General features: G+C 37.9%; 2 protein-coding genes and 1 pseudogene across 2 annotated transcripts in view; all 3 read left to right on the top strand.

Annotated features, from left to right (window-relative positions):
* Positions 1-12,523, top strand: part of Rab32 (RAB32, member RAS oncogene family) — a 14,126-nt gene extending 1,603 nt beyond the window's left edge. Inside the window, exons 2-3 of the mRNA XM_013027024.1 lie at positions 10,401-10,678; positions 12,046-12,523. Of these exons, the coding sequence (XP_012882478.1) occupies positions 10,401-10,678; positions 12,046-12,195 (428 nt within the window). The 3' untranslated portion in view covers positions 12,196-12,523. The remainder of the gene's footprint in view (positions 1-10,400; positions 10,679-12,045) is intronic.
* Positions 12,524-39,869: 27,346 nt separating this feature from the next.
* On the top strand, positions 39,870-140,454 carry Adgb (androglobin). The gene is made up of 38 exons (XM_013026942.1): positions 39,870-39,943; positions 44,899-44,916; positions 45,839-45,983; positions 47,837-47,929; positions 50,856-50,927; positions 52,286-52,495; positions 58,883-59,022; positions 61,660-61,746; positions 66,033-66,280; positions 71,162-71,296; positions 78,842-78,936; positions 80,953-81,127; positions 82,777-82,867; positions 88,653-88,782; positions 90,821-90,851; positions 91,970-92,150; positions 92,574-92,637; positions 95,345-95,447; positions 96,365-96,506; positions 98,292-98,406; positions 100,534-100,701; positions 104,128-104,263; positions 104,842-104,979; positions 106,766-106,859; positions 108,154-108,288; positions 109,611-109,764; positions 111,783-111,970; positions 113,289-113,473; positions 115,598-115,797; positions 118,870-118,981; positions 122,833-123,009; positions 125,367-125,374; positions 126,055-126,231; positions 126,919-127,024; positions 134,297-134,500; positions 136,718-136,811; positions 138,077-138,260; positions 140,168-140,454. Exons 1-38 carry the CDS (start codon positions 39,870-39,872, stop codon positions 140,366-140,368), a joined length of 5,010 nt encoding a protein of 1,669 aa, XP_012882396.1. The 3' UTR covers positions 140,369-140,454.
* Positions 67,781-68,546, top strand: LOC105993609 (annotated as a pseudogene).
* Positions 140,455-144,179: the final 3,725 nt, after the last annotated feature.

Genomic DNA, 144,179 nt, shown 5'->3' with positions numbered 1-144,179 from the left:
CATGAATAGACACATCAGTCCCTCTGAGAAAAAGTCATCAGCCTTGACTCAACTCATTGTTTTTTTAGTTTTTCTTGGTTACCCCAAACCAAAAGTACGTTTGAAAAGTCATCTTTTAAGTCTGGAGGCTTCTTTTGAAATACTTCCTGCTGTTGCCCAGAGCACTAGTAGACATTTTACTGCATCTGATCCAAGTGGTTGGTTCTAAAGGTTACCCTACCATGTGACAGTCACCATCCATCCAATGGAGCTTCCCAACAAAGATGATCTTAAACCCCTGCCTACAGGGTAGCTGACTTTGCCGTGTTCTTTATGTAAATTGATATTTAGGTACTGAATTGATTGAGTCCTAGCAGGTAAATGACTTTGAAAGCTAGATTTGTCATAGTGAACATGTTGTAAAATTCAAGGTAGATTTGCTTCTATTTGAAGACGAGGAAACAGGAGAATAAAGGGAGTTTTCCCCTTGGATGGCACTTCCTCTCTTTTCATTCTTCTTTTTATATTCCTTGAGACAGAATCTCATAAGCCAGGATGGCCTAAAACTTGGAATCCTCCTGTCTCAGCCTTTGGAGTACTAGGTATGCACCACCTTGGGCAGACACCTAGCTTTGCCCTTCTTGAGCAGACTTGTCTAGGCCGGAAGGAGACTGCTTCCATCTTTATCACAGTGGTCACCTACCAAAATGGCACCTACTTGTAAAACTTGAGCTTTGACAAGAAAGCAAGCATGGTCATCAGATCTCCAAAGGGGATTTCTGTTGCCTTAAAAAATATATATTGTTATTATAAAAGTGATATTCAGTTAGATAAGTTAGGTAGAGCACATTTCTTTGGGGGCAGTGTCACCTCTTCCCTCACTCTATCCTGTCTTCCCCTCCCATCCCCCTCCCCCACAAGTTGTATAGTTCATTTTCAACATAGTGTCTAGTGAGCACTCCTGCTGTATTTGTTAACCTTTGTACCTCCATTTCTGTGAACCAACAAGACAAAAAGAAAAGAAAACAAAAACAGCACCAAAGGAAAAAAACACCTCATTTTCATTTCCTGAGGTTTATTTCAATAAATACTACTGTATATGACCAAATGCACCTATGTATTGTGCCTTTGTATTCCTTTCCTAAGAATATCCAGCTTTAGTCTTGCTGTGCATGAATGGCTAGAGTCCTATATAATTTATCATGTCCCAGTATATTTTAGATCTAGCTTCCACATACGGAAGAAAAAAAAAACATATGAAGTTTATATTTCTGATCTTGGCTTACCTACTGTTGTCTTAACAGAAATGTTTGTACCATTCAGCAAGCACATATTCAAAAGTAAATGTATGAAGCAATTAGAAATTATGAAGGCCTTTCTTCTAATTCAGATTTTGACATAAGGATAGCAAGAGACAAAAATAACAGATGGGAGCCTATAGCATTAACTATGCTTGGTTTGAATAGTTGAGCCATTAATGAGTCCTCCCTTACTCATACCATTTGAATTAAGTAGGAGTCATATAATGAAAACAAGCCAACCAAAGGCCACTCCTGCAATTTCCCCTGTGGCTAAACATATTTGCCTTAAACAGCAGCAACACTGGATCATAGTAAATTCTCCAAAAAGTAGAAAGATTCCTTAATTGCAAAACAGGAAGTAGAGCAAGCCACTTGATATGACTAACTTAGGGGTCAGTGATATTACTATGTCCTTTTTGTTCATGAAATAAGCAAAGCAGTAAAGACATAATGTCAACAGTATCTAACCTACAAAGCTGTGGCAAATGTAAATGGCAAGAATTGCTGAACGTTTTTAGCCAGGAAGTTTTGGCTAAACTCTTTGGATTAAGAACCATATTAACTTGCAGGTTACAAGCCCTAATGAATCTTTTCTCAAGGCACTAAAAAAGAAAAAAAAAATAGGCTCAGTGGTAGAGTGCTTACTTTGCATGCATGAGGCCCTGGGTCTGATTCCTCAGCACCACATAAGCAGAAAAAGCTGGAAGTGGTGCTGTGGCTCAAGTGGTAAAGCACTAGTCTTGATCTGAAGAGCTGCCCAGGCCCAGAGTTCAGGCTCCATGACCAAAAAAAACAAACAAAAACAGTATTAATATATTTCCAGTATACGCTGGAAATATATTAATATATTTAATTTTACATTAAAATTTCGAATACAGCTGTACAAAGACACACTAAATTAAGATATAATATGAGATTTTCTCTGAACTTTTTAATGCTTAGCAACATAAAGTAGTATGTGGATTCATGAGCGTCTTGCTTATTAGTGATTTTAAAATGTTCTAGACCGGTTGAATGGATAGTTGAAGTTAAATCTTAGAATGAATTTGGCTATTATATCTTCTGTGCTTTAGGCTTGATGTATTGATTGAGGTAATTTGCAACATTTCTTAGGCCAGAGGACAAACTGGAACTAATCTGCTTTTTAAGTTCATGTCATATTTTACCCCAAACCAAAATATTTTAAGTTGTATAAAATATATTCAAACTCATTCCAGTTTCTGCCCTAGCGTAGAAGTCTCTTCTTGATTTCCTTGCTCCATCTTATACTTGGCCAATTATTACACTTAACTACCTCTGTCTTTTTTCATAACCCTCTGTTACCCCTTCATGAGAAAGAAAGAACCTAGAATATTACATTTAATGCTTTAATCACCTTTCAAGGGACAGTCTGGGATTATGAATATTCAGTTATCTTCTACATATAAAGAAGTGGTGCTTTGAGAAATAAAGTCTATTTAGTTATATCTATTCAGTGTCACATAAATCCAGTAGTAAGTTTCCTAGGGCTTGTTGGTGGCCTATTGTTTAAAACTAATTGAAAAAAGCTGTTTCCAATCTCTGTTCCACTCAGGTGAGGTGACTCGGTCTTGCCATTGTAGTCTTAGGCTTTTCCAAGGTGCTCAACTGCAAGTAATGCCATCTTGCCATCTTGACATCTTTCTCAGTTGCTGAATTCTGAAACACTGTGAGTGCTCCAGTCTGTTCATAGGCTGTGCATTCACAATTGTCCACACAAGCAGTGGTTAGCACAACTGCATATTTGTATTGTTGTTCACGGAAACTCCCTGGATAGTGCTGTGTCTGTGGTTTGTCACTTTTTAATGTTTCTATTCTTAGCTGCTTCAATTGCCCCATTAAGCTGAAAAAATGCAGTATAGAAAGTGGCACACTGACAGGAAATTCTAAAACCTTTCTTAACTCTCAGCAAGTTGCCTGACCAGTCCACCTTTTGAATTGATTTATATAAGGCTCTTCCTCATAGTCTAAACGTAAGAGTGGTTTACTAACTTGATCAAGAAAACATAGGTAATCAGTGGCACTTGTCAAAAGTTGCATGATTCTTGGATAGGAAAACAATAAGCTTTTAGCAGTATAGGGTATGGGATTTACTAAAGTCAAAATCCTAGCATAAATCCTTTTTGAATGCTTTAACACTCAATTAGAGCTTGTAATTCATGCTTTAAACTTGTAATGATCACTATCTTGTCCTGTTTGTGATGTAAATTTTCCAGTTAAATCTCTCTTACTTATAAAGTCAGAATTTCCACATAGAGTTTTGATTGTTTTTTTCTTTCTTTTTTTTTCTTTCGGTCATGGGGCTTGAACTCAGCGTCTGGGGACTGTCCCTGAGCTCTTTTGCCCAAGGCTAGCATTCTACCACGTTGAGCCACAGCTCCATTTTGGGTTTTTGAGTGGTTAATTGGAGATAGGAGGCTCACAGGGACTTTTCTGCACAAGCTGGCTTTGAACTGCTTTCCTCAGATCTCAGCCTTCTGAGTACCTAGGATTACAGGTGTGAGCCACCGGCACCCAGCTTGAGTTTTGATTTTTAACTCCCTCATTTTATATTTATTCTGAAAGACTGTTTCTAAATTTGGATATCTCTGCATGTAGCAAAGCTATTTTTTTGGCATATAGTTGCAGAGACAGTTTGGAAAAGGCAGGCAATAATTGTAGATGTTTGCCTGTACTACTGTCAATCTTCTCTGTTTAAACCTGTAAGTCATATAGGATTTTAGGCACACATTATTTTCAAATATATTTTAGGACAAATTGTATCACTCATATATAGATTTTCCTGACAATCCATCTTTTATACACTTTTTTTTGTAGGGAAGTTTCTGTGATTATTATTCTACTTTAAAATGTACCCATAGTTGGGAACTGGTGGCTCGAACACATAATCCTAGCTATGCAGGGAACTGAGTAAGATTTTGAGGATGGAGGTTGAAAGCCAGTCAAGGCAGACAAACCTGAGAGACTCTTATCTCTGAATTAACCAGCAAAAAGCCAGAAATGGAGGTGTGGCTCCAGTGGTAGAATGCTAGCCTTGAGCTAAAGGACAAGCACCCAGACCCTGATTAAAATCTCCTCCCAGTACACAGAACAAACTGTACCCAGGACTTTGTTTTTATTTAGATAGGATGAGACATAGATCAGGAGCTTGGTGCCACTAATATAGTTAGAGACTCACTCTGTACCTACAGGAGGGACACACCAGGCCTTGTAAGGCCAGAGGGAGGAGAGTCAAGGACAGCTGTTAGGCAGAAAGATGAAGCAATGTTAATTCCTGAACTAGAGCCTGTATCATAGAGTTTGAGCTTGGGGATGGGTAAGGAAGGGTCTACATATGAAGTGAATTGGAGATTGGGTAGTTTGACCATTTCCATGTTTTCTAGACCACAGAGGTGTACTCCCCTTGTCTGATATCTGGCCCTGGCCTGGGATGATTTAGGCCAGGGAGATAGTGTCCTAGTCTGTAGAAGCTTAATAAAAAGATTTATAGAGGGAGGGAGGGACTGAGGATTTGGCCTACGTTGGTAAAGCACCTATTTAGAAAGCTTGAGGCCCAGAGTTCAATGGATTTGATTTTACAAAAAAGCAAAAACAAAAGGAGAGCAGATTGATGTGGGCACTGGATTCACATATTAAAGGTGTGTTTGGATTCAAGTTATTTGCCATCTACCAAGATGTCAAAGCATCATAAAATATTTACAAGATAGAGTTGGAAGAGAGGGGAGAGAACAATGGAACAGTGATATTTATCAAGATCCATTGTACTCAAACTGACATGTTGAATTGAAACCTCTTCATATGACTAAAGATGCAAAAAACTTAATTTTTTAAAGAATTAACACTAAAAAGTGAATCCTCTTTCTTATTTAAAAAAATAAAAATAAGCATGTTTAATATGCAATCCTTGATACATACTGAAATTGAGAGATGAGATAAAATGTCCCTTCAAAGAAGAAAAATTTGAAGACCTCAGGGTTTGTAGCATGGGAGTCACATGATCTTCAAATAGGGAAGACTTCATACTTCATCACAACACTTAAGTTATAGAGAGAAGGCTGAGTGAACAAGTTTCTATTAGAGGTCTAAAAGTCTTCTCTCTCTGTCTCTGTCTCTATCTCTCTCTCTTTTGTTAGTCATGGGGCCTGAACTCTGGGCCCAGGCACTGTCCCTCAGCTTATAAGCTCAAGGCTAGCGTTCTACCATTTGAGCCACAGCGCCACTTCTGGTTTTTCTGCTTATGTGGTGCTGAGGAATCGAACCGAGGGCCTCATTCATGTAAGGCAAGCACTCTATCACTGAGCCACTTTCCCAGCCCCTAGAAGTCTTCTATTTATGGTGGAGTGCATTCATATAAACCTGAGATACTTCTGGAGCCCTAGACAAAAGACAAGGAAAAGTGTTTAGAGTTCGTTGTATTTGCACAAAAGCTTTTAGCGCTTTAGGATGTAGAAGCAGGCACAGATAGCATCTTCACTCTTTTGAGACAGACAGAATCACAGAAAAGCAAATGGATAGCCCAGGTTTCACTGAAGGATTTCTGCTGGTCTTTCTCACGGATAGATGATCTGTGTTCTTGTCTTTACTATGTTCACTTAATTCTGTCTACACCTTTTCCTTAAGCATCTTCTGCAGTGGTTTCGATTGCTTCTTGAAGTTAAGGCCTATCTGCTGTCATCCCAAATAAAATCTAAGAAAGGAAATTTGGGCCAGCAATTAGGAATCTTCTTAGAGCCTGGAAAGTTGCCATCTGTGAAGCGCCATGGGTGGTTCTGATTCACTCTAACATTGGAAAAGATGGTTCTGTGTTAGCTCAATACTTGGCAACATGCTTATCTTCTCACTGTGCTCTATGAGTTTATCACTTGATCAGACAACCTGCCTGCTGTTGTCATCTTCTGGCATCTTCTCACACTCCCCATCCCTGCAGTCCTTTGCTAAAATCATAGCAATTCTGAGAAGTGTCACCCTGAATCCTCTCCATGAGGCTAATTTGGGGTTGTAAAAGTCATGTACAGGACAGAAAGGGGATACATTTTACTCCTATTGAACATGGTTATCTCTAAAGGACCCTTAAAATGGTTGTGAATGTGACCACAAATTGGCCAACTATTTTGATTTACGTAATGACCTCTTATAATGTGTGACTAGACATTGCTTGTTTGAAGCCTCTTTCCTCTGTAAAATACATAATAAAATTTAAGGACTTTTTAAAAAAACTACTTTTCATTTACTGCCTAGAAACTATGTATTTCCGCCAACCTTGAGTACTAATGTGTAGGGTAGTACATGAAGATAAGTATTTGTAAATAGAAATTTTAATATGTTTCATCATAATACTCTAATTTGGTTTGAGCTGCTCAACTAACATTAAAAGAGACTCATAGATTACCTATTAGGTGGGAGGCATGAATATAAGGTTTAGAAAAATAATGAAAAGCTAAACAGAAACAGTGATGAAAATCCCAAGAAAAAGTATATTCAACTTGCCCTTCTGATAACAGCAGAACTCAGTAATATTTTTTCTTTTTATTGGGGTTTGAACCTAGGGCCTTATACCTGCTAGGCAGGTGCTCTACCACTGAGCCACACCTCCAGCCCAAGGAAACACTTTCATTTTTAAGGTTTTCTTCAGCTTTATGAGATAAGGCCAAGTGATCATATATGCTTTCTTTAACTTAGTTGGAAAACAAATTCCAGAAGCATACTTATTTTGTCCTTTGCAGTTCTGCTCAGTATCATTAATGTTGAAAACCTCCAACTATTTACATAAACCTTTGAATCCTTTTCCAACACAGGTACCATTTGGTTAATCCATTAGCATAGGTATGAGGTTGTGTGAATCTTTACATCTCTTTTGGGTTGTGTGTTGGGGTGTTCTTTTTCTTGGTTCTGAGTGCCCAAATGTCAAGTAATAATTAAGATACCTTCCTCTAGAGAAGGAGAGGCATATTGATGAAGACAAAGACATGGTGTGGGCGGGGATACAAAAGCTGTGCCCAGTATTAGGGTGATTAACGCACTGGACAAAAGAGGACCTTCCCTTAGCTAGTGTGGGAGAGCCCAGTAGCCCATGAGTCTTCTTTCTGTACTTATTCTGGGAGAGATAGAGAAGGGGTATGCTTTTGTAGTAGTCATACACTGTCCTTACATACACTCAGCTACTAATACTTCCAGGATCTCTTTGGAAATACAGGATGAATGCAAAAAATGTCTACTCTAGCAAGTATCTGGCTAACAGATTATACAGCACAGTGGAACAATCAACCCAGAAAATTAGAGTCATTTCATCTCCCTGGAACTCTATTCTCTCATCTATAAAGGAAGAGAGGCAAGATGATTCAGCACCTCATCCTAGTAAGTCCCAGTCAGCAGGAACTGCCAGCTCTTCTCAGAGAAAGTGATGCTGCCTAGAATTCTCCCTGGGTGAAGCTGAACTTGTTCAATAAACCTGTTCAAAGAGGAAGTCTCTCAGGTTCCAAATCAATCTCCATTTCCATTGTTACTGCAGTCTACACACACACACACACACACACACACACACACACACACACTGTCTTTTACTACCCACCTCTCTCCTGTCAGATTCCACCACGCCCAACCTAGGCACTCACCATGACATGATAGGGATTACCTACATTTTGGTAAAAGTATCTTTTATGATCTTTTGGTTACTTTATTAATTGGATTTTTGTCTTCTTCTTGAGGAGTCTTTTGGTACTTTCTCTGGGTAAAATCTTTTTACCAAATAGGTGATTCCCATTTTGCCTTCCAGTCAGTCCCTTTTATTCTCATTTGCTTAATTATACAATTGGTTTTTTTATTCTACATATAATGTGGTTTTTTATACATAGTTTCAGCTGTGAGGGCCACCAGGGAGTTTCTAATCCTGGCCTTTACCTCTGAGGAGAATCGGTTGACATTTCTTAGAGCCCAGTGTCCTCTAAAGTTCTTTTCACAGACATTTTTCATAGATATTTCTGATTTTCCAATGCTTTATGAAAAGCGTATACCAGTAAATCTTTTTATTATCACTTCATACGATTAACAAAAAGAATTAGAGATTTTCAGATGATTCACTAAAAAAAAAGAAAGAAAGAAAAGCAACAATCACACTTGCTAGTTGTTTTTGTTGTTTTTTTTTTTTTCGGTCCGGTCGTAGGGCCAGAACTCTGGGCCTGGGTGCTGTCCCTCAGCTCTTCAGCTCAAGGCTAGCGCTCTACCACTTGAGCTACAGCGCCACTTCCGGCTTTTTTCTTTTTGCTTATGTGGTGCTGAGGAATCGAACCCAGGGCCTCATGCGTGCAAGGCAAGTGCTCTACCACTGAGCCACCTTCCCAGCCCCACACCTGCTAGTTTATTGTAACATATGGATATCCATACTTTCATTTTACTAGTTTGGCACCCTATTGTCTTTTCTCAATTCAAAGGATGATCCAAAGGAGTATTTTCTTATTACTTTCTAATTACCTTTTGTTAATCCTTCTATTTTGTCCTAAGACTCCCTTAATGAGGCTAATTACTTCAGTAGCTGTGCTCCTTGCATACTTAATTAAAATTCATAACAATGGAAGTAGTTAGCAGTTAGTGGAACTTTAAGTCTGAACAACATTAATGCATTTATGTAGGCCTTTCTGAAGAATAATGACCTTACCCTTGAACTGTTGGAATATCCTGAATGCTAATGTCTATATCATTGTTAAATACAAGTTTATAAAAAGTAGTACAATGCTGACTTTTTATAAGTGTCACCATGATGGCCAAATAAACTATACAGCTTACTGGTTAGCTTGACAGAACCAAAAAGATATGAGCAGGACACAGTTCACAGTATGAGGACATTTGTTATAATGAAATTTAAACTTTTGGACTATGGGAGTGCAGCTTACACACACACACACACACACACAGACACACACACACACGGAGCAGTCAACAAAACCAAAGCAATATATAAAATGGTATGATGCTGTTCTAAAATTTGGAGAAGAATTTTGCAATTTGAGGTGGCTTTTCACATGTGAAAGTCAAGAAAAGATAAACACATGACAATAAAGCACAGATAAAGCTTGCTTCTCATCATGTGCTTTAGCAGGAAGTGACCTGCCGGAGTGCCTTTACCACAGATCCAAGTGATACACCTTAGACACTCATTGTCACTCATGTTTTCCTCTCAAGATAGCCAGCAAGTTAGTTAACTTGCTGAACTATCTGAGTTTTAGACGTCATAGCAACTGCAGGATAGTTTAGAATCTTCATCTCCTTGACTTGATGGAATCCGAAGGCCTGGCTTCCGGTTGTCTTTTGGTCAGCATCTTTTAATGTGTCTTCTCATTTGTCAGATGAAGATAAGTGTCCTTCCTCTGTGAAAGATAAGTATGGTTAAAGAGGGTAATCCTGTCTAGATGTCAAGGCAAAACTGTCGGAAGTAGCGGAATTTACCAAAGTGTTTAACAGTGTTTGAATTATTTCCAAAGGACAGTGATGTTTGAAGTACTCTGCAGTTGATCTTTGTTATAGTCATGCAACTAGCTCTACTGCTTCTTGTTCAGAAACTGTAGCTTTTCATGTGTCTGCTGCTTAAGAGGGAGCAGTTCTACATATTGAGTCAGTGGCTGGTAGAGATGAGAGATGTGAAGGAAAGATGAACTGAGAACAGGAGGTGCTTTTATCTCTAGTCGTCTTAATCTTCCCACATGGCTTTTTACCACGGCCATTATCTTCTTCCTATGAGCTTCCTTTTCTTCTATTCTTGTCTCTTCCTCTTCTAGCTCCTTTTTTCCCCTTCCAGTACCTGATTCTTTTCTCTTAGACTAAGGAGAGAGGAGAAAGAAAAGGCCAACTTCAGGGCTGTCAGATTGAAGTTTCTGGTGAACGCTTTATACATGCACATGACATATGACTAGTCAATTGCGCAGTCCAGCATATTATCAGCCTTTTTCACTTCGTCCGTCATGGTTCTGTATGGATATTTTTCAGTGCTACTAATGCGTGTTACCATTAATGGGAGATGTTTGTTTGCAGTATAATTTTTAAGATCACTGGAGTCATCTAAATAAGACTCTCAGAATTACAAGTGTTTAATGTCTTTGTATTTGTCTCCAGGGCAGGAGCGATTCGGCAATATGACCCGAGTATACTATAAAGAAGCTGTTGGTGCTTTTGTTGTGTTTGATATATCGAGAAGTTCGACGTTTGAGGCAGTCTTAAAATGGAAAAGTGACCTGGATAGTAAAGTTCATCTTCCCAATGGCAGCCCTATTCCTGCTGTCCTCCTGGCTAACAAATGTGACCAGAAAAGAGAGGGTGCACCAAGTCTGCCTCAGATGGAACAGTTCTGCAAAGACCATGGCTTCACTGGGTGGTTTGAAACCTCTGCCAAGGTATGCTCTCCTTACGCTTGAATGTGTTTCCCTTGTCAGTACGAGAAGTGATGTGAAGCATGCAGATGGATTGCAGAGAGGTTGGTTTTCTTTTTAAGCCCAGAAAAAAAAAATATTATAGCATGGGTATGGGATAGATTCCCTCACCTCACCGCAGGAGCTCTTTTAAAATTAGCTATTGTGTAGTGATTCAAAGAGCAAGTTTTGCATTAAAAATAATGGTAAGTGTTATATAAAACAAGAGTCAAATAACATTTCCTGTGTTTGAGTTTTCACTGAGATACTTCTCACGCTACTGGAGAAAACGAGAAATAAGGTGTACTGTTGAGAACAGGTGTTTTTGACTTTTACAAGACAATTACAAGAACTATGGAGAAGTGTCCTTGGGGAAGATGGATGTCCTATGCAGGAAGGCCTGGGAAAATTAGAGTTAACTATGTGAAAGATTTGAAAAAAAGAAACTAAAAGTCATCATTTGTGACGGGCTTCCTTCCATGAGTTGGATGAAATGTTTTGGTTTTTTGTTTTCTATTATTGGGGACTGGATTTTTTTCAGTTAAGAAAGAATGCTAACATGGATTTTTACAAGGCTTAACAATCCAGTAATACTAGAAAGTAAAAGTGAACATGAACATGGGAAGTACATCCTACTTGGAGGGTTATATGCACGGAAGGTTTCCCAGAGGAGAGCTCAATAATGATTAGACATAAAAGTGATAGTGTGTTTAAGAAACAATGACAAATACCCACTCATGAATTCATATATTCTTAACAAGTTCAAGCTAAGAGTATATGTTGTATAGATTTCTCTGTGTGTGTGTGTGTGTGTGCATGCGCGCGCGTGCATGCAGACATGAGAAGGGAAAATTGGCTAAAAGTTTCCTTGAGCATCAATAGTTCACTCCTATAATCCTAGTTACTCAGGAGGCTGAGAGCTCAGACTCACAGTTTTGGTTTTTGGTGGGTTTTTTTTGTTTGTTTTGTTTTGTTTTTTTGTTGGTTGTGGGCCCTGGACTCTGGGCCTGGGCACTGTCCCTTAGCTTGTAAGCTCAAGGCTACCACTTGAGCCACAGTGCCACTTCCAGCTTTTTCTGCTTATGTAGTGCTGAGGAATCGAACCCAGGGGCTCATGAATGCAAGGCAAGCACTCTACCACGGAGCCACCTTCCCAGCCCTCAGGCTCACAGTTTGGATCCAGCCTGGGCAGACAAATCTGTGAACCTCTTCTCTCCAGTTAGCCAGCAAAAAGCCAGTAGTGAAGTTACAGCTTACATGGTAGAACACCATCTTCTCTGACGGAGCTTCCTTTAATGCTTTCATTTGAAAACAGGTCCCTGTCTAATGTGTTCTTGGCTTCTGCATTGTAGGATAACATAAACATAGATGAAGCCACCCGGTTCCTAGTGGAAAACATCCTTGTGAACAACCAAAACTTTCCTAGCGAAGAAAATGATTTGGACAAGATTAAACTGGATCAGGAGACCTTGGTAGCGGAGCAGAGATCCCAGTGCTGTTAGTGGGACTCTGCCTCTCACATGCCTGCCTCGGTGCAGAGGGCTTGGCTGCGAGGTGATGCTGAGCATGGCGAATCTTCCACAAGTTCATCTCATCTCATTTCAGCTCATCTCGCAGTGTTCTCAGACATCTCTGAATACGGAAGATGAAACAAGGGGCGGAGTCTCTCTGCTAGAGGCTCTGTGATTTACAGATAAACCCCAGGCATTTTTGGTACTGTTATATGAAGCCTAATGTTTACATCCTTTTAAGCATGTCTGTAAATGACTTTCAAGTTGTAGCTTTTCGTGTAAACCCTGGGGTGGTAATAAAACTTCCCTGTGGTGTTTCTGACATGTTGAGTCTCTGCTTTTCTCTCCATATGCCATCTCCTCTTGCCAACAAGGTTTTGAAATTCTATTAGCCACCAAGATTGAAGTTCTTGTTTAACGGCTCCATTTTCCATTCAGAACTTTGGTAGTGCATGTAGAATTGTCATCTCTAAATGTATTGATTTCATCAGACATTATAGTCATTACTTGCTGGGTACATGGCCATACCTGTACAACAGTACGATGGTTTCCCTGTGTGCACAGAAAGTACTTACACCACCCTGCATTAGTTCTGGTTACTATCGTGTAAAAAAAAAAGGTGTTAAAGAGTATTTCTTCTCCTTTTCTTTCTTCTCTCTTCTGTGTGTGTGTGTGTGTGTGTGTGTATTTCTGAGAGAAACTCTTACTGAAATTACCATTACAGTTCTCTCTAATTGAACCCATTCTTTCCAAATCCATAGTGGTAATAGTCAAGATGAGAATTTTCCTTTCAAAGCATATACGAATATATCTGATCTTTTTTAGTATTAATTGTGAAAGAAAATAGGTCATGTATAGCTTTGTATAAGGTTTTGTGCTTTAATAGTATAATGCCAGAAACATTTAAGGCAGATTCACAATATTTGTATTATCATTTAATCCCATGAGGGAAAAGAATAAAATTTTGTTTATTCTACTGTGTATGTGTGTGTGCGTGTGTGTGTGTGTGTGTGTGTTTGTGTGTGTGCACATGCACTAGTACTGGAGCTTGAACTAAAAGCCTTTGGTGCTGACCTTGAGCTTTTTCTGCTAAAACCTAGTTCTCTACCACTTGAGTCATATCTGCACTTCTGGCTCTTAGGTGAGTAATTGGAGATAAAAGTCTTTTGGCCTTTTCTGCCCAAACTGGCTTCGAACTGTAATCCACAGATCTCAGGCTCCTGTGTAACTAAGATTGCAGGCATAAGAACAATTATTTTTAACTGAACCCTGTGTTTTGAATTAATGTATTTCTAGAAACATACTTTGCTGACATAGAAAAGTTTGTGTCTGTTCACTTTTGTATTTTATTTTTAAGAGACTTAGTCATATCTCATGAAAGGTACAACTTCATTCTTGCAAAGAAATTCTAAGGGCTTTTGTGTCGTAGTCTGAACCTAATATACAATGAGATGTTGAACAACCTTGATTCATATAGTATGTGATTTTGGTGAGAAAGACACATGCATTTTTGGGGGGGTGGGGTCCAGTCGTGGGGCCTGAACTCTGGGCCTGGGCGCTGTCCCTCAGCTCTTCAGCTCAAGGCTAGCACTCTACCACTTGAGTCACAGCGCCACTTCCAGCTATTTTCTTTTTGCATATGTGGTGCTGAGGAATCGAACCCAGGGCCTCAGGCATACAAGGCAAGCGCTCTACCACTGAGCCACCTTCCCAGCCCGACACATGCATTTATTAAGAACAGGAGAGAAACTAACATAGAACTGCATGTTTTTCTCACAGATGTGTTCTGGGAGGAACTACAAGTTGTCACAAATCTTAAAATGGAAGTATTATTCAGAAATCACAAGTATGTTTATAAGCTAGCTATATGGAAGTAAAAATACCTTTTGATCTCTGTAGCCATCTATTATACACAGAATTAGATTTCCTGGGTTGAAGGAAGATTTGGGTTTTGTTTCATTTCATTTTTGTTTTTGCTTTTTGCCAATCCTGGCATTTGAACTCAGAGTCTGGGTACTACTATTCCTGAGCATTTTTGCTCTAGGTAACATTCTACCACTTGAGCCACAGCTCTACTTTTGGCTTTTTTTCTGGTTAATTGGAGATAAGAGTGTCATAGACTGTCCTACCTAGGCTGGCTTTGAACTGTGATCCTCAGATCTCAGCCTCCTGAGTAGCTAAGATTACAGGTGTGAGCTACTGGTGCTGGTTGAAGACTTGGTTCTGATTAAATTGCCAATTTAATTAATATCATCTCTTTCTTCATTTTATAATATGGAATTAAATCTTGCTAAGAAATATAGGTCATTCTGGGGCTGGGAAGGTGGCTCAGTGGTGAGCGCTTGCCTTGCATGCATGAGGCCCTGGGTTTGATTCCTCAGCACCACATAAGCAAAAAGAAAAAAAGCCAGAAGTGGCACTGTGGCTCAAGTGGTAGAGTGCTAGCCTTGAGCTGAAGAGCTGAGGGACAGCGCCAAGGCCCAGAGTTCAGGCCCCACGACTGAACCCAAAAATAAATAAATAATAAAATTAAAAAATAATAAAAAAGAAATATAGGTCATTCTCTAAAATGTTTTTCTCTGCATACAAAGTACAACTTTATAACCTATCTCATATTGTAATAGAATGTCTGAAATATTGTTCTCATAGTCCAACAGTAGAAATTCTAAGCTTATCCCATGTTACTATTGGAAGAAAACTGAAGGGTAGGTGGAATTTTTTTCATATGTTGGTTTTAATTTTGGAAAGAAATCTCTGATGTTTAAATTGATTTAACAGTGCCTTCAAAATGAGAAGTATTTTTAATTTCTTTGCTGATGCTTAGCACACTAGTTAACTTAGGAAAACTTAAGAATGGACAGTACCTTACCAAACAGATTTTCTGTGAATGCCCAGTATGCTTAGGTGAGTACGTAAGAGTTCCTTATAGTTCTTCCCTACAATTTCAAAAGAGACCTTGGTAACTATTTTGCATTAGTCCTAAATTCCTGCAACAATTTTATTGATACTTTAGTTTAAAATTTGAACCCAGGTTAAGGTACGTAAATGGCCAAAGGGGGAAAAAGTAAGACAGGGTTGTCTCATTCATTTAAAAATGTAATTGTATATTTTAAAATTTTAACATGTGGTTGTTCATACTAGTTAAAAAGTAAGAGCATCAACTAAGTGGTTTTAATTGGAAATGTATTTCCTTTTCACATGAATCTCAGATGGTTTTCTAATCTGTAGTAGGTAGTTCAGGAACACTGTGATATTTCTGAAAGGAAATGAGACCAAAAGTGGTGACTTTTCAAGGTATGATTTGATTTTTCTGGGATATGGCCAGGCCACCCTTGAGTGGCTTCGTGAAATTCCTGAGCTTCAGATTTACTTCAGGTTTGCTGAGCTGGGCTTCTAAATATGCTTTTACAAAAATCTGATATTCGTTATGAAGACCTCCACTATGAGATAGCAATAGCAAAATTCTATTCAGTTTAAAAGTTGCGGTATTCCTTAACACATGAACATGATTAAAATCTAGCATTTTTCACTTTCATTGTAAACTCTTGTTAGAAAAAGTGACAGGGCCATAGCCATTCCATAATTGACTCACAATAAACGATTTCAAACTTCCTTTGAGAAAAAAAGTCTAATTTACACAGTGTACAAGCAGTATGAATTTGTTTTCATCCACTGAAAGAATGACTTGAGGTTTTGACAGGCTGGGCACAAATACACTGCTACCACTAGTTCACATTTCAAACAATGTTTGTCATATTTTTGTCCCACTTTGTAAATGTAAAAATAAGAAAACCTACAAAAGCGTTAGCGCAGATGGAAAGATTTTGATGTTAAGAAAAATCCTTTTACATTCTCAAGTGTTGAAAACCAAAAAAAGAGACAGCTACATTTTATTACACCAAGTAATTCATGTAAGAAAGCTACACAGGCAACATTATTATAAGAATCAGACTTAAGAGATTAGGTGAGGTTTTATAAGCAGAATCAAAAACTCTAAGACAATAAATAAAATGAGCAAAATATCTAAGATCAGAATTTTTACAGAAGAGGTAGTTTGGGTGCCAAATATTAGTAAGCAGGAAACAGAAAAATGTATTTTCAAATTAATAAGAAATATGTAAGTTTGGCTGTAGCCTTGATACGGCTGATCAGACAGGAAAATAGGTTTACATAAGCTTTCACTAGACTAAATATATCTCAATAATTACTACCAAGTTTTCTTCTAAAAGTGCCATTTAGTTTACATTTCTGTAGCTGTCTTGCCAAGAAGTGAAATTGCTATTGTTGGAGAAGTATAATTGAAAACAAAATCCCTTCCCAACCCAGAAATACTCCTCTGTAAAGGTAGAAGATAATGAAAACTGCTCTATTCTTGAATAAATATTAAACCAAATGGGATGCTTATATCTTACTTGTTCACATAACTATGCAGGTGTAACACAAATTCTCAAAAGATGAACAATAGCTAATCTTCCAACGGGGCGGGGGGGGGGGAAGGGGGCAGGAGAATTTGGACATCTTTTGTCACCCACAGTTGATCCCAAATCCAATTGGTAATGGGGATGAGCATCTCTGTGTTAGCTAAAGTAAAAATCACCTTCTTGATTCTTTATGACAGGTGACAAGAAGTTGAAGAAAAGATGCTCATCAAAGTTAGAGGAACTGAGGTATAGGTGTTGTTACTCTGATGATTACATTTCTGAAAGATGGCTCCCAGGTCCAATCAAAGGTTCATACAAAGCTCATGTAACTCCAAGAAAAGTTTTGCACAAATTTATTCTCAAACAATTTGAATGGAGAGTGTATCTTCCCTTATTTTTGATGGGGGAAATTGCAATTTTTTATATGTATTTGCCCTTACAGTCAACTCTGAATAAACATTTGCTTACATCTACAGGAAAAGTTAGAGAAGTCTCTTTGTCTCCTCACTGCTGCATTACATTATATATAATGCATTTATTATATACATAATGCTTACATTATATGTATGTATGTATGTATGTATGTATCTATCTATCTATCTATTCTGCACAAAAATTAAGTGCTCCTCTACAGGGCAAAAATGAGCACATTAAAGAATATGGTGTAGTAGTATGGTAATAGTTACATAAAAAAGGATTAAAGGCTTTGTGAGCCTCTGGAAAGGTAAATGCCAAATTCCTTACTGCAGCTGGCTCAGAGAAAAGCTGGAATTGGTGATGCTACATGAGGCTGATTTTAGCTTCTGAGATGATATTTATGCTTTCCTGGGCAGTGAGTTACAGGTGGTGTTTTACATTGGTCACTCTGTTTCCTACACTCATTGTTATGGAAAGCATTCCCATTTGTAACATGAATAAAAACCAATTTGAATTAATTTATTTTACTACATTAATTATATCCTCAATGATTTTGCCCCTTTCAGATCTTACATATGTCAGTTTATTTTTTAAACACTCAAATAACTTCCCAGCAATTAGTTGCTGCAATATCCAACTTGGAGTACAAATGCACATCTACATTGGTATCAGTGAGTTTTGCTCTTGCTAATTTCACCCAGAGTTCCAGAACAAACAATAGTACAACTTGAAGAATGGGTTTCTAAGTGTGTAAAATAATGTGAAGTGTACATCTTTTGTAGCCACTTCTCTTTTTCCGGTTTTTTTCTTTTTGCTTATGTGGTGGTGCTGAGTCTGTCGTTTGGTGTTAGGCTTTTTAGGTAGTGTCTGTACGGTTGTGCCATCGTTCCTGGCCTGCATGCGTTGTTTTGTTACTGTCCTTTTGTTGTAGTCTGTTTGTTCTTTTTTTTTGCTTTTCCTTTTTTGTGCTTGGCATCTATACTTTGGTGCCCGTGCTCCCTTTTACTTTATGTCGTGTGTCTTCGTGGGGTTGACGTGCCGTTGCAGTTTTGGTACCTGGATCGTGTGTTTTTTTTTTTGGGGTCCCCACTGATAGTTTTATTTTTTTCTTGTACTTCCCTATGTGAGATATTGATTCAGCTGATGGAGGAGAGGAGGTGGAGGTTTGAGAGTTGGGTGTGGTGTTAGTTCGGGTGGTGGTGTTTTGGGGGCTGTCTGTGGTGAAGGGCTGTGTCTTTTGACGTTTAGTAAATGGTGTATTTGTCAGTTGAGTTTTGAGGGTTTTTGTCCTTTTCATTCGTTTTTGATGAGCTTGCGTAGGAATCTGTGACTAGTGCTGTTGTGTGGTTTTCTCTGTGAACTTTTCTGTCCACTTATTTTTCTTTCATTCCTGTAGACTTGTTTGGCACTTTTGCCTATGTCCTTCACTGCAATGTTTTTTTATTTTTAAATATGTTTTTTTTGTAAAGTTTCTATTCTGCCGTGTTTGGTTTTGTTTGTTCTGGTATTTGGTTTATTTGTTATGTGGTATTGTTGGCCTTTCTTTTTTTTTTTCTCTACCATCTCTTCCTTTCTCTCTTTCTATCTCTTCCCTCCTTTCTATTAGGTTTTTAATTTTTTTTTCTTCCTTTTGTGTTGTGCTTCTGATTGTTATTCTGGATTATTGTGCTTTTTTTTTTCATGATTTTGTTTTTTTTTTTTGGTTGGGTCTGTTCGTGGGGTGTGTATTCGGGCTGGGTGGTGTCCGTCTGCTCTTCAGTTCAAGGCTGGGTTTTTCCCTGTTGAGCCACATTGCCACTTCCGGCTTTTTTCTTTTTGTTTATTTGGTGCTGCGGGGTCGAAGCCAGGTCCTCTTGTGTTCATGTCTTGGGTTCTTTTCGTTTGGCATCTTCTTATCTGGTCGTATGTACATAGCTTTTGACCTTCTCTGCTTGTCTGGTAAGATTATCCCAGACATATATTAGTTATTGCAAATAAGGGAAACCATGGTACCTATGTTTCTTTGGGTCTGGCTGACTTCACTTAACATAATTTTTTCCAAGTCTTTCCATTTCCTAACAAATGGGGTGGTGTCATTCTTTCTGATGGAGGCATGGAATTTTCAGACATTAGCAAAGAATTATCTGTAAAAGGAAACAATATTATCAATCTCATTTCTGATACCACAAAAGGAATAAAATTCCTAAACACAAATTAACCAGAAGTCAAATATTCATGCTCTGAAAACTTCAAAATACCACTAAAAGAAAGTAAAGCAGATATTTTGACAGTGAGTAAAAACCTGAAAATATGCATAAACACTATATGATTACACTTATATGTGGCATCTAAAACAAGCTATCTCACAGAAGAAAGTTGAATACTGACCACCAGAGGCTACAGCAAAAGGGAAGAAGGAGGAACGGTTTCACAAAAAGCAGTCAATGTTTGTTATGCAAGACTTGCACCCTATAAAGATATGCTGTGGGTGGTAATGCCTGTAACAACTACTGTAATTTGTACTTTGGTTTCGTTTTTGTCAGTCCTGGGTCTTGAACTCAGGGCCTGAGCTCTGTCCCTGAGGGTTTTTTTTTTTTTTTTTGCCAGAGGCTAGAGTACTCTACTACTTTGAGCTACAGCTTTACTTCCAATTTTCTGGTGGTTAATTGGAGATAAAAGTCTCATGGACTTTCTTATCCAGGCTGGCTTTGAACTACAATCCTCAGCTCTCAGCCTCCTGAGTAGCTAGTATTACAGGTGTGAGCCACCAGTGTCCCATCTGCACTTTGAAGTATGTTAAAATGACAGCTCTGAGGTGAAGTGTTCTTAACACAGAAGAAGCAAAACAGTTGATGGATACAGTCAATACTCTGATGGGGTTAGTTGTGTCACAGCTGCACACAAACGTCTAAACTCATCAAAATGTCCATAGTAAACATGAGCAATTTTGTGTACCACTTGCATGACAATAAAACAACATTTTAGAAGGTCAATGACAGAATCAATTAAATTCTAAAAACAGTTTTGTTCATCAGGAAAAGTAGTAATTATCATGAATGTTTTTGAAGGGAGAGGATAAGATAAAGACACCTGAAATTTTTGATAATGAAATAATCATCACATTTACACAAGAAAATAATTCTAATTGAAAACTTTTCTCAGCCTTGTACAAATCAATTAAAAGGATTCCTTAAGTTGCCTTGAAAAGAAAAAATGTCTGATTTTTGCCACTTTAGAAACAATGGTAAGCTGGATTCTTAGGAGATCATTGGACTTGTACACTCAGGGAAAAAAAAAGGGGGCTACCTGTGAGTATTCACATGAATTACACACAGTGGGAAAAAAATTCTCACCTACTGCCTCCCGAAAAACAAAAGCATTACCATGAAAAAAATGTTCTCAAGGTCTAGAATAAGAATGAAATTTAAAGTAACTGATATTTTCAGTGCCAAAATATAGAGCAAATATTTACGCACATACACAGCTAGCAAAGGAGACCAACAGAACAATAAAGACCAATGTGAGAGGCCCAAAGTCATCACATTAAAATTATTTGGAAAGCTAATCATGAAATTTACCATGAAAACAAACAAAAAGCAGATACTATGATTTGTCTATTACTGCTGAAAAAATACTATAACAAAATGCATTTCAACTTGCAACCAATAAACAACTGTTTATTCCTGATGATGATCATGATGATGATGATTTGTGATACTGATGAGATATGAGCATTGAACTCATGGCCTCACTCTCCCTAGACCAGTGCTCTACCACTGGAGGGTTGCCCTTAATTAAGTCTTTCACCTGTAGTTTACTTTTCAGATAAAATTTCTTGCTTTTGCTCAAGCCAGTCTCTGACCACAATCCTCCTAATTCTTTTTTCCAAGGAGCTGGGAATATAGGCACACAGCACATTACACCTGTCTTGTTTTTCAGCTAGAATCTCACTAGGTTTTGTCTAGGTTTGTCTTAACCAGTGATCTAGCTACCTTTCTTTACCTCCCAAGTAGGAATATAGTCAAAAATGTAATATTTTAGGTAGAACTAGTCAACAGCTGGGGATATAATGATATTGTGGGGATCCACTATAAATGAGATGCGATTGGAACTCAACTGACAAGTTTATTCTTTTAAAAGAGCATTGAGCTGAAAGATTAAGTGACTATTACAGAAAATACCATGTAAGAAATGTATGAAGACTCAGTTAGTTTCATCAGTAATTTCTAACCAGCTGTATTTTCTGGAAGGAATTATTGATTATTAACAAAACTTAGATTACTTAACAATTAAAGATAATTATGGTTTCCAATCAGCTTTTCTTCTTGGTGCATGATAGGTTCTGTTGTATCAAATCACACAATTATTATAAGAACAGATTTTTGTTGTTGTTGTTAGAAGTAGGATTTGAATTTAGGACCTTGTGCCATCGTTTATTTTGCTTCTTGTGGAATCAGGGTTACAGAAATTCCAGAATCATATGAAACATCATCTGTGAATAATCTTTAAGCCAAGCATAATAAAGAAGCTAAATAGTAGCAAGGAAAAAATCAGTTTTAAGAATGCAATACAGGGCTGGGAATGTGGCTTAGTGGTAGAGTGCTTGTCTAACATGCATGAAGCCCTGGGCTCTATTCCTCAGTACCACATATTACAGAAAAGGCAGAAGTCATGCTGTGGCTCAAGTGATAGAGTGCTAGCCATGAGCACAAAGAAACTCAGGGACAATGCGTAGGCCCTGAGTTCAAGTCCCAAGACTGGGGAAAAAAAATATATATATACATATATATACATTCAAAACACATTCTTTTCTAGTAATCAAACTTCAAAACAAAAACATGGCCAGAACATTCTAACAAGGCAATTATCTGGTTCTGAGTCTTGGAAAGTAGGAGTTTAAAAAGCAATTTGGAAATATTACTATGAGTAATCAATCATTTCTAGTATTGGAAGAAGAGAATTACTTAGATTTTCCCCAGATAAGAACTATAGCAACAATTCCTTTAGAAGACATTGCTGAAAAAAATTTTCCTAAATTACATTCCATTGTGAAAAAATACTTCACAATGTTTGTGATATTAACTACCATTCTGAGTCATGTATTTCAGGCATTTGGACATGTAGGAATCATTAGTTTGACAGCATGACACGTTAATAACAAACTCAATAAAGTTTCTATTTTATTTGATAGCAAAGAGATTTCTGGTCTCACCCAGAAATCAACACAGTGAAGTGAGTGCAGATAAATTGAGAGAATGGAAAATGGTAAGAAAGTGACATGGAATTGTCAATGTCAACAAAACAAGTATGTTGGTGCCTGTGAAAAGCAAGCATTTTGTTGACACTGTTTTTATGCTTCAAAAGTAATTATTAATGACAAATCATACTATATCAAAGAGATTTTAGAACTGATGCTTTAAAGGGCTATCAAACAAGGTAGAATAGAAAACATTGCATGTGAATGGGAAATCTGAATGAAAACTGCAAAAATAATTTGTAATGGTTACATACTCTAAATCCTGTTACCAAGGAACAGTTACTGCTGAAGACCTAGTTGGTTGGCTGAGTCTGCTGGTAAAGTAACTGAGCATGCCCAGAAGGGTGAGTTTCTTACACAGTATTTGCTACCTTGTCATTTGATGTATTGCACTTAGGGAAGGCACTTGATACTGATGAAGAACCACCATACTGAAATGCAGATGGATGCTGAGTCATTTTATCATCTCATCAGAGACAACGCATTCTTCTACTGCTCCATCCATACTTTCAGGAGACACTTTCTCAACTGAGGAAGGGAAACAGGAATATAAGAGAATGTTAGAAATAAACATTTGGTTAAGATGAGCAATCTATCTCTACATATGAAAGTAATCTGAAAGCATCTTCTTCCAATGGGATGCCAAGTTTCATTTCTGCATACAATATCATGAAAGATAAAGACAAACCAAGTCTTCAAATTGAGAAATTGTGCCAAAACTAAACATATATTGTAGATTTTAGTTAAAAGTAATAAGAACATCATCATCATCATCATCATCACCAAACCCTATTTAGAAACAGCTATCCAAATCAAGAAAATAGTAACTAAACTCCTACATCTAATCACCCAATGTGAATATCCATTGTGGTACAGTGGATGGGAACAGTCTAGGTGCTGGGGATACTGAGAAAATCTTCCCCTGCCTTATGGGGTTAAATTTCTGAAATTTTGCTACTAAGAAATTTCTAAAAATAAAAGTGTCACAATTAAATTTGTTAAATTCAAATGAGATGAGGTGGCACAATTCTGTAATACTGGCTAGTTGGGAGACAGAGACCAGAGGGTCATGATTTGAAGACAGTCTTGACAAAAAAAAGTTCTTAACTACATCTCAACCATTTGTTTAGTGCTTGACATTTTGGTTCTCTCCAGTGGAGTGAAGAAGAGTAAGTAGAGGATGGTAGCCAAGGATGGCCTAGTCATAAAGAGAAACTTTATCTTCAAAATAACCAGTGTAGAAAGGGCATGGTAGAGTACCTGCTTAACATACAAGATACTGTGACGTCTATTCCCAGGACTCCAAAGAAAAATTGTTGAATTCATATTTACTTGTGTGTACCAAAAATACTTTCTGTAATAATTATGACTTGGATTATTCAACATCCTGTTGAAAAACTATTCTCCATGTCTCTAAAATTAAATAAGTTTGGTATCAGCATAAGACCCTTAAGATGCCAACTAAGTAAATCTGAAAGTAGTATATGATGAAATGTCAATTTAAATCAGCAAAACCACATTGATTATTGTAAAATGTATTGAGAAAACTGAGTAGCCATTTAGAAAAAGATAGGTTGGCTCCCTATCATTATTTATATAAATTTCACATAAATAAAATTAATTCAAATGTAAAATACGTTTGAACTTGCTCATTCCGTAATCCAACAAGTGTTCTTGGAGTAACTATTATAGTCTTTTCAGGTGTGTGGTATTGTAAGATATGTCATTATTTCATATTTCTCTAAAAAAGATGTAATTTCCAAATTATACCATAATATATGCTTTATTTATGCCATTTATCCTATTTCAAATGCTAGTCAAATAAAAGCTTTGAGAAATAAGATGTTTTTGATAAATTGATGTGTGATACCTTAATGATAATACCAAAAGTGATGACCCTGACGCTTCAGGGTTTTGACTTCTGGTTCCTCAGTTCTCGGGTCTCCAGTTACATAAGAATCCTCTTAGATGTCTTCCTTTCTAAGATCTAATAAGGCATCTTGCTTTCTTAGATATAATAAGACATTTGAGTTGTTCATTTAACAATACACTTTTGTACACAATGTACTCTTTCTTTAAGTAACACATATTTCCTTCAGTAGCATCATTTTATGCCCAGATTGAAACAGAGTAACTTTTCATTTCAAAACAAATTGTGCTATAATGCTTCTGAAAAGAGGCTAAGTAACAGTTCAACTTCAGTGTGCTTGGTAGATCCATGAAATTCAATGACCAAAGGCTCTTACATCCAAGCAATGACCATTGTGTCAAACCTTCTATCTGACCAAAAACAACGGTAGCACTTCATCAAGTGTGCATTTAAAATTATTTAACAATGAAAATAAAAGTCTTAAAATGAGTGAACAACATGTATCTAGTTTGGTGCTTGACACTGAAGTAGCAACAGGCTACTCACTGTCCACTGTGGGTAGAGAATCAGCCCAGAGGGGCTGGGAAGGTGGCTCAGTGGTAGAGCGCTTGCCTTGCATGCATGAGGCCGTGGTTTCCATTCCTCAGCACCACATAAGCAGAAAAAGCTGGAAGTGGCGCTGTGGCTCAATCGACAAAAATAAAAAATTAAAAAAAAAGAGAATCAGGCAAGCCATGAATGCTAGGTGTGATGATGAATATCATAATGAACAATTATCTAGTTCTTTATGTACTTATTTTCTACATGTATGCACATTTAACTCTTATAAAACATCTGTGGAATAAGTACATGATAAAGATAGGAGCCTTTTTGGATAGTCAGGAATAGTACCTAAACATGCACGTGCTTGTGCTGTGCTGTGCTATGCTGTGCTGTGCTGTGCTGGGCTGGGCTGTGTGTGTGTGTGTGTGTGTGTGTGTGTGTACCTGTGTGCTTGTATGTCAAGGTTGTTGCATTAGATACCACATAAATGTGAGCAGAAGAGAAGGAAATAAATGATATTGCAGACAACACTTTATATGCAGAATCAGGCTGAGAGAGCAAGACCCTAGAATAGAAAGAAACAGAGTTTTAATGTAGAGGTCACTACAGGGGCCAGGAGATGAGAAGCAAGGTCTTTTGACCCATAATTGTTGTGCAGTCTCTATCCTACAGTACAAGGGGTATTATCACGGGAAAAAAAGGAGTTGTGAATAGGTCAAGAGAAATTCATCTAACAAATTTTAACAAATGCTAGTGAAAACCTAATGAGGCCCAGGATAAACTCATGGCCATTTGTGAAATAGTACATGCTCACATTAAAGAGGTACCAGCAAAAAATGATAAAGAATTCTGAAGTCATAGCCCTCCATTGAAGCAATGGAAAACTCTGAGAATTTCCTTTTGGAACTATGGATATTAACCAAAGACGTGCAGCAAGCCAGGAAGCATTTACTCAAGAATAATATCTAGATCTCAGCGAGAACCCAGAGCTTTGCAGCATTTCAATTTATCCGAGTCTTACACTCTGTTCCAGCTCAAATATTGCTTTGAAAATAATAACCTTCACGCACAGTACCAGAAGATACATAGCAAACTATTGTTTTGACTTATTTAATGATTGCCTAAAGGCCATTTCACCTGACTCCAAACTTGCTTAGTGCTAAAACTACTATTTAAGAAAGTATTTGTCTAAAATATGGACAGGTAAAAGCTTCTTCTGTCTGCAGTTGCCAATAACAATAGGACAAAAGGTAACCTAAAATCAATGACAAGCTTGGGGATTGGAATGTCTACAGCTTTGAAAACAGAAAAAGTTAGAAAGCTGTTCCCTAGATGTGTCTATGAGCACAAGAGATCTACCTGGGAAGGCCCCAAGCTCACACTCTAACTCTTAAGGTTCCATAGAAATAGAAAAAATATGGCTAAGGTAGAGTTGTAACTTGCTACGGTTTGGTATAGAAGCCATACTTCTTAGGTGATCAAAAGATTTTGCAGCTCCAGGTATTTAAGGAAATCTTTAGCCAATTATTATCTGATCATGTAGCTAATAAGACAGATATTGGGTTGACCAAGACTGTAAAATACTTCAAAATTTTATTCAAAATACAAAATGCTCCAAAATCTAAATTTTTTTGAAGTATAAGCTCTCAAAAATGTCTCAGATTTTAGATAATATAGGGTTTTTGGAATTTCTAGTAGGATGCTTAATTAGTCTATGAAAATTTTCTCAAATCTGAGAAATTCCAACGTCTGTGATATTATTGGTCTCATGAAGATTGGGTAAGAAACACTCAACCTGTATTTCATTTGTTTTACATAATATAACATACTTGGGCATAAAATTAGCAAAATTTGTTGCTGAACAAATGTAAATAACTATAAGCCAGCAAGCAAACAAACAAAAAAAACACATTAACAAAATCTCTGGGTGGAAAAGAACTTATTTTCAGTATTATATTCCAGGTGTCCAGTTTTAACAACAATAAATTAAAAGAATGCCAAAAAAGAGACTAATTTAGGAAATTCAGATACTGAATTTTCTAGACAAAATCAAGTCAGTTATTTTAGCTATATCCAAAGAGCCAATATAAATGATGTAGGGTTAACTTTATACCCTGCTACTTTGTCAAAGTTTCGGATCAGCTCGAGTAAGTTGGGAGTGGAGTCCATAGGGTTCTTTAAATACAAGATCATGTCATCTGCAAAGAGGGAGACTCTTACTTCACCTTTCTCTAGTTGGATCCCCTTTATGTTTGCATCTTGTCTTATTGCTCTAACTAGGCATTTTAATACTACATTGAAATGAAGTGGAGAGAGTAGACATCATTGTCTTGTGCCTAAGTTTAGAGGAAATGGCTTTAGCTTTTCGCCATTAAGCATAATGCTGGCTGTAGGTTTGTCATACATAGCCTTTATTATTTTGAGGAATGTTTCCTGGATTCCTAGCTTCTCCAGAGCTTTCATCATAAAGAAGTGTTGGATCTTGTCAAATGCTTTTTCTGTGTCCATTGAGATAATCATGTGGTTCTTTTCTTTGCTCTTGTTGATGTGATGTATTACATTAATTGTTTTAAATGTACTATGTGATTTCTTTTTTGTTTGTTTCCTTTGTATGTTCTTCCCCCTGTGGCATCTCCCCTGTTGTAACTGTACTCAATTTGGTACCCTGCATCTTGTATATACATTTGTCTAAACTGGGGAGGAAAAGGGGAATAACAAAACGTTGAAACAAGGACACAGGATGACTCATTGCAGCAATGATACCCACAGGACAGTATATTGGAAATGAACTTCACAACTTCAGGCAGCCGGGTGGGGTGTAGTGGGGAGGAGTGTGGGAGGTAGGGCAGGGAAATGATAGTGGAACAGCAACAAGGGAAGGGGTAACAATGATCAACAAGTAATGTACTCATTGCCTCACTCGTGTAACTGTAACCCCTCTGTACAGCATCTTTATAATAAAGTAACTTTTAAAAAATGATGTAAAAAAGATAAAGGAAATAAATGACTTGCAAAACAGAGACTACAGATTAAAAAACAGAAGTTATTAAAAAGAACTAAATAGAAATTCTTCTATTAGAACTAAAATGAAAAAATCTTTAGAGGCACTAAAAGCAGATTTGGGAAAGCAAAGGACCAAATCAGAGAACTTGACTATTGAAATTACTGAATCTGAAAAATATTAGCAAAGAAAGAGTGAAGAAAACTAGGTCAGCATAATGTATATCAACCTCAGGATGCAGAAAAAGAGAGATGTGGCTAGAAAGATTATATGTAAAGAAACAATACCCCCAAACATACTAAGTTTGAGTTAAAAATACTGGTCTATTCATTGTGAAGCTCAGTGAATTCCAGGCACAATAAACTCATAGAAATCCATCCCTAGGCAGGTCATAATTACCTTGGTAATTACTATTACCAAGAAGCAGAGAGGACCAGAAGGGAAGTGTCCATCACAGAGGCTCACCTAGCATCACTTCGGTGAGATCAACAGGTATTTCTCATTAGAATCCATGAAAGAAGTAGAAGGGTATATTCAAAATGGCAAGCAGAAACAGAAACAACGTTCAATTCTCTACCTGACAAAACTATCCTTCAAAAAGAAGTATTAGGGAAAGGGAAGACACAAGATCCCAAATTTAGGTTATAATTTATGCTGTTGTGTATGAGGTTTGTTTATATAGAAGTAGATTGAACCACCCATCAGTAGGAGAAGGAAAATGGAAGTCCTTCTTGTGCAATTTGCAGAGCTAAGTGTTAAATTGAATGTATTGCATGTGCCTTCTTTCTGTTGCTATGGGCAAGTTACTTGAATGACTTCAACAGATTCTTGAACTGAACAGAAAATGCTTCCCACTCAGTTATAATTTTACCATACAGAAGCTAGAAATTGGGAATAAACAATGAAAAAAGGTCATTCGGGTTCACATTTAATGCTCTGTGTGGGATGGAACTGATGAGTGGAGAGGAAAATATGACCCAGTGATAGAGAGATCTTGTTTTATAATCTTAACATTTTTTCTGGCAGCTCTAACTTCAATTTAAGATAAGTAAATGGGAAGAAAAAGTTTTTCACAAAAGAACAAACATGGCAGCTAAATTTGTGCTAAAGTTATATCCTACAGAAACATGTCAACCATCCCTATTTTAAAAAACATTGAATATGAATTTTCTCACTGTTGGATTATTATCATGGCATCATTAATCATGAAATTGCTATATCGTGGAGATAGATGTTAAGAAATGAAAGACAGAAAATATTCCCCCCAAACAAATTTTGCAAAATGCATAGCTTTATCTATTGACAAAAATAAATTAATGGAGGTGAAATTTTTCAGCATTGAAAATAATCTTGAATCTTTCTAATTCATTTCAGCACATCCAATGAATATATAGATATAGATATACATATACATATATATTTTTTCTTCCAATTTGCTGTTGGTCAGTTTGGCAAAAAAAAAAAAGGAAGTTAAAAAAGACTACTTTTGAGAGTTTGTAATTTCAGTGAAGTTCTGTTTTATGGTGTAATTTTTGAATACCTCTCCATACTCAGCTTAGATTTCATAGTTTATCTTTTAAATCACACATACACACACAACCATACACACACACACACACACCTATTTATACCCATTTTTTGCTAGCTTCTCTTTCCCTATATTTCTTCCAGGAAAAATGTGATTCTACAATGCACTGATTAATTGTATGTGCCATCTTCAAATGCAAGGTGAAGCCTTATTTCTTTTTTTTTGTTGATGTTGGTCATGGGGCTTGAACTCTGGGCCTGGGCATGGTCTTTCAGCTCAAGGCAAGCACTCTACCACTTGAGCTACAGCGCCACTTCTGGTTTTCTGGTATTTTATTGGAGATAGGAGTCTCGCAGTCTTTCCTGCTTGGGCTGGCTTTGATCCTAGATCTAAGTGTGTCTTCAGGAAGTCTACCAGAAGTAGTTACCATTCATTGCACAGTGCAATGGCCTTACCCAATTCATGGAGGGGGAAAGGGTAGAAAATGGTGAATTCTGTTCCCTTTTCTTTCTTAATTGAAACTTTCATCTTCTGCCCTCAAATACTGGAGCTCCTGGTTAAGAAGGCTTTGGACTCTTAGACAATATATCAGTATGCCCAACCTCCATGCCAGTTCTCAGGCTACCACATTCTGAATTCCTCCATCTGTTCTGTTCTTCAGTTTGCAAATAACATGACAGATCATGAGACTTCTGTGCCTCCATAATGCATGAGAAATTTCCCATGATAAATCTGTACATCATTTATGCATCTGTCTGTCTGTCTGTCTATCATCTACCTATCTATCTACCTATCACCTATCTATTCCATTGGCTCCCTTTCTTGGAAGAATCTTGAATAATATGCATAGTAAGCACCATCATACTGTTATTAACTCCGTTGAATGTTTTCATGACTTGTCTATTTTGTTCTTATACCTTTTGTTCTTAAATGATGTTACTTAATATATTATCAATTTTATTCTGTTGCTAGATATTTGGGTTATTTATGATATTTGGGTTATCATGAATAAAAACATGGTGGGCATTTTTTGTGCATGAATCTTTGTGTAAACGTGATGATTTCTCTTAGGTGCATTAATATGAAAGAATGTGGATGTGAGTGGCTGAATCTTAGGAAGATAACCTGTGTTTAACTTTATAATCAATTACCAGATTTCCAGGGTGATTGTTCCATCACCAGAGACTAGGAGTGGGTAGTTGTTTGGTATCTACTCCAATATTTGGATTTGCATTGCCTAGTGTTCACAAGTCATTAAATAATCTAGTGTCATAAACTAACACTGACCAGCTCATTACAGCCAGATGGTCTAACTGTCTAATTTGGATGTTTAATGGTTGTCTGTTGTTCATTAGGGTATTAAGTATTGAGCATGACTTGGCTTTGTGAATTTCAGAATCTAAAAGGATTTATCCACAGAGTAGCTACATTACAAAATCAATAAGAAAAGGAAAAGTCCAATTCACTTTTTCTTTTCAAATCTTTCCCTGGGTCTGGTTTGCTAATATCTCCATAGCCAACGAGAATCACCTGGCCAAGGACATACTTAAGAGATGTTGAGAAGGAACATTTTGATAGGGATAGAAGGTATTACAGGCCTTTGTGAACTATTCTCTTTGAAGACAAATTGTTTACGTTATTCTCATATGAAAAACATAATTGCTCTCAGTCTAGAATGACACCCTCCAAACTTTCATATCAATGATGGCATCAGATTCAAGTTTGAGGACCTAGATAAAACAGATAATAGCCAGTAACAACTCCAATCAAGGTTTAATAAGGGAAGTAGAGCCTCAAGGAGAGCCATTAGAATAATTAGTTCTTAAAGGAAAAAGGGAATCGATTTATTATGTGAAAGCACTGTTAGAAGAAAGTAAGAAAATGGACAGGAAGGAAACAAATGGACAAGTTAAACTCCTCAGTCACCACAGTAAGACAAAAGGAGGAAGTTCATGGAGGTGTATGGAAGGCTTGGCCTCTATGCAGCTGCCACAGCAGCTGTTGATCAGCAGGGCTGCCACATCAAGTGAACATGTGGAGTATACTACAGCAAGAAGACTCACTGGGACTTAGCTTACACCACATAAGACAATGATACGTTCCAGCCAAACGGCCACTGCTTCACTTACATGCTTTTGGTCTTGCACAAGTTCCTCTTCTGGCCAAATCTAAGTGAGAAGGGGAAATTTCAGTAAATGTCATTTTCAATGGAACCAGATTCTCATACCAAAAAAAAAAAAAACAAAATGCCCAGCATATCAGTGCTAGCCTGTTTTCAATTTCTACGTTGTGTTAGCTCTGCAGTACCTCTCAGTGACTCTTACACTGGCCCCATGGCTGGGTTTATTGGCCATTTGTCTTTGTCTTTTTGTGGATACCCATGTTTTGTGGCAAAGTTAATTTTGCTGATGCCTTCCTATTATCAAATTTGGGGAAGTCCTCATATATTCTTAATGCAAATCTTTTATTGTGGAATTGTAGGGAATAATCCAATTGTCATTTGTTTTGTCATTTTTTTAAAAGATAGTTTTGAGAAAAAGAAAGTTAAAGATGACTTTTTGAGACATGTGTAATTTCAGTGAAGTTCAGTTTTCATGTTGTAATCTTTCAATAGCTCTGCTATATTTTCTCCTAGAAGATTTTTATTGTAAGGTATCTTTTTTTTTTTTCTTTTGCTTATGCGGTGCTGAGGAATGGAACCCAGGGCCTCATGCATGCAAGGCAAACACTCTACCATTGAGCCATCTTCCCAGCTCCTAGAAGATTTTTAGATAGGACTTTTAGCTCTACAAACCATCTTGAATTAGTTTTTGTGTATTAAATGGGATACAAATCATTATACATTTCATAAATATTCATTTATTCTGGTACATATATTGAACAACACACTTAATCTCATATGCATTAATTTCATTGGTGCTTTTATAAAAGTGACTTTATCACAGTTTTATTGTCTGGACCTCTTATTTTGATTATGAACTGTTTTCCTATTCTACATTAATAAGTATTATAGTTTCATAGTAATTTTAAAGATGTTAAATTATCTTTTCAAATAATACAATGATTTGATCATTAAAATGTTTTAAACAAAATCCAATTTGTCAGTATTTCTACCCAAATCTTAATATCTGATAGTCAATTTCTACCCAAAATAGGTTTAATTTTTTTTAATTCACTGAATTAAATAAATTTCGAGATAATTGTCATTTTCATAATTTTAAATCATCTAAACACAACTTACTCTTCTGGTGGAGGCATTCTTTAATTTTTGCAGTAAAATGTCCAAAGAGCCTTTTTTGGTTCAATTTATAACAAAGATGTATAAAAAAAGCAAGGTTTTTGCTTTGTTTCACTGACATTATGAACAACACTGCTGCTTTTGGCTTCTAGCTTCCATCCTGATCGTTCTCTCTGCTCTACCACAGAGGCACGGAAGCACAGAGGCACACCTGCCACCTCACTTCAGAAGCTCCACTTGCTGGCCTTTCAAAGACTGCCCTGCCCCAGGCTCTGGGTGGCTCACTGTCTTACACATTTCAGGACTTTCTTCAAATGTCATAGTAAACAGAATACTCACTCCTATGACCTTGATGTAAAAGAGTACATCATTCCTGGTTTCTACATTTCCTATTTCCTTCCCTTTTTCCCAATCTGATATATAACTACATGTTTTATTGACTGTGTTTATTTTCTGTCTTCCTGAACTAGAATGCTAAATTCATGAGTGCTGGGCCTCTCTGTTTTGTTCCCTTCCCACAGGCCTCTTACTCTGAACTAGGACCTTGAACATAGCAGGTATCAACATAGTTCTGTGCTAAGGGAAGAGAGAATGGATCTGCCAGGCACCAGGGAGGGGATCAGCCCTGTAATTCTAGCTACTCAAGAAGATCTGAGGATTGCGTTTCAACACCAGTCTGGGCAGGAAAGTTCATGAAATGCCTATCTCCAACTAACTAGCAAACAGCTGGAAGTGGAGCTATAGCTCAAGGGGTAGAGGACTAGCCTTGAGCAAAAATGCTCAGGGACAATGCCTAGGCCTTAAGTTCAAGCCCCAGTACCGGCATAAAAAAAAACCAAAAATTAAAAAAATAAGATCTTTACCATCCAATATACTTTTTCTTCTGGCTCGGTTTTTTTCTTTTTTAAAATGACTCCTTAATGAGGCATTTTTATTTTAAATGAATTGTTTCTAAATTAATGTGTACTTTTACATTATGTTTTCCTTAAAAGATAAATTTGGTTATATTGCTGAATATGTACACAGATTCAACTATGTAAAGGGTCTGACTTGGTTCATAATGACTAAGACTAAATCTCTAATTGCATTGGTCTCTAAATGACCAATATGAGATTGGAGTCCAGAGAATGAGAAGATTCTCCGCCCACCGTCTTAGCTCTTATATGGGGATGGATGAGAAGAATCAAAGATACCTTGCTATCTTTGCATTGTTTTCCCAGGCTTCTGTCCCTGTTCACATTTGCCATTTTAGTTCTGCAACAATGCACTGGTCCTTGCGATACCTTTTCTGCAAAGTCCTAAGATCTTCCTCTACACTGCTCTGGCACCCTGGAAGTGCTGCTATCTGTAGATGAACGCTACCAGACTCATTTAGTCTACATTTCATAAATGAGGAAACTGGAACTGAGATAGGAGAAATGACTTGTCCAAAATTACTTGGCCAAAGCCGCAGTCCAAGACTCCATTTCCCTGTTTCTGTTCATCTCACTCTGGTATATTAAAATTCACCATGTAGAAGACTATTAAAGGACACATGTAGGATCTGCCTAGTTAAATAGAGAAGTCAAACACTTATTATTGACTTATGAAATAATTGGATATATTAGAGATGGCTCTATGCTTTAAAATATCCCCAATGTCTATACTTGGAAATTTGAATTAAAGATTGTTTACTTATCCTTACCTTTTTATATTTCTACAATGATCACTTGTGTAATTAAATAATATTCTAAACTTCTCTCCTGTATTACAGTGCTGATTAACTTTGAGTGAATATTTGTGAATGTCAAATTTTCTTATATAAATAGTATGTGTAAGATACGAAATATAAATGTCTAGAAAACTGAATGAACTTCATAAATGTGAAGGATTGCAATGATTAAGTCAAAAGAGGCTAGCTTCTGACTAAATTAACAAGGTAAATAAAGTGAAGGTTCTTTAGGGGAACTAATATACTTTATGATAATCATAAGTTTTATTTTTTCTTTTTAATTGCCATGTTTTAAAATTAAGCTTCCAATTAACTTTTATCCTCCCCAAGATATTAAAGTTCATTGAAACCTTCATAGATCATCAAACCATATAGTATCTTCCTCATGACTTTAGTGTTTTCAAATTTATTTCAGAAATTTCATAGAGGCCAAGAAATGTTGTCTCATAGGAGAATAACTGTCCCACCTTTGGTTTTGCTTTGTTTTTCTCAGCAGATGTATCTCAGTGAGTAATCACCATATGCCAATGAGAAATGAAAGTTAAAGCCATGTGTTTAGATGAGGAAAACAGGGTTCAAAAAGACTATAGCTTGCTTCACGTCATGCATCTAGTAGGTTAGGAGCGGGTGGAAGTTCAGCTCTGCATGCTGAGGTACTCCTGTCATTGCTGTCTCTATCAACTATTTCAGATTACTTTTGTGGCACTTCAAGCACCAATGAGAAAATGAGGAGGTATGTCCTAGTGCTGTTTTTGTTGCTCTCACCCCAATGCCAGACCACTTTGAGGGTCATCTTCCACGATCCCCAACTTCCTTCTGCAGCAAGCTGCCCAGGGCTGCCTCCTGGTCCAGATCTGGGTCCTGCTCTAGAAAACTTGTTCCATCTGTACATAAAGTGTTCGACATCCTCTTGGATGTCTTTCCTTGGGGCTGACTTCTGACTCCCTGGCACCATTCACTCACCACGTTGTAAATTGCAGTTCAGAACCTTCCTAGGCAACCCACGAGATTCCAAGTTCTTCGGCAACTGGAACCAAATCTTGCTTGTGTTCTTTGAGAAATTTGCAAGGCAAAAGCTAAATCTCTAGATAAACACAAAAAAAGGGGGGGAAAGGAATCACTAGTATTCATAGGCAATGACGCCGACACATAACATGGAAAACTTCGTATGTTGTAGCTCATGAAATAGGTAGCAAATAAGCTGGAAAATGAATACCATTAGGAAGAAAAATAAATAAACTTGAAGTTGACCCTTGAGACAACTAAGATGACAGACAATAGATAAAAACAAGGAAACAATATTATAAACATATTTCATATATATATTTTTAATGACAGCAGATATGGAGTTGTTTTTTTAGAAAAATAATTACTGGTGCCTGGAGCCTTATAGACAGTGAAGATTTTATACTTTTTGGTGAATTCTCTTCCACTAGTATCCTCCCCTAATTTACCATAGGTCAAAGTATATGATCAATTTTAAGATTTTTTTAAAAGATGCACTTTTCCTTAATTTATTGGATTATGATGTCTCTGGAGATAGTGTTTGTAATCCCTCAATTGAGCTTAGGGATTATTGAATTTCTTGGATCTATGAGTTTTTAATTTGTATAAAATTGGGGGAAAAAAGTCATTCATGGAGTTTTTTTTCTAGGTTTACCACCTGACCCTCTACCCTGGCCCTGACTATTTAGGGTTACTAACTGTCCATTCATTTAGCAATCTGAAGTTATTCCACTCTGTTCATTTTCAATGGTGCTTTTGCTCCCCCTTTATCTTTGATTTTGGATAGTTTATTGTTGCTCTGTCCTCAAATTTATTAATCTGTTTTCTTACAATAGTTAATCTTCCATCAATTCTATTATTTTTCAAAGTAGGCCTTGTGTTTTTCATTTTTAAGTGCTGCTGAAATAAACTTGGCATATTTAGACTTCCCTCTAGCTCCTCAAACATCCAGAATTTAGTTAAGATAAATGTTTTAATGTTCAGTCTGCTAATTCTACCATCTATATTTTTTTCAGAATCACTTGAATTAGTTCATATTTTTTCTCTCTTTTTTTTGAAGGGGATATTTTCCTTCTTGTTTTCCTAGATACTTGTGAGTTTTATTGGACAACAGTCATTGAAAATTTTACTGTGTTGAATGCTGTATATTTTTGTATGCCTACAGATACTCTTAAGATTTTTTTCAATGATGCTGTTATTGGAAAATGCATTAATCATTTTAGTTTCTGCTTTTCAGGTCTGTTAGATGTGACTAATACCTTTTTCCTTTATTTCTGTATTCCTCTATTTTTAAAGAATTTCCATTTAGAATCTCATTTCAAAGATTGTTAAACGTAGTTATAGTTTACCCAAGAATGCAGGGCAGTGGTTTTGTGTCTATGGATCCAAACTCTCAGTTGTAAATATAGAGAATGAGCATTATGGAAAACATTTGAATCTAAACAGTGGTTAGGGAGCTATTTTTCAGTGAGGCATTCATACTTTGATCTCTCTCTCTCTCTCTCTCTCCCTCTTTCTCTCTCTCTCCCTGCTTAAAGGAATGAGGATAGCAATGGGGTGGAGGAGCCTGCACCATAATGCTAGGGTATAATCTAGCTCCAACCCCACTGTGCTTTGGACTTTGAAAAAAGATCACTTTGCCTTTTCTTCATAAAAGGGACTAACTTTAACACATAGGATGTTTGAAAGGATGAAGTAGGCTAAATCAGGAAAGGAGCTCGGAAGTGTGGAAGGCATAGAATATAACAAGCAGGTGCGGAGCAATCGTGAGTTCCAGCCATTAGGGGATTTAGGCACTTCCAAAGGACAATACTTTCTGAGGAAATGAGACACATTAAAGATAACAGTTCAAAACACCAAACAGGAATACCATGCAGAACATTTGAATTTACTTTCTCCCTTGACTGGTTAAATCCTGAACCACTGGGCAACTGATCTGTGAAGAAGCTGCCAAGCGGGCACCATCCACATAATTTCCTCTGGCCTTGGAATTGAGCACCAGAAACTGCCTGGAATTAAAGCTTTAAGATATAGAAGTGCTGCCTCCTGCCAGCACTCTTGCCCTCCTGGGGTTCCACCATTTAGGACTGCCAGAGTTAGAGGGAGAGGAGGTTACCAAAGCTCATTTCTCCATTTTGGCAGATTACTAGCCTCTAGAGACATTCCTGTTTATTTTGCTTCTGCTAACATGGGGAAGTGAGAGTTCTAGCCACTTCCTCATTAGTGGAGACCATGGCTAAGTCAAATAGGTCTTCCCCAGAAGTAAGTCTAGATTGGGAAGAGGCTAATGCTCAGTAGCTCTAATCAATGACAAGACCTGTTTCTCAGCCTTTGTAAGCGGCTATAAAGTAAGAAAGATCAGAATTCCCTAAATGAAGCTCACAACAGTCATCTGGAAGGTGAGTATGGGGAACAGTTGACCTGCTGTAGTGGAAAATAGAGGCTGTGATGTGGATGATCTTTCTCTGCCACCTACCACCTGCTCCATGTCCTCTTGGCACTGCAATTTCCAAGGCCCGTTTCCTCTTTGCACTGCAGTTTCTTTACCTGTGGAATAACCTTTAGTTGTCATTCTTGGTGCTTATGATGTGTCAACAATCTTTGAGACTCTTCCTTTTTCACAAGTAAAGAAAATGGAAGTTTGATAACTCCTTCATGATTACCTAAGAAACCAGTACTGAAATGTGGTCTGTCTCTAAAGAGCCAAATCCTGGCATGTATTCAGCAGTCAATAAATTATTGCTATTATTAATATTTCAAATGGACATTGAACATGATACGACGTAGAGAAATTTTAGATGGAGGGAAGTTGCACTAGGGCTTGCAATTGTCATCCTAAGGTTTTGTAGCTAGAACTAAGAGAGGAATATATTTGTTTATAACTACAACTTCATCAATGTTTTAACTCCATAAAGGACAGAAATTCCATGTGTACATTCTGCATTCTCAACAGAATACAAACAGAATACAGAGGTTAATGTGCTAGCAGTTAGTGAGCATACTACTTGTCAAAGTCTTTTTATAGTTAACTGAATTCAATTTTGATTTCAATCTTCTTTGGTGTACCCTAATGTAATAGATATATCGGAATCAGGTTCTGAGTGGAATGGTGGCATGCTTGACTTAACTCAGTACTACTGACTTTAATAAAGTCTAAATTCAGTCAGTAAGCAGTCCTGCAATTTTTGACAACATATTTTGCTTCTCTTGGCCCCAGGGTCATTTGCCCATAAAATATGATTGGAATGTGGTTATTTTGACTTGGAAGGCTTTTCTTCTCTCCGCCTTGACATTTTGTAGCCATTAACACTTGCTTCAGTGATAACCCCTTCCCAGGATGAAATTCCTTCACTTACCATTTAAAATTACGCTATTTCTACATCAAGAAACTGTATATACATTTAAGTATTTTGATCACTCTGAGGGGATCTGCTGTCTATTTAGTCTCCAAAAAGTTCTCTTTGACTGTTCCAGTCCAGGAATAAGCGAAGCAGGGACCTCTAGATTTCTTCATGGTCTTCAGGTGCAGTGTACAGATACGTGTGGGGCAGTCCTGCAATCAACTACGTTGACACTATTGACTTGGAATGCTTTTGTTTTGCAGATAAAATTCAATGGAGTTGCTTTCTGCTGGTCATCCACATCACCTTGAATAGAAAGCAGACTTGGATAGGCTGACAAAGCATAGGCTGTGCTGAGTAGAGATGGCTGGGATTTTGTGTGTTGGAGAAGTTGGAAGTTTTGTTTTGTAGAAAACTACTCTTCAACTACGCAGGTGAACTCAGAGCATAAACCCAAGAGCAGAGAGGATTACTTTAATTCTAGCTTTACAGGAGAGACCACCTAGAGGTCCTGAGCACACAGCTCTGCCAGATCTCTCTAAAGTGAAGTAATATGGGGCTTGCACAATGATTTTTTTCTTCTATCTTGTCATAAAGAATATGAGAGTCTTTCCAGCATCAGCATTTCTTAGTTAATCGTAGGGACTCGTAGCGGGTTGGCCCAAAGGGATGAACTTGCCCAAAGCAAGATGACAAATGGAGCCCCAGACCCAGTAGTAACACAGAACCTTAACAGGCCATGAGGTGACCTGGCTCTTTGCTGTCTGGTACCAGAGGGTCTGTGTCAAGGGCTCTTCGATTGGATGGCTTGAATGGATTCTTTCCTATGAACTGATTACTTACCACAGAGCAGACACCTGCCTTGTGGGGATCCGTCCCCCTGTACCTCCTGGATGCATCTCTGATCCAATTTTTTTAAGCTAATGACAAACTGTGTTTATAATGAATCCTTGATATTTACTGGGGGGGGGCGTATTATGAGTATCCCAGAAAAGACCTGAGTGGGACTCGCACAGGACCCGGATTCAAATAACTGCACATCCAAGACAGAGCTTTGAGTAAGGCTATGGTTCCGAAGGCACGCCGGGCAGACCTACCCAGGAACGGCAGAGCTGCCACCAGCCCCAGCCCGCCGCCAGTCCCGGCCCTGGTGTCGGGTCCTCGGTTTCCTGGTTGGAGTCGGGCACGGGGGGGGGGGGGAGGGAGGGGAGACGCCCGTTGCCAAGGAGACGCCCCACGTTCCGTTCCGGAAGCCGGCGCCGCCTCCAGGCAACCACAAAGGCGGTGTGCGCGGCCTGCGCGGCGCTCGGAGCTCGGAGCTCGGCCCCGCCTGGCGCCGCGCGAGGCCGTGGCCATGGCTTCCAAACAAGCCAAAAAGAAGGAGGTGCATCGCATCAACTCGGCGCACGGGTCCGATAAGTCCAAAGAGTAAGGCGCGTTCCCCCCGGCCTCGCCGGGCCCGGGGCCCGCGGCCGCGCGCTCGCTCCGCCGCCCCCACGTGGGTCCCGCCGGCCTTCCCGCCCCGGGCCTCGGGAGCCTCCTCCTCCCGTCCTCGCCGCCCTCCCAGCCCGGCCCCTCCTCCTTCCCGGAGCCGGCCTCCCTCCCTCCTCCTTCCCGGGAGCCCGGCCTCCCTCCTCCTTCCCCGGAGCCCGGCCTCCCCCCTCCTCCTTCCCGGGAGCCGGCCTCCCCCTCCAACTCCTTCCCCAGAGCCCGGCCTCCCTCCCTCCTGCTTCCCCCCTCCTCCTTCCCCGGAGCCCGGCCTCCCCCCTCCTCCTTCCCGGGAGCCGGCCTCCCCCTCCAACTCCTTCCCTGGAGCCCGGCCTCCCTCCCTCCTCCTTCCCCGAGCCCTGCCTCTGGCCTCCCCCCTCCTCCTCCTTCCCTGGAGCCCGGCCTCCCCCCTCCTCCTTCCCCGCAGCCCGGCCTCCCTCCCTCCTCCTTCCCCGGAGCCCGGTCTCCCCCCTCCTCCCCCCCTCCTCCTCCTTCCCTCCTCCTTCCACAGAGCCCGGCCTCCTCCTCCTCCCCCCCTCCTCTTTCCTCCTTCCTCCCTCCTCCTTCCACGGAGCCCGGCCTCCACCCTCCTCCTTCTCCCCTCCTCCTTCTCCCCTCCTCCTTCTCCCCTCCTCCTTCTCCCCTCCTCCTTCCCGGGGCCCGGCCTCCGGCCTTCTCCCTCCTCCCTCCTCCTTCCCCGGAACCTGGCCTGGCTCCCTACTCCCCAGAGTCTCCACCGAGTCTCCCCCACCCCCAACTCCACCAGTGAGATCCCAAGCTCTTGGCCTGATCGTCCTGGACTTCCTGGCCCACTGAGGCAGGGCCCTAGACAAAACTTAAGTGACCCCAGGGGTGTGTGTGTGTGTGTGTGTGTGTGTGTTGTGTGAGTGTGAGACAGAGACAGAGTCAGACAGAGAGACAGAGAGTCAGAAAGAGAAAGACAGGCAGAGGGCTGGGAAGGTGGCTCAGCGGTAGAGCGCTTGCCTTGCATGCCTGAGGCCATGGGTTGGATTCCTCAGTACCACATAAGCAGAAAAAGCTGGAAGTGGCGCTTTGGCTCAAGTGGTAGAGCCCTAGCCTTGAGCTGAGGGACAGTGCCCAGGCCCAGAGTTCAGGCTCCACGACCAGACCCCCCCCCCAAAAAAAAAGAAAGAAAGGCAGAGACAGATAAGAGACAGAGACACGGAGACACAGACAAAGACAGATAGGAGAGAGAGAAGAGAAGACAAAAGAGAGGGAGGAAAAAAGAGAAAGGAGTGAAGGGGAGAGAGAGAAAAGGGAAGAGGAAGAGAGGAGGGAGGAGAGGAGAAAAGACAGGGAGAGAGAAGAGCGAGATGGAAGAAAAGGGAGAGGACAGAAGAAAGGGAGAAAGAGGAGAGAGGAGGAAAGGGGAGAGAGAAGAGAGAGACATATGGAGAGGACAGAAAGAGGGAGAGAGGAAAATACAGAAGAGAGAGGGGAGAGAGAGACAGGAAGATAAAGAGAGCATGAGGGAGGAGGATGGAAGAAGAGAGAGGAGAGAGTGAGATGGAGAGTGTAAATCATCCTCAAGTCCCTGGTATGCCTCTGAGGGTGAGGAATTGTGAAACATGGTAGCTTCCACTAAAGGAGTCTGGGTTCCTTATTCTCTACTTTCTTCCTTTTATTCAACAGCTTTCAATGACTTTGCTTCTGCAGTGTTTGTACATAGGCAGGGCACAATTTAATATTCACACAGCCATTCTCTTTCCCTCATTCCTCCCAACAGCTCAAATTTGTATTCATGTTTTCTTTCTCTGTCTCTCCACACACACACACACACACAGACACGTTTATATTTTTTATCTTTATGTCTTGACATATGAGAGGAAACGTGACCTTTGTCCATACATTTTACAATTGTGTACATTTTCCTGCAGATGATGCATATACATATATGTATATATGTGTGTGTGTGTAACAAAAATATGTGTCTACACACACGTACATATAATATTTTTTTGATCCATCTAGACTGCAGGCATCTAGACTGCTTTTGTAGCTTAGCTGCAGTCAATATGAAGAAATTCTCAACACCCATAGCAACAAAGGCAGTGCAAATCAAAATGATATTGAGGTTAGTCCAGTCAAAATGGCCATCATCAAGAGCACACACCACAAATGCTTTAAAGGGTCTGGGGAAAAAGGAACCCATATTCTTCTGTGGGAATATAAACTAGTGTAACCACTATGGAAAGCAGTATGGAGATTTCTCAAAAGAACTAAAATTATACCTGTGATCCAGCAATACCACTCGCCACTGGATGTAATTCAGGATACTCTTTCCTATGTCTATGTGATTTTCACACTGTCCTCAACTACATCCAAATCTAGGTTTCCTCCCAGCAAGCTCTCAATTGGAAGCTATGTCCATCAGTTCTGTTCAGTGCTAATCAAGCACTTTGTCTTTAACTTTGTTTCCCATAACCTTCTTTAACCTTCTTTACTTTCACCTTTGCAGTATGGTAATTATTTTGCTGTTTGTTCTTACTATTTCGTTGTTTCAGAATAGAAACAATCTTATTAAATCACTTCATTCACTCAAGAACAAATGCATTGGAAGAAAAGAAAAATTTAAACTTTTAAAACCCATTGCCATTTAAATAATTTTTCTAGAAATAGAGGACTTCAAGGTCAACACACCAAATTGGCTTTAATGAGTTTCAATTTAGAAAACATCTTTTAATTTGTAATTTGTTTTCATGCATATCTGATTATCTGAAAAGTATAACTTAAGATACTCCTGACTCAAATTAAGTCCATTGTGTCATTTTATTCAAAAGTTTATTATTTATTCAGGAGTGTTTTAGCCCACATTCCGGATTGTAGAAGGCAGAAATAAATTGCCTCCCCCTGCCCCCAGGATTACAATCAGGCCCTGTGACTGCACAGCAGACTTTATAGAAACAAAATTCCAAGCCCTCATTTTATTAAACCTTTCCTAGTCTATAATTTGTTTCTCTTATAAAATAATCTAATTAAAGCAATAGAAACATATGTTGGTCTCTGTATAAACCATATTCAGCTGCTTTATTTTTCAATTGCTTAAAATTTTCAGTGGCTCTTGGTACTAGATAAAGTTTTCCTTGACTTTTTTTTTAAATCTCATAATATTTTTAATTTAAATGCATAATCTTATTAATACAGATTTTTATTTTGAGATAGGATCTCCCAATGTTCTCTAGGCTCATGATCAACCTTCCTGTGTCAGCCTCCTGAGTACTGCAATTCCAAGCATGTGCTGCCAGACCTGACTAACTTAGTTTTTTTTAGGTTGTGGGGCTTGAACTCTGGGTGGGGACACTGTCCCTCAGCTCTTTAGCTCAAGGCTAGCGCTCTACCATTTGAGCCACAGGGCCACTTCTGGGTTTTCTGGTGGTTTATTGGAGATAAGAGTCTCATGGACTACCCCCCCTCCCCCGGGCTTTGAACCATGATCCTCAGATCTCAGCCTCCTGAGTAGCTAGGATTACAGGTGTGAGCCACCAGTGCCCGGCTAACTTAGGTATTTTTTTTTTAATACTTTTATCATCTTTGCAAAGTACATGGTTAATAAGTGTTTTTGTTCCAAAAAGTTAGTTTGTTGATAAAAAAGATCATCAAACAAATGTTTGCTAACTATGGACTCATTTTTAATACATATAAGGACAACTTTGACCTTGCCTCAGTTCCAAATTTTGCAGGGTATTTTTTTTTTCCAGGGCTGAGGACTGAGCCCAGGGCCTTGCTCGCGCCAGGTGGGCGCCCTTCCTCTGGGCTAAACCCCCAGCCCCTTTTGCAGGGTATTTAACAAACTAGAGCTCTATGCAGACAAAACATATCATACAGAATGTGCTGTGTCAGTCAAAAATGTAATAGAATGTAGATTTAAATGTATTTTGAGTCTGCAACAGATAATATTGCTGTCATGAAATGATGTGAATTTTTTTATTATGCTTTAAAAAATTCTCATAGTCCTTCTCTTCCCCCGGGTATCTGTCCCTATTCCCCTCCTCTTTCCTCTTCTTCCTCCTCTTCTCTTCTTTCTTAAATAGGTTTAGTGATATGAAGTTAGCATAATAACTTGCATGATTTGAAGTATGCATTTTGCTAAGTTTTATAAATACTTGTATTATCTTTAAGTAGTTGTACAGAGGGCCCCTTGGCATTCAACAAAACAGTTCCTGAATTCACTGTGTCTTGATCAGTGTCTCCCCTTTTAACATTCTCACCTGCCCCTGCCAGCCTACTCCTTCCCCCACTTTTCTTAATTTTGTAGGATATGTATTAATTTTTGTGCCATTCAGCAAAGTAGTTTATAAATACAATGCCTCTTGATCATCAGTATTCTCCCAACCCTCCCAACATACCAGTTCCCTCATTTTTCTTAATTTTGTAGGATATGTATTGAACTTTGGTTTGCCATTTAATGAAGCAGTTTCTCCATGCAGTGCATCTTGATCTGTGTCAACCCCGTCAACATTTTCACCTTCCTTCAACACACCCCTTCCCCAAGGGGAGAGGGTTAGACAAATGAAGAGGGGAAGGGGAGAGAATGAAGTCAAGAATTCATTGTATCACAGTACACAGTACACATCACAGTACACAGGGAAACAAAACCATATCCTAATAATGGACCATTCAAACCATTTCCTTCTGCCCTGGGCAATTCCTTCTTCTTGTCATTTTCTAACCCTGTTCCCCAGTATTCTGTTTTCTAGTGGGTTCATCTATGTTCTCTCTTAAGGCTTCCAAAGCCTTGCCAAGGTCCAGAATGTTCTGTTTCAGCTATAGATAAAAAGTTACAGTTCCTTTCTTGTTATTAGAGGTGCACGGCATCCTTAGACCTCCAAGAAGCAGATTATAATGTTTCTCTCATGTTCTCCTTCATCTTCAAGCCAGCACCACAATGGTGAGTTCCCATGCTTCCGATCCTTTCCTCTTTCCTCCCTGCCTCTTCTGTCAGCCCATGGAAAGCTCTTATCTTTTAGGTGTTGATGAGATTCAATCAGACCTACCAAATCTCTGTATTCTAAGCTCAGCAATCTCATATGCTGACAAAAAATAATAGATGAAAAGTCACATTCATGGCTACCAGGATGAGCGTGGGACATCTTCAGAGGGTCTTGTATACATTCTGCACATAACACAATCCAGGATTTCTTTAAGCATCTGGCCAAATTCCTTGCTAACCACATCTACAGCTGACATTTTTTAACTAAATAAAATTCTGGATTTCTTTCTATTGTATTTATCTTTGAACTCCTTTGAAAAACTTGTGATTTGAATGAATTGAATCCCTTTGTAGTACTTATGTATATTGATAGATGACAAAACTGTGAATAAATGAGTTTTCATTGTTGCAGGTATGAATTTTCTAAAACTTGACATTTATTTCCCAATATTACCAGTTCCTAAATCTTCTTTTATGACTTCTGTGCCTCCAAAATAATAACTTCTTTGTCCTTTTAGAAGATTAAAATTGTATTTGTGCTGATATTCTAAAAGCTGTTAGTATTTTTAAATGCAAGAGATTTTCATTAAGTATAAACCGTGTTTAATTATTTTATCTGTAAATGATCATACATGATAGTGAATTTGTAGCATTTTGAATCTTGCATTAGTAAGCAGAAATTAATATATGAAATTTTCTCATAGAATAATCTCTGTGGTCATTGCAGTCTTCAAAATGCTGGCATCTTATAGACAAATGTATTTAACTTGCTCTGCTAACAAGATAATTAAATTTAGGGCCTGCAGTTTATCCAGTATTGTTTCAAGAGATTTTAATTAAAATTATCTCACCTTCATACTTTTTATCATCTCCCCTTTTGGCAGAAATGCACCATCTGGTTCTGCTGAACAAAAGAAAGGTAAATTCCCAATCTGGCCAGAGTGGAGTGAAGCTGACATCAATGCTGAGAAGTGGGACTCAGGCAAAGGTGGTAAAGAAAAGGACAAAGCCGGCAAGAGTCCAGTATTTGTAAGTAGACTTGGTCTGGACGAACTCTCACGTTGGTCTCCAATAAGACTTGTAAACAAACTAATGTATTCATTCCTCTCATGGATCTATATATTCTGGTTTTACTTATTGCCAAGTAATACTCCTAAGAATAAATGCTTGTCTGTTTATTATTTGGCAATGTGATCATGTGGGCAGTTTCTAGCTTTGGGTTACTACTACCAATAACTCTGCCCTTAGCATTCCTGTAGATTATATATTCTGTTTTTTAATGAACACTGAGTTTCTACTTAGGTGTCTCAGATGCCCAAGAATGTAATTCATTTATTCTTTTTTTGAACCCTTGTATGGGTCAATTAGTGAGGTCCAAAGAAAGGATTATATGCAAACATGAATTCTCAAATCCTAGGCAGTTAGAGATATACCGAAGGTAAGAATTCTCAGAACTCAGAGGGTACTGGGGAAGGAAAATCCCTAAAGGAAAAGCTACTGGAAGTAAGAATAAAATGCTTGTGGGATATCAGTATGGAAAAACCATACTTTACCTGAGTTCAGGAAGACAGGGACAGTGAGCAACTTTGTGGTTCTCATGGTTATCCTGTATTCCCCTCAAGGCTGGTGAGGTCCCAGAAGCACCCAGGGAAGGGATTGAAAGGACTCTTGTGATTGATGTATTAGTCCCAGACAACATCCTCCATGTCTCCAGCCCTAAAACATTTCATTAAGTATAAAATGTGTTCAAATTATTTTATCTGTAAATGATCATACATGATAGTGAATTTGTATCATTTTGCAAGGCATGCACTCTACCGCTGAGCCACCTTCCCAGCCCCTGAATTTGTATCATTTTGAATCTTGCATTAGTAAGTAGAAATTAATATATGAAATATTCTCATAGAATAATCTCTGTGGTCATTGCAGTCTTCAAAATGCCGGCATCTTATAGTGTCTTATATTTAGCCTGATCTCTGGTCTCCACACTGTAATAAATGTTCTTGAGGGGGAAAAAAGGTGACTGTGAAGCTCTCCTTGTTGTGGTGCTTTTTAAGGTCAATAACTGTACTATAGTTCTACAGGATTTTAGTCACCACTGGAGAAACTGGGTGAAGGGAACACAAGCATTCATTGTATTATTTTGTACAACTGCATACGAACCCATAGAGTAATTTTCTCAAAAGAACCAAACCACTTCTAAAACTTAATAGGTAGGCCCTGGTGGCTTAAGCCTATAATCCTAACTACTCAGGAGGTTGAGATCTGAGGATTGTGGTTCAAAGCCAGACCAGAGGAAGAAAATCCATGAGACTCTTATCTCCAGTTCACCAGAAAAAAGCCTGAAGTATAACTGTGACTCAAATGGTAGAGCACCAAGTTTGAGTGAAAAACCTCAGGGATAGCACCAAGGTACTAAGTTCAAGCCCCAGGATTGGTACACATACAAAAAAATAATAAATAAAGATCAAAATTCCTAATATTAAACATTCCTGTTTTAAATTGCAGCAGTTGAACGTTGTCAGTGTTTGTTCATTCTTCTCATTCACATTAAACGAAATATTTTCATTGGAAAGTAAGGCCATAACTGGCCCATCTGAAAGCATTTTACCACTGTACCTAATTTGTGTTCTAAAGCAGCTCATGTCTGTCTGGAACACTTCCCTTACAATCAATATCCAACTCAGTAATCAAGGTCACATAATCACAGAATTGTTCAATCCAGTGTTGTGCAGATACTCCATGGTACTCTCTAGGGACATCTGTACACATTGTTCTGTAGATGCTTGTGGATTGTTCAGGTCTATGCACTTTTTATTCTTTTGCTTTTACTTCCATAAAACTATATGAGTAAAAAAACCCCTAAATTTATTTTTCTATAGCATTTTTTTGAAGACCCCGAAGGAAAGATTGAATTGCCATCATCATTGAAACCTTACTCCTGGAAACGTCCACAGGATTTTGTAATTAGTCGGGTAAGAAATATTTTTACTTTTATATAAAATATTGGATTAGCTATGAAGATAAAACATCTTTGTGCTAAAAAATTACCATTTTGAAACTTTTTAAAAAGTTGTTCTTTGGATTGAGTTTGTTACCTGGGGCTAGCCTCAGGCTGCAGTTTTCCTACTTATATCTCCCATCTAGATTTGATTATAGACAAGTCCAACCATGCTTAATGTATTGGGTAATACAGTAATCACACCAACAGCATACTCCACAAAACCTTCATTCACATGTTATACAACTCCACATCCTAGTCTGTTACAGTATACACCGACGCCATTTTCCCTCACTGATGCTCCTGTTTTCATTTATTATCCAGAAAACTAGTAAGCTAGAGTATTTATTACTAGTCCAATGGTTGTAGGGGACCTGATTGTTATACCTACTCATGGATTCAATTAAATTTATTTCCACACAAAATTTCAGCCTTCATAAGCATTGATATTCATGTAAGAAAATACAGTTTGTCCATGCTAATAGATGAAATTGAAGGTACTCAATTCAAAAGGATCTACTAAAATGGTAAAATAGGTTCCTCTCAATCCATGAAAATATTTTAAATGCCTTTTTATAAAACATTTTAAATAAAATGAAATAAATACACATAAACCAGCCTTGTAAGTTAATTTTAGCATTAGATCACATTAAAATGATGAATCTAAATTCTGTATTATGTACTTGGTACTAATCAGCTATTAATACTTAGCCTGCTTATCATAAATGATAATGATTATGTTTTATGTAAGTAAAAATTTCACAAAGTGGGAATGGTAAAATTTAAGTAGAAAAGTTTTATAAACCATTTCCTTCCCATTTTAGTAGACTTTAGTTCTAAGTAATACATTTATACAAGAGATAAATCCATTCATTGTCATGAATGGATGAATGAATGACTGAATGATGAATGAATCTTCTAAGTACTTGAACACAATGCTGCTTCTGCTTCTGTGTCTCTACAATAATGACCACCTTAGATGATGTTTGCTGGATGATAGCCTTTGTGTCTCACTGTCTCTGTCTGCGTCTTGAACCCCTAAAACAATTTCTTCAATCACTAAATAATCACACCATGCATGACTAAAAAGAATACAGTCTATCCAAAAACAAACCAGAGAACATACTGTACAAAAGACAAAATCAAATGATTTAAGTTGGGTGAAGCTGAGTTTTCAGGATCTTAAACACAAGAGTGATCTGTGATCAGAGTGACTGAACAGACTGCTTATCTTTAAGCTCAGGCAATTAGTACCCCAAACTCCTCAGCATGGGTTATGTTATGCATTGTACTCTATCTGAAAACTTATCCTGCCTGAGGTAAGGTTTAGGGAATAGAGATGCTAAAAAGCAATTTAGAGACTTCTGTCTTAATATTTTTTTCTATTGCAAAGCCAGTTCTCGCTTTTCATTTCTCTGCTGGTGACTGCTAATTTTAATACTTCAAGCTTTAGCTATGTAGTTGTGAATACGAATTAATCTTACGGAGCATGGCTACTTGCTGGAAGGAATGTATGGGAAGATTAGGAGCATTGCATCATAAGGAGTCAAACTGACTACAAACTATGTTTGTAGTTGATGTCCAGAAGAGTCAACCCATGCCTTCAAAAGAGTTTAGGTAAACTTTTCTCAAAATATACAAAAGACTGGGGCTGGGGGTTTAGCCCAGAGGAAGGGTGCCCGCCCGGCGTGCGCAAGGCCCTGGGTTCGGTCCTCAGCCCTGGGGAAAAAAAAAAAAAAATATATATATATATATATATATATATATATATATATATATATATATACAAAAGACTATTTTATTGGCTTTTTTTTGCTTGTCTCAGGTCTTGAACTTTTAGCCATATGCTCTTGACTGGCTTTCTTGCTCATGGTTGGCACTCTACTACTTGTGCCGTTTCCAGTCTGACTTTGTTGGTTGTTGATGGAATCTCAAAGATTTTTCTGCCCCAAATGACTCTGAACTGGTTTGCTTCAGGTTTTAGTTACCTGATGTGTAGCTATGGCTACAGGCTGTAGCCACCATCAGCCTGGCTTATTTTAGTGACTTTTAGGATAGTTGTACAAGTGGTTGAGGGTATTTGGTCAAATTATCTTCCATTAAAAACTAATCCTGAAATAAAAATCTGTGTACATGCTAATTGGATATATTAATGATATGTTTTGACATGAATTAGAGCTTACTTTTTCAATATTATAAGACACATTTCGCTATTATTTTAATGTTATTATTTTATTATTGTACTAATTAAATAATGACCATGAAATGGGACAGCATTTAAAGTTGGACAAGCTCTTAAAAGCTGCCATGATTAATATGTTTCATCTAAGATGGAGATATTTTTTCATCTACCAGATGTTAGCTAAGCTTCAGGTTTAACATGAGTGGTTAAATAATAAATCTCTCTCTCTTTTTTTTGTGTTAGTCTTGGGCCTTGAACTAAGAGCCTGCGCACTGTCTTTGAGCTTTTTTGTTCAAGTTTAGTGCTCTACTACTTGAGCCAAAACTCCACTTCCAGCCTTTTGGTGGTGGTTAATTGGAGATAAGAGTCTCTTGGACTTTCTTGCCTAGATTGGTTTTAAACTGTCATTCTCAAATTTCAATATCCTGAGTATTTAGGATTACAGATGTGAGCTACCAACACCTAACTAAATTGTAAATCTCTTTATACTTAGTTCTCTGTGTGCCTGTGAAACATGTAATATTGGATTATAATTTTATATTAAAATACTCTTTTAGTCAGAATAATATAATGAGTAAAATGAGAGAACAGCATACTTATTTTTCCTTTATGTGATTGCTTTTGATTATAAGAAATGATGTCAAATTTGGCTTACATTAAGTTGTTACTTTCATCATTTTACATAGAGTAACATATATATCCATATTGTTTATTTCAGACTCCAGTAGTTGTGAAAAATGAAGTCACATTTGACTTGTTTTCAGCCAATGAGCATTTATTCTGCAGCGAGGTAGGTGGAGATGTAGGGACTGTGGTCCCATTAAAAGGTACCTTTCAGACCTGTCCACACACCTCCAAACACCCAACTTCACTTCTCCCTAGCTCTTGTCTAAGTTCTGGTATAAGACTGGTTTTCCAACTTTGTAGGAACATAGTTGAAAACTAAAACTTATACATATTTAAGGCATATGATTTAAGTATTTGCTATTCATATACAATGTGGTATATTTACCAAAAACAAGAAAATTAACATCTCACATTTTGCTTGGTTTGTGTGGTGAGAACACTCAGTGAACTGTATGAACTCACTTATTTATAGCAACCTTCAGTGTTGAACTGGGGATGTAGTTCATTGGTAGAATATGTGCCTAGCATGTGTTAGGCCCTGGGTTTGAATCTCCAACAATGCCCCCAAATTCAAGAGTACTCTCAGAAGCATCTAATTTCAGTCCCTCTCTCCTCTCCCTTCCTCCCATCCTACCTCCTTCTTTCACCTCTTCTTCCTCCTCCTTCTCTTCCTCCTGTTCTTTTACTTCCCCCCACCCTCAGTTCCCACCCCACATCTACTTATACCAACACATACAGAGCTTAATAAATGCCAAATGGAAGCCAGCGCTATCAGGCATTTAAATTTGTATTATGGGCTGGGAAGGTGGCTCAGGGCTGGGAAGGTGGCTCAGTGGTAGAGCGCTTGCCTTGCATGCATGAGGCCCTAGGTTCGATTCCTCAGCACCATATACGCAGAAAATGCCAGAAGTGGCTCTGTGGCTTAACTGGTAGAGTGCTAGCCTTGAGCTGAAGAGCTGAGGGACAGCACCCAGGCCCAGAGTTCAAGCCCCATGAGCAGCAAAAAAAAAAAAAAAAGAACCTAAATTTGTATTATGACTGTATTTCCTAACCAAAAATCATAGGATTTTATTCTTTAGGTTAGAAATAAGGAATATAAGAGCTGGAATGTTGGTTAAGAGATAGAGTACTTGGAAGTGGTGCTGTGGCTCAAGTGGTAGAGCACTAGCCTTCAGCTGAAGGAGCTCAGAGAGAGCATTCAGGCCCAGAGTTCAAGCCCCATGACCAAGGAGGGGGGGGGGGAAATTAGGTAGAGTACTTGTCTAGAAAATGCTAGATCCTGAATTCAAATCCCAGGTCTGAAGATGGGGGGGGGGTCAGGAAGAAGGGAAGGGAAGGAAGGATGAAAGGGAGGGAGGAGGAACGGAAGGCTAAAAGGAAAAAAAAAGAAGAAAGGAAGGATACATATTGAATTTACTACTGAAGAATTTTTTAAAATTGTATTTCCCCCTAACTTGCAGTATCCATAATTTAATTTAAAAGTAATAAATGGATGCTAGGTTGAATTTTTGCTTTCTTCAGCTGATGAGGTGGATAATCAGCGAAATCTATTCAGTGTGGAAGATATTCAATAGTGGGATTCTCAACAGTTATTTTAAAGGAAATACAGGAGAACCTCCTTTTCTCCCCTGGAAGCCCTGGGAACACATCTACTCCCTGTGCAAGGCTGTGAAGGGCCATATGCCCTTGTTCAACAGCTATGGCAAGTATGTTGTGAGACTTTTCTGGATGGTAAGTACAATTCCTTACATATTAATATTCATGACTTTGCTGTTGTCAAATGAGAATACCATTATAGAGGTCTCTGGACATTCACACAGAGTGAGACCACAGGAGAGGCTCACATAGGCACCATAGCTATGTTCATCTGACCATATAACTTAATCGTTATCGAAATGAACTTCAGGAAATGGAAACAAGAGGTTGTTTCTATTTCTGTTTTTCATTTCCTTTTGTCTTGTTTGTTTGTTTATCTGTTTGGGGAGGGTAAGAGGGCACAGAAATGATGGGGCAAAGAGTAAACAAATGCAGCAGTCATACTAGAAGCTATGTTGAAAATAAACTACACAACTTGTGGGTGGGGGTGGGAGGGAGTGTGGGACCATGTGACATTGTCCAAAAGAAATGTCCTCTTCACCTGACTTCAGTAACTACAATCCCTCTGTAATCACCTTCACAAAAACAATAAATAAATTGAATAAGTAAAAGAATAGAAGGCTAAAAAAATGCATTACATCTACTCTGGAAATCTCAGTCTGTCCAATTGTTTAGCCCACCTCTAGGTGACTTAGCCCTCTTCAGGAAGGGGTTATAGCATTGTAGCTGTTGGAGACTGATCTCAAGTTTAGCAGTTCCCTCTTGCTCCTCATCAGACTCTGGGGATGTCATTTATTTACATAGAGAGCATGGAGAAAACAGCAGGTTCCACATGCATTGCTTTAGTAGGCAATGCGATACAGAGATGACTGCCTTCTTTGCAACCTGACAGAAATTTGATCAGGAGAGAAACTTTTATTTCTTTTTGAACAGTTCCCACGTCAGGCCTCAATCAAAGCCTGTGTGCACATTCGCTTTACTAAAGAACTTGAATGCATTCTTTCTGACAAAATGAACTGGGTTTATTTTTTCCTTTCATGTCCTTTTGTACACAGAGACTATTTAAGGTTTGATTTTTTTCCCCAACTCTAGATCAATACTGCATGCATCTATCAGTATCATACATGTCTATCATTGGCTTCCTTCCACAAATACTTAAGAAACACATTTATAAAATTGTGCTTTGCCTTCCTACTGTTGGATTGTGTGACCATTTCTTTGTATCTGCTACACCTCGAGTCTTCTCTGCACTAATCATTTCCTTCAGTTTCTCATTGTTTCTTATCTTTCTCTTCTTGGAGATTAATTTTCTCCCAGCCTCTTTCCTGTGAAGTATTCTTTTTATCTCCCCTTTGAAACAAACTAGTCTCCTTAGAGGCTATTGGCCTGACATTTAAAATCATACCAACATCTCATTTTGCATCAAACTATTCATTAGTTCTAGTTTGGGTTCTAAGCAGATTGGGCATGTTTCTTTGACATCAGCTAGATAGATGTTTGTGGAGTATTAGGTAGAGGTTTTCTTTTTTTCTTTCACCTTTCAAAAAAACGTGGTTCCAAGATGTGTAGCATCTTGTCAAGTACAGGACTTTCTAGTGTCAGTTCTCCTTTAGCTCCCTGTGAGGAGCTACTGAGCCATGGCTGTCTACATGAAATACAGGTTCATGTCAGCAGCCTCTCCCAACCCTGTGTTTCCTGTGTGTCTCAGAAAGCACAAATGCACCACACTGGGACCAGTGATTTCCCTCTACTGCTGTATATATTTATATGAAAAAAGTTCATGGACCCATTTGCTTCCGTTTTCTTCTTTTTTGCCGGGACGGGGTTTGGATATTAGGCAGTCAGTCCACTAGGCTTTCTTCATCACAGCTGGTACACTACCACTTGAGCTCCAGCAACAGCCCAGCTTTTTGTTGATTAATTGGAAATGAAATCTTGAGGATGTTCCTGCCAGAGCTAGTTTTACAGTTCTTAGCCTCTGGAGTAGTTAGGATTACAGATGTGAGTCCCCGTGTCTTAAACAGTTTAATCACAGCATTTTTGTAGGAGTTAGAGTTTCTTACGCTGTGGGGTGCAAAACCCCCATATACCACGAGCATGTGTGGTGGTTTATGAAACTCCTCCCTCCTATGTCTACCCCAGACTCCAGAGTTATATTTGTGGACAGAGAATTGTGAAATGAACTCTCAATGACATTTTTGCTCATTAAATTTGAGGGAAAATATTTTCAAGATACAGACTGGGACAGATTGCTTTCCTACCGTTCAGTTACTTCTTCCAAAAGAAAACTCTAGTTTTTTTGTAATTACTTACTTGCTATATATGCATTTAGTAAAGCAACTTTAAAGAGTATTAAAGTATTCAAGATAGGAAATGAAAGTTCCTTCCAATTCTACCCTGTTGAGACAATCACAGGCAAAAACTCCTAAAATTGCTAGTGTTCGTATAAACCTATGTAAGCCTACCATATAGAAACATGGACAAATAACACTGATCATACTGTAAATTATCCCTTTTATTGACTATGGGCATTTCCTATGCTTGTATAGCTCAATATTTTTTTTACTCCATTATATGAATATATAAATTAAGCATATATATATTTTGTCAAATTTAAATATTTAGGTTGGGATTTTTTTTATTAATGCTCACAAAGCTGCAAAACAGCCTCTTGGTGAGCCATTTTTTTCCCCTAGGATTCCACAGATGAAATTCCAGTGCTTAATGGTATACAAATGGTTAGTTTTGACATGTGCATATTCAATTCACTGTTACATTTGTTTTTATATATCATTTATATTTGATGTAATTGTAGTTTTGCCATTTTCATATTTGTTTACATTTGGGGCCCTTTCTAATGATTAAATTTATAGTTTTTATTCATGTTCCTATCTTCTGGCCAGATTCTGGAATGTTCTTCAGGATTCCACTTGACTCTAAATACAATGTTGTTTTGAAAATACCTCTTTATATACTTTTTTTCCTAAATAATTATCCTGGAAATTAAAATATACTTTTTTTATTGTGAGAATACCATACAGAGGAGTTACAAGTAAATGGGCAAGATAACGAGTACATTTCTTATCAAGCATTGTTGCCTCCTCTTTGTTTCCCCTTCCCATCACTTCCTTCCCTCCCCTCATCCAATACTCCCCCCACCCCTCACTGAAGTTGTTAAGTTTGTTTTTCGACATAACGACTTGTACATCCCATTGTTGCAATGGGTCCACCTGTATCCCTAGTTAAACAATTTGTTTTTTTTTCCCTTCCCCTCCACAAATTATACCAACATCAAATACAGTGAAAGTATGGGGTTATACTGTGGGGGAGGGACATACAAAGCAACATAGAAATCATCTTATAAATAGAAACAATTGGATGAAAGGAAAAAAAACAAAAAAATATTTGAATATTTATCTTGGGGTTCATTCCCCTAACATCAACTTATCTGAATTTTTCTGCTTGACTTTGGAAAGCAGAATGGAGGTTCCTCAAAAGACTCCACATAGAGCTCCCCTATGACCCAACAATCCCACTTTTGGGCATTTACCCAAATGATCACAAACAAGACCACACTAAAGCTACCAGCACAACTATGTTTATTGCAGCATTATTTACCATAGCTAAGATGTGGAACCAACCGAGATGCCCCGAGATGAATGGATCAAGAAAATGTGGTATATATACACAATGGAATTCTATGCCTCCATCAGAAAGAATGACATTGCCCCATTTGTTAGGAAATGAAAAGACTTGGAAAAAAATTATATTAAGTGAAGTAAGCCAGGCCCAAAGAAAATAGGTCCCATGGTTTCCCTTATTTGCAATAACTAGTATATGTCTGAGTCAAGCAGAAGAGGTCAGATAAGTTGATGTTAGGGAAATAAAATATACTTTCACAGCTGTCATGGTATTCCACCAATAACACTGAAGTACTTACTTTGGAAAGCAATTATTTTACCACCAATTATGACTTTTTACATATTCCTCTTTGATAATTTTTAAGTATTCAATCCATCTATTTTCTATCTATCTATCTATCTATCTATCTATCTATCTATCTATCTATCTATCTATCTATCTCCCTTTCTATTTATCTATCATCTGCCTGTCACCTGTCTTCTATATATCATCTATATATTGAAAGCTTCATATATTCAAATATAACTTTTTACATTTGAACCTTTTATATTCAAATATAAATTTTTATTTTCAAGGGAAAAAATGTTATATTTAATCATGTTTGCTCTTTCTTTGGCTTTTTAATCATGTCTGATGTTTTGTTTCCTTTCACTCTATTTTCTTCTTGAAGAATTTCTCTTTGCTCTTTCTGAGTCAACCCTCTTCTAACAAACTGGTTTACATTTCCTTTAGCTGATCATATTTTCACTTCATCCTTATGCTTTCCTAGTTACAGAATCATACATTGGCAGGACTTTCAGCCTGAGAAAAATAGTGTGACACTTTTGCTTTTTATGGTTTCTGAAGCATGCATCTATTCTTCTTCTGTCTTTTCTTGCTGCCAGCTTTCAACATTTTATCTTTGTCTTGACTTTTGTGGAGTTCAAATTTGACATGTCCGGCTGTGGATTTGTTTAGGCTTATCCTATTTTGAACAGTAGAACGGAAGAGCCGCAGTCTCTGGAGCCTGTTATAATGGCTCAAATTCCTTTTCTAAGGACTCCCACCCTCTCATATATCCCCTTTCAAACTCCCACACCCAATGCTATCATATTGATTGTGCAAAAGTTTCACATATCAATTTTCTAGAGTAAACTAACAGTTTGTAGAAATTATGTAAATATATATGTAAATATGTAAACTATTAAATTTCTTTATAACTTTAATGTCAATGAGTGAGAAAATCCCCAAGAAAATGCTTCTAAGTCTGATAGAATTATTTTTTAGAAATAATAATAACACTAACGTCTACTCCTGTGTATTGTTTTCTGTTAAAGACTTGAGACTTAATGTGCATTCCATAAAATTCACTTATTTGGAATGTATTGTTCAGTAGTTGAAGCATTCTTAATTGAGCAACGTTATCTTTGATCATCTAAAAATAGGTGATGCTTACTGAACTGATTTGGTTTAATTTCTTATGCTTATTTAAAACCACCTTCATGGTAATCCTGCTAGCTCCTTCAGAAAATTGTTTTGAAAATCAAAGTGTAGGAAAGTAACTCCTATTGTTATTTTTTATTGTGGTGAAATATACAAAATGTGATATTTCACATTTTAATAATTTAAGAGTGCAATTTAGTGGTGTTAAGTAGTTTTGATGTTGTGCATCCAACACCTCTACGCATTTCCAGACGTCTTCATCATCCTATAATTAAATAATAAATCTACTCATTAAATAATAAATTCTTCTGTGCCCCAGCTAACCTCTTTTTATCTTTCAAGTCTGTCTTTTTACAGTGTTTTAAATAAGTGAACCCAGTGTTTGTCTCCTTATACTAGTTCATTTCATGGTGGATTATTTTGGATGTTTCCTTTGAAACTTGAAGGAGGTAGCAGATCTGTGCCTCTAGCCCTGCCTGGCCCCAAGCCACGTATTAAGGAAGAGAGAAAAAGACATAGAACTACCAAATAAAGCAACACGGCATTCAGGGTCACTAGGATCATTTAAAGAAAGCCTCTCCTTTTACACTACTGTTCCTATCTTCTTAGGGATAATATGGTGCTCCTTGTAACTTTGGTTCAGACTTTACTTTCCTGAGATGCTTCTCCTTAGCAAAACTAGTCAGATTTTCCTTTCAGGTCCTAAGAGTACTTTAGCCATATTGTATTTTATATGAAATTCATGCATGCCTTCCCCTACGAGACTGTGAATAACTAATAGTAATAGACCATCCTTACATACTAGGGGGTATACACCCCTTGATATCACTGCTGAAAATACTTTTTAGCAAAGGAATTTATTCATCATAGAACTTGGAGGTAAAACTAAAGTGAAAAAATATATATTTATTTCAATTTGCAGTCATCTTGAAATTTTAGAGTAATATTCATGGGGTAAATACAGTAAATATATAGTAAATATTACTAACTCTTGTTACTTCTTGTTAAAAAATGGATCTCTGATTAGGAACAAGTATATATGATGGAAATTAGAAATCAAGGTTAGTGAACAATAAGCAATAAGCAATAAGTATTCAAATTATACTTGAAGAATTTATATTGTGGAAACATGAAGTAAATTAATAATACCAAGCTTATTTGTGGCTTATTAGTGTTTCAGTTCTTCTGTTTCAAATATTTGTGAGCTCTTAAGACCTGGAAAAAATAAGAAAGGCATTGATACAGATGTAAATGTACTAATAAATCGTACATAAACGAATAGTAAATAAGCTAAAAAACACTACATGATTAGCTCTGAAAAACAGTATCTCAGTCTTCAAATATGCTAACATAAATATATAAAACAGTGAATAGTGATATTAGTGGGCATAAATTTTGATGTTTAAGAAGAAAACTCTAAATCATTGATATTACGTTCTTTCTTTTTCAAATTTTTAGGGTTGCTGGAGAAAGATAACAATTGATGACTTCTTTCCTTTTGATGAAGATAACAATCTATTGCTTCCAGCTACAACCTGTGAATTTGAACTTTGGCCAATGTTGTTGTCCAAGGCAATCATTAAGCTGGCAAATGTGGAGTATGTCCAAACTTTATTCCCATAAAAAAGGCAGAGATCAGCAAGTATACACCCATATTGAGTAGCTTAATGTTTTTTCAAGGTGAAAATTTTAGCCAAGGTTAGTTTTAAAACAAGAAAGAGAGACAGAGCAAGAGATAGCAGCAGTGAGAGACGACAGAGCAAGACTGAGAAAAAGATAGAGGCGGGCTGGGAAGGTGGCTCAGTGGCAGAGCGCTTGCCTTGCATGCATGAGGCCCTGGGTTCAATTCCTTAGCACCACATAAGAAAAAAAAAGAAAAAAGCTGGAAGTGGCCCTGTGGCTAAGTGGTAGAGTGCTAGCCTTGAGCTGAAGAGCTGAGGGATAGCACCCAGGCCCAGAGTTCAGGCCCCACAACCAGACCCCCCCCCCAAAAAAAAAGAGAGGCAGAGACAGAAAGCGGAGAGGGGGAGAGAGAAAGGGAGAGAGAGAGACAGAGAGAAAGAGAAAGAGAAACATTTTCTGCTCCCCAAGTAGGAAATGGGGGTTAAAGACTTGTTTTAAAAATGAATGAAAAGAAAATATGCTCTGTGTCCTGTGTTCACACATTGGAAAAGCTGTCATTCATTCCATTCTGGCCCTAGCAACGCAATTCTCAGTGCAGACAAAAGTTAGATGCTTGGATTGGAAATGTACAACTTTATATTATCAATCAGTGGGAGACTCCTGTGCAGGCCTGGGATGTATACCCTCAGCAGTATGTCATAGCAACTCCATACTCTGTATTGAACAGCAAATACCATGTGCTTTAAGGAACCCATCCAATCAGCCATGTATTCCTGCTAAGAAAACACAGCATTGCCAGTTAGAAGCCAGGCAGGGTTACTTTGTGTTGGTATTCTTTTGGCTCAGCTTCCTTTTTGGCTCTCATGGATGCAAGGCAAAAACAATCATGCCCACTGCCATCTTCACATCTCTCTTCTTCAGTGTCTATTGAGGGGCCTCTTTTAACCCATGACTTTTGTAGGAATTGAGGCCAGATCATTTTACATAGCTGAATACTACTGAGATTCACATTGGTGGCATCTATCTTAGTTTTGGTTTTTAAAAAATGTAATAAGAATAATATTATTGATGTTTCTGCTTTTCAGGCCCAACCTGAAGTTCTGAAGATCAGTGCCGTATTAATTATGTGTGGTATTTAAATATATGATCTGCATCGTAGCTGAAACAGCACTGCATCTTTCTTAATATCTAAGTTGACATTAATAAGAATATGAGTAATAGAGTTGTTATTATTATTATTACAAATAAACAAATTCAGCTTGGAAATAAAATACCAAGCAATGTACAATATATTTCTTAAGATTTCCAGTAGATACCTGCCTATATGATACAAATTAAATTTTTCCCTGTCATCTCAGATTTTATAGTATAGAGTGATTATCATTCTCCATTTAAAAGTTAAACACAGGCTGGGAAGGTGGCTCAGTGGTAGAGTGCTTGCCTTGCAAGCCTGAGGCCCTGGGTTCGATTCCTCAGCACCACATAAGCAAAAAGAAAAAAGCCAGAAGTGGTGCTGTGGCTCAAGTGGTAGAGCGCTAGCCTTGAGCTGAAGAGCTGAGGGACAGTGCTCAGGCCCAGAGTTCAGGCCCCACGACCGGACCCAAAAAAAAAAAAGTTAAACACATTGTCATTCTTTAAATATCAGTGTGAAATATGCCAAGAAAGGAACAGTAATTTCCTTAGGATTTTCAGTGTCACTTCACAAATGAGATCTCTCAGAGCAGGGCAGACCAGACTGAAGGTAACAAATATGTTACCTTTGACATACTTAGTCATATGGAAATTCACGGTCCATAACAAAACAATACAAATAGATGAACAATGGAAAGTGATGCAGATGCTGTGAGTTCTAAATCAGTACCATCAGGACTGCCAACAATGAGGAATATTATTCTTATTCCTGGATGACAGCTGGGACTCCTGGGTAGAAGGGCATTTCCACATATAAATGTAAACAGATGAAGATCTCAGGGGAAAGCAGGGACAAAATAACTGAGTGCAGTGGTATTTGTCAATCACACGCAACCTGTGGCTTTATGTCATATAGGCAGGTCCACTCGTGTATGGGATTTGTCAGGTGTTTTTGCTTTCTCTGCAATTACCTAAAAATTTTATTTAGAACTCCTTCTGACCTTGACCAATCATGTATAAGATTGATTAAACACACAGCCTCATAGCATCTCAAATTAAGTACTGAAATATTTACTGACAAAAAACCATGGCTCTAACTTTTACACAGAACATAATCATACATACATAAATACCATGATTATGTATTGAATATGTAAAATGAGTTACATACTATTTATGTTGTATATTTTATATGAATATGATTATATATATATGGAATTAATTTTAGGTCTTTGAAAAGTAAAGTTAATCTGCATGCTTTGTAAATACATTTGAAATTTTTTCATTGGACCAGCTGAAATGTTGTCACAAACCAAATCATCTGGCTGTTGAGAAAATATTTTCTTGCATCACAATGTATAACCAGTATGGCGCACACCATTGATTATTATGCTGCAGTTAAGTTGTGATTCCTAATACTTGTGTATTGCTCTGCATATCCAAATTGTGGTGGTTTTAGCATTATGTGTTTTTCTTTTTAGTATCCACATGGCACAGAGGAGAGAACTGGGAGAGTTCACAGTTATTCACGCACTCACAGGCTGGCTACCAGAGGTCATTACTCTCCAGTACGTTTGAAGATTAAGTTGTTCATGAGTGTTTTCTTTCTTTTCAATATTTTCTTAAAATATTCTTAGTCTAGGAAAATTCCAAGAAAGGTCATGTTTTGCAAACTGTTTGGAGAAAAATATTTTATAGTATTGTATTACATGACTGGAGTTAAGTTCTTATACTTTCAATTTCAAGCTATGTGAGTGCCCAAGACATTATATGACTTAATTGTGTGGTGACACTTGAATATATGCTCTTCCTAGTATAGCATTTTGTATATTATAGAGAAAAAAGGGAACAATGATATCGATTCACAAACATTTTTCAATCTTGATACCATTATCTGTTAGTTGTACAATCACATAAATTTATAACCCTTTAAAACTCAGTTAAAACCATAATACTTGCTAGAATTGTGGCTCAGGAGTAGAGTACTTGCCTAATATGCACTGGGCTTTTGGTTTAATCCCCTATAGACAAACAAAACCTAATCCCAATGCAGCAATAAAATAAACAGAAAATACACTTTCTGCTAGTTCCTAGGGGTCTAATGGTGAACAGAGAGCAGTTCAGGCATTCAAGCAAGTCTCACTCAGGTCCACAAGGAAATGATTGTTTTCAAACCATTAGTTGATTTCACTTTCCTCAGAGCAAATCTGAATGGATGAATAAAAGAATGAATGGTCTTCATACATTACCATCAGCACCGCATTTCCCAGTCTCCTCTCATCTGACTCCTGTCCTTCCTTCTCCACCACACCAGTGAATCAGCTTTCTTTGAAGTTTCTTTAAAGTTATTGAACCCACTATTCATGTCTCTTTTTCTCTTATTCTTCATTCAAGTATTTTATCTTGATAAACTCATCTTGTAAATATTGATTCACTTGTTTACACAACAGTGCTCTTTTGGGCTTTAATCTGCTCTTACACTCTGCCCTTCCCAGGCTTTTTGTCTGGTTTCTCAATCACTAGATATAACAGGACTAGATGTAACAAGCTCTTTGCAGTGACTTTCAAGTTACATCTTGCAAACTTAATATCATACCTAATCTATGCATGTCTCCATGATCCCCATTTATCAAACTCTAGATTATATTAATATACAACTGCCTAAATTACATATATATTCAGATTAAAAAAAATCCCTAAGCACTCACGGTTCACATCTATAATCCTAGCTATTCAGGAAGCTGAGATATGAGGATCAAGGTTTGAGACAAACCTGGGTAGGAAAGTCTGTGAAACTCTTATCTCCAATTAACCATCAAAAAGCTGAGCTCAAAATATCCAAGAAGGAACTGTTGATTCTGTTTCCCAATCCGGTACCCTAAGCATGCCTCATCTGCACATTGAGCTACCAACCACATCACTGCTCAAGCTAAAATGTCAGGAGTCATTCTTCATAGTCATATTCCTCTCCTTCCACATACAACCCCTCCCTGAGACCACGTCTCCACTTAGACTGAGTCTCTTTCTATATGGCTCCAATATTACCTTCCTAATTTAGTTCACTATTGTTGCTTATATGTAATAATTTTACAGCTGATCTCCCTGGGTCTGTGTTCTCCTTTCACCAATGTTCTATATGACCATAAGACTATGTTTTGTGCATGTATGCCAGTCTTGGGGCTTGAACTCAGGGCCTAGGCACTGTCTCTGAGCCTCTTTGTGCTCAAGGTTAGCACGCAGGTCTACCACTTGAGCCACAGTGCCACTAAGATTTTTCTGAGTAGTTTATTGGAGATAAGAGTCTCATGGACTTTCCTGCCTGGGATGGCTTTGAGCAGGGATCCTCAGATCTCAGCCTCCAGAGTAGCTCGAATTACAGGTGGGACCCACCAGTACCCAGCCTATAAGAATAATTTTAAAGATACGAATCAGATCATATCTGTTCTCTGTTCTCCTCACTTAAAAGCTTTTAGTGGTTAAACATTCCACTTGGATGAAGTTATAAATCTTATTTTGGTCCTCGCATAATCTCTGAACTCATTCTTGACTTCATCTCCATCTTGGCAGCCCATTCACTGACCGCCTCACTGTTCGTTCTTCTCCTCACACTCAGGAAACTCCCTGTTTCACAGAGTCTGTATAGGAGCTATTTGGGAAATGGTGGATTTTTTTGTTTGTTTTGGAAAAACTTTTTACCTGAAATTATTTTAATGAGATATTTACTCTGCTGAATATGTCATAAAATTGGTGTCTCGTTCAGCCTACATACCAACTCAGATAGGCCTCCTTGACTATCCAACCTAAACTTAATGTATTCTTTCTCCAGGTTCTGAATTATGCTGTCATCTCTTTTTTCATTTTCATCGTAGAAGGTATCAATGCCTGTCATTCATTCACTCCTCCATTCATCCATTCACTCCTCCATACAGTCTCTCCTCTGTTTTCCCTCCATTTTCTCTCTCTCTTCTTTCTTTCTTGACTATATTCATTTACTGGATGTTACAGTCCATGAGAGGAGGGAGAAGGAGACTTTGTTTTGTCGTACTCAATATTTTGCTGTACACACAGAATAAAAACACCAGATTACTGCAGTGGAATTTGTGTTCAACAAGTGTATGTCAAATGAATAAATTGAAAGGTTTTTTTTTTTGTTTTTGTCAGTCATGGGCTTGAACTCTGGGCCTGGGCGCTGTCCCTGCGCTCTTCAGCTCAAGGCGAGCGCTCTACCACTTGAGCTACAGCACCAGTTCGGTTTTCAAGTGGTTTATTGGAGATAAGAATCTCATGGACTTTCCTGCCCAGGCTGGCTTTGAACTTCGACCCTCAGATCTCAGCCTCCTGAGTAGCTGAAAGGGTTTTTAAAGGCTATAGAAGAAATATATAATTAATATTCATTGATTACATAGAGAAGAAATATTTATCTTTCTCAGGCTTCAAAAATGATAAACTAGGGGCTGGGAAGATGGCCCAGTGGTAGAGTGCTTGCCTTGCATGCCTGAGGCCCTGGGTTCGATTCCTCAGCACCACATAAGCAAAAAGAAAAAAGCCGGAAGTGGCACTGTGGCTCAAGTGGTAGAGCGCTAGCCTTGAGCTGAAGAGCTGAGGGACAGCGCCCAGGCCCAGAGTTCAGGCCCCACAACCGGACCCAAAAAAAAAAAAAAAAGAAAAAATGATAAACTGACATCAAAAGATTGACTGCAGTTGCTGCAGATGGTAAGATGGGAAACCAATTGAGAGAAGGAAGAACAGCCAGGAAATAGAAGAGAATATAATTCTGTGAAATCCCAGAAAGCAGCAGTCACTTCTCCATGACAGGATGATGAGATACTGAGTTCTACCTGGTGAATGGGCCAGGAGATGGAGATCAGAGGGGCCAAGTAGATCAGGTCATTCATGCCATGCTAAGGAATATTCACAATATCATTATAGGGACAGATGTCATTGAGGATTTTTTTGATCTTAGCAGATTTGTCATTTTTGGAAGATGGCTCAGGGGGAACTGGACCTGGGAGACTAGGAAGTGTGGTGTTCAGAGTTAGTTCTAAGTACCTCAGTAGAAACGTTGCTGGGAAGAATGGAGATCAGGTGATCTCGTACAGTGAGAGGAGGAAGGATCAAGTGCTATCAGGTTTGGGGGAGGGAAACTGGGTCATTTTGTTTGCATTCTTGAGTGCTCTGTAGAAAGAGGCAGCAGACATTTTTATTTTTGCTCATGCTTTTGCTCCTTTACAGATATCTGCCATTACCTGGTGGCATGCATGGGTGTGGATATCAGGAGCAGGATGTGAGCCAGAGCTCACATGGGGATTGTATTCCTGGTCAGGTGACAACATGTGTTTGTTTCTTCACTGAGAAAGAGTACTCACAGTGGCAAGAACAGATAACTCAGAATCAGAAAAGCAATACTCAATGGTCAACAGTGATGAGAGGAAAGAGAGTGTTGAAAGGAGTCTCAAAGTAATTTTTGTAATAACAGAAAGCCAGGTGAACATGGTCTCATGGAAGCCTCAGGACAAGCTAAAGGAGAGGAAGAATACTCAATATCCACAGAAAAGCCATGTCAGACAAGACAAGTTTTGTGGGAAACTATCTGACCCAATATTAGATCAACAACATATTTTCCTGCTGTCATAGTTTTAAAAGGCCCATGTCTCCCACCAGACTAAGGTATCCCTTGAGACAGTCATTAAGAGCATATTGAATGAATACATGTAAACTAGCATTTTGTAACTATGCATTTATATAACATTGGAATAAGTCCTATAAATAGCAAGTGATTTTTTTGTCAACAACTTTTTAATGGGAAGTGAAAACATGTCTTTTGGAAATTAATGCTAGTGTCTTCTCTCTTAAGCCCAGGATATATGGACAAGGTCTGGGAGCTCTTAAAAGAAGTATTGCCTGAGTTTAGGCTGTCAGATGAGATCAGCTCTGAAAGCAGAACTGTAATGATAGACACCAAATTAAAAGAACCTGTGAAAGAGATAAAGAATGGCAAAGAGGTGAAGGATATAAAGGAAGCAAAAGACATGAAGGAATTTAGAACTGAATCTTCCTTAACAGTACTGAAATTTCCCGAGAAAGGTGAAAGAACTCCCAAAGGTAAGATGTGTTCCAGCGAAATGTCAGATATCTGCAGATTATGTATTAATGGCATCATAGTCCAACTGGAAGCTAATAGTGTGCGTGTGTGTGATGTTGACAATTCAACCTGGGCTTTGCACATATTGGGCAAGTACTCTATCCCTGAGCTACTGCCCCAGCTGTAAAGTTAATGTCTCTTGAGAGTTGCTATCATTTCTTCTGTGTTGTGAAAACTGTCATGTCATTCATGTCTTTCCTAACAAGGTCATTAGAATGTAGAATAGTTTTCATTATATGTTAAATATTGTTCTATAGCATGCTGTTCTTTCTCTGATGATATTAAATTAATTCAATATTAATATGGGAAAAGACATGGTAATCTACATTTCCATCAAAGACTTGAACTGGGATGGACCAAAACAACAAAGGCAAAATTTTACTGTTTTTTTTTGGATATGTGAAATGAGTATAGGCTATATTATGATTCTGATACTTAATTCTAAGCTAGAAGGTCAAGTCTGAAAAAAATTGCAACCTAGTTTACAAATACAGAATTATTTCTCTTTCCAGAATGACAAGTAATTTATATATATTGGAATAGTGCATGTATTTATGCATTTAAACAACATGTTTGTGAATGAGAATTAAATATATTCTAAATACTATTTTTCTATATATTTTGGTATTATCTAAAATGATATTTCACTATTTCTGTTTTGTAAAATATTTATGTTTTGTCAGAATTATTCTTCACTATGATCATGTCTAACTTGAGAGGCAGAAGTAGGAGAAGCTCAAGCCTGAGCTAAAATAGTGAAACCAAAAATCCAGGAGTGAGGCTGGGTGCAGTGGTGCATGCTTATAATCTCTGCATGCTGGACAGTGAGGCAAGACACTGGAGTTTGATATCAGGCTAGGCTATGAGGTGAAAATACCATGTCAAAACAAGGAGAAGGGATTGGAGGAACTAGGGATGTAGCTTTACGTACCTAGAGTGAGCAAGACCAGACCATTCCAAAACAAAAAAGAAAGTATTAACTGACAGTTAGAAAAGTTTTTATTTTAGATCTTTCTTAATTGTATACCAAGATCAAATACGTGAATAATATCTGCTTACAAAGGCTGCTCTAGAAATGATCTAGCATGAATTAATTTACACCCCCCAAAAGCAAATAAATCAGATTAAATTAACTCTGTCCAGAATCCTCCAAATTAATTTGCTCCTAGAAGCTTTTGCTCATGTCTCACAAATTAATACCCAGCTATACATCCATCTTTTAATTCACTCAAATATTCTACTTGCTAATCTGAAAACCAACCATTTTCCAGGAATTCCACCTCCTAAAGGTGAATTCCTAAACAGTCTAGTCACTAAACCCTAGTGACAGAGAATAATGTTAATAATGAAAATAACGTACACCCACCACAAAGCAAATAGGAGCTTTGAAGGTGGGTTAGATTCAATTACTTGTAAGAGGAGGAGCCTCTGAAGGGTGGAGCACTGCAGGCCGAGAAACAATGTGGCAAGAACAAGGGCCTTGTAAAAGGCAGCAAAGGGGAGCCAAGAAGAAAGTGATTGATCCATTTTCTAAGAAAGATTAGCATAACGTGAAAACACCAGCCACGAAGTCTCAAAGAATCAGAATTGCATCTGATAGCCTGAAGGCTTGGGTGTTTGAAGTAAGCCTCTTGGATCTGCAGAATGATGAAATCTCATTTAGAAAATTCAATCTCATGACTAAGAATGTTCAGGGCAAGAACTGCCTGACCAAGTTCCAAGGCCTGGATCTCACCTGGGACAAAATGTGCTCTGTGGTGGAAAAGTGGCCGATTATGATGGGAGCTGATGTTGATGTCGAGAATGCAGATGTTCATTTGCTTCATTTGTTCTGTGTTGGTTTTACTTTAAAAAACAACAAACAGATGTGCAAACCTCCTGTACAGAGCATCAATAGGTCTGCCAAGTCTGGAAGAAAATGATGGAAATTATGATCCAAGAAGTGCAAACAAATGACTTGAAGGAAATAGTTAATAAATTGATTCCAGACAGCACTGGGGAAAACATAGAAAAGGCTTACAGGTTAATTAATCCACTTTATGATGTCTTCACTAAAAAGTAAAAATGCTAGTAAAAGTGCTTCATGGTCAAGCTGGTAGTTCTGGAAAAACTCTGGATGAGACAGCTGCTTACGTCAAACGAGCTGATGGATATGAACCACCAGTCCAGCAATCCAGTCCATTCAAAATTGAGATTAATCGTGACAAACAAAAGAACTCTTTGTGAAAAGAAAAAGAATAGAATCAGAATCTGATTTGCTTTATCAAAAGCTGACACTGGCATCAATGGAAGTGAAGTTTTGTGTGGGCCAGGGGATGGTAGGTTGCAGGTAGATATAGGAAACTCAGTTTAGTGACTGTCCTGCCAGCTCCCATGGGAGAAGATAAAAGCTTGGGGGAGAGAAGCTCCAAGTGGAGGTAGAGATAAAGGCGATTAATTTGAGAGATGTTTTAGAAGCAAAACCAAAAGGCAGAATATGGTGAACATAATTTGTAGTTATATGGGTTGCAAAGCCAAATAAATGGTGCTACTGAGTAAGAGATCAGAAACTGATTTCACACAAACTGAATCTGAAGTTCCCTTGACAGTCAAGAGAATTTTTTATATTATGAATCGAGGCTGGTGATATTCATTTGGGAAGCACTGAGCTGTCCCTGCTATTTAAACGATGAGTGATACTTCCTGACTCCTCAGCATGAAGTGAAAGCAGTAGAGAAACAGAGATAGCCTATGAGTACCAAAACATCTGAGCTTGGTCCAAATGGATAAGCTGGGAGAGCAAGCCCAACCGTGGTCAAAGAAGGAAAGCACAAACAAGAGGCTGGACTTGAAATCAAAGAAAAAGTGTTTCAAATATCAGAGAGATTGTGTCAATATTATTTAGAGATGAACTAGGATGAGAAAATTGAATGACTCCATCAGAGATTGCCATTGGACTCTGGGGACAGATATGAGTAGAAGACAGGTTCAAGAGAGTTTACGTACTGGAAATCTTCTGAGGAGTTTGGCCTTCAAGGACAGAAGAACCACAATATGGATGCACAGGGGCAATGTCTGTCTTATGTGAGAGAACTTAATAGTTGGAATTGGTGATTGGGATCCACCTGAGATAAAAGCAATAATGCATGTTTTCTGAGAAGGCAGGAAGAGCAGGACTCACAGCCCCAGTGGAAGTGTTGGTCCAGCCCAGAGAAAGCAATAGTTCCTCCATGCTTGGTTAGGTGCCCATCACGGGAGGACGGGAGGAAGATTACAGATGTAGATGGATGAACAGCTTTGATAGAGAAGTTGAGGATTTCTGATAAAAGTCTTCTATCTTCTGAGGGTAGGCAGGCTAGCTGTCAGGTAAGTGTAAGGTAACGATGGAAGATGAAGCCTCATAAAAGCTTAAAATAGCAGGTTCTGGTGGCTCACGCCTCTAATCCTAGCTACTCAGGAGATCTACTGAGATCGTAGGATCATGGTTCAAAGCCAGCCTGGGTAGGAAAAACCATGAGAATCTTATCTCCAATAAATCACTAGAAAACCAGAAGTGGTGCTGTGGCTCAAGTGATAGAGTGCTCTGCTGGCCTTGAGCTGAAGAGTTGAGAGACAGCGCCCCCAGGCCCACAACTGACAAAACAAACAAACAAACAAAACAAAAGAAAATTATCCTCCTCTGGGGAGATTATCCTACTGAAAGTGATCCAGACCACTCAGCTACCCAGTTTGTTTAGAGTGAGGTTTGCCAAGTGGGTAGAATCAAATAACAGAGGAGCACCATTGGCTTAGGCTCAGAAACCCATATTTGGTACATGACAAGAAATTCTAAAATTTCTGTTAAACAGATTTTTTTAAATTATAATTTTATACATATTTATAAATTTTAATTTTCAATAGGAATTTGAAAACGAAGTCCAATTTAAAAATTGTATATAATATCACATGTTTCATTGAAGTTTCATTATTAGTTTCATTGAAGTAATTCCCCCAAAGAAAATGTTGATATGTAATTTTTGTACATAAGTTTCCCATTTAAATGTCTCTATATTTGAAGTTATAGTTATCTGTATTTTTATACCTAATGTGTTAAGTTTACTGCAAAATAAGACAAAATGTATTTACTTTGTATGAAAAGTTACATTATAAATAGTATCATGGTTTTATGTTTATAATTTTTTAAAATGAACAATATGAATATTGATGATTATACATTTATCATATAATGCAGAGAATTTAATTTTTTATTTAGAATTAGAGATTGTAAATTAAAAAGTTGGGGACATTTTTTTAATTAGAAGAGGACCTGTTTTATAAAACATATGCATGAGTGACAATTCAAATAGTGGAGAGAAACCTAGATATATGGCTTTTATACACAGGCATATTGGTCAATAAAAATTGTTTTGGGAATGTTGATCATGTTTTGGACCTCTGGTATGAAGACTCCCCAAACCAAAGATCTCCATGGGCTCTACAGTTAGGTTCAGCTTTTAGTACCTACTTTATTACTTTTTTGTTTCAATTTTAAAATGAGAAAATTAGCCTGACATTATATGTCAATAAAATATACTCAAGGAAATAAATATAAATATGTAATAATTTAGATTATAGTAATATAATATATAATAAGTAATGCTGTGTATCTTTCAGAGTTCATGTCAATTTTCAATTTTTTTCTTTAAATTTATTGTGGTATATCTAATTATAGGAGATTACATTTTAGTAAAATAGTGGGTACAGTTTTACATTTAAATAATACTATTGTTTGGCTGCTTTTTCCCCCAACCCAATGATTAAATAGGAAACATAGTTTGAGGTTTACTAGTTGAAAGATTCACCATGTTTTTTTAATATATTAGAAAAATCAGATGCAAAAGACGTTGGGAAGAAGAAGAGTAAAGATGGAGAAAAGGAGAAGGAGAAGTTCAAATTCTCACTTCATGGTTCAAGACCTTCATCAGATGTGCAATACTCTGTGCAGTCTCTATCAGATTGTAAGCTCTCAGTCTCTTTAGAATGATAACTATTTTAGCTCTTTGCTAGAATATTGGAGCATGTTGGAATGTAGAAATACATTTTCCCTTTTGAAATACCTAAGTAAGCTGATATGGTTTCCCATAAATATTGGGTGCTCACTTATTTGAGGGGGGGGGACAGGCCTTATGTAGGAAACAGAATCAAAGCTGTGAATCCTATGGTAGGTGTAACAGTCAAAGGTAAAGTACAAATACATGGAGGAGGCTTCTGATGTTCAATATCAGGTATTTACTTCTTAAATTTATCAAGTAAGTATGAGAACAGTTACTTTTGGAAATACTGTTGTACCAGGCACCCAGGTCAACATAAGGTATGCATCTAGTTCCTTCATTGTAGTGGCTCTGTACCTTTTTTGTACTATTTTGAAAAGAAAAGAAACTAGAGCTGTAGGAGCAGTTGCTTGTTTGTATCACACTATTGACACCTACACTTTTCCAGTATGATAGAGAATATAGACAATGGTTACTGTATGTGTAATTTGCACTAAAATCTGTTGTTTTGTACTAATGCCTTAAGCAGCATTTCCTGATCTTGGCAACAATATATTACCAGTTACTGGTGACTCTCACCTTTGTGAGAATGGCTGAACCTTCCTCTGAATTTCTTTCTTTGTGAAAATAAAAGTAATTGATGCCCTTTCTGCTGAACTGAGTTAAGGTCAATATCAATATGCAGAATGTGGCTCAGATTTGGCTCAATTCAGATCTCTGCTTCAACATTGAGAATATGGGTACTAGACAGTTGGTTGAGCCTCTTAAAATCTCAGGTTCTTCTCTGTACATTAACATCATGATGTCTGTGGGGTTTCTTTTGAGATTTAAGAGTTTGTGTTTGAGTAAAATATATGTGTGGGTTAGTCTAAGTAGTTTTACTATTGAAACCTCTGTTAATTCTTAAACGTGCCCGGAATTGTTATAACAGGATTGTCCCATCTAACATAATATGGCCGTGTGGTTGTCTTTCTCCTATATTGTTAAATATAAGTAGAATTTGAATGATATTGTTAAAATTCATTTCCTTCAATCAGCTACTTGATTTCACTTGTACCTAACGATCATAAATTCAACCTCTTACAGAAAAGAAATAATAAGCTTGGTAGCGGTACCCACCTGTAATTCCAGTAACAAGCATAAAGGACTGAGATCCAAGTGGTAGACTGATTGCTTAGCAAATATAAGACTCAGTCACAGGATTATGTATTTGCAGACATAATTTGTATTTGATTTGATTTGAATATACATATATTATTTGTTATAGTTTACTCTGATAAATCATGCAAATTTTAATATAAAAGACTTCCATTTCACTAATATTCTGAGCATAGGGTATTTGTCCAGTTGTCATTAAATATAGTAATATATTTAGTTTTAAAATGCTATACAGAAGGTTTTAAAGTAGCAGAAATCTTGTAGATACCAGAGCATATTTATACATGTATGTGTATTTAGTTGTCTATAATATATCTTAATATAAATATTTTTAAGCTTAATAGCTTAATACACATTTAAGGGATTTTTTTCATTTCATTATTTTCAAATAAATGTGTTCATGGGGTAATTTACAAATGGCTCAAACAGCATGCATATTTCTTTATCAGTAACATAAAAGCTAAAGCTAGTGTTTTTGACCACCAGGAATTCTGTTCTTATTGGTGTTTGAGTCTCTGTCTCATGTTCTTTCCATCTGACACTCTCAGCAAGGTGATACCAGCAGAAGGCAAAAAGGAGGGGGAATGCAAGTGTAAGATTGTTTTAAGGGCAAATCCAGCTGTACTGTGTATGACTTCTGCTCACTTTGCATTGATTATAATTGGCTTCCGTGGCTGCACGTCACTGTAACCAAAGTCTGGAAATATCATCTGGCTGAGTGTTTCAGAGGGAAAAAAAACATTTCCTAAACAATGGTTAACATCTGCTACATCTCACTTTCCTGAACACTGGATGTCCATATTGCTTGTTTCCACATAGGTAATATATTTACCACTCACTAGCAATCGCAACCCAATTACTGTCTAATAATTGCACCTAGTCCAAAACTCAGAATCCCAAGTCACATGCATGTGTACACACTTAGCCACATGTTTCCACCCTCTCATGGAGTGTGGAAGTGGAACAGGATGGCTGCAGTATAAGCTCCCAGTTCTCAGGAAAATGACCAGAACATGCACTATATACCCTCACATCCACAGGTAGAGATACACTGTGCACATCTACATGCATATGAAACACATTCCAGATGAGGATCTGTAAGAGACTCTTGAAGAGAGACATGATAATGGCAATGTAAGCTCTCATTAAAGGAAAACTAGGCAACACAGTGGTACATAACCACATCCATAGGGAGAGATGCACTGTACACACCCACACCCATATGGAATATATTACAGGCTAGGATCTGTGAGATATTGTTGAAGATCGACATAATAACTGCAATCGACACTCCCATTTCTCAGAGGAAAGAATAGGAACTATACTCACAGATCGTTGGTGATTATGAATCTCTGCCAGAAGGCTGCTATTCAGACCTTTGTCTGGCGCAGTGGGAAGCTCTTTAGTACTGGATGTGGTTTCTTGCACAAACCTCCCAAGGAAATGTGAATTAGGCTATGAACGCAGGAGTTCCTGCGCTCAGACTCACACTGCTCACTGCTGTGGTTTACCCCTGCTCTGTTATCTGTTGATACCACCAACATTTAATCCCGCTGAAAACGATTCTCTAAACAAATTTGAAATAAACCTTTAAGGGCACAAATTGTGAATTTAAAACCCTTGCTTACTAGAAGTAAAGATATTTTAGACCCTTCTGATGTTAGAGAAAAATTAATTTATCTGAGATATTACAGATTTGAGTTCTGTTGTAAGCTTATTGACTATAACATAACAGAATTTGTTTAATAAAGTCATATCAATTCAGTAGCATGGCAGCTAACATTTAAAAATTTCATTTCAAAGAAGTAAAAATCAGGAAGTCTATCTATACTAGGATTCTGTGGGATAAACAAGTGGGATCTTTTCTGACTATGAGAAAGCCTGTTACCTAGTCATAATTTCTCTTTCCCTAAGAACATAGTTCTGTATTTCCCCAACCTGTACTTGTATCCTAGCTTCTGGAACATGGACAACAGTAACGCACACCACCTCTTGGTGATCCATGAAATGCTCCCTTGAGCCGTTTGCTTTTTGCTAGCCCTGTGTTGGTGAAAACAAAGTGCCCAAGATGGTGCTTAAAGAAATCAACCTGTGGCTCATGGCTGTCTACTTCATACGAGCAAAGGTAACCAAGATCGTGTACAAAAAGATCATATGAAGTTTAGAGTATTGTAGCAGCTAGAATTAATGATATGTGAGCCAAATGTTGAGTACCAGTCATATACAATACTAGTTATGTACTGGAGATAATGTGGTATTTATTCCACAGTAGAGGAGTGGGCAATGAAAAAAATATCTGTTTGAAGCCCAAGGAAACATAGATCGACTTATACCTGAGAAACCCTTAGATAAACCCAGACCTCCTTAGAAGGCAGCCTGAATTTGTATATAAGTGTTAGAATAACTACTAATGATAATGATAGTGTATAGTATCTACTCTTTGGAAGGCATTTTAATAAAAGATGAACTCAGACAATAATTGTTTATTTTTCCAAAATACATGAACGAAGAGAGAAATTGTGGAGATAAGAAACATAGACTTGAAAAGATTACTTCCTAAACAAAAATAACTTGTAATAAGACTTTAGACCCCTTTAACATTGAACGCTAAGTAAGTTCTTAAAGGACTTGGCCTGGTCTTATGTCAGAGACGGTTAAGAATATGACCTCCCCAGAGGAAAAGAAGGAAATTACTCTTGGGAATTACCTAACTTATACTTGTATCTGGACTGATTATGGGCCAATAGATTAGCCCCTGCCAGTGTTTCAAAGGACTTGGGAAATCATGATCCTGGATAACTTACCAGTACATTCCCATAGGAGTTAACTGAGGAGTAGTTTGGATGTTGCCACAGAGAACAAGAGATCATACAACAGAATTTAGAAAAAGATCAGGTATCATTTTGTACTTTTTATACTTAATATCTTACACTTCTTATATTTACACCTTGACCTGTTTCTTAATTTATCTGTAACTCAGTTTGCTTATCTGAAAATGATGCTACTTACTACTACTTTATTTCATAGCTTATAAGTGAGAATACTTAGATCACTGCTGAACAAAGAGTAAGAATTCCATAAAAGTTAGCCATTATAAGAAATTAACTCAGGGCTGGGAAGGTGGCTCAGTGGTAGAGCACTTGCCTTGCATGCATGAGGCTGTGGGTTCGATTCCTCAGCACCACATAAGCAAAAAAGAAAAAAACCAGAAGTGGTGCTGTGGCTCAAGTGGTAGAGCGCTAGCCTTGAGCTGAAGAGCTGAGGGGCAGTGCCTAGGACCAGAGTTCAGGCCCACAACTGGACCCCCCCCCAAAAAGAAATTAATGTCTCTACCTGAGTGAAATTTATGACCTCTAACAAGTACTTCTTAGGGATGTGTAGGAGTTGGGTAGTACTGTGGAGTTTATCTCACTGTGAGTCAATGTTTCAGGCTGGAATTGCCATTTATTATGACATTTAACAAAAAGGAATCAATGATAAAAGTCATTTTAAATATTTGTGCATATTTTATGGCAGAGTTTCTGAAATATTCTTTAGGAAAAAAGGTATATCCCATCTCATTAATTATTAGACTTGATTGTATTTACACAGGTCAATAAATGGCTACTTCAGCATCTGGAAAGATAAAAATTCCATGATTTGTTTCATGTTCCTAAAAGACAGTATAGAGCTGATGGATTCAAATATTTGCCTTTGATGTATTTTGAAATCATTTTGCTTCACTGCTATTGAAAGCCAGAAAGCAATATAGTATTGTATTTGACAGAATCAGATAGTATACTTACAGAGGGACAATGGAGCAAATATGAACTACAAAGACTCTACAAATATCTTTTATGGATAACAGAATCTTGAGAATTTATGAAGATTATGAACTTTCTTTTCCCAAATAGTTAATATTATGTTTTAAAAGTATCCTCCAGAGCACATAGATTAGAAATTTGATCCCAATAACACATGGTTTGGAAGTGGAGCAGTGACTAAGCCATGTGGGCAGGTAAATGGATTAATGCCATTATTGCAAGAATGAATGAAAGGGGAAGTGTGGCTCTTTCTTTCCTGTTCTCCCCTCCCCTTCTCTTCTCTGTGCAGTGTTATACATGACATTTCAGGGAGTTTCGGCATCCCAGAGCCCCACTTCAAAAACGAATAGAACCCGAACCAGGAGTGATGGCTCACACATGTAAACCTCGAATTTGGGAGACAGAGGCAAGACTCTAGGTTTATGCCAGACTGGGTTCCCTGGCAAGACCCCATCTCAAATCCTGTATAAAACTTAGCTTAAAATTTACTACCCAGATCTTATAGGTTGACAGTAAACCGATAACACCAGTATTCTGATGCCAGAGCCTATAACCAGCTCCTATTCTGGTTCTTCTGTGTCCAGGGTATTCCACTTAAATATTTTAAAATTTACTCTTAACATTGATCTTTGGGGGTTTGTTTGCTTGTTTGTTTTGCTGGTACCAGGGTTTGAGCTTGCTCAACCTGCGTGCTTGCCTGATGTCCCACTACTTAGGACACACCTTCCACCTTGCTTTTATCTGGTTCTTTTGGAGATGGAGTCTAGCAAACTTCTATTTGGCCTTGGCCTCCTTCAATCTGGGATCCTGCAAATCTCAGCCTTCTGAGTAGCAAGGATTACAGGTGTGAGACACCAGTGCTAGAAAACAATGAGGTTTGTAACATGTTAACACTAAATATTGCAACCACATGCGAAATATATTATTTTCTTGGAATACAAAGCAGTGTCTTTCCTTCCAGCAACACAGTTTATGTCACAGTTATAAATTGGGCATTACTTTTGTTTGTTTCTTGAGACAGAGTCTCACTATGTACCCAAATGCATGAAAATGTAAGGTATTTGGCTTTTTAAGCTTGAGTTATATCACTCAACATAATGTTCTCCAATTCCATCCGTTTTCTTGAAAATTATATGGTTTCATTTTTCTTTGTGTCTGTAATAGTCTGTGATATATGTGTACCATGTCTTCCTTACCCATTCGTCTGATGTTGATCATCTCAGTGGAGTCTACTGTTTGGCTGCTATGAGTGGTACTGTGATAAATGTGTGCAGGTAGTTTTCATGTATATTGATGTATGTTCCTTTGAATATATACCCAATAGGGGTGTGGGATTAAGTAAAATCAGCTTCTCCTTAGCATGTACAGTAAAGGATGAGAGAAAAGATAATTTGAAGAAATCACAGTAATAAAAAAGGAACAAGAACTTGAAGATTTAAAAAATTCTCAGTCTAACCTTATTGTGAAAAATGAGAAAACTTGTACAAGTGTGTCTATTGAAAGTTACTTCGTAAGGAGATTACCCAGGGAATCGGTCAGCCATGTCAGCAAAGAATAGGAATAGAAATCCATTATACCCTCAGAGGCACTGCCTCTGGGGACAGAGAAAACAGAATGTAATGAAGGAACACTACTGAACTTCTAGAATTCTACCAGACAAAACCACAGGACCATGGCTTTGAACATGAGCATGCATTATCCTTCTAACCAAAGGGTTACTACATTCCCAAGGAACAGAGCTGCTTCCACCTTCATTTTAGAGGGTAGAGTGACATATAACCTTGCTTCAGGTAGGTCTCAGAGCCATGGTTTCTGTGGGTGAAGCCATCTGTGAAAAGTTGCCAGGCAAGAATTCTGCCCTTAGTCAAAGAGATAGGACTATGCACAAGACTATGGGGGAACAGTGGAGCCAGAGGACAGATAATCTAGCCTTAAGATTGAATGGAACTGTATGGCAAGGAATCTTGATATTCTTGGAACCCATCACTCTATGCTTGTCTCAGCACTGTGACTTGGAAGCTCATAATTTGTCTGGTATCACAGGTCTTAGCTGTGGAAGAATTGCAAGAGAAAAATTTGCCTCAGGATGAGTTATACCTTAATTCATTCTCATGTCTTAAATGATATTCAGTGGAATGGAATGGAACAGTGCTGGCTGGGACTGTTGGGACAGGGTTAGTGCTTGTGAGAAAGGACATGAATTTAGGGCAGGGGGTAAAATGTTGAAGTCCTAACCTCCATTATGGCTGTATTTGTATATAATTCCTTTAGAGAGGTAGTTAAGATTAAAGTCATGTGGGTGGGATCCTAATTCTTCTAAAAACAGATACTAGATTCTTGTCTCTCTCCCATACTGTCCTGCTTCTCCCTCTTCCCCCTTTCTTCTCCTGCTCTCTCTTCTGCCTCCCTCCTCCTCCTGCTTCTTCTTCCTATTGATCTCTCCCGTCACTCCCTCCCATTTCTCCCAATACAATACAGAGGCCATGTGAGAACACAGAAGGTGTCTGTGTAGAATCATTTTGATTGGAGTTTGCATGTGCTTGTTTTCCAGGTTCTTCTGCAGCACAGACCCCCTACATGGTTGTCTACGCTACCTTTACACCTCTCTATTTGTTTGAAAACAAGATCTTTGCATTAGAGAAGATGGCAAGTATTCAAGATCAGGAATATCATTTAACTTGTATGGATATGTGCAGGATGGGAGTAGGATTACTTGATCTACAGTACATCCAAATTAGCTTAGATAATCACAGTACTTCCAACAGAAAAGCACAAGTCTACGTATGTTCCATTTTCCTTTCTGAAGAGTTTTCTATTATATACAAAATGATAGGTACAGACTTTTTTCTATTTCAGTGAAACTCATAAAAATCAAATCATTCCTGAATAATTAACAGCTTTCCCATAAATAGATCACGCATATCTCTTCTTTAAATTTTTTTGTCGGTCATGGGACTTGAACTCTGGGCCTGTACGCTGTCTCTCAGCTCTTCAGTGCAAGGCTAGCGCTCTACCACTGGAGCCACAGTTTCACTTCTGGCTTTTTCTGCTTATGTGGTGCTGAGGAATCGAACCCAGGGTCTTATGCATGCAGTCTACCACTGAGCCACCTTCCCAGCCTCTCTTTAAAGTTTTTATTGAAACATAATGAACTGTTTATAGTACACATGTATTTGCTCTGTGTATGCATGCCAGTACTGGGTCTTTACCCCAGACCTTAGATTTTTTTCTTAAGACTGGCAGTCTACCATTCTGGCTTTTTGTTGGTTATTTGGACATAAGTGACTCATGTTCTTTCTTGCTCAGGTTGGCTTTGAACCAAGACCACAGATCTTAACCTCTTTAGTATCTAGGGTTATAGGTATAAGCCACCAAATCCAGCTATGTAAATTTGCATATCAAAACATAGATTGATTTTTTTCTTAGGCATGATAACCACAGCAGAATTTATCTTATCATAAAAATTGCACAAACACTACTTCCTATGTTCCTCTAAATTTAACAACTTATAGGAAATTTAGCAAATGTAGCTAAAGGCAAAAGGGAATGAATATGCAAATAAATATGCTAAGTATAAATACCTAGGCATAGGCCACTGTTGGCATTTGGAGATGGATCCTTTAATCTTTATTTACATATTCTGTGTCATAGGTGTATATGCTTTTTTTATACATGCTTTTTAAAGAGTAGAATTATATTTTAGGCTCCACTTATAAATCATCTTTTTATTTAACAACATATTATTAGCTTTTTCCCAAGGTGTTTATTTTGGCCAATATAGTATTTCAATTGGTAAATAATGTTTATGGAGTTCACTATTTCTTAAAGAGTGCCTTTTGTTTTTAAGGGGGAAAAACTAATAAACATTTTTCTTCTTTTTTATGGCAAAGTGTATCAAATTACTGTATATGGGTTAGACTAGTACCTGTTGACTCCTATCCCTAGTAGGGAATTTTAGGTATTGACCACCTTATTGCTGAGATTCGATGTGTTCTAATGCCACTGTGTGGCAGTTAAAGATTTGGTGGTACAGTGATGTTGCCGCGTATAAATACTCCTTTGACTATATAGAAAGAGCCAAAGGGAAATTAGATTGATATATAAATATTCTAAGGGGATGACTATTATACTTTAGCCAGTTATATCTGTGTTTTAGATCAGCCTTGGGCTGTAATGTTATCCTTTTTATTTCCTCCTTCTCCTGCTCCTTTGCTCTTCTTCCTTTTTCTTCTATTCTCTTGTTTAAGTGGAACACATTCCTATGAATAAAAATCCACCAGAATAATGTACTAGAGTATATATTATGTTAATATAATTAACACTAATTATTATCATTAACACAATATTAAAGCTTTAACATGTAAAAATGACTTCATTTTAGACAAGCACAGATATTGGTAAGTTTTTTTCCAGTTGTTTTTAGGAATGAAATGTCCTAGTTCTAATCCCTCACTGTTCAAATAAGACACGAGGCCCCAGGAAAGTTAAAGGTGGAAGCAATGGACCTGGTTATCAAGCTTACATTAGGAGAGATAGCAATGTGGGCAGTTGTTTATTTTTTTTTGCCACAGTAGGTAATAGTATTTCTCTATTGATGAAAGTGTTGTTTCCAATACCAGAGGCAACTGCAGGGATCATTTTGAGCCTCTTTCCACATTCTAGGCAACTTCTGCAGAGAAACTTCGAGAATATGGACTTTCCCACATCTGCAGCCATCCGGTGCTGGTGACTCGAAGTCGTTCCTGCCCCCTTGTGGCACCGCCTAAGTCACCGCCCATCCCCCCCTGGAAACTCATCCGGCAACAGAAGGAAACTGTGATCACAGATGAAGCTCAAGGTAAGCATTGTGTTGTCTGAAAATTGTCCTAATGACTGCCGTGACAGCTAAACCGCCCAACATTACACCTAAAACCTACCTGAATCTCATGTCCAAATTATGTTGTTTAAGGATTAATTCTGTAATCTCAGAAGTCAGATAGTTTGATCCTGTCTAAATGGACCAATCAGATCATTCTGTAGGTGTCGGCACTGCTCTTATTAGAAGGGCTGATAGCAGAAAACACGGAAACTTCAATTGAATTTATTAAGGTACTGGAATGACTTCCAAACATGAATACATCACTACATGAACATCACCACCGACTATCATGGAGAACATAATGTGGAAATCATCCCTTTGTAATTAGAATTTCTGAAAGGATAGAAGTCTGATCCTAAATGGCTCCTGTTAATGTTGTTGCACTTGCATGGCCACTTAGTGAGTGACACTTGTCCTCAAAAATAAGTAGGTTCCATGGGCCCAGGGCAAGGGATGGCTGTATTTTCATTAAACAGAACTAATATTTCAGATCTACATTCAAGCATAAAGGAATGGCTCAATGAAAGGAAGACTATGAAACATATGTGTATGTTCTAATTTATTTATTTTTTAACATTTTTATTTATATAAGTAATCATTCTTTGTAATGTAAATGAGAGGAGAACAATCTGACTTTTGATAAGATTTCATGACAGTGTCCCATCCTAGGGTTTGTGATACAGTTGTCCTTCTCTTCTCTGTGGAGCTTAATATATAAAGGAAAAATTAACAAAAGAGGGTACGTGGATTATTTTAGTGCAGAATAATTGAGAAAATCTATGCACACTGTGGGATAGCTCCAGTTCTTTTTTTTATAATGCCCCTACACATCTAATTTCAGTATCCACCACAGTCTAGAGGCCACAGTATCTGCCTGTGTCTCTTTCCCACTGAGAATTTCCTACTTTTAGCCCAGCTTCAGACTAGAATTGCCCACAGATTCACCATGACCTTCCCCAACAACCTACACATTCACAGTTCCTTGTCGCTTCTTAGCATCTGTGGTGTAAAGGTTAACTAAGGGAATATATATATATATATATATATATATATATATATATGTATATACACATTGTTTTTTTTTGGGTCCGGTCGTGGGGCCTGAACTCTGGGCCGGGCACTGTCCCTCAGTTCTTCAGCTCAAGGCTAGCGCTCTACCACTTGAGCCACAGCGCCACTTCTGGCTTTTTTCTTTTTGCTTATGTGGTGCTGAGGAATTGAACCCAGGGCCTCATGCATGCAAGGCAAGTGCTCTTCCACTGAGCCACCTTCCTAGCCCAGGGAATATATTTTTTAAGTAAATCAATGTTATAGGAAATTGTTTCTGCACTTGACAACAGCAGCAAATGCCAAATGATAATCCAGTAAGACATTACTAACATTCCCCCTTGAGATCCATTTCAGTCACCATTTGGGAAGCAGAGAAGGTGCAGACAAAAACATGTAGCATTGGCAAGAACTATGTTCTCTCTCAATAAAGATTTAGATATCCTTGTGCATTCTACTAACATTTGCTGGGTAAATTGTCAATCTAATTAGCATTACATTAAATGCTAAATTTTGCATACAAGTCTGAAAGGCTAAAAAAAAACCCTGTATATCACACTTCCTAATTGCTATTTTCTCAGAAGCAGTAATAAAGAAGCCTGAACAGTTTCTTGAGATTTCAAGTCCATTTTTGAATTATAGGATGCCTCCATTTACAATTCCGACAGAAACGTAAGTAGATAGCATCCTTTTTCACAAATCCACCTCTCTAACGAAATTAAGAACTGAAGAAAAATTTGAAACATAATGTGTGTATGTACATGTATAAATACTTGTCATTGTATGTGTGAGTGCTGTAAATGACATGCTTGATTTCTGATTTCTTTTTTTTTGGTCCTGGGGCTTGAACTCTGGGCCTTGGCTCTATCCCTGTGCTCTTCAGCTCAAGGTGAGTGCACTACCTCTTGAGCCACAGTGCCTCTTTTTCTAGTGGTTTTATTGGAGATCAGAGTCTCATGGACTTTTCTGTCCAGGCTGGCTTTGAACCATGATCCTCAGCTCTCAACCTCCTGAGTAGCTAGGATTACAGGCGTGAGCCACTGGTGCCCAGCTACATGCTTGATTTCTATCCAGATTTGTATGTTGAAGTCCTAACCCTGTGTGTCTTGATATGGAGAGCACACCTTTAGGAAAATGACTAAGGTTCAGTGTGGTCATAAGGGCTCTGATCTTGGAGATCTGTTTGTGTCTGTACTCGGTGAGACTGTAGACAGATCTCAATGTAGTGTTGGTTCACCTTAAATTTGAGATCCTCCTGCCTCTGCCTCTCAAGGGCTAGGATTACAGTTGTGAATTACCATGCCTGGCTTCTTAGTTCTTTTTCTCTTGGTGTGCTCCTGTTCCATCATATTTGTTTTGTGTTGCTGCCACCTTACTGACTACATTCTCAAAGCCTTTTCTTTTACCTTCTTCTCCAGTCATGGTCTATGGCCTTTCAGAGCCACACCTGGGGACAAGGAGCCCAGCAGTAAAATGTGCTGGGTAAAGCCCATGAAATACAGAAGTACTGGTGGAGGAGGGTTGCGGAAGGGCTTCTTTGAAATGGTTCCACTTCATTTACCAAGCCTTCACACTCTGGGTATGGGACAAGAAGGACAGCAATGATCCCAAATACCTTTGGATCGTTCCTCCATTGTCTTTAACAAGAAGTCCCACACTGAGTTTGGGCATTTTACTAATCTCTCCATTGTCTTGATGAACAGATAGATCCCAGCTTCTCTGGCAGAAAGAACTGATTTACACTTATCTTCTTGTCAAATTTGTCCACACTTCCTGTGCACAAGCCTGTGGATAGGCTTCTTTATTTTTTTCCAACATCAACATATATTTTCAAAATTTTTCTTCCTGTTTGAGTAACAATTCTGTGATACAGTAATTTTCTCTCTTAGAATTTCACTGTAAGAAGCCAAGAGAAACTAATCCCCAACTTTAACACTTTGCTCAGAAAGTTCTTCAGCCAAATATCTAACTTCCTCTCTCATAAGTTTGGCCTTCCAGAAAACACTAGAAAACATTCTGTGCAACTTTATCAGCAGGATAGCTTTGCCCTCATAGTCCTATGGCCTGTTCCTACTGTCCACAGTCACCCAACTGTTTCCTGAGAAAATTACGACTTTCTCTACATCCTGGTTAGGCTCGCTCCAAAATCATCTTTAAACATATGTGCACGGTAATGAGGGCATTTTTAGCAGGGACCTCCAAACTCTTCTAGCCTCTACACATTACTGAATCCAAAACAGTTCCAACATTTTTAGATAGTTGTAGCAACCCTACTCTTCAGCCTCATTTTGCTATTGCAAAATTATTGTATAATGCCATATACAGCTGGGCACTCGTGGCGCACACCTGTAATCCTAGCTACTCAGGAGGCTGATGATTATGGTTCAAAGCCAGTGTGGGCAGGAAAGTCTCCAATAAAACTCCAGAAAACCAGAAGTGGCGCTGTGGCCCAAGTGGTAGAGTGCTAGTAACTGGAGCTGAAGAGCTGAGAGGGACAGCAGCCAGGCCCAGAATCCAAGCCCCACGACCCAAACAAACAAAAACAAAAACAGCAGGTCACTTGTTAATAATAAATATTTGCCTCATACTTCTGGAGGCCAGGAAGCTGAATACCAAGATTTGATAAGGCCCCATTTCCTCATTGAAGGTGTCCACTTGCTGCCTCTGAACTCAGACAGTAGAAAGCACAAATGGGATCTGTTTTGATGGGGTCCTTGATTCACTAGAGTTTTAACTCAGAGTCTTGTACTTGTTGAGCAACTTCTATACCACTTGAGCCATACCTTTAAACTTGCTATTGTTTTTCTCAGAAAATCTAGCTTTTTTTCCCAGGCTTGCTTGAACCACAGTCTTCCACCTAAGCTTCTCACATACCTGGGGTTCCAGATAGATACTGCCATGTGCACCTTATTTTATTTTTAATTTTTTTTCATTTTTTGTTAGTCCTGAGGCTTGAATTCAGGGCCTGGATGCTGTCCTGAGCTCTTTTTGCTCAAGGCTAGCACTCTACCACTTGAGCCACTGCACCACTTCCAGCTCTTTCTGTGATTAACTGGAGATAAGTCTCAGGACTTATCTTCTGCCCAGGCTGCCTTTGAATCTCAATCTTCAGATCTCAGCCTCCTCAGTAACTAGGTTTACAGGCATAAGCCACCAGCTCCAGCCCACCTGATTTTTTTTTGGGTCCGGTCGTGGGGCCTGAACTCTGGGCCTGGGCACTGTCCCTCAGCTCTTCAGCTCAATGCTAGCGCTCTACCACTTGAGCCACAGCGCCACTTCCGGCTTTTTTCTTTTTGCTTATGTGGTGCTGAGAAATCGAACCCAGGGCCTCAGGCATGCAAGGCAAGCGCTCTACCACTGAGCCACCTTCCCAGCCCCCCCACCTGATTTTTTTGAGATAGAATTTTGTTAACCTTTGGTGTTGGCTGGCCTTCAACTGTGATCCTCTTCATCTCTTTATCTGAGTATATAGAATTACAAGTATGAACTACCATGACCATCCCTTAGAGGACATCCCTTTTACTGTAGCATTAATCTCATTTATAAGAGCTCTATCCTTGGTGACACATGCCTGCAACCCAAGCTATGGATAGACTAGACAAAAACTTGAGACCTTAACTGAAAAATAAATGAATCAAAAAGGGCTGAAGCTGAGGCTCAGGTGGTAGGGAACTTGCCTAGCAAGCATAAAGCCTTGAGCTCAAACCTCAGTGTTGCAACAATAAATATATAAACATTTTTGTTACTACACATTTGAAAGTTTAGTATAAATCAAACATTAGTTTCAATCTAAATATTGATTCATAAGAAATGTTAATTTCTATGAAGAGTTAAAGTAAGTTAAACATTTAAAATTGTAGTTACAATTGTTTTGTTTTCCCTTTACTTCAAAAGCCAAACACTGTAGCAATAAAACTTGCCAAATATTTAAACTATCACGAAATAGCCAAATAATCAAACCTACGTATTTATAGAAAGTCATTTATCCTAAACATGAACTAAAATTTTCATGTGGCTTTTTAACATGATTATCTAACAAAAATTAAATTTTAAGCTGTACATTGAAAGTTTTAAGATTATGTACCATGCTAAATTCTTTCATATATAATACCACATATACTATTTTAGTCTGTTTATTCTGCTCTAATAGACATAGGCTGGAGGCTTACAAACAAGAACAATTTATTTCTTACAGTCCTAGAGGTTAAGAAGTCCAAGGTCCAGAGCCCAGGACATCTGATAGGACCTGGCCTCATCCTGTGTCACAGGACAATGACCACTTTTTTCTCGGTACCTTGGAATGCTCTATGATCTCTTTAGTCAGAGCACTGCTTCCATCCATGAAGACTCTCTGTCTGTCTGTCTTTCTGTCTGTCTGTCTCTCTCTTTCTCTTGCTCTTTCTCATGACCTCACAAAGACTGCCTTCCAAATATGTAGAAAATTAGGATTTAACAGATGAATTTTACAGGGACACAATTGGCCTATGGTACACAGCAAATATTTTCAAAAATAAAAAGTATTAACATTTAATGATTATTCTAATTATATATGTATAATGTGTAAAGTTATAACACCATATTATCTAGTATTCTCCAGGGAAAAGAATCAATATGATGAATTGATAGATGGAGAGATAGAAAGACAGACAGGCAGACCGACAGATAGATAGATAGATTGATAGATAGGGATGAGTAGATAAATAGGTAAATAAAAATGGATGAGTGGGTGGATTGATGGATAGATGGATGATTGGATGAAAGAAGGGGAGATGGATAGATAGATGGATGTCTGTCGATAGACAAGAGGAATTGGCTTGCTTGATTGTGGAAGCTAGGAAGTTCCATGATAGACCATCTATCTGCAAGGTAGAGAACTCAGCTCTGAAGGCCTGGCCACCACCGAAGCTGGTGGTCTAGCTCTTCCTCTGAAGTAGAAGGCCTGAGAACCTGAAGATCTTCCATGCAAGTTCTATAGGTTCCAAAGAGCAAAGCATCTGGAAATCTGATGTCACAGAGAGCAGCAAAGAGAACAGCACCTACTACTCTCTTCTGATCTTCTAACCCACAGCTGCTACAATACCCTGCCCACATTGAGGACAGATTTTTTTCCCACTAATTCCTCCCCCCCTCCCCTGAACTTACATGCCAACCTCCTGCAGAAGCCCCTTCCCAGACACACCCAGAAATAAAGCCTCATTGGTTAGCTAGCTATACCTTGATTCATTCAAGTTTTCACTAAAATTAAGCATCATATCTACTGCACTGATGACTTTTCCATCCAAGTACTTCTTAAATCTTTTGCCTGATGAACTTTGCATATTAAATAGAGATTATATGCATTATAAAAAATTACAGCTTCAGACTACCAAGATAAATATTCTATACTTTATACGGTCATATGTAGACTTGAAGATGCTGTGTCTATTGAGTCCACAAATGGGTTTATTTCAGAGCCTTAATCCCCTGAGTTACCCTTACCTGATTGTCTACTAGCTTCCTTCAGCTTTATTACTTGATTAAGGTGGATGAATTCCTAATATCTAGAAACAGGTAATTTCATCACTTGATGAGATGCAACTAATCTCTTCCCTGCTGGAGTCTGTTATGAATTTATCTGAATATTCATGCTGCAAAACTATGTGAAAGGCATTTCACCTTGTGACAGTCATGGCCCTGGTCCTGCCTTGCTGTGCAGTCAGAGATCTCAGGTCAACATGAAAGAAAGCTCTTTCCTAGGCAGCCTTTGGAAATGACTGCTGTAACATGCATGCTCTTTTCATCAGAATGCTGTCACTGTAGCAACAAGCCAGGCCTGCCCATTTGTTGACAGTCCTGGAGCCTGGAGGTTCATCAATATGTGTGTGCTACCCTCTAGTGGTAGCTTAATGCACACAGAGACATTTAGTCATGAAGTATATAGGCTTAGAATTTAATTCTGTCTTGGGAACACACTTATCTAAAATACACTAATTCAAATATTTTTATGATACCCATACACTCTAGCTATGGAAATGGAGAGCTGTGATCATATCAGCAAGAAATTCAAAGGAAGTGTTAAACATTTGGGATGGCAGTATGAATTTCACAGTTACAAACTTAAGTGCTAAGGCTTAGAATTAACCTTCTGACCCTGAGCCCTATTTCACTAATAGACTCTGCTAATTAATTAAACAAATTCTGAATATCAAATTCCTAGGTTTTGATCAGCATCCTGATGACTCCCATAGCATTATGCTGTGTTCCCAGAAAATCTTTACTCCAGTACATGGACTGCAGCAGTATGTGTGTATGTATCACAGTTCAGTGTCCTCACTTGAAGTTCAAAAATTACTCTTTGTAAAAATGTGAGAATGACAAAAGGAATAAAATAGAACTTTCGCTGACAAAAACTACTGTTATTGGTAACATGAAAGAAGGGTTTACAATAACCAAAGTCTTGTGGTTTCTCCTCTGTTAGGCGTTATGTGCGATCTGTTGTTAAGAAAGGCATACCTCGAAGATCCGGTTTACCTTCTGTCTCAGAAAATGAGGAAAATGCAAGCTTAACTCCAGCAGAATTAGATCAAGTCATAATAGCTCCATCTCAGGTATTGGCCCAACCTTTAATTTTAGGATTTTTTCCCTCAAGTTGTGAAATATGTGTAGAAAAGAACATATCACGTGCACATAAGCAGGATAGATAATGCTTTTAAAAAGCATACATAGGACGTCAAGTTCAAAAATGAACTATTCAGCTGCTATAAAAGTGCTTTGTATCTCTTGTGGATCATTGTTTTATCTGCTACTGATCTAACATTGCTACTAATCCAATTCCATGTTTTTCTAATTTTGAGAAATGCATACATGCTTAAGATACTCATAAAACATTAACTTAATTATTTAGTTACTTAACTTAGTTACTCAGTTACTGAATGATGTGAAATGTCTCTTTTTGTATTTTTGACTTCTGTCACTTAATGTAATATTTGTGAAACTTGTGTATAAATTGTGTCTCACAGTTCATTCATTTCACTGTCTTTTGATATTCATTTTTAGCAATGTTATCATTTCTGTAAATTGATTTATTATTATTAATGTTTACATTACTGCTTCTCATTTATCCTTTTGCGATCAATGGTAGCATATTTTATTTATTTACTCATTTATTTGCAGTACCAGTGATTGAACCTGGAGCCTCACATATGATAGGCAAACATTCTATCATTGTTACATCCCTAGTCCTCAATTCTTAAATGTCTCCTCCACACATATGTACAGGATAGATAATGTTGCATGTGCAGTGACTCCCTGTAGTATTTATATGAGGCCCGAATATTCCTGAATGAAATCAACTCCTCTCTGTCTGTATTTATTAACTGTGAGTGAGTGATAGGCACAGTTGGAAAGCCAGATAGGTGTGTGCATTGCCATCCTGAGAACACACAACTGCCCTGTCTGGCAAGCGAATGCCACAAAGCTTTGCTGCCGAGGCTGGCCGCTGGAATATGCAAGAGATAGGACCACGTGAAAAATAATAATCAAGAACTGCCATTCCTTCACAATAGTAACCAGTATACAGGTTCTTTGGTATCTGCAACACCTTCGGTATAATACCGAACATGGTCATTTTGTTTGTGGATAGAGTGTTAGTAATAGTGTGACCTGAGCACAGTGGTTCAAGCTTGTGACCCCAGCTACTTGGCAGGCAGAAATTGGAAGATGTGAACTATCCCCAAAACTGACTGGGCAGGGCGATGTTTGCCTGTCATCTCAGCCACAGGGACTAGGTGCAGTGGTGTGTTCCTGTCATCCTGGTGACTTAGAGAGGCACAGCTCAGTACAGCCCAGGCCTAAAGCAAGACCATACCTCAGAAATAACTGTGGTAAAGTGGGGGACTAGAGGTGTAGTCCAAGTGATAGAGCAAGCTTCAGGCCCAGCACAACCAACATCTATATTTGTCTACAATGATATGTTAATAACTGAAGAAAATACTGAATTCCAGTTACAGGTGCATTTGTTTTAAGCATCGATGGTAACAGATACTTTTGAAATCTATCTGTGGGCCGGACTAGACACTAGGTTAGGACATGACTCTGGGACAGGCTTGCTCCAAGCTACCACTTAGTGATCTTAACCCTTCTATTGAATCACTCTCCATTATCCAAAATTTTACTGCTGATGTCACCCATAAAGAATCCAGATGAACTTATACCATTTAATCTTGTACACCTATTTTAATTGTGTTCTAGAGAAAAGAGCTTGCATATCAATTCAACATAAATCCTGTTACAATTTTTTCAAGAACCTTTCAGGTTTTTCTTCCTTAATTAACAATACTAATCCCAAATTGGTCTTTTTCTGTATTTAAGGATATTACTGTGTTAATTATGACATTTGATGATTTAATAAATTCATATAGTCTGTATTTTAATATCAAAAACGTAACCCTTCAGCTAATTACGTAAAGTCAGAATTTTGGAATTTCAAGGTTGAAAATGTGTTACTGGTTTCTTAATTAAGATTTTTCCAGAAATCTGCTTTATGTTATAAATATCTTAAAAACTGGTTGTTTAGCTAGCTGGACTACATTGTTGAATTTAAAATGTTTTGTTTTCTTAATGCATTCCTTTCATTTTATTTTACAGGGTACTATTATACAAGGCGTATCTGTAAAAGGTAAATTTAGGATCTTCTCCCATCTCCCTCCAAACTCAGTATGGCTGGAGTGTCTGCTTCTAGGCAGCTTTCAGAAGTTCCTTCTCAATAGCTTCCCTGTGTTCATTAGGTTTCTGGGCTAGAAAATGATAAAAAAATAACACGTAAAATTCAAACTAAAAATAAAAGTAACTCTTTATTTTTAAGTTGGGATAAAGGCTGGCCTCCAGCCCCTGATCTTCCTGCCTCCGTTCTTGAGTCCTGGGTTATTAGTCCCAAGCTCTCCTGTCTGTCAAGTGCACGCACCTTAATGTGGGCCCATTGTGATCAAATGATCAAAACCATTGCAAATTCCTCAGTTGGCAAATAAAAACCTGACCAAGGCGCAAATCCAACCAAGTGTTACATATATAAAATTTAGGTTCAAGAAATCTGTAAGTCTTTTTCCCATAGTGCTTGAATGTCAAATAAGACTGCAGAGGCACCCGCTAACATGTCTTACCAAAACAGTGTTGGACTGGATCTGTTGACAGTTTTCAGTTTCCTTTCTGTTGTCCAGGTATCCAGTTATAGGTGTGTGTCTATCTGGAGTAGAATATAAGTACGTAAGTTGATATCTCATACAACTTCACAGGTTCTCAAGAATGTGCTTCCCAATTTGTTAAAAGGGATTTGAAAATTCCTGAGCACTGTAATATGTATAAAAGCTGTGATTTAATTCTCCTAAGTGTAGAAAATGTTTTGCTCCAAACTTAAGGACCATATGTCAGTGACTAGCTCAGTAAATGTTTTTCTGTAAATTGCCCTGGCTTTGTGTATGTGTACATACACATGCACACATGGCACCTAAGTGTGAACGCCCATATCAGTCCCTGAACTCAGGCCCTTGAACTCTTTCATAGCTTTTTGCTCATAACTGGTGTTCTACCACCATAGCCACACTTCCACTTCTTGTGTTTTGTTGAGTACTTGGAGTCTTGTGGATTTGTCTGCCCATGCGGGCTCTCAGCCACAATTCTCTGAGCTCAGCCTTCTGAGTAGCTGGATAGGCCTTGGTATTTGAACTCCTCTCATTGATTTTTTTCCATATTTTAAGAACTTATTACCTAATATCCTTGTTTGTCCTCCATAATGTACAGATGACCAAGCAGACCTCACGTTCAATGATTCCCATGCAGCCGAGGGTGTTAGTGTAGAAAAGGATTTGGTCAGCCAGACAACACCAACACAGGAAAAATCACAAGAAGAAATGATGGCAATAAATAATGGTATTGTTAAAGAAATATGGTTAGATTATGAAGACTTCTGTGTCTGCTTTCAGTAAGTGCTTAAATGGGATTCATTTGATTATATTATGCTGAAAAAATTCTGAGCTACATAACTTATGGAAACTTAACATTAAGCCTTCTTTATATAATTAACAGACTGTTTAGATACCTACTGGCTCCTAGATGATATTTGAGATTGTAAAGCCTCCCTCACTTGGATGTCAACACAATATCAAATAAGTTTCTGAAGAAAAATGGATATCTTGGTTACAGCCAAATGTGCCCTAGGCCCGTTTCAGCTTCACTTCAAAGACCTGTTAATTAAGATAAAGATAATATTTTCACTAAGATCATTTTGTCCCTTTAGAACAACTAATTCAACATACTTACCTATAACTGTTTGATTCTATGAAACTCAATGTGAAATTTTAATTTTTGCATAGCATAACAATAACCTATTTTAAATATTTTTCAGGAATATATACATTTTTCACAAACCAAGTTCTTATAGCCTAAATTATCAAAAATCAGAATTTAAGGTAAGTACATTATGACCTTTCCCTTCTTATAATTAAGTTTTCAGTACAATCACTTTAGTGCATTTAGTGCATTCCTATTTCTCAAACATTTCTAAATTATAACATAATTATATTTAAAGCATTAATTTTTAGTCTCATAATAATCCTATATCCAGACAACTTGCAAAGATCTACTATCTTGGAGTGTGATCCATTTGCCTATAGTAGTAGTTAAATGCTGAGCTATATTTCTTATGCAAATTTATACAGGAAAATATTGACTGTTGAATAAATTAAATCACTATCTGATTTTTTATTAGTTTTTATTGATGCAATTCCTTAAACTTAAGTGTATTTTCAAGACTGTTCTCAGTCTTTTTTTAAAAAAATATTGTAAAGATAATGTGCAGAGGGGTTATAGTTACATGAATAAGGTAATGAGTACATTTCCTATTGGACATTGTTACCTTTCCTTTGTTTTTCTCCAACTATACCTTCCCTCCCTACCTCCCCAATATACTGTCCTGTGGTTATCATTGTTGCAATGTGTCATCCTGTGGCCTTCTTTCAGCATTTTGTTATTCCCCTTCCCCTCTCCAGGTTAGACAAATGTATATACAAGATGCAGGGTACCAAAATCAAGTAGTGACAACAACGGATCTACCATAGGGGGAAGAACATACAAAGGAAACAAAAAAAATCACATAGTACATTTAAAACAACAACAACAAAGACAGACCTCTTGTGTCCATATCTTGGGGTTCCTTTCAACTTAGCATCATCTTATATGGACGTATGGACATAGCTTTTGAGCTTTCAGCTCATCTGATAAAATTATCCTATATGTATACTAATTATTTCAAGTACGTGAAACCATGGGTCCTAAATTTCTTTGGCACTGGCTTACTTCACTTAATATGATTTTTTCCAAGTCTTTCCATTTCCTAACAAATGGGGTGGTAGTGTTCTTTCTGATCCCTTTTGTCTAGAATTTCTCTTCCTCCCTCCTTATTGCCTTCATCCAGATAATGCCTGGAAGTCAGTCTTTCAGAGCAGTATAGTGTCCTTGACTCTGTGAAGCCTCCTTCTGTGGTCATGGTGTCTGAGACCATCACCTGTACCTTATCCCCCTGTCTGCTCTATGTAAGGCAATTCCTATTCACAATTGGCCTCCTCCTCCATATTCTTCCTTCCCCTACCGCATCTGAGCATCTTCAGGGCTACGTGTCTTCTCTGTTTGCTATTGAAAGACCATTTGTGGCATAATGTAGGAGCTCAATAAACAAACCTCATACCTGTAATCCTAGCTGCTTGGAGGGCACAGATTGAATCAGGCTTTGAAGCCAACCAGGGATAAAAGTTTGCAAGACTACATCTAAACTAAAGACTGGGTGCATTAGTGTGTGCCTGTCATCCCAGCCCCCAGTCCCCCCAAAAAACACAAATTAGAGGATCACAGTACAGGCCATCCTGGGCATAAGTAATCTTTATATACTTTATTGAATAACAAGATTTCTCTTTTCACAACATTAGTAAAGATTTATCTTTTCTATATCAACTGGTTATTTAAATATTATGGTAAAGTAATGATTTATGGAAAGCTTTTATAGTATAGTGACAGATTCATTGAATATGATTACAATATGCCATCAGTCAAAATTACATTGAAGCCCTTTGAATCTGAGAGGCAATAATAAAGCAATAGTCAAAAATGCCAATCTTAGAGCTAGGCAGATAGATATAACTCCATGTTTAGATTTTGTTTCTGTGCCAGTACTGAAGCTTGAACTCAGACCTTGGACACTGTCCTTGAGCTTTTCTGCTCAAGGCTGCTGGTACTCTACCACCTGACCCACAATTCTACTTCTGAATTTTTGCTGGTTAATTGAGGCTAAGAGTATCACAAACTTTTCTGCCTAGGCTGGTTTTAAACTGTGATCTCAGATCGCAGTCTCACAAGTAGCTAGAATAACAGGTGTTATACACTGGTGCCCAGCAGACATAACTACTAGTGAATCTCAGGTTTACTACTTACAACTTCAGTGTCCTTTGGCACATCACTTACCACCTGTGTGCATCATAATTAGGAACATAGCCCTAATTGTGGATATGGATACGATAATTAGGATGCATGGAAATCATACAGGATAAGGCTGCATTGAAATCAAAATCATATAAATCTTACACAACTGTCTTTCCAAGAGTGCTCTTTTCCTGCTCTTTGTCACATCTCTAAAACAAAAATCTGTTCTGCTGCACCAAGAAGCAGTGAGTATATTTCTGAAGATCTTGTGAAAAGGAGAAGAGTTTTATTACTTTTTAATCTCATTCCACTTGTAAAATGCCTAAACATGGCTCACCAGGAATTCTCATTTCTGCACTTCGTGGCCACCTTGCCAGTCAGAAGCCCATCCTTAGCCCTGGCCCAGCCTGTGCCTCATCATCTTCTCCTCACTTCCTCATTTTCTGAACAGTGTTCAAAGAACAATGCCTCCCTACTGGTAGCCCTCTTCACAGAGGCTTTCCAGCTCCCCTCCCATAGATTGTTGTCACATGGTCATCAGGATGATTTTCGTATTTTTATACCTGTAAAGTACATAAGCATGGTGCCCAGGGTGCATAACTTGTCTTACGCTGCCAGGTGCTATGCTGTGCTATCATGAATAATAGACAATGACTGTGTTCATGAGGTAGTAATATGTACAATGATTGGCCTGATTTCTTGCAGTTCTCAGAAGAGCGTGTACCCTACTATCTCTTTGTGGACAGTCTAAAACCTATTGAACTACTGGTTTGCTTTTCTGCATTGGTACGCTGGGGAGAATCTGGAGGTAAGAAACCTCCCTCCCCCAAGAACATGACTGTCAAAATGCCCAGATTGTACCCAGGCTAGGAAACACACAGTTGTAAGGATTTTAGGCCACAGATGAGGGTATATCCTCCCTTTCCAGAGATCCAGACTACCCAGGGTTCTTCCAAAATCTGTTGAAAAACATGGACTCTGTGTGCTTTGATCTGAACATTCCAGTGATACACTCTTCCTCCTCGTTTTGTCCTCTGCTGTGGCTTGGAGGTGTTTTTGCTTTATTTTGTTTGTTTCCCAGAAAGGTACATTTGCTGGAGGTTTGGTGCCAGTGTGGTGATGCTTGAGGTAGAGGACTGTTTAAGAGTTTGACCCTAGTGGACAGTGATTTGGTCATGGGGCATGCTGTCCTCAGAAACAGTTAAGGTTGGTCTCATGGAAAGAGAGACCGCTCCCTTCTGTACACAGTCAGTTCCCATTACACTTCCCATAAACAAGAAGATGGTTTTATTTTCTGTAACACTATCTCAGAGAAATTTATATTATTCTGGGTATTATATGTTTTCTTCCAGGAAAAAAAATTGCATCTAGAAAGACACTGTAATTAATTGCAATTACTACTAATGAGAAGAAAAGTGAAGGCAAGCTATAGTGAAATATACCTGTCTGTATTGCTCTTCTATCTCCTCGTTCTCAGTGCTTTAGCAGAGAGAATGGTCATGGGAAGGTGACCACCACAGGGGGCCGGTCAGAGCTCCAAGCGAGTGTTACCTCAAATAATTATTTCCTTAATGGTTTCTAATGTGATATGAACATTTTTTGGAATATCTCTAACACCTGATCATTATTACTATTATTATTATTGTATTACTATTCTTATTCACAAGGTGAAGGCCAGCTCTCCTTTCAGAACTAAATGTCCATCTATTTTCACTTTTCCTGAAGCCTTAACAAAAGACAGCCCTCCTGTGGAGCCTGGACTCCTCATAGGTGAAGAGATTTCCTGGAAGTCTCTGAGACCTCGCAATCTTGTTCTGAAGATCCACACGTATGCTACCAAGGCTACGATGGTGCGCCTGCCTGTTGGGTATGATAGATACATTTCTTTTCTCTCATGCTCAGATCTTTTTTGCTCCTTTGAAACTGTGGCCTAAGAAAGAGGTAAGACAGCATGGTAGAAGCATAGATGACGGGATACTGTTTCCTGGGTCCACTCACAAGGCACACATCAACTGTTCAGATTCTTCACAGAAGTTATGAATGAATAAATTGCCAAACACAGTGGATGAACTTTTGGAAGTATTATTGTTTGTGATTCTAGGAATGTATTTGCCAAAAATACCGTTTGAATTCAGTTAGCCCAGCAGTTTCTATAGTCAACTAATCAAGATATCCTTCTGTTTCCTTATAATTGGTATTATATTCCTTAGCATGAACCTTGATTTCACTTAAACATAGATCAGGAAATATAACATTCCTCCTGTGGTTTTTTTGTTGTTAGGTAGTAAGATAAAACTAGTTAGTCAAGCAGAGTGGCACACACCCACAACCACAGCTACTGAGGCAGCAGAGGCAGGAGGATCCTGAGTTATGGCAAGCCTGGGAAAGGTCAGTGACAGCCTATCTCAATACCAAAATAGAGTCAGAGGGTCTGATCAGATAGCCCAAGGAATGGAGCTCTTACTCACCATATGTCAGACCTGTTCAGCCAGGAGAAATAAAATAGATGAAGCTAGCCAAATAAATTACATATAATAGAAATTAGTTTTTGATTTTGGTCAGTAAAATTCAGAATATTACTTCCAATTTTAAATGAAATAAATATTTTCACTGGATTTTTTTCCCTCTAAGATCAGTCGTATTAGTTTTGTGAGATCATTGAACAACAAAGATTCTTAGGCAAAGAGCAAATCCTAAGCAACAAAACTGTGGCATATGCCTGCCATCCAGCATTTCTTCACCATTCCTGCCTCTGTCCTAAGCACTCAGGCATGGAGAGACTGTCCAGTACTCACTATCATGTCTGAGTATTCAACCACTGAGGACCAGGGACAGGGGATAAAGAAGGAGTTTTCTTAGGGTCGCATTTCCCCTTCTAGGCCTAATCTAAGAGCCTACATGTTTTGAAAATGCTGTAAAATGCTCAATAATCGAAGGGACATGAGTAACCCAGTTCTTAAGGATACATCCCCCTAGCAGGAGAAAAACAACTAATGTACAAGAAATAAAACATTTGTTAATTTAAGGGGAAAAACTATGAAATGTACTAAACGCTATCCTCCTATCATTTTTCATGGTTGTTAGGGAAAAAAAAATCAAGTCTAGTTTTCACAGTGAGACTGCAGTGTGTGGGAGGTCCTCCAGCATGGACAGGTTTGTTAAGTAGTCTCAATTAATTTTATCCTATGTGTTCAATAAATGTACATTTCGTGTTCCAAGTGTAGTTCTTCTGGAGCTAAAATCCATAGGCCTTTTTCTCATCTGTGTCAAAATCTATCAAAGTCTTTACTAACTTTTGTGTGTGTGAGTGTGTGTCATGGAGCTTGCACTTAGCCTGGGCATTGGCCCTGAGCTTTTTTTGCTCACAGCTAGTACTCTACCACTTTGAGCCACAGCCCCACCACCAACAGTTTTCTGGTGGTTCATTGGAGATGAGAGGCTCATGGGCTGTCCTGCCCGGGCTGGCTTTGAATCTTGATCCTCAGGCCTCAGCCTCCTGAGTAGCCAGCATTACAGGTGTGAGCCCCCGGCGCCCAGCTCTTTATGCACTTTTGACCTAGCGGTCCAAACGTGCTGCTTTAGGGCAGCTAGTAGAGGCGCATGCAATGGCGGAGGCTGCGCTGGGTCCTCACACTGTGCCCTTCCTCCTCAGGAGACACATGCTCCTCCTCACCGCCTACTCCCCTGTGGGACATGCCTTACAGGTCTGCAGCATGGTGACATTTGTCATTGGGGATGAAGATGTTGTGCTCCCCAACTTTGAGCCAGTAAGTGTTTAAACAGCTACTTCAAGTATGTGTGTATTGGTGGAGGGGGGGCTTTCTTTTCAAAAGTTTTAAATTTATCTGACCTCTTTTTTTTAACCTTAAAAATGAATTTGTCCTGCTTATTTTTTCCACCTTAAAAACTAGCATAGTTTTTTTTTAAAAGAAATACCCAATTGGGTGCAATCTGTATAATCAACAGTCTAAATTATGTAGGGATACAAATACCTGTCTTCACCTCTCCTCTGTCGAGTACTCTTTACCATCTGTTCATGTCTCAGGTATATCCCATAGGACCCATTGGTTATTAGGGAATAAAGGATCATTGCAGCTCTTTTCCATCCATTTTGAAGGTTTGATCTCTCCCTCTCTCTCCTTCCACTCCTACCTTGGCCCTGAGGAATTTGGAGTTTGCACGTCTAGGATTCTGAGGGCAGACTATTTAATTACTCTCTTTATCCTTTTATCCTCTCTCTATCTGTCTCTGTCTTTCTCTCTTCTTTGTCTCTTATTCCTTTGTTCTGCCAAGATAAATGGGCACAAACAGCATCTCTGCTGAAGTCTTGTGTTGACTTCATATGTATCTTCTTTATGCCTGTGTTTATTGGCCTTTCTTGTACAGAATTCCTGATTCTTTCTTGGCAAAAGCCAAGACAAATCAAACAAACAAACAAGTAGCATTGATGGAATTCTCAAAGCTAGCCAGCAAAACTCTTATCAACAAGCTGCCAAGACCAGCTTCCTTCCCCCTTCATCCCGCTCTTCCCATGGGGCCGACATGCTTTATTTCTTCCGTGTTGCCTCTCTCAACTGCAGCTTTACAAGATTCTCCAGGGTTCTCTCCTCTAGTTGTCCTGCCATCTCACTGTGTCGTCTCCATTCTTCTCCATAGGCTCAGAAGGGAGATCAGCAAATTCAAGTCTAAGCAGGTGTCTCTTGGTTCCTTTACCATATTTATCTTGCTTAACTTAAATCTTACCCTTTAAAAATTCTCCTTTAGATACTGTGCATTTATTATTGTTGCCCTGTCAGAAACTTAACAGCCTAGTGATCACCTACTAACATGAGCTCCTAAGTCCCAATAGACACCATTTCTCAAGCTTCTGAAGGCCGTTAGGACTCAAGCCCAATCCCCATTGCTCTTTGAGGAGCAAAATGAAAAAGCAAAAGGGGAAGCATAGTTATAAAAGCAGAGATCACTTCCCAGAGCCGTAACTGGTTTTCCGTGTTGCCACTTGACCACATAACTTCGCTGGCCAGAGTTCCAATTGAAGAATAAACACTGCTGAGTTGTCCTTCTAGACTGTGGAGATTAAGAACAGGTCATGGATAGGTATATGCACCAAGGTGACAAGTCAGCTGCCTGGGCCTCGTCTTCTTCTCACCAAGCAGGGCATCTCTGCATCTGGGCACACTTGATATACCTCCTGATTTCTGCCAACAACCAAGGCACCATGCTTGCACTTCCCACGATGCCCCTAGAGGATCAGGAAAGACAAGATTTCACAAACTCTTGGAAGTCTGCAGTCTTGAGCACCTGCTGGCCCAAGGATTCCACCACTGCCTACCAGACACCAACCGAACCTTCAAATCCATCAGGCTCTTCTCAGATTTCTAAGAAGCAGTTACCTTTTTGACATCTCTGTATTCTTCTGGCTCTCACTCTTTGTAAGAGGGGGCAGCAGGCAGAAGCCACCAGCCCAAGCTAACCCACCCTTTCCTCATTTTGATATGAATGACTCTCTCCATGCAAATTATCTGATTCTCAGTTTTCACATCCCACACGGAGTTTCTGAGACTTAACTCCTAGACACCCTTAAAAAATGTATCTGGGTATTAATACTGTGACGTTTTCCTGATCCCTCCCCACCTAAGATAGATGGTGGTCTTAAGTATTCCCACTTCTGTAGGTATTCCATTCCTCTATTTGTGTCTTTGAGATCATGACATTGCATCTAATCAAGTGCCTTGAATCAAGTAAGTTATCCATAAATAACTCTTAAGTCTTTCATGTAGCAGATGTTTTGTTTTGTTGTGATTTTTTGTTTCTCCCAGAAATTTCATGTTTGTGAGATTAATTACATTTAAACAAGCATGAGGATGGATATTATGTGTGTTTTGTCTTCACAGGAGAGCTATCGATTTACAGAGCAGTCTATAACAATTCTAAAAGCTGTTGGAAATGTGATTGTTAATTTCAAAGACAAGAATAGACTCTCTGCTGCAATGAAGGATCTGCAGGCAGCTCACTATCCAATCCCTCTCCACAACAAAGAACTCACTGCCCAACACTTCCGGGTGAGCTTGTTCTGGGTACACACTGGAATCTTCTTTTTTGGAATAATAGATCTTATAGTAGGTGACCTTCAAACTTGGCCTGATGCCAGGTGCCAGTGGCTCACACATACAATCCTAGCTACTCAGAAGACAGAGATCTGAAGACCATGGTTTGTAGCCAGCCCAGGCAGGAAGGTCATGAGATTCCTATCTCCAATTATTCACCAAAAAGTTGGAAGTAGAGCTATGGTTCAAGTGGTAGAGTACTAATCTTGAGCATAGAAGCTCAGGGACAGTGCCTAGGCCTGGAGTTCAAGTTCCAGGACTGGAAAAATAAATTGGGACATGACAAATTAGAAACAATTTGAGAAGCGATTTCAGGAAGTAAAATGAGGAATGAAAAGAATGAAATGAGGAAGAGGAAGAAATTGGTTAAAGTGTGTGATAATTCCTGCAATGGGCTGCATAATCTAAAGGATTCTGATAAACGATATAAGATGTCTCAGCAGAGGATGAGCAGATGCTGGCATTTATCCACTAGCTTTTTTTCCTATGCATAGATCACTGTCCTGTGGAGTATAATCTTCCTCACACCTATAATGTAAGCCTGTCTGCCAGGCTGAATAGTATCTGGCTTCACAGAGAGCCTGGGTGGAGTAGAGCAAGGACACTTCCTCATTGTCACAGCACATATGGACCTGTCTACCCCAGCTACCCAGAAACCAGGTGTACAGTTGCTTAGCCTTCAAATTATTAGTTGTGGCCAGATAATTTTTGTTATGGGGATGGCTTGGACACTATAGAATATTTCATAGATCCTTATTCTCTGCTTTGTACCTGCCTTCCAGTAGCATGCAGTTGTTACAACTGATAATGTCTTGGAACATTGCTGTTGAGTGAAGGGCAGTATAACTAGATTTAGGAAATAAAAGTACATGAATTAAATTTTAGTGCCATGTAAACTGTCCATGTGTATGGTATTTAGTACATGCTTATGGTTAAAAGTTCTTTGCACTAAAAATTCATCTGATCCACTATTCACATTTAAGTTTGTGTTGACTATTGCTGTGCAGAAAATTGTGAATACAATCTCTTTTTAAGCTAGAAGATCTCTTTGCAAAGGTAGGTAAAAAAGAAGGTCATTTTTCTATTTGTGTAAGCATGAAGCTAGAACATAATACACTGGCACTGGCAATCAGCTAATAAATTGTGATGTCAGAAAAAATACCTCACCCTTTTATATATTTGTATTGACACATGTATTACATACTTGTTTTCAAGATAAATAATCAGTGACCCACAAGTAAGAAAACCCTGCAGCATTATTTTACCCCTTAGTATTAGGGGTGACCATCTGTGTTAATTAACCTTTGATGATAGCATCCAAAGAAATGGTCTCCAGTTCCTTAACAGTGATGCTTCTGGATTGTAAAGCTGACAAGAAGAATATTTATCCTTACATCTTATCTTTACAAAAATATTTACATATATTTCAAGGAGCTAGAGTAATAACTTAAAATTCTATGTTTTCTCCAGGAAAAAAAGTGGCTGAAGAAGAGAAATGGGACTTATTATTTTTAATTAATTTTCATTTGTCCTCAATGTGTCAGTTATTTATCTGGCTTTGGGGTCAAATCAAAGAACTACTTTCCCAGGTCCCAACTAATATGCAAAGAATATCTTTCTCTACTAGTTTGACAATGCCCTCACCATTAATAAAATTGTCATCCATTTCCAAGATTTTATTAGCTGGTCACAGTCTTTAAACTTAATGCATATTTTATTAAATTGCCACATGACAAGGTAGTTACAGCCCTCAAAGTTACTGGTGGTCGTAGTTGGTATTTAGGCTCTGGTTCTTCTGCCATTCATCCTATATGTCCCTCTGTTCTAGGCAGTGCATCTGGGTGCTTGCCTAATGGTAGGTATAAGACTTTGGTTGACTTATTTTGTCAGACCATATTCGCTACAATTATCCTACTAAGCAAGTACCAAGAAATGCCCCCAGCTAATTCTAGAGTAAAAACAATTCTGCCTCCCTTTTTTAACATGAACTCCAGTCCCTCAAGATTATAATGTAGACTTTCCCATCCCTTCTTGGATTCATTCCTTCGTTTTTACTTACCAACAGAAATCAAAGCAACCAGACGTAGTTTTTGTTTATTGGAAATCATACTTTATTCCCTGGTGGAAGCATCCTTTGTCTCTAATCCAGCAAACCCTTTGTTGGCAGAAAAAGGAAGCGCATATTCTGCAAATGGTCACTGGAAATGATGAGGAAGGTGACTGATCCTATGTAATTCCAGACCTACATGTTTTAGCATCGCACACACCACTGCTTGTTGGTCTTGGTTCAGTAGACAGCATGATCACACCTCCTGTGTCGTTCCAACCTGCCAAGACCCTTAACAGTTCTACCTGAGGTATATGTGAGGATCAGTAGGTCCTATTCTCAGGGGCTAAGCTCCTCGGTATAACATGGCCCTGAGTCCAACAGTAGGTTAGATTGAGTTTCATTTTCATAAATCATATTTTCTACAACCTCTGCATAATGATGCTAGTAGAGGCATTGAGAATGGAGAAGGAAAACATGTATCTTAGGGTGTCAGGTAGGTGTCAAGTCTAGCAAAGATGAACCACTGATTATCTTGCTGGGAGTCCACTGGCCACCAGGTGACTGCCTGGATTCCTCAGGATGTGACATCAGATCCAAAGATCAGTTGTTTGCTGATGCTGATGTCATAGATGATTAAGCTTGGATGAAAGAGAATCCCGTGCTTTGGGGCTATGCATAGGCAGCCTGTTGCCAGGAGTTCTCCATCCATGGGCCCATGGTGGCTAGCCTGGATTTCACGTGTGAGGAAACCTCCTGCACGTAGAATGGATGCAGGAATGAAGAACCAAAACATTTCTGTTTTCTATTTGAAAAATATACACCAACATGACAAAGTGTAAAACCTTTGTGTAAATAAATCTAGAAGAACTTTTCAGTAAGAAATGGTAACTCCAGTGTGACAAGAAAATGACAAAATAATTCTAACCATTATATTTTCTTGTTTTTGTGGCAATTAAATAATGTGTTATCAATGGGTGTCATCTGCTAATCAATATAACACAATATTTAACTTGCTTAAGCACAAGGTTTGTATTTTTTGTATTAGTATCCTCTCAACCAGTTCTGGGCTACATTTTGATTGGGAATATATTGTAAATATTATTATAATTATTAAAATTTATTAAATTAGGAATGTTAAAATAACAATGTTGGCCTTTTAGTAAATGAGTGATTCTTTAAAGAATATACTATTAGATTGTGTCTATATCTGAAAAATGATTTCTGTATCTTTCTTTTTAAGAGATCTATGGTTTCTTACAGATTCTCTGGGATGTGCTTGTAATCCCAGCACCATGTAACAATGATTTTATATGTATCTTGTCATTTTTCAGGTGTTTCATATTTCTTTATGGCGTTTAATGAGAAAAGTTCACATAGCAAAGCCTCCTTTAAATTTCAAATTTGCATTCCGTGCTTTGGTTTTGGAGACAGAGATACTCGATTCTTCCTTAGAGGAGGCTTCTTTAGGTACTGATGAATTTTAACTATTTGACCTAGTCTTATATAACAAGGAATTTGAGAAGAGTGAGCTCAGGGTGCCATTTACCAATGACTCCATCTGCATGGATAGACAAAGAAGTCCACTCTGCCCAAAGAGCCCCGGGAGTTCTCAGGGTCAGCTGAACAATGCCCCCTCTTTCCCAACACACATACTTCTAAAGAGAACCCAGAAATATCCTATTCTACTCAATTTTCAGCCTGAAGATACATACAGATCACTGATTTCCATGGTATAATTTGAGATATTCTGAGAACCTTTAAGCCAATTGACCCCATTTCATTCCCCTTCTCACAACCTATTTCTCTTTCCGCCATTGCCATTGGGAATTTTCTGAGCTCCATTACCAGTTCACTGAGCTGTCCCTATTTCACATGTTTTACTTCTCCAGAATATCTACATCCTGACTGAGACAGAGGCCACAAATATAATGATATCTGCCATGTGTGGCATTTTGCATGTCAAAGGGCTTCCATAGACCAGGCATTGGAACTTGGGGGAAAAAGGAGATCCAGAGTTTGGTTTACTTATTTCCCTCTCTTTCTAGCGGAGTGGGTGGACCTTAAGTATTCTGCGCCCGTAGTAGAGAAAGACTATTCTAATGAAGAAATAGCAGCAGCTATTAAAGTTCAGTCTGTGTGGAGAGGAATCTATGTGAGGCTACTAATGAAAGCCAGAATGCCAGGTACAATTTTTCAAATATGTTTAAAATGAACTTGCATGTCTACAAATAAATTTTATTATGTGTGTTAACCCCTCCACCAAAAAAACAATGTGGCTGTGGACTCCCTTTACAGCTATAAAGTTTAAAATTCTTTGAGTTTAGGGTGCTCACTTTCTTGTTCAGAGAACTGAGTCTGGAACCGGCACACAAATATACAACAAATATTTCCTGAAAGGATTTCTGAATAAATGAGGGACTAGAGAAAGATCAACTTCATTTTCCCAGTCTGTTGGGAGCTTGTTTCAAACAAAGAAATACTCATTTTCTCTGTGCATCCTCAATGCCTGCTCAGTCAGGGAAGATTTGTGGGTTGGGGCCAAATTTTAAAGAAGTGCTGAATTAATGAATGAATAGTTGAGTGAATAATAAAGAAACCTTCATAAATAACCTTGGTGACATATTTAGAAAGTACAAATTCACTTGAAGTTTGTTCTTAACGTTTTATTACATCAAATACATTTTGGCATATGAAATGAATTTTTGTGAAAATGTCAGCTTTATTATTGTAAAATGAAACATCAGGTAGGGAAGTAATATCCAATTATTTTTATTCTGTGATTTCCATTGCAAATCCAATGGAAATTCCGATGGAATCCTTTTGGCATATTGAAATATTTTGGAATGAAAACAGTTCTGCTTGAAATACTTAATTACATTTATCAAAACATAAATCTAAAAAATAATACCTACACATATACAAATGTAAAAATCTCTCGATAACATCTGTTTGTGGTAGGAAAATATTACAAAATCAGGCATGGTAACACACACCTGTGACCCCAACCATGAGGAGGCTGAGGATTGCAGGTCTAGAGGCAGACCCAGCCACAGAGTGTGAGACCCTGCCACGAAAAGCAACACCCCCAAAATTATAATGGCATGTGTGCTGTGTGTTTTTTATTAGAAAAAAATGAGCATTTTTAAAACGAAATGTAGTGTATGTTATAAAAATTACATTCATACAATGAAATTACTTCCCTCTTTAGAAATGGAAAATCTTGAACAATTCAATAATGTGCGATTCATAACTTAATAAGTAAATAATTATTTAATCATTGAATTGGTTTTTTAAATTCAATCATTAAGTAATAATTTAATGGTACTTTTTACTTAACATATATTTAGATCTCATGTATGAAGGACTGTTATAGTTTCTAAACTTAGAATCAGAGCTTCTGCCCTGGTGAGTCTTTATGTTCCAGTTCCATGAAGTATAGAGTAGATGAAGTTCATTTCAGATAGTGGTAAGGACCATGAAAAGACTAAGATAAAGAGATAAGTTTCTTATGTTAATTTTCAAGTGCTCACTATGGGCTGCTTTTTTTCGCTGCCAGATCACCTAATTTTAAACTATTTGTGGATAATGAAATAGAGGGAAGCTTAGTGGAATCCCATCAGCTAATGTTCTTTAGAAAAATTGGCTGGATGGCTTTTTCTGAGATAAAATTTACCCGTAAGGAATTTTTGGTATGACAGATCTCCTTAGGATAAACTGTGTGATAATTACCTTAAATTACATCAAAGAGCATCTTACAATTTTTAATTAAAGATGAAAGGAAGCAGCATAATATGTGAGCAACACTCTTGACTGAAGGATTAGAGTTCTATATTTTAAAGAGGATTTTTCTTCTACTAAGCTCAAGTATTTGGAGCCATCTTATGAGTTTCAAATTGTTCATCTATAAAATAGAAAGTGTGGACAAGATTATCTTTGGTAAATCTTACAATTGAATATTATTACTTTCAGACACAAAGGAAAATGCCAGTGTTGCAGAAACTCTTCTGAAAGTTTGGACTGTATTGGAGCTGAATTTGGAACAATATGCAATTTCTCTCTTAAGGTGAAGAATTCTTCTAGTTCCTTCTATACCATGGGTGGAGAACCATCTTCCATGCTATAATGGTCCATTTTTCAGAAAATAAATGAGATCTTGTAGAAAGCGCCATAGATATCTGATAATTCTAAGAGTCTGTCTAGATTCTGGCAGGATGAGAAGGATGAAAGGCCCAGAGTCTCTCCCATTCTCCTTCCCATTAATTTCAGGATATCCCGAATTTTCTAGGGAACAAGAAACTTTGGCCTATTATTTTTTTAACTAGCAGCATGCACTAATTTCTCATACATCAGAAATTATGCAGAAAGAAAACTCTAGGACTCTCCCATGTTCATTCCCTTTGATTTAAAAAAATCCATTTTAAAAACTGTCCATCACATTAAACTCCAGGCCAGTATCAATCTCAATTCTGGATCCTTTGGTGACTTCTATTCTGTATTTCTGCTAAGTTGCCTGCTTCTAGTTTTCCCATCATTACACCGATGGCTCATAGTTTTGTCAGTAGGTGTATGGGTCCAAGGAGACCACCATGGAGGAGAGCTTGATTGTACGGTATGCATGGATGCATACAGCACTGCTGTACTGCCATGCTTCTTTTCTTTCCCATAGCCATGTCCAACCTATACTTTTCAAAATGCCACCAACATGGTAGCTTTTAACAAATCTGAAGTTCTTACTTTAACACTTTAATTAAGCACATTCACTTTTGCCTCATTCTTTGGGTACTACTTGCTTTCTGGGTGGCATATTTCCATAAAATTGAGAATAGGGAATCAATTGGCAGCTCACAGGATGATTTAAATACAACTGACTTTTCAATAATTCGGGATTGTTGACAGGGAAGATAACTGATTTGGGCGATTTGCGTGCAGTGATTTAAAGTTTTGATCTTGACAAATTTTTCTAAGTTAGTTTCCTGTTTAGTATTTTTAAAAATTGTATTTTATCAAAAACTAGTATAATCAATCCAAGAATAAGGCAGACTTTCACTGTAGCTCGAAGCTTTGGTTCTGCTTTCGTACTTGTGAACTTGGATTATTTCTATGTTCATGAATCACATTCATGATTAATTTAGAACTTCAGATCACTTCAGGCCCAGGAGAGACACAATTCACCGTTGACTGGGGATGGGCTCCCCTCTCTCAGCACCTTGTAGCATAGATTCCCCTGGTCCACTTTGAGTGAGAACTCAACCCAGCCAATGATATTCATGTGGTTGAGGGTCCTACATCCATTTGTAATAGAATTGATTTCAAAAGTGTTTTTTAAAATCATTGTTAATTTATTATCACATTTCTAGACTAATGTTTAAAAGCAAGTGCAAGTCTATGGAATCTTACCCATGCTTTCAAGATGAAGAAACAAAGCTTACGTTTGCTGACTACACAGTAACCTATCCAGATCAACCGCCAAATTATTGGTTCATAGTGTTCAGGTGAGCTTAGTAAACCACCAAGTTCATGTTATCCTTTACTAATGTGTACCATTTATCTGCAACGTTTTATTCATTGTAGTAAAAGTGTAATGAAAATCAAAGTCAAAGTATCAACTCTTAGCTGGATTTCATGTATTACAATTCTTATATACTTGCTATGAATGGATGAAATATTATAGAAAGTTTTAATCCATATTCTTTGTACCAAAATTGCAGTAAGCCAGGAGATAGTGGCTGATGCCTGCAATCCTAGCTACTCCAGAAGTGGAGATCTGAAGATCAGGGCTTGAAGCCAGACCAGGCAGAAAAGTCTGTGAGACTCTTATTTCTAATTACCTACAAAAAAAAGCCAGAAGTGGAGCTCAAGTGCTAGTCTTGAACAAAAAAGCTCACAGACAATGTCCAGGCTCTGACTTCAAGTCCCAGAACTCTCACATACACACAGCACACATGCGTGTGCACATGCGTACACGCACACACACATATGCAGTAATTGTAAACTTTTTTTTTGTCAGTCATAGGGCTTGAACTCTGGGCCTGGGTACTGTCCCTCAGCTTTTCAGCTCAAGAGCACTCTACCACTAGAGCCACAGTACCACTTCCAGTTTTCTGGTGGTTAATTGGAGATAAGAGTCTTACAGACTTTCCTGCCCAGGCTGGCTTTGAACCACGATCCTCAGATCTCAGACTCCTGAGTAGCTAGAATTACAGGCACGAACCACTGGCACCAGCCTGAAGGATAATTTTTCTTTTTTTGTTGGTCATGGGGCTTGAACTCTGGGCCTGGGTGCTGTCCCTGAGCTCTTCAGCCCAAGGTGAGTGCTCTACTCCTTACGTTGCAGCACCACTTCTTGTAAACCTTTTAATTAATATGTTGTCAACAATTGATATGTTTTCAATATAGAAAGACAGCCTTTAATATCCAAGTAATTGTGTATTAGATAAAAGTCATATTACTTATAAGGTAGAATTTTCATTTATATATCAAAGTAGTAAATTAATGTATGTGTGCATGTGCGCACCAGCTCATAGGTTTGAATTCACCCTTGCTCGACTTGCTTGATCATGGTTAGCATTCTACCACTTGAGTCAGGCCTCCAGCCCAGTTATTTTCTGGTCAATTTCCTGTCTGGCCTGACTTCTAAATGTGATCCTCAAACCTCAGCTTCCTGAACAGTTAGGATTACAGGTATTTAAATGAAAGCAGTATGAGGACTGTATGTACATATTTCAAACTTCAAACCTTGAAAATAATTCCATAGCATTTAAGTGCAAATGTTATAATTCCTGTTGAAAGACAGTTTGTGCTTTTATAATTACAGAGAAACATTCTTGGTTCCTCAAGATATGATTTTGCTTCCCAAAGTGTACTCTACACTGCCTGTCTGTATGCTTCATGTTGTTAATAATGACACAATGGAACAAGTGCCAAAGGTGTTCCAGAAAGTGGTGCCTTACTTTTATACCAGGAATAAGGTAGGTGTAAAATCTATTCTCACCATCTTTCAGAAGGGGACTGAAAAGCCCTCAGCCTGTTCAGAGTCCTAGAGAAAGCAGGGCAGAGTGGCTTCAGTCTAATCTAGAGGAATAGGGCCTGGTCATTCCTTATACAAGTCCCCCTATTGTTTTGTCAGGGATCATGTGATTACTAGAGCACTTTTTATGTAACAAAAAGAAAGCATGACTGGAGTGGCAGTGGCTCATGCCTGTAATCCTAGAGGATGAGATTTGAGGATCCCAGTTCAAAGCCAGTCCAGGCAGGAAAATTCTCAAAGTTCTCACCTCCAAAAAACCAGCAAAAAAAGTCAGAAATGGAGATATCACTCTAGTGGTATAGTGCCAGCCTTGAATGAAAAAGTCAAATGAGATCATAAGGCCCTCATTTCAAGCCCTAGTACCAGCACAAAAATATAACAATAAAAAATAAATTAACAAAACAAAGGAAAGCATTAGAAATGTTCATTATTGACATCATAAATCCACATACTCCTTTAAAACAGGAGTAAATCTAAGGAACTCACTTAGTCATGTGCCTACACTGAATCTAAGGGTTGTTTCTGTTCCATACTTATCTTTTCTTCTACTCCTAAGTATTTTGAAATATTAAGATTAGAGACCCTCCCTTTACTCCCATAGCCTTTTCTAGGGCAACATAAATTATTTCAAGTCAAGAAGTACATGGTGGCTCATGCCTGTGATCTCAGTAGTCAGGTCACTGAAGTAGGAGGATCCCAAGTTGGAGGCCAGCATGGAGGCCCTAATCTTTGACCTTCAAGCATCCAACTCTGCTTCCTCACTGCATATTTAAATCTTATCTTTGTGGTTTCAAGCATGTTCATTTGGAATACCCAAGTCCTTTCTTATTACCCCTCTCACAGGTTGAGTTTTAGCTTTCCACTTATCAATACCTGTCATAATTTCACAAATTTCATCTGCTAGAATTATTCTGAGTCTGTACAAACACAGGTCATGGATTTTATTTTGCTTAATGTATTAGTACAGTTAGCTCAAATATTAGAACAGCAATACATCTGTACATTATACTTTCCCAAGTAAATATGCTTTAACATACATAATTTACATTCCTTTTACAAGCTCTGAATGTAATATCGAAAGTTCCTTATTAGCATTACAGTATTGCAGTTCTAGCTAATACTCCTGGACATCTATTGAGAGCTATGTATTTATTATGGCTTGTGAAGATCTGACTTTTGTTTCTAGAAATCTAAATATATCAGAGTGTCTTCTGAAGAGCTTCCAGGCAACAACTGGAAGACAAATCTATCTTTTCATTCCTTATTAAGAACAACTGCAATTATCAGTGCAGAATTACTTAAAATATTTGCATCTTATTGTGATAGCAGATTTGTGATTCACTGACCTTTTGACTAGATATTCAAATTATGTTGAACCAAGATCTAACCTGCAAATCTCAAGAGAGCTAGAAACTTGCTTTCCTCAGCTCAGTATTTTAGATGAATTTGGGGGACTGGAAAATCAAATAAGATGCTTTTGGGCTTCTAGGGTGGGACTATGATTTTAAAATTGGTTTAAGAAGCATTAGAAGAAAGCATAGCAATTATCTACTATTAAAACACTATTTTATAAGTCAGGAAACACACAGAGGAACATGTTAGAGTCAATCACTTCCCTGAAAACATGTAAGATGGTGCTTTTTTCCCTTTCCTTCTTTCCCTCCCTTTCTTTCTCCCTCTTTTAGTCCCTCTCTCCATCCCTTTGTCCCTCCTTTCTCTCGTTCTTTCTTCCTTCCACTTCCTTATTTTTTATGATGCTAGGAATGAAACTCACTATGCACACATAATAGGTAAGCATGCTATCACTGACCTCCATCTCCAGCCCTCAGAAGGTACGAAGTGGGGTTTCAAAGCATAATGCTTACTAAAAGATCTTGGAATGTCTATGACAATAGAGCCTTTAAATGCTATGACACCAGCAGCAATGTAACCCATGTGTACAATTTCCCTGCCTTGTAGAAGGGATATTCTTTTGTGGCTGAAGCATTCACCGGTGACACATTTGTGTCAGGATCGCGCTGGAAACTGCGCCTCATTGGCCCATATACACCACTCCCGTGTCTCACCCGAGATTCCCCGAGCAATTCCTTCTCCCTCAAGGAAATCAGAGATTACTACATACCCAATGAGAAGAAAATATTATTCAGGTATACGACAGAAAAGGACTAAAGCGTTTTCTATCTTAGGTTTAAAATAAAGTCTGGTACTAACTTGAATTTTAAGTCTATACTCATTTTGGAAATGATGGTGATGTCATTGGCTGATATGAAGGACCAAGCCTGTATGGTCACATATAATGGCTGTGAGATTTTCTTAGACTTGATTTTACCTGACTTAAATTAAAAAGGTCACTTTCATTACTATGTGACAATCCTCTCCTCTTATTCTTCTCCCTCTCTTACTAGCCTGTTGTGGAAATTCGCCTCCTCTGTCCTCACAACCTACCTTGCATGCTCATTACACAATTCTCAGTAAACAGCTTCCTGTGCATTCTACTCTGTGAAGACATGCCTATCTTTCTTTTTCTTTTTTCTTTTTGTGGAAGTATTAGAACTTGAACTCTGGTGCTGGACTTTGCCCTTGAGCTTTTTGACTGAAGGCTGGTCTTCTACCACTTGAGCCACAGCTCCATTTCTGACTTTTTGATGGTTAATATGAGATATAAATCTCATAGACTTTCATGCCCAGGATGGCTCTGAACTGGGATCCACAGATCTCAGCTTCCTGAGTATCTGGGATTATAGGTATATGCCACAAGGACTTCTGTCATGCTTCTCCTCTGTCTGTGCTGCTTTCTTTTCAAAAGCCCCCAATACTTCTGGCTCTCATTGTCTGATCTGTAAGATTATGTGTCTGGACTCATGTCAATAGTAGCTTGCATATTATAAGTAGTATGGTGGCTTTTAGGTTTTATCAAGTTCTATAGGTGATTCATCAGGCCTAAACAACAATTGGAAGACAAATCTTCTTTTCATTCCTTTTTAGGAGCAACTGCAGTTATCTATTCAGAATTACTTAAAATATGTGCATCTTATTGTGGTGATAGATTTGTGATTCACTGACCTTTTGACTAGATATTCAAATTATGTTGAACCAAGCTCTTACCTGCAAATCTCAAGGGAGCTAGAAACTCACTTTCCTTGGCTCAGTATTTTAGATGAATTGGGAGACTGGAAAATCAAATAAGATGCTATTGAGCTTCTAGAATGAGGCCATGGTTTAAAATTATTTTGAAAAGCATTAGAAGAAAGCATAATAAAGAAAACTACATGTTTGTTCTGTTTGACCATATTGGTAAAGTTTGACCTTTGTCAAAGTCTGTGACTCTAGTCTTTCCATAAAGTTAGAGACTTTACAAAGTAGTTTTATTTTGAGATGTTCATCTCAGAACCATATTGTTTCTTTTGCTGACTTGAGGGAAGACCCATGATTTCATTTCTGAGTTGAATTTGCTTATCTCCATAGGTATTCTGTTAAAGTGGCATTAGCACACCCTGTTACAATACATGTACGAACATCCAAACCGGATGTCTTCATCAAGCTGCAGATTTTAGAAAATGAAGAAATCATAGTGAGCACCACTGGAAAAGGCCAAGCTATAATCCCAGCATTTAGCTTCTTGAGAAGTGAGAAGTCTCTGAGCTCCCAATGTAAGTGTGCCTGCCCAAGTTGGGTTTTTGGATTCAAGACATTGTGGAATAGAAAGAAATACTTACCACTAAAACTATGGTGAATTTTGTTTTTAATCACTGTATTTGTCATCACAAAAACTGGACACCAATTAGGCTCAAAAAATTTGGTTAAACAGTACTTGTACTTTGAAAGCTTTTCTCTTTAGAGAAAGATTTTTCCATTTTTAATGCATAAGTCAGCATGCTTGTAAGTAGTAAAATTCTTATTATTTTAAATTTTCTAGCTTTTCCTTTATTCCCAACATATTTTTAGAAAATATTGTACTTATTAAAAATTAGCCTAAACTTTCAAGTTAGGGCTTTCAACACAATATTCTCAATGAGTTATTAAGTGTCATTTAAAATATAACTGATACTGTGAGGCAGATTATTCATTTAGCTGTTTTGGTAATTTTATTCTGACTAAAAATAACACATGACTAATACTTAAAATTTGGAAAAAGAGCATAAACAAAGGAATAAGGAATTCCTTATACTTATGCTAGACAGTTAATCCTGTTAATACTTTAGATTTTATCCTTTCCTTCTTCATATTTTCATTTACATTTACCTATTCTGATGATTGATATTTCTTAAATAAATAAGGTTTTTTGTCTTTGTAGCATTAGTTGAGACCTCTAAACCAAGGTAAATAAAAGTGGCTGTGTTTGCTAGATTTGAATTTTTGTCATTGCAATTTTCATATATTTCATTTTTTCTATTAATATTCACCATTTGTTTATTCAGTATGTCCAACTTTTTCCTTACATACTTAAGTGTGGGTGCAATAGCCATTTTTGGCCATGTCCAAATTCTGTGTCAGCTCTGTGTATTTCTAATGACCTTTCAAATGACGGTCACGTTTCCCTATGTATGTTTCTGAGCTTCTTTGCTGTTCAGCAATTCCTCTGTACTTTACTAGGCAGTAGTTGTTTCAGTGGCCCAAATGACCACCTTTGTTTCTCACCTGGAAGACCTTCATAGTCTGGACTCTTCTCTTTCCTGCAGCTGGCAAGATGCTCAAAGGCAACAGTTTGGGAAAGTGACAGATCAGCTTGTTCCTTTCCCTTCTCTCAACAATCACAGGCCTTGGGCTGGGAAGATGGCTCAGTGGTAGAGCACTTGCTTTGCATGCATGAGGCCCTGGGTTCGATTCCTCAGCACCACATAAGCAGAAAAAAAGCCAGAAGTGGTGCTGTGGCTCAAGTGGTAGAATGCTAGCCTTGAGCTGAAGAGCTGCGGGACAGCACCCAGGCCCAGAGTTCAGGCCCCACAACTGGATCCAAAAAAAAAAAACCAATCACAGGCCTTCACTAGGCTGTCTATTGTCTCATGACTGAAAATGTCTGCTTTATATCATTGTCCAATTTTATCATTTTTGTGTTTAGAGAAATAATCCTTGCTCATATTTCTATCTTGGAAAGAGTTGGAATTTCTGTGTGTTGTTCATTAATTTACTTCTATGTATGCTTGACAAATTGTTTGCATTCAACACCTTTCTATTTTGTTTCCCAGTTACCTATATTATCTGATAAGGAAGAAAACAGTGGAGGTAGGAATGGTAAACTAAGATGAACTCTTTCCTTAGTGTGATACCATACATGCATGAAATTAGACATTAAAGAACTAGGGTGAATAATGCATTATATCATTCAAATGGTACAACATGAACGAGAAATTGTTACTGTTGGAGCAGGTATGGTTGTTCAGAGCAGCCATTGCTCTATGCCATACATCCTATTAGAAGGTATTTCTTTGTTTTTTGCCGGTCATGGGGCCTGAACTCTGGGTCTTGGCGCTGTCCTTCAGCTCTTCAGCTCAAGGCTAGCGCTCTACCACTGGAGCCACAGCGCCACCTCCGGCTTTTTCTGTTTATGTGGTGCTGAGGAATCGAACCCAGAGCCTCATGCTTGCAAGGCATGCACTCTACCACTGAGCCACCTTCCCAGCCCCTAGCAGGTATTTCTCTAAGACCATATTATTCCAAAGGATGTAAAGTGATGTTGTTTTTTTGTATCTCATAATTATATACTTTTCCTTTACAGTATACTGTCATTACTAACAATGGTGTATATCACATGTATTAATTGTACTCTTTTTCAGCTAGCAAGCAAGTTCTTTCATTTCATGCTGCACTGAAGAAGGAGCCAGAAACACCTGGCAAGAAGAAATCTGCCCAGGGAAGTCAAAAACCCTTTAAGGGTAGACCCGGCAGTGCCATAGTAGAGCCAGGTCTGTCTCTGTTGGAGGAGGAAGTTGTCAGTGTACCCACTGTAGAAGAAAACTCTAGCACGCCACAGCAGGTATATAAACATTAAAAGAAGAATTCTTCCAACACACTTCTCCTAAAAGATAACATCAAATAAAATAATCCTCTCTAACCATTGTCAATACATAATACACACTATGTGCAAGGCCACCAGTACATAACTAAAACTGAAAAATCATGATTGAACTATTTCTCTATGTCATGATCTTTACATAACATAGAAAATCTTCACACTAGCCCTATTATGTAGATGTGATCACCTCCTTTTAAAAATAAGTTTAATACATAACTTTGAAGATGACAAATTTTAATCAAAATTACATATTACTAAAAAATGTGACCCAAGTTTAAGATGAAAAGATTCTGATCTCCAATGAACCACCAAAAAACTGGAAGTGGCCCCGAGGCTTAAAGTGTTAGAGTGCTAGCCTTAAGCGAAAAAGCTCAGGGACAGCACCCAGGCCCTTAGATCAAGCCCCACAAGTGACAAAAAAGGAAAAAAAAAGGTAAAGAAAAATAATGAGCCATAATAAGCTTATATATGATAATAATTATAATAAAAATTCAAATTAATCAGTTAAAAGGCTAAAATTTTTAGATTACATAAAAACAAGATCCAATGAAAGCAGACTTTTAAACAAATGTTACAGAAAGTAGCATTATGTTAATGATTAATAGAAAACTATTAGAACTTCAGAGATAAAAAGAAGCCAACAATTCACTACTTAATAATTTAGATAGGTTTATGGAAAACTTCACCTAATAAACAGAGAATATACTTTTCCCTGTCATCACTCAGATATTTTGAGATATACCATCAGTCTATAAATGGAATCCTGGATAAAATCTAAACTATCAAATAATAGAGATGTTATATGTTTATAATACAATAAAAATATGATTAACAGCAGTTGAAAAGCCCATAAATAATTAAAAGTAGGTAAAGTATATTAAATTTTTTAGTTAAAATGAACATCAAATATGAAAATTTGAAGTATATAAAACTCAGTAATTTTTTTAATTGGACAACTCAAAATTTGTAAGCAACAGTAAAGAAGTATATAGTGAAATCCTAGCTTTTTTGATGAATAAATTAGGAGGTATAAATGTTTAAACTGTAGAACCTAAACCAGGCTCTGGTGCCGCATGCCTATAATCCTAGCTACTCAGAATGCTGAGCGCTGATGATCTTGTTTCAAAGCCAGCCCAGGCAGGAAAGTCCATGAGACTCTTATCTCCATTTAAATAGCAAAAAGCAAGAAGAAGAGCTGTGGCTCAAGAGGTAAAGTGCTAGCTTTGAACAAAAAAGCTATAGAACAGCACCTAGGCCCTGAGTTCAAGTCTCAGTACTGGCAAGAAACTATAAGTTAATTTTAACTAAAAGTTAGACAAGATCCAAAAAGTAACTCAGAGTATAAAGAAGAAATGATTTTCATGACTTCATGGAAGAAATCTTTGGAATGAAGAACAAAATCCCAAAACTAGATTATAAAAGCCTAAGGTATTTTTTAAGATTATTAATGTAGGTATGAGTCTAGTAAGACAAACGAAAAAGATTTAAATATAATACAGGAAAATATAATTAATATAACTATACTCAACAGATTATTTTAATAACAACATTATAAGAACAAACGATGCCAGCAACTCCAAGCTAGGGGAAGGAGAGAGATCAATTCCAGGAAGTAGAGAGGTAGTAAGGACAGAAAAGGAGAGATCTCATAGCTGATTCACAAGAAAACAAAATCTGAGTAAAACAATAGAGAATAGTATAACATGTTACCTTGCAAAACCTAAAGACACAGCTGTGGGGCTTCCATAAATCTATTGCTTTAGTGAACAAGTCAAGCATAAAGGTTTAAGATAATAACTTTCACCACAGTAATGGAACTATATTCCTCCATACTAGTGTCTTGTTTACCTGCATCCCTCACAACTACTGAATGAATCAGGAAAATATCACACACACACACACACACACACACACACACATACACACACAATGGAATTTTATTCCTCCATCATTCATTGAGAAGAATAGTTATTATGCCATTTACAAGGAAATAGATGAACCAGGAAAAAATTATATTGAGTGGGATAAACTAGGCTCAGAAAGACAAAAGATGAATATTTTCTCTTCCATGTGGAATAAGTATATTTAAAGATGCGTTCAGGACCATACACAGATCTACAGGAAGAAATAGAAGAAAGGAGTATGCAGGAGTGAGATTGTATAGTGTACCCCCACGAACTGTTAACCAGGAATCCCACAATATGAATATCAGAAAGTTGAAAGATGTTTTGACTGAGGGGGCTAGAGACCAACAGGAGGGGGCAGATGAATGAAAAGAGGAATAGGGAATAGATATAGGAACTAGAGACTTTGAGGAGATAGATAGGAATGGTTAGATCGTGGGCAGAGAACCACAGAATGGATGATTCTGATCAATATACATTGTATACATCGATTGACATGTTATACTGAAACCCTTATTGCAAGAAAACAATTAAAATTAGTTAAATATGTTTAAAGAAAATACAAATATACACTATGAAATAAAGAAATAAAAAGACTGAATTATTTCTTCAAAATAAAAATTATTCTCAGTATCTCTAATCAGTAAATCATAGCTTTATGCTTTTGAACCACCCTGAATACTGCTAAGTCCTAAAGACCAAAAGCTCTGAAAAAATATTCAAGCTTTTTAATAATGTGAGATTTCTCTTTATAATAAATCACACTGTCTCTTGCTCTTGCTCTTGCTCTTGCTCTTCTTTTCTGCTCTCACTCACTCTCTTGCTCTTGCTGCTCTTTTCTTGCTCTCTCTGTTCTATTCTAGCTCTCTCAAATAAAAAAATATAAAAAAAATAAATCACACTGGCAAAAATTAAAACTTATTTGATGGCAGTCATTGCTTGGGTTGTGAGAATATTTAACACCAATTGATTGTGATATTATACAATTTTTAGGCTACTTACCTCATTTAATTATTTTTCTTCATGATCCAGAAATTATACAGTTGAAATTATACATTATGAGTTATATTGAATGCATTCTATCTATAGTCTTCTCAATTGTTCTTAAACATTTCATTTTATTTCACAGGGTTATAAATATATCATACAGTGTTTGGTGCTATATAACAGCTGGCCTCTCACTGAAGGTCAGATGTCATTTGTTCAAGCACTAAAAGACTTAGAGAAAAGTGATGCCAAAGGTAAGACACTCCAAATGCTTATAAATGCACTTTAAATTTCATATAAATACTTAACTGTAAACCAATCCCATCATTATTAAACTATTGATTATAATTCAGATTCTATACTGTATTTCCTATCATGTTCATTGAATCTATATTGGAATGTACTTCTTGTATTATATGGGAGAAACGAAAATACCTGATTGCCTAAGTCTTATTGAAATACATTTTGTCTAGTGAGTAAAAATGTGATAAATCAATTAAACATTTGAATGTTTCAAGAAATATACCAAGAAATTTTCCATTTATAAAATTGTATTTTCCCATGGTGATCCTAAAAAATATAACACTGAAGATAAGCTCTTAAAGCATGTAGCATATCCCTAGTTTTGTTTGAGAAATCTCCAGTGAAAGAAAACTGGTTTGTGTCTTGAAAACAAATCATTTTCAATATCCTCACATCATAAGTCATGAATCGCTCTATGTCTTTGAAAAAGAGAATCACAGAAAGATGTCACACATGTTTAATCCTAAGCACTTGATAGCTAATTAGATATGAATAGACATAGATAGATAGATAGATAGATAGATAGATAGATAGATAGATAGATAGATAGACAGACAGACAGGTAGATAGATAACGTTATGAAATATGGAATTTGAAAATACATTATGCATATTTTCTGTTTACATTCTTTAAAAAATTAAGTCATTTTGCTTAATTGTGAGCAATACATGCAAAACATCAAAAAATGTAATGAAGCTACATGAAAGGTAAGACCTAGTATCCCTGTAAGCTTAGGTATTAAGATCCATTAGTAGACACTATCAAAAGCTGCTTTATCTTCCAGAACTTTTAATGCATTTTATAATACATAGGATAAGACACACACTTGTCTCTTTCCCTCCTGCAGCAAACACAATAGTCCCACCTGCCCCTCAGCCTCGACTTCTGTTTCCATGGTATCAATTATCTGTGGTCATCATGCCTTGAAAACATTAGATTAGAGCAACAAGGAATTAAGAGGCTCTGAGCAAGTGAGACTACATTTATACAACTTTCATTATAGTCACTTCTTATAATCTATTCATTTAGGTAATTTCTAAAATACGGAACAGGCAAGACTGTTGTGAAGACTCAAAATAATTTGTAGAAAGCTCTTAGATTATATTGACATTACAAAAATATGTTTATAATTATTATGCATTTCAACTAAAAAATAAGAATTTAAGGAATAGTATATAATTTTCTGATATTGTGTTTGATCACTTTACATATGAATGAGCAGCTGCCAGAGTAAAATTACACCTTACATTGAATAATGTATTTGTTGCTGTAAAGAAGCAAGCAGTGAAATTCATAATAGAATTATATTTAAAAATAGAGAATTTTTTCATTTGAAAGAATACGCCAAGCCATCTTTTGTAAGAGTCAAGAAGCTTTTAAATTCAGAATAATAGGTCTTTAATACCATGTTTATAAATATGGATTTCTAGACAACTTGATTAAATTAAAGCATATCAATATATCAACTGCTGTGCTCTGATTACAAATTTACAACTTGAAACTTACTTGCTCCAACTTGAAGGATATATTTTAGAAAATTGTTGTCATTTTACATGAAGAAGCTTTCATTATATTGATGACCTGACTTGAAATTTTGTATTCATTCTGAAGTTAATGGAAATGTTTCATTTACTCATGTTAAGCTAAATACCTAATTTCTATGAGAAATAAATTTGATTTTTAAAACAATTCCCTTCTGTGTAGCTCAAATTAGAATAGTAAGCAAATTTGCAACACAGGTTACTTCTGTCATCTTGTTTAAGGATATTGGCTCTGGCTCACACAAGACAACAGTGCCACCTTTAGAATATTTCAGGACTGATATTTTAGGAAAAGTTGCTCTATGACAGACCTAGTTAGATTTGGGGAGAGAGGAGGTCAGAGTACGTAAGCAAAGAGCCCGTACTTCTATCATCTGTCTCCAGAGTTTTCTAGTGGTGCTGTGATATTGATTCCTTTTGCCACTACCTTCTATTTTATGTGGCTACCTTGTACACCTGATCAGTTTCCTAAAATACATATAAACTTTATCATTATCAAAACTTGAAGTCTTGTTCAATTTTATAAGCAGGATGATAGCATTATTTCCTTAACTCAAACTGATATACTGGTTGTTTTGCATTTTTATGGAAAGAAAGATGGCACAATGAATATATTGTGCATTCAATTCAAGGTCGTTGTAGATAGCAATTGTTACATACATTACATATATTGTAGTCATATAATAAGTTTATGAATAATTACATGTATTATGTGTTGATACATATATATGAAGTTTTCCTCTTCATAAATGTGATTATATTTAATAAGCATGTACATTATCCTAAACAAGTGTTCTAGTTTAGACATTATGTGATCAAATCCCAATCAGTTTATTTAGTTCCTGAGTATATAAACCAACCACTGAATTTTAATCATAAGGACAAGAATGCATTTCTGTAATGTTTACAAGTATTACTATCTACTGAACATTTCTATCTATTGTGTTTTGGTTTCTTCGAAGCAACCAAAGACATAAAGTTATTACATAAACAGATACTCCCATGTACTTTCCCCCGGCAAGGAGTTTATAGATTTATCCCAATGATTACTCCCTCTGAGGTCTTAAAAACCATACATTGTACAATATAGGGTCACAGTGTTCATAGTTTTGAATCAGTGGGATGCTTTCTTTCATGTCTTATTCCTATCTATGCTGCCACCGTGATACAGCTTTCTCGTAAACTTTGCATACGAAACAATATGATAATGAGAACATATTTATGAATTAAACACTATAGTGGTTGTAATTGGGGATTTAAATGACGTGTGTCACAATGTTCTAGCCTTCAAGGAACTTGTAATTCATGGGAGTAAAGGTTACAGTAGGAATTTTCCATTTATGTTGAATATGTTCAATGTTGATGAGACCTCTGTGAGCTGCATTTTATCAGGTCAAGAAGCAGTGGATTCAAGACCCAGTACTGAAAAAGTAGTGACTTTATTGTCTGTCTCCTGATAAAAATCCTAGTCTTCATTTTTGTTTCTTCTCTTGCTCTTGTTTTTATGGTGCCTCATCTCTAATCTTACGCTTTGCCTGACATCGAGCTAACCGGATTCTCTTCCTGTGGGTTCATTTTGCTCACTTTTCTGCTCATAGTTAAAGTAGTTCATTTATCTTGTTCTACACACCACTGGCAAGAGGCAAGCTACATAGAATCTCACCTTTCTCCTCAGAGCTGTCTTTAATCCGTGCTCTTCCAACAAGAACTCCAAGCTATCTGAGTTACATAAAATTTTCATTCTTTCAGCACTGTGTCCCAGATAAACAGCATATCCTGATTCTTGGGAGGTTCAAACTTTTTTAAAAAGAAAGTCAAATCCCAGAGGATTCATACTAATGATAACAGTAATAATAAATTATAATTATAGCATAGATGAAGACAAGAGCAAATGTTTTTCATACTTTTGAAATTAAGCTGGGAATTAATCCAAGTTACTTACGACTATAAATTAATGTTTTAATTATTAAAAAATTCCTAGGGAAATGACTAAAAACTAAAACATACAGAAAACACACAAAATTAAAGGATTAAAATAGTACAGTAGTAAATAACTTTAATGCCATCATTCACACTTCAATGCTGTCTTCATGATTTATGAATTATATCTCAATTGTATTTGAAGAAGTCAAACTGACTGTGATTAAGATCTGTTTGTTATTTCTTTGTTTAGAAAAAAAAGAAGAGAGACCCAAAGCCTTCATTTCCTTGATTTTATGATCATAGAAATACTTACTGTTTTCCTATTGTGTCCTCTCTAGGTCATATGGAGAAACATGAAGAATTAATTACCATGGGAAGCCCAGATGCCCATGCTGTTAGTGAGGGGCAAAAATCTTCAGCAACTTCCAAAACAACAAGGAAAGGCAAAGAAAAGTCTTCTGACAAAGAAAAAGCATCTAAAGAAAAGCAGGCCCCCCGTTTTGAGCCTCAGGTAGGTGTGGTATTTTACCTGTTGGAGTCATTTAATGAGCTAGGAATCATGGGGGTCACCGTGGTCCATTTCGTCCGAAGACAAAATGGTGAAACATTTGATCTTCTTGATTCTGTCAATCATCTCCATACCTTGAGGATGTTTTGGGGGGAACTTCTTCCAAGTTCCCTTTCCCAGATGGGTATTGTTTTTAAAAGCATTAATTGGCCTGTTAGTATACACAACACTATTCCTGGAACTTGAACTTTTTTGATGTGACATTCCTGGAGCTTGAACTCAGAGCATGGGAGCTATTCTTGAGCATTTTTCCTAAAGGCTAGTGCTCTACCACTTGAGCCATAGCCCCACTTCTGGCTTTTTTAGTAGCTACTTACAGATAAGAGTCTAACATACTTTTGTGTCATGGATGGCTTTGAACCTACACCCTCAGATCTCAGCCTCTTGAGTAATTAGGATTATAGGCATGAGCCTCTGGCACCCAGCTTGGAACTTGAACTTTTAAGATCAGTATGACACAATTTCTACCCTTAAAGAACTCATTTTAGTAGAGCAGACTTAAAGATAAACAGGAGTTTTCTTTGTTTCTTGATGATTCTGGAGATTAAACCCAAGGCTTTTAGGGATTAAACCTGCTAAACAAGGTGATAAACAGGTAAGCCTCACCAATAGAATTTTAGCACCAGATGTTGTCTACAGGGCACTAAAAAGCACAGCCTCTTCCTGGAGGATCTGAGCCCAGAACTGAATCCATGAACAAAGACGTGCTGAGACAAAAAGCAAATCCGGGCTGGTTTGGTGAAACATTAAAGGTAGGAGAAAGAAAGTAAAGTGATACCTGGATCAGAACTCACTGGAGCATTGGATCTCTGTCTGTATCTTAAAGGCCAATCTCCCTCAGAGCAAGTCATGTTTCAGTGATGGAGGGTAAGAAAAAAGCATCCAAGAGTGGCCAAGGTGAAGAGTGTAACATAAGTCAATCAATGTCCAAATTCAGGTTGCTTTTTAAAAGACTGCACTCCAGCAAAATACCTATGAGGACAAAAGTCATTTCGCAATTATAATCCTTGCTTCGCTTATGCAGAACTGGGAGTACTGCCGTGATGGTGGGAGCAAAGATGTGTATTGATGTGATCAGATCCATTTCAGGTACCCTGCAGCTTTAAAAGTCTGGATTCAAGAGAGATAAGACTAGCACATGTTTGAAAATGCTGCCATGGTATAAGCAAAAATGGTGCAAGATATTTTCCAGGATCAGATCAAAAGAAAGGAAGAAAGGGGGCAGGTGAAGGAACAAAACTAGGGTAGAATTATTTATCTGAAGAGCGGGGGTGGGGGGGTTAAGGAAGAAGAAAGAAGCAAGTATATGCCCCAGGTCTCCAGTGGAAAGTTAGATGTCTGCATCACTAGCAAGGTTGACAGTCAAGGAAAATTAACAAAATAAACGTGGTTTGGATGTCCCATATGCAAGGAATGGAAAGCTTTGTCCTCTTGTGTGTGAAAAGTTAAATTCTCTAGTTAGAAGCAACCTCGAGAAACACAGTGAGAAAAGCAAGCAAGTGTCACCTATCTCTAGGCTCATTCAAGACACACAGATCACCCTAGCATCCTAACAGTGTTCCTGTCTCCACATCAAAACTGGGTCCCAGAAAACATGGAGGGAAATTCACTGATCAAACCATTTAAAATTTGGTAAAAGCTAATGTGCTGTAGTGTAAAAATAAGAAAGAGAATTTCCATCTGTTGAGGTCTAATTCTCATTGGCACATTAGGGGAATACTGTGAAAAGCATTGTTTTGGTATACAGAAACCAATCACACATGAAAAGTGGCAGCAACAACTCCCCAACTGCATTTTTTGTCACGGGCAATTGACATAATCTCAACTTACATGAAATGGTATCTGACTTACCTCAGGATCTACTTTAGGACTGATTCAAAGCTAGTTCATTGCAGAAAGGGACAGAGTTTAAGATTATCCAGTCTGAGGTTAAAGAATGAAGTGAAAGCCTTCAACCCTCAGAGGCATGTTAACACCATGACACTTACGAAAATACATAATGAGAGCTCCAAAAGGAGAAGAGAGAAAATGACAGCAAAACCGTCTGAAGACTTAAAGCCCCTCCATTCACCCGTTCACTATCAGTGAACAGTCTCCTAAATAGAAACAGTCAAACCCTAGTTTTCCTCCTGGCCTGGCAGTGAATGGCTATCTAGCTCTTAGTTTCATGGAGAGCTTTTGTGAGTGTATATAAATGTAACATACACATTATTGTATACAATTTTAAGAATGAGAGGCACAAATCTTGACTGTGTAAATGATGTGCAATTTATGGACAAGGTCATTTCCACAGACTCTCTATAGTCCAGCATGTCGCCTCTCCTCCTGTCCTCCACTGGTCTGTTTTCAGACATCATAGATTTGTTTGGTGTGTCTCAAAACTTCATACAAAAGAAACGTGCAAGATGTACTCTTCTGTTCAACTTGTAATTCATCCAAAGAAAAATGTTTGCCTGTGAGATTCTTTCACCCTACAGTGTCTATCAGTAGTTTATTACTGTTTAATGTTAGTAGCATCCAGTTTATGAATCTATTAGAATTTGCCCATTTATCAGTTGATAGACATTTAGGCTGTTGTTACAATTAAGATTGCAGTGAGGCTGGGAGCTCACACCTGTAATCCTAGCTACTCGGGAGGCTGAGATTTGAGGAAAGTGGTTTGAAGCCAGCCCAGGCAAAAAGTCCATGAGACTTTTTATCTCCAATTAGCCACCAAAAAGCTGGAGTACTTTTGTGGCTCATGTGATAGAGCACTAGTCTCTAGTGAAAAAGAGTTCTGCCCACCAGCCCCAGGATTGCCACCCCACCAAAAAAAAAAAAAGAAGACTGCAGTGAACATACCTGCACAAATCTTCGGTGAATGGCCTTTTCATATCTCTTGGGTGAATTCTTAATGGTGAAATTATGAATTAGAAGATAAAACCTAACCCCTTTTCCAAGTGGAATAGCATTCATCTGAAAAGCTTTTTTTAAATTTTTTTTATTTTTGCAGACAACCACTGTTCACTCTCAACAAGAAGATCCAAACAAACCCTACTGGGTTTTGAGGTTTGTCTCTGAACACAGTGAATCAGAGTACTTTGATGTGAGAAAAGATACAGAAAGAGCAGATGAAATCAGAGCCATGAAACAAGCCTGGGAGACAGCTGAGCCGGGAAGAGCAATCAAGGTCGCTTGACAGAAAAGCTGCCAGGTTTTGCTTTTAATTGGGCACGGTGTAAGGAAAAGTCTGATTGACAAGACCACTCTTTCTTCCACACACACACACACCCCTCCTCCCAAATGGTATCTAGATTTTTTTTTTCAGATATTGATTTCCTAAATGTTAAGGTCCCGTTTGTACATATTGTGAAGCAACCTGATAGCCAGAGGTCTCACAAAAGCAAAGCATAGCAGAGCCAAATACAGGCCCCGCTATGAATTTCCTCCTTTTCCCATCATCCCTGGAAAACTTCAAGTAAGATAACTTAAAAATGTACTTTGAGCAGCACAATACAGGGATAGAGAGGAAGCATGATTAGGATGATTAGCACCCTGCCTCTCTTTTCCCTTGTATTTGCTGCAACAATCTTCGGGTTTGTATTTCCTGTCCTCACTCAGGGTCACTGGAACACATGAAACAGCTCAGGGGCAGCTGGCTCTAAGGTAGCATGCCAAGCCCTTCGTTGTAGAACGGTTCTTTCATCTGTTTTTAAAGACAGGCCATCAGAATTGCAGATGAGTCTACTTCCAGAGTAAGAAGAGTGGACGTAGTGAAACTACCCGTGCAGCCTGTGTCTTCCTGTTACCATGGTGTTGGATGGACAGGCTGTTGGTTTGCAAAACAGGTTACGGTGTGATAATGTTTGTCCTCCAGGCTTCTCAGGCTCGTTTGCGTTACCTCAACAAATTCATTAAGAAACCCTTCGATAGCCCAGAGGATGGGTCTGTGACTGAAGGCCCGACAAAACCCATGGACGAAGGTCAGTGTCCCAGCCCAGCTGCCTGCGTCACGTTGTCTGCACTTGTTACGTACAGTTCGCACATGTGCCTCTTAAATAGAGTGGATATGCTTGACAATATGGTATACTTCATAATCCCTGGTCTTCAAGATCATAAATGTAATACGAATTCTTATCAATATGAGAAGCGTGCCTAAATTATCAAATTGCCTTCACTTATCTTCTCATTTGACATCTGTATTTCTATCCTCCAAGCAGGTACCAGTGCCCCATTTAAGCAAAGATAAAACCAGAGATAAGGTAACATGTTAATTCCAAGACAGCAGTATGGAACTCAAAGGCAGGCCTATTACTATAAATCTGGTCCCTTTCATATCAAAAAACTATATGCTATGTTATATGTACTATTATATAGTATATTATATATACTTCATATTATAAATGTATATATAACATTATGTATCATAGGACTATTATATAACCTTTAAATATATGGTATATAATATGTAATACATACCACATATAATGTATTTATAAGTGTATATATTATGTATTCATATAATAACATACATACATATATGCATAATCTAATATATACATTATGCATTTCACACATTATATAATCTATGCATTATACAGATATTTCATACATCATATAGAATAGAATATATATTATACATGAGGTATTTATATTATTTTCAAAGCCCAGAAAGCATCTCAGTAATATTTCTTTTCTGTGCTATTTATGTGCCCAGTATGATATTTTCTTTATAAATGTACACACTGTCTCTACTCCTATCACCCTCTCTGGTCCCGTTCCCTATTCCCATGGGTTTCTACCACAAATAGTTACTCTTTTGCATTCATGTCTTTCTGGTTTATGTTGAGATTCTAAATATAAGACAAAAACAAGATATTTGTCCTTCTGACTTTAGTTTAATTCACTTAGCTTGATGTTCTCCAGTTCTATCCATTTTCCTCCAGATGACAAAATTTTATTCTTCTTTATGACTAAATAATACTCCATTGTGTATATATGCCAAATTTATGATGGATCGCATTATGATTTCTTTGTCCATTCTTCTGTTGTTGGGGACCAAAGATAACTTACTAGTTTGGACACTGTCACTGGGGTTGCACTCATTTCTATTGTATGCTGACTTGGATTCCTTTGGGTCTATGTCTGCCCAGGTATAAGGCAGTTCTATATTAATTAGTTGAAGAATTTCCATACTCATTTCCACATGGAAATGGATGGATGTATTCATTTTCAAAACCACCAACTATGTAGGGTATTTTTTTCTTGCCACTATCTTCTCTCTCATCCTCCAAATCCTTGCCAGTAGTTGTTTGTTTTTTGGTAGTTTCTCAACTATCCATTCTGCCTAGAGTAAGGTAGAATCTCAAAGTAGTTTTTAAGTTTTTGAGCTTTAAGTAGTTGTACAAAGGAGTTTCCATTTAAAAAGCAGTTTATGACTACAATGCATCTTAAGCAATGTCACCCCTTTCCACATTCTCACCGACCCCTCCCTAGCCATGCTTTCCATCCTCATGTTTCTTAGTTTTGTAGTTTATACATTGACTGCATTCTCCCCATTTTCTCCTCTTCATTAGTCTACCCTTCTCCCCTTGGTCCCACCTAACCTCTTGCAAGTACCCATTTCTGGAGCTTATTTTATTGGCCTTTGTCTTTGCCTTTCTAAGGAATTACATTACTTGAGTTCTTCCTTGAATCCACCATGTTTCAGTTCACACATGTATAACCACTTCCATACCACCCAATGTGTCTACTTACAGGTTTATAAGCTAATCCTAGTTTTCACACAAGAGTGAAAACATGCAATCTTTGTCTTTCTGGACCTGACTTACTTTGCTTAATGAATTTGTCTATTTTTCCCATTTCTTTATAAATAGTATCATTATTTCTAATGGATAAGGGAAATTCTATTATGTGTATATACCACATTTTCTTGTTCTATTCATCCATTGGAGGGTATCTGGGCTGAGTCCATGCCTTAGCTATGGTGAATAGTACTGAAATAAACATGGTTGTGCTGGTGGGTTTACTGTAATCTAGTTTGTAATATTTTGGATAAATACCCAGGAGTGGAATTTCTAGATCATAAGATAGTCATACATTGAGTTTTATAAGGAACCTCCATACTGCTTTATAGAGTGGCTAAACAAGTTTACCTTCCCACCAACAGTGATAGGGTTCCCATTTGGCAACATTTTCACCAGTATCTGTTATAGTCTGTTTCTTGATTATGGCCATTCTAACTGGAGTGATGGCTAAAGATCCTTAGTATAGTATTTAGCCATCATAAGAAGCAAGAAACAGAAATAAAGGGGATAAAAAGTAAGAAAGAAGAGAAATTACCTCAAGGTGAAAATGATCATATACTTAAAAGACCCCCAAAGACTCCACCAGAAAACTTCAATTTGACAAGCAGTTTTAGCAAAGTAGAAGAATATAAAATCAACATACAAAAAATCAGCACTTTTTCTGTATACCAACAAGAAACAAGCTTAGAAATCAGGAATCAATTCTATTCTCAATAGTTTCAAAAATAAACCTATCCAAGATGCAAGACTTTTGTAGTAAACACTATAAAGCATTGAAGATAGAAATGGAAGACACTAGAAAATGGAAACAACACCCAAGTTTATGGTATTAATATTGTGAAAATTGCTACATTACCAAAGCTAATTGACAAATTTTGTAATCCTCACCAAAAGTTTAACAGCATTCTTTATAGAAATAGGAAAAAAATCTTCAAATTCATCCAAAATCAACAAAACATCCTACATAACCCATGACTTCAAATAGCCCTACAGAACATATATAAAAGACTGAAACTTGATCCTTATCTCTAATTCTGTACCAAAAATCAATTGATTTTTAGGAGAAGAGGGGGGAAATGCAGACAAGAATTCAATGCATATCTTATAAAATGAAGAAGAGTGAGGGAGGAAGGGAGGAATAGGTGAGAATATTGACAGAGGTGATATTGATCAAGATATACTGTATTCATAAACTTCTTTGTTTAATAGCAACTTCTTTGTACAACTATGTAAAGATAATTTTTTAATTAAAGCAATTAAGATTGATATTTTAATAGCAAAGATCTTAATGTAAGTTCTGAAATTTTGAATCTATTGAAAGAAAAGAGGATACAAGCATAGGCAGTAGCTTTCTAACCAGGACTGTAATAGTTCAGACAATAGCAAACAAAAAGATAAATGGGGGATAGCATCAAATTAAGAAGCTTCTGCACAGCAAAAGAAACAAGTACCAGAGAGAAGCAAATATTTTCCAGATATTCAGCACATAAAGAGCTCCAAAAATCAAATACCAAAATAATCCAATTAATAAGTGAATGAATTGAATCAGACAGTTCTCAGAAATACAAATAGCCAGTGTATACAGGAAGAAATATTCAAAATATTTGTCCATCAAGTAATCTTTCTAAGTTCATAAGACGCCAAGAGACGGAGACAGCCTGAAGACGGGGCCTCTACAAATCACTGCCTTCCCACTCCTGTGACTTCTTCCATCTCCTACCACTTGAGATTCCATGGAGGCATGAGGGAATAACTTCCCAACTCACGCTCCCATGTTCCAGCTTGAGGGATGTCAGTCAGTGATTACTCTGAAAGTTTTAGGGTCCCTTACTTTCCATAGAATATTACAAATAGCATATTTCACCCTCATGTTATTATCCCAGGCTGGGCACTTTGCTTAGATAATCTTTCTAGTTTTTCCATTTCTTTACAAATATTACCATTATCATTCTTTCTAATTTATTTTTTGGTCAGTTGTAGGGCTTGAACTCAAGGTGTGGGCACTGTCCTTGAGCTCTTCTTCTCTACCACTTTGAGCCACAGCCCCACTTCCAGTTTTTGAGTGGTTCATTGGAGATAAGAGTCTTACAGGAATCTTTGTGAGGACCGCAGTCCTTAGATCTCAGCCTTCCAAGTAGCTAGGATTACAGGCATGAGTCACCGGTACCTGGGTTTCTCTAATGCTTTTTATGACCTCATTTGGCACCCACCATAGCTACCAGACAGATATTAATATTTCCATTATACTTTACTTTTCCTACATGATACATTTAGAAAGGGACAATGCTGGGGTTTGAAATACTACTATCTGAAATACTACTAATATTCCTGTAATCCAATTTTATGCCAGAAAGTAAAGGTGAGTAAAAACCAGTACTTGATCTTTGAGATATATCTTTACTGTTGTAAATACTCCTGGGTTATGGATATTAGTTAAAACAAGGAAGATTATCCAATACTATTGAAATAAGGGAGGTAGAATTCATCTTAGATGCAGAAAAGTAGGGATTTTGCCCAAAGGTAGGTGAAGGAGTAAATGGAAATTACCCCTAGGTATTCACTTAGGCATCAAGGAATTTCTGTGGCTACCAAACGTGAGAGAAGAAGAGCTTTTGGGGTATCAGGGATAGGGAGATTTTAGCTTAGTGGGAATCTTTGTTAAAACTGGGATCAGCAGATCAATGAGAATTCCTAGCTTAGAGCAGGACTAAGAGAGGGCTGGCCTTGTCAGCAGCCAAGGCACAAACTTCAATTCTTCAGCCAGATTGATTTTTGCATATACATATATGCACACAGGAACCCATCCGAAAGACTCATAGAACAGTGACTGCTAAAGCCTTTCTTCTTCCCTGTCGGCCCATTTCCTCCATAAAGGAATATGCGCTCCATATGTCTTGACTGTGTAGTAGTGGATTTGTTCTTGTATCTGTTTTAGTAACTTGAGGTTTATAAACAATTTGTAAACTGTTGGAACAAATTGTCTTCCTTCTCTTTTCTCTCGATCAGTCTTGCTAATAATATGTATCAATTTCAGTAATATTTTTAAAGAACTAAAATTTGACTACTGGTATTTCCCTTTTATTTCAACATTTTCCAATGCATTTTTTATTTCTGCCTTTCATCTAAAGCAGAATATAATTAATATTATCTCCAAGTAATAAATAGAGAGATACTATCTGCCTAATGTGGAACTTGTGATAGATTAACCGTTTTTCTTTATGGCCAATGGATCTAAAACAGTGAAGATATAATTCTTCTTAAGAAAAATATCCCAACCTTAAGATTTCATAAGCAACAGCCCGTTATAATCATATAATATTACATTGTATATAATATACATGTCATACATTACCTTTGTCTTGCACAAAGCAATGTTACCTTTTGTAAAATTGTTTTTTTCTCTGTTGAAAACAACCTAGTCATGCCAGTAAACCTTGCCTGTTCTGCATATTTGAAGCAATCAACACTCCATGTATTGATGGAGTGACAAACATTTCTCACACCCAAAGGTTAAATACGTTGTTGTTATTGTTGTTGTTTTGGGAAAAAAAACGCCACAGTACAATTTAGGCATTCCTACTACTTTTTCAGCTAATAGACTATGATTCCATTTTTATAAAATCATACCATCCAAAACAGGAAATATATAGCAATAGTCTAGCCAAACCATGTCAACTGAAAAAGATAATATTACATTTCCTCTTAACCAGTTTTCCTCTTCCCATAAAGTTGAGTTTCATAGCAAGCAAATGTCTGTCCACCTCCCTATCTTCACTGGATGAATCTTCTTCCCAGAATTCTTCATGATGAATTGTTGTCCTCACCATTCTGACATCCTGAAGACCAGAAACATCATATGGAATTCTAAAGCAATGCTGAGCCTGGCGTGGTGACTCACTCCTGTAATCTTAGCTACTCAGAGAGTAGAAGTCAGGAGACTCATGATCAGTGCCAGCCTATGCAAACGTTCTGGAGACTCTCATCTCAACAAATGAAAAGCTGGAAACAGAAGCACACATACCAGTCACCCCAACTCTGTGGGAAGTAAAATTGGAGGATTAAGGTCCAAACTGACCCCAACAAAAAACTATTTGAAAAATAATTTTTCAAAAAGTCTGAGCATGTGGCTACTACTCAAGTAGTAGAGTATCTGCCTGGCAAGTACAAGTCTCTGAGTTAAATCCATAGTACTGCCAAAAAAATCAACTCTAACTCACTCTGGACTCTAGACAAAGATGGAACAAAATCTTCATGCTTCTTTTCCTGGTGACACCCCAATACCCAACCTGAACTGCACAGTGGGCGTGTCAATACCATGGCTGTGCCTTGTGTTCTCCAAAATCTGTCTGCTGAAAGCCATTAGCAATATAAGCCACTCATATTCCTATCTCTGGATTGAGGTTTTAGGTACATACAGCCAGGGATTTGGGATCATTCTTTGGAAGAGCCGAGCAGCACTGAAATGAGGGCTACTCAGCCCATCTTCATCTCTTAATTGTGTTTGTGATGGACTCATTGTCTGAGTAGTACAGGCCTGAGTTAAAGGAACATCTAGAACTCTTCCAGAACATCATACCTCCATCAATAAACTTGTTAGTTAAAGCAAACAAATATTATAAGAAGAAGATAACTGAAATTTCTGAAGATGATCAGAAAATAGATTTGATTTGTATGTAGCCTCGCAGGTTGAGGATTTCCTCTAGTGGAGATGGGTACCTTTATCATGCTTAAAACAGAGGTAAATGACAGGCTTTTGGTTCATGGAGTGGAAGCAAAATTGAAAGGGAATAAAATGGAAGAGATGCGGAACAGATCCCATCTAGATTCACTAAAGGAAAAGGAAAGTGCCCTTCCAGGAGTGATGACACACAAGAAAATGAACAGAAACTGGGGAGCCCAAGAGGAAAAGGAAACAAAGCCTGGAAATAAAAGATGAATCTATGCTGCATCTTTAAGAATACTGGAATTTAACAAATTCTTCTGAGAAATACAAGGAGCCAGAGATCTTGAAGGCCATAATGTTCCTAGGTTAAGCAGCCATATTTTAAGACATATTTTAAGTCCTGCCTACATGCAGGACTCCCTTCCCAAAGAAAAATGCCCCATCTATCCCTGCACTTCAGAGCTGGTGGCCCTTCCTCCAGGGCTCACCTTTACATCAGCCCCCCCCACTCCTAATTTAAGGATCTCATTTACATTTATATTTTTTCAGTCCCTGAAAGCCTCTATTGTATGTGAAGTTTTAAGATCTTGAGAAGGCTTCCATTCTGCTGTCTGGGCTGTCCACCTCACAATCAGAGGTTTTTCTAGTACTTGGATTAGAGGTTGCAAGCCTTTGAGTCATCTTCTCCAAATCTGTGCTCCAGTGAGCAAGCCCTGTTGCATTCTTTTACATGTGGGATTAAGCCAAGTGCAAGCATTTTCAGTAATGCACATGTCATGTTGTAGGAGAAACACCATCACTTATCATGAGTACAAGGAGTACTCAGAGTATAGACAGCAAAGATGTAACACCAACAGTTTCAGGAAATTTGCTGTTGAAGAAGTCATCCAAAGGCATGAAGGATTTGACACAATCCCTGAGCAGCGAAAGTGGGGCAAACATAACAGGCAAGGAAGAGCAAGATCAGAGCATCAGGAAAGAATACCCTGGTAAGTGTTGACTGAGTCGGTGAGATGCATTTATATTTCAACATGTAAGAGGTTATAGGTCATAGCACAGATATGCTAGTGGTAGTAAAGTAGAATAATTGATAGCAGAGGTGCATAGGATTTTACTTTGCAGAGTTGATACTCAGGAGCCTAAGTACAGAACCTAAAGATAAAAGTGGGCCCCCAAAAGAAAATGAAACAGAAAAACACCAAAAGAAAATTAACAGGCATATTTTCCTTCTGTATAACTTTTCCGTATCTACAAATACTTAAAATAATCAATCAGCAGTCACGTACTCCAGATATCTAATTGAAACATTTTCTTCTAAGTCAAATCCAACAGAATAAGTGTATAATAGAAATGGTTCCAAGTCTGAAATACTAAGAGTAGAATTAGTAGATGTATTCTTCAGAAATTTTAGAGGTGGGAGAAAATGAGAGAGGGACAGCAATGTTCAATAAGAATTGTACTCATTTCCTTATTTATGTAACTGTAACTCCTCTGTACATCACCTTTACAATAAAAATATATAAAGAAATTTTAGAAATATGATCTCTTAGTCATGATGATTGCTCACTGCTTCCTAGAATAGCCGTGTTATCAAAAGGCCAATATTTTAAGATTGCTTTGTTTCATGCTATAAAATGAAAAGCACAATTGAATGTATATTTTATTCATGGAATTATATGTTTACTTGGTTTGTTCACAAGTATACAATAGTCTTATGTACATTTTAAATGAAAAATAAACTTGGATTGGTTTTATACTTTTAAAACATTTTCATTTGGTTACATTTCTAAAAGAGTTTGAAACTTAAAAATGTATCATGAATTTATCAATTTTCAATATTGATAGAGTCTATTACACTATACTAGTAGAAACAGAATTAAATGGCTGGTAGAGTGACTTCCAAATGACAGGGTAAAAATTTCCTTTGCCCTCCCCTCAATGACAAACTGGAAAACATTGATTCAAAACAATCTTAAAACCTTCAAATGAACTGAAAGGGTACAACTCAATGAAAATATTTTTAAAAATAAGAACTAATAAGCCTGATTGTATTAGTTTTCTCTTGCTGTTAAAATAATCATAAACTTAATAAACTAAGTCTACACAAATTGGTATCCTGTAGTAGTATTTGTTTGTCTTGATACAGTCTCTCTTTGTGTAGCAGAGGCTAGTCTGGAATTCACAATCCTATCTCGGATTTTTGAGTGCTTATATTACAGGCATTTACCACTGTGTCTTTGTACCTGAGCTTTAGAGGGAAGAATTTCTTTCCTTTTTCAATTTCTAGGGTGTCCTACCTCCTTTGAAGGCCAGCAACCTGTCTGTCTGTCTTTCTGTCTGTCACTCCGACTGTCCGTCTCTGTCTCTCTCATCAGCCATAGTTTTTGTTTTTTGTTCCCCTGTCCCCTCTCCTGTACCCACCTTTTTCTTATAAGAGCTCAGATGATTACGCTGGACTCACCTGAGCAGCAGAGGACACAACTACCAAGTCCTTTTGTCAGGTCCACCACTTTGGAGACCACCAACCTCTCCAGCACACCTAGTAGGAAAGGCAGGAATTCCGAGTAATAATGCTGAGTTCTCTCATCACTGGCAATGTATGTCAGAGAGCCACGAGGAATGCCAGCCCTCCATCGTGCTCCAAGGCTCCACGAGAAAATCCCATGCCCATCAGCAGTGTTGAAAGCAATAGGATTTGTGGCACACAGTTGTGAGTAATCAGTTTCACAACTTTCTGACATTACCAAAAATTGATCAGGGCTGTCTGAATAACAAAACAGCCCACAGGGGGTTTTGATAAGCTCCAAATATTCTTATGTATTTGGAAGTCTACACCCATATACAAAATTGTAGGTCCACTCAAGCAACCCTAGAGAGTCAATCTCTTTGTTCTTGGCTTAGTAGATGACCAAAAGTACTGACAGACACAACAGCTTTATACACTGCCCTAAATTATGTAGAGATACCATACTACAAGGTAGAAGTTTTACCATCTCAAGGCATTTAAGAAACCTCTGACAGCATACTGGCTAGCCACTCATCTGTTCTGCCCCAAAGATTGTCTTAAAATTCTTAAGTTAGAACTGGTACATCTGCCCTCACTCGGTTCAGGCAGGGAGAGAGTTGTTCTCTCTCCCCTGGTAGCAGGAGAGGCTGGTAGCAAGAGGCATGATGAAAATTTGAAAATCCATGTCTTTGTTTTACAGCTGGGTCTCACTCAAGATCCCCCACAATTCTGGAAACATCTCCACAAGTAATTCGAAAAGCACTAGAACATGTGGACTTAAATCAATATCTACAGTAAGTTTTCAAAAACATGGTTAATACAAGCAATTGTGTTCACAAAACATACATTGCCACTGGACAGTTATGAGCAATTTATTTTTAAGTGAAATACTTATGATTAGAAGCATATGATTTTTGCATATCAAATGAGGCAAATGGGCTTTTTAACTCAATCATAAAAGCACTTACATGGGCCTGGGAAGGTGCTTAGTGGTAGAGTGCTTGCCTTAGCATGCACAAAGTCCTGGGTTCAATTCCTCAGTACCACATAAATAAAGCCAGAAGAGGTCCTCTGGCTCAAGTGGTAGAGTGCTAGCCTTGAGCAAAAGAACCTCAAGGACAGTGCCCAGGCCCTGAGTTCAAGCCCCAGGACTGGCAAAAACAAAAATCCACTTACATGGTTTTTGTAAACCTTTAATTTGTAGTTTAAGAGGTGCAATACAGAAAATTTCTATCATATCTACTATCTTGTTTTACTTAGATTGAATTTTATTAAGAACTGGGTAAAAGGATTAATAGGAATAAATCTGTCATACATGTTTGAAAACACTCAATAGTCTTTATTTAAACTCAGATAGAAAACAGGGAAGATATTCCATAATCACTTCATCAAGTTTACTGATACTATCTTTTTTAAAGAAAAAAAATTGTATGACGGGGTTACAATTCCATGGCCGGTTATAAGTGCAATGCTTCTTGATCAATATTACCCCTTTTATTTTCCTCCCCAATTTTCCCCCCTCCCATCCCTACCCTAAGTCACACAGTTCAATTTTTACATATGTACATCTATTAAAAGGACTGTATTTGTTCATATTTGCTGCATTGATATTTTCCAAAATACTTTCCTAATACATCAGTAATTTAGCACAGCCCATTAAGCAATCAATAGTATATTTTTCCTTCTTTATTTTTGTCTGGTCATGAGGCCTGGGTGCTGGCCCTGAGCTCTTTTGCTCATGGCTATCCCTCTACCACTTTGAGCCAGAACACCACTTCCAGTTTTCTGGTGGTTAATTGGAGATGATAGTCGCATGACTTTCCTGCCTGGGCTGACTTTGAACCGTGATCCTCAGATTTCAGCCTCCTGAGTAGCTAGAATTATAGGTGTGAGCCACCAGGGTCTAGCTTAATAGTATATTTTTCTGTCCCTGATATTTGATTTGATCCAGACCATAACACTGTTGACAGGATTTTAAATTATTTTTGAGTTCTAAAGTAGAATGTATTCTCAAGTTCTCAAATGATTCGTGTATTGCTTTTGATCATTTTATACCAAGGAGAACAAGAGAAGATGTTATGATGCAAACGGACGAACTGAGCCACCAGCAAGCAATGCAGAAGGCAGAAGAAATTCATCAGTTTCGGCAGTACAGGACCAGAATGCTTAGTGTTAGAGACATTGATCAAGAAGAACGGTGTAAGCTGAAGGATGAAGTTGTGGACATGTATGGCGAAATGAGGGTGAGTTTACAAGTACATCGGTGGGTCATAGTGGACATATCAGTCATCTCAACAAATAACACACTGTCTACTTGATAGGACTATGTTGCTATCATGTTTCTAGTCAAATACAAACATCCTAGTCAAAACTAGTTTTCAGAAAACCACACAAGGTTGGTGGTACTTTTGTTGCAGCAGCTCTAGCAAACTAATACAGAGGGCAAGACCACCTGGAAGAGATTGGTTGGGGAATAGTTATAAATGCAGTGCAAATGGAGTACCAAAGCGCTGTGCCCCTCTTTACTAGAACATCTCCCTAGAATGTCCTTCCACAAGACGCCAAAGGGTTTACATGCCCAGCTCATAAACCATCCCACCATGGAGGATCTTCACTTGTTCCCTCTTAATAACCGCTCACATGACCATGCCTGGCTTAATTTTTCCTTCACAATACTTACTCTATGTATGTACTCTCTGATTTGTTCAACAGGAAAGTCAGATGTACATGTTGTGTATTCATAGAGAATACATTTTTAATGTAGGTCTACTAGAATCTAGGCTCTGGGAACAGGGACTTTGTGGTTGTGTCCCCAACCCTATGAAAGGTGTTCCTTCCCCAGTGTGTTTAATAAAGTGAGTCCGTGAATCAGTGAGTAGATGAATGTTGAAATTATCTAGATTCAATTTTTCATGTAAGAGACATAGCCACTATTCTTCTTTTGTGTGTTTGATGGGCAGGCTTTACAAGAGAGGAGAGTGAGATAGAGAAAAAAAATATTGACTATAACAGCTTTGAACTTAGATGTACAAAAGACAATGCCCTAGTTTGGATTAAAGCCATTTCTTTCTCTCTCTCTCTCCCTCCCTTCCATTCTTTCCTTCTCCTTCCTTCTCTCCCTTTCCTTCTCCTCCCTCCTTCTGTCTCCTTCTCCTTTCTTTTGGCCTTCTGCCACACGTTATTTCTCTCATCTCCTTGTACAATTGATGTAGAGAATCCAGTTTTATGAGAGTAGATGCACTTCTGTTCTATCATCAAAAGCTTTGGGAAGTCTAATTCCAATATCCAGTTGCTCCGACATCTCAGCACAGTATGCTGGTTGCCAAAATCATGGAAACTGCCTGAAAAATTCAAGATGGAGTAAATAGCAGGCATTTCTAGCAAGTGCCCTTCAAGAAAGCATCACTTCACTAATCCTCATTCTCTGATTACATCTGTTTTGAAACTGTAAATAATAATGTGACCACTCTCATATTAAGAGATGGAAGAATAACAGAAAATCAGCAAAGGTGATAGAAAAGGGACAGGTAGTGAGCAGACCAAAAAGGACAAGTGATATCCAAAAAGTGAAATGAATTCAGTTGGCCTGGATAAAGAGAGTGTGGCTAAGGAATAGGACCAAGAAATGATTTTGGATTAGCTATATATTAACAGTTGGTGTCCTCGACAAATACAGTTTGGGAATTGATAAGAATGAGAGTTAAGCTGACAATGACAAAGAAAGCAAATGCATTAGGAATTATTATTTGGAAATTCTTTGAAGATTTCTTGGATATACTGTGTCAGAATACCGTAGGAGAGCTTAGTAATATGTTGAGCACAAGTACTCTGATAGAGACAGGTTATATCTGAACTCACTGAAAGCAGATAGTTCATACACTTAAATCGCTACCAATTCCATACTTTAGCTTTCTTTCTTTGTTCCCCTACACTGCCTCTACTTACCATTCACTCTTTACTAAAGCCTCGCACTGCCTTTTGTTTTGTGTATTTATAAATATAACCTCATTTTTATCTTGAATAATCTAATCAGGATATTGAAAAATATCTTGCATAAGGATAGGATAAAGGAATGGTGTTACTAATTTTTTTTCTGGGACTATATTGCTGTTAGTGGAACTGATATCCTGAGCTTTCCTTTTGAGACTAGGATGCCTTAGATGAAGCAAGGGAGAAAATCTTCAGCATCCGGGAAGCGTACAGGAACAAGATGATGGAGGCCGAGCGCCTGAGGCTGGAAGTGCTGGCTGCTCAGGAGGCCGCAGTTCGAGTGGAATCAGAAAAGAAGGCTCTGGAAAGGAAGGCCGCAGTTCCTGACGCGCAGAAAAAAAAGAAAGGAAAGAAAAAGTAACCAGGAGATGACCAAGACTTATACAGAGACAAAAAAACCCAAAACATTATATGATCTATAACTTTATGGCAACATATTAGGCCAATTAAAAATAGAAATTGTCTTAAAGCATTCTTTATACACTTTATTCTTAAGGTGTGAGTTTTTCCTCAGAAAGTTAGTGTTTGAAGTCCTCAGACTTTAAAATGTTTAAATAAAATTGTTAGCAGATCTTTAGAATATAATAAAATGATTTGTAGTTTGGATTTTTAGCAGGTAGTAAAATAAGATCATGAATGAGCCAACAGAATTGTCTTTAGACAGTTTTATAATGAGAAAAAAAATAGTTATTTTTCTTAGAAGAAATTTAGTCTCATACTTTAAGTCTTTGAAATACTAATAAACTGGAAGCTGATGGCTCTCTCCTGTAATTTAAGCTATTCAGGAGGCCAAGATCTAAGGCTCATCTTGGTTTGAAGACAGCCTGGGCAGCAAAGTCCTTGGATTTCTTATCTCCAACTGGCCCCCTCCCTGCCCCCACAATACACTCACAAAAGCCAAAAGTGGAGCTGTGTCTCAAGAGGTAGAATGCTAAGAAGAAAAGCTAGAGGACAGCACCCAGGCCTTGAATTCAAGCCTTAGCACCAGCACAGAAAAAATTTCATAAATATACTTCATAATTATTCAATTAATTCCCCTTCCTTCTTCCTTCCTTCCTTCCTTCCTTCCGTCCTTCCTTCCTTCCTTCCTTCCTTTCTTTCCTTCTTTCCTTCCTTATTTCTTTCTTTTCTTTCCATCTTTTCTTTCTTTCTCCTTCTTCCTTTCCTTTCTTTCTTTCCTTTCTTTTCTTTCTTTTTCATTCTCTCTCTTTCTCTCTTTCTTTCTCTCTTTCTCTTTCTTTCTTTCGTTCTTTCTTTTCTTTTGTTCTTTTTTCCCAGTACAATACTAGCAATATTGCCAATTCCTTTTTTTTTGCTATTTTGTTTTTGTTGTTGTTTTTGGCCAGTCCCCAGGCTTGAAACACACAGCCTGGGCACCATCCCTGAGCCTGTTTGTGCTCGAAGCTAGCACACTACCACTTGAGCCACAGCACCACTTCTGGCTCTTTCCAAATAGTTTATTCATGGTAAGCATTTCAGGGCTTTCCTGCCCAGGCTAGTTTGGAACCACAATCCTCATCCCAGCCTCCTGAGTTAGTTAGGATTCTGGGCATGAACCATCAGCGTCCAGCAGTTTTCTATAGCTGATTGTAAGTAAACCTTACTGGACAAAAGTTACTCTGGTGCATTGTGCCCAAATGTTAAAACTCCGGAGCCTGAGGATGTGACCACAAGCTCATCCCTCTTCCAAATAGCAGCCAGGCTTTCCTCCAGGACTGTGAACATGCTCACAGTGAGCCAGTGTTAGAAACTGCAGTGTGCGAATCAACAGAAACAAGGACACCCCAAACAGAAACCACCATTGGTGATTGCAGTTCCATTATCATCTTATATAAATGCTTGAACTCACACATACGTAACATATTAGTTGCTGTTGCTGTTGCTATGCAAGACACTTGAGGGGACAGCTTAAAGGGAGGAATTCTTCTGCTTGTAGTTTCAGGGGTTCCCATTAGTGCTTGTGTGCTCAGATCAGACATCACAGGGGTGGCTGAGCGTGAAGAGAAGGCTGCTTACTTCCAGGCAAACAAGGAGAAGAGAGGAGGAATCAGAGACCTGCCCAGACCCCTTCCTCCAGCTAGGTCCCACCTAGTTTCCACCACCTCCAACAATAGCACCACCAGGGGCATAGGTTGTAGCTAGAGGCCTGTCCAGCCGACACCAGGCCCTGGGATTCCAGTCTCAGCATTGCCATAAACGGAGATGCCAGTGCCCAACACTGAGTGCACGAGGAGCTTACATATTCCAAACACAGCACAGGGACAACTGAGTTCAACAAAGGGTGAGGAAGAAGCCAGGAAGGCAGATCTCTTGAATAAACAAGGCAGGGAGAACTGAAATCCATGTGCAAAATAATGAAACACGGACTGTTGTCAGACACAAGATGGCCTCTAAAGACCATACATAACGATACATAAAACTAGTGCTTACATCAAATACACAAACCATAAAACTATGAAAAGAAAACATAGGGGAAAACTCTTGTCTTGGCAGTACAGTTTTGGATATGAGGCAGTCAAAGCACAAGTAAGCAAATGTGACTACATCGAACAAAGAAGTTTCTGTACAGAAAAGGAGTTAAATGGAAAGGCAATCTAAGATGGGAGAAAATAGTTGGAGTCCCTTTCTGCTGCTGGGTTATTGAAAACATATAAGCAAGTGTACAAGACTCAGCAGCCAAATAACAAATAGCCTGATTTAAAAATGAACAAAGAACCTGAATAGAATTTTTCCCAAAGAAAACATAAAAATGGTCAACAGGTATATGAAATGAGACAAAATCAAAACAATGAGATAATACTTCATAAATGTGAGGGGCAATGTAAAGTGGTACAGCCATTGTGGAACCCTGGATGGAGGCTCAGATCTGAGGGGATGTGTTATGAGCACATGGACTAGGCCTCAGCTCTCATGCAGCCCTGCTAAAATTGAGAACCTGAGTTCAAACCCCAGTTCCACCCAAAACATACATTTCTGTCCAACAAAGGAGATCAGGGGAGTGAAGTGACAAAATGCAGAATGGGAGAACATATTTACACACTCGAACAAGGCATTCACATTTATAATATGCAAGAAACTCAAAACACTAAATAGTAAAAACAAACAAAAAACCACTGACACCAGCAGCTTCTGCCTGTAATCCTAGCTGCTTAGGAGGCTGAATTCTGACAGTCATGGGTTGAAGCCGGCTCAAGCAGGTAAGTCTATAGACACTTATTTCTGACTAACCATGCATACGAGTCTGAAGTGGAGGATGTGGAGCTGTGGCTCAAATGGCAGAACAACTAGCCTTCAGCACAGAATCTCAGGGACATTACTCAGACCCTGAGTTCAACCCCCAGGACCAGCACATTCACACAGAACGATTCCCAAACCAATTCTAAAAATGGACCAGTGATCTCAATGGACATTTCTCAAAACAAGATCTAAAATAGACAACAGGACATGGAAAATATTCAGTCATCACTTGTCATCAGGAGGTCAAATGAAAAATCATCTTAATTCATGATCTCCAGGTAGAATGGCTGTACTAAAAAAAAAAAAAGCTTTATAAAATAACAAATGTTGCTTGAAGCTAGTGACTCACACCTGTAATCCTAGCTGCTCGGGAAGCTGAGATCTGGAGAACTGCAGTTCAAAGCCAGCCTGAGCAGAAAACTTCTTCAAGAGGTTCCATCTGCAATGAATCAGCAAAACTCTAGGCTGGAGAGCCTCGTGTGACGGGAGTGGTGAGCCACACGTACACGTGTGTGTGTATTATTAAGTCTCAAATATTTGTAATTAATATGTCATAAAATGCATGATGATATTTTGACCAAGTATCTTCAATTATTAAAAAACTATAATACTCAGCATTTACCAGAAAGAAGCAAGATATTTTGTTAAAACATACTCTGGCTTTCCATATATCAGTGATTTGAATATGAAACCAAGGTGTTGGGCCTCCTGTCCAAACTCCAGCGTGTCCACATGTCAGCCCAGCCATTCACCACTGTATGCCGCATACAGAATGAGTGATGTGATTGGAAGATGGCTTTCTTATGCTGGGTGGACACATTGTGGGAAGAGGCAGAATCCGCACATGAGCCATCTTCAGTGTACAGACATGAGTTTTAGGTTTTGATAGACACAGCATTTGAGGTAGGAGGTGAAGGCTGTGCTTCAGGATTAAA

The sequence above is a fragment of the Dipodomys ordii genome, unplaced genomic scaffold (assembly GCF_000151885.1).
Source record: "Dipodomys ordii isolate 6190 unplaced genomic scaffold, Dord_2.0 Scaffold98, whole genome shotgun sequence".
In the NCBI taxonomy this organism is placed as follows: domain Eukaryota; kingdom Metazoa; phylum Chordata; class Mammalia; order Rodentia; family Heteromyidae; genus Dipodomys; species Dipodomys ordii.
Note: the sequence above shows the minus strand (reverse complement) of the source record. Positions and strands in the feature narration are given on the sequence as shown.

Coding starts and splice junctions, on each gene's coding strand:
- Adgb (XM_013026942.1), top strand. CDS start 39,870: ATGGCTTCCAAACAAGCCAAAAAGAAGGAGGTGCATCGCATCAACTCG. Junction 106,860..108,153: donor TATGCAATTTCTCTCTTAAG/GTGAAGAATTCT, acceptor TCACATTTCTAG/ACTAATGTTTAAAAGCAAGT. Junction 111,971..113,288: donor GAGAAGAAAATATTATTCAG/GTATACGACAGA, acceptor TTATCTCCATAG/GTATTCTGTTAAAGTGGCAT.